Here is a 144,179-nt window from a genome sequence, read left to right as displayed (position 1 = left end):
ACCCCAAGACCCTGTCTTGGGGGTGCTACCCCCAAACCCATGTAGAAATAATATGGGGAGAAAACCATGCCAAATAAACCTCCAAGTCTAATTAGGCTCCACATCACAACAATCTTCCACTTGAAGACTGATCAAACTCCACAACAATAATAAGAAACATGCAAAATCAAGCTCATCTCTCATGATTACCAAAGGCAAGGATAATGATGTAGAAGAGGAAGAGGAGGAGGAAAGTGAAGAACAAAAATAAGAAGAAGAGGTAGATGAAACCCCCATGAAAAAGTTGAAGACTCAATCCAAGCCTCCACCAAGGAGATCTACAAGGTCTACTACTATGATTACTACCTCAAAGCCAAGAAAACCAAAGAAGAAACTAAAGCTATAGGATGAGGATGAAGATGATGAAGATGAAGATAGTACCCTAATTATATCTTTGAAGAAGGCACCCCCTACCTTTGAGAAACAATAGGAAAATATAAAGAAGGAAGGGGTATGATGGGATTTAAATAGTTCAAGTGTGATTCCAGAAGCAAAGAGGAGCAGAAATAGATTGAGGAAGCATTAGTTGTAAAAATGACAAGATGGATATATGACCCTTTTAAGCATAAAGGGCATATTCCTGAAAATCTACTCCTAAAAATCTATAGAAGGTTGTTTCACATCATTGGGATAATGTAACAAAAATATAGAAGGATATTAGAGAGTAGACCCTAAGGAGTCTATGCCTAATCTCTTGGATAAAGAAATTGAGGAGGAAATGTCCAAAATTGAAACCAAACAAACTCCAAGATTTAAAACTTTTCAAGTTTTGTCAAATAATATAGAAGATGTTGTATAGTCCATAAAAAGACATTAAAGAACATTTTTGACATCAAGGAAGAAGGATCCATGCCATAAATTCAGATAATTGAGAATTCTGATGCAGAGAAGATTGTTGTAGAGATCATATATGGCATCACTTCTCTCCACTCCACCTAAGGCAACATTTGAGAAAAAATTCGTTGAGGTGAACATAGTTCAAACAAGCAGTGAAGTGAATATTGTTACACCTTCACTAACCTCTATCCTAGATGTAACCAAGCAATAGGCTCCTAGAGTCTCAACCAAGCTACAATAGTAGACGGACTCGATTGAAAAGGGTTAATAAATAATTCCTTCTTCAACTTTCAAGAACAAGAGCAAAGGAAAAGGATGATAGTTGATGGCATTGATCTTGATGAGGAGATTGTAATCCTAAATGAAGACCATTCAAATCTATCTACTGAGGAAATGGAAATTTTGGGAGAGCTATGGAAGAAAAGAGAAAAGCAATGAATACTAAGAGTTGAAAGAGATAGGAGCAAAGTCTTGGAAGACATCAAATAAATATTTGTAGATGCTCTATCTATAGAGGTAAATGATAGAGCCCCTATCATTGATCAATTAATTGATATTGTTCACAAGTTCAATGAGGACACTGATGGGGAGGATAAACTCCTTATGAAATTTGAAAGGAAGTTTGAGAATAAAGTGCTAGAAAATGTAGCAAAGAAGATAGAAATTGATCAAGTAGAGCTATCTACTTTAATTTATGCATTAGAAATTATTGTAAATAATGTTGTATCTTTATTTGTAAAGTTGAGTTATTCCACTAACTTTACCAAAGAAATAAAAGAGAACTTGGCCAAGATTGACGTAGACTTGAAGGATGGTGCAAATCAGTTGGCACTTAATCCAAGCTCTAGTTCCAATTATTTTTTAAAAACTACATTTATGATAGATCTTCAAGGAGAACTACTAAGGGAAGAGGCCAGGATAAGAGAAACATTGGTTGAGATATAAGGTTTGATACTTTCCCACATGGACATTATGCAAAAGAGAATGGATCATGCAAGGACACTAGTCAAAAACACAAATTTTTTAGTTACATATCACATGCTTGAGTTATTAGCAAAGCTTTAGATTGATCTACACATCTTGAAGGTTCTACAAGAAAAATGGGACAAGATCTGGTCTGTAATTTTAAAGCTACACAATGATTTTCTTTCTCATTTTGGTATAACCTTGTAAATTTTTGGCATTTGTAACAAAAACAAGGGGGAAAGTATACAAGGAGAAAAGTACACTATACAAGGGAGAAAGAAGGTGTACAAAGGAGGAAAGTATATAGAGAAGGTAAATGTACATACTTATACACAAAAAGAATCTTAAAAATATGTAAAAAAGTAGAAGAAAAAAAAACAAAAACAAATTTTTTTAAACCTAAAACAGAGTTTTCAGTTCAAACTGAGTTGCAAAGTCATCAATGCAAATTGAGCTACAGAATAGAGCATAGTCAAAGGTGGAGTTTGTGATGAAGGGCGCTCCCCTTAATATCATAAACTGTGACAAATAAAAAGAAAAATAAGAACAAATGCAAGAACAAAATATGGACTTCTTATTTCTGTCACAAATGTGGATGTACATATTTCACAAGTACAATATGATAACCCACCTAGGCACCTTCATTAGTGTAATTTGCAAGACAAGCTACGAACTATCACCAAGAGTTGTCCTAGACAATGTTCGAGCCCTTCTAATATAGGCAATTTTATGCTACCTAAGAAGGTTGTAGATAATGAAACTTAATACCTAGGGCCGACAGACACTAACAATACATATAGAGTCAGCCAAATACATCTTTGACAATTATTTTTAGATATTTCGGGTAGCCCGACTTCAGAAGGCCATAACTCTCAAACCATTGCTCCAATTGGCTATTATAACCACTTTTTGAAAATGATAGCTCCTAATCTACAAGCCTGGAAGTGCATTAGCACCCTTCCTTCGAGTTTTCAAACCACATCTGGGCACTCTAAGGCCTCCAATGGTAAGCCTGAAGATTTTTCTACAAATTTTTCCACCAAAAATCTATAATACTTCTCTAATACTTAAGCTAGAGCAATGATATTTTTATGGTAGTCTTATAACTCTAAAATGAACCTTCCCATAGAAAATGAGAACATTTTAAGCTCATATGACAAACTTACTAAAAATAGCAAGTTCCCATAAATAGCAATCACCCTGTCTACTAGTCCTTATTAAAATAGAAAAGACTTTAAAAAGTATTTTTTTTGGATGATGCAAGATTTCTCTTACACCTAGGATGCTACTACATCAAACATCTAGGGTAATTTGAGAAGTGACTTCGTCACATCTCAGGTGTTTAGAGGAAAAGCAAGATGATTAACCTCCTCCCTTGTTAGCCATGATGAATCTTCTACTGGCCTCCCTTTCCATTTGACCAGGTATTCCTCATAAGTTCTTTTCTTGGTACTTTTACCAACATGACTGTCCAGTATCTCCTCAATCTCCTTAATAGCCAAACTAGCTGCTAGAATAATCCACTACACTTCTGCAACTGCATCTCCATCACCTCCTTCATAATACTTTACCAAATCTAAAATTTTAAATACTAGTGAATTATTCAATTCAGCAAGCAACTCCACTTCATACGCATTTCTAGAATCATGCCCTTTTACTATCTTACATGGTCCAAACTTCTTCATCTTCAGCTTATTAGAAAATGAACCATGACATCATCTCCAATCTAAAATTCCTTATACCTCCTTTTCACATATGCCTTAGCCTTATACTATGTATTCATCTTTATGATGTGCTTCCTCACCTCCTCATGGATATTCTTCCAGTGTTCAACAAATTCTTCTACTTTAGCACTACTTATCTCTCCTTTATCCAACTACCTCAATTCAGAAACATTTCTAGGACTACTCCCATATACAATTTGGAATGGTGATTTACTAATACTCCTATTGATAGAATTATTATATGCAAATTATGCCTATGGTAAAATCATATCCCATCCCTTTGGCTTGTCTCCAAGAAAACATCTCAGCAAGTTTTCCAAATTGTGATTCACAATTTCTATCTATCCATCAATCTGTGGATGATGTGATGAACTAAACTTCAAATTTGTCTTCAACTTCGTCCACAATGTACACCAGGAATACCCAACAAATTTGGTATCTTGATCTGAAACTATGCTCTTTGGTAAACCATGTAGTCTCAGCACTTCTCTAAAAACCAATTCTACCACATGAACAACATCACTAGTCTTCTTGCAAGGAATAAAATGTGTCATTTTTGAAAACTTGTCAACCACGACAAAAATAGAACCATGCCCTCGTTGTGTCCTCGGTAATCTAAGAACATAATCCATGTTGACATCCTCTGACGATTTCTCTGGTATAGATAATGGCTAATACAACCCTATATTTTGCTTTACTCCTTCCACCATCTAACATACTATGCAACTCTATACAAAATTCTTCACATCTTTCTACAACTGCGGCTAGTAATAATTCTTAGCAACCAAAGCTATGGTTTTATCTCTGCCAAAATGTTTAGCCAATCCTCCACTATGCTTCTCCTTGATGACATTCTCTCACATTGAACTTCTAGGAATGCAACACTAGCTTCCTTTGAACAACATACTATCTTGGATCATGAAATCCAACCACTTTGTCCTATCAAGTGTAATAGGTTCTGTATAAGCCTTCTATGCTTCACCAAAATTAGGATCATCTGGATATAAAGTACTGAGTTCCTTTAACCCAACTACCTCTATCTATATTTCTATCAACAAAAGTTGTCTTCTACTAAGAGTATCTACATCTTTGTCAGACTTCCCACTCCCGTGTTTCAAAACAAATGTATAACTCTGCAAAAATGCAACCCACTAAAAATGCCTTTGGTTCAATTTTCCTTGACTATTCAAATATTGCAAAGCTTGATAATCTTGGGTATTGCATTTCAAATATGCAATTGCTCATGTAATACACAATTTGCATCAAGAAGAGGAAAATACAATATGCAATGAGGCCAGAAAAGCACTTAAGACTATCATTTCACATATGTGAAGCACTTCAAAATCCAAAGGTGCATTGCATTTGGGCATTTGAGTATGCATACCTTTGGCATTTGCATATACATCATTTTTAGCATATGCAAATGCTTTCAAAAACCATGATTTGCATTTGAGAGGGCATTTCCAATGTGTAAACAAGCATTAAAATCATGATTTACATATAGAAGGCACATTTGCATCATTTAAAATATGTATTAGCACATGAAAATGTTTGATTTAGGGCTGGAAGTTAGAGATTTTCAAAGACATTGATCATCATATGCAAACACATTCAAGAGACATAATTCTGGAAGAGAGTTTCGTTCCAATTTCTTGCTCAAAGGTTTGCTCTTTGCTCTTCAAGAAGTGTGAGATTTAAGTTTTGTTTGCATTTCTTGTTCTTGTTGCTTATATGATGCATTATTTTTCTCTTTGCTTTCCCTTTGTTTAGTTATAGCACTAGATTTTTGTTCCAAGTTGACAAATTAATTCAAAACTCTCACTCTTTGTAATACAAAAGGGTTCTTCCACTCAAAATCAAATTTGCTTGCAAGATTGAAATGTTTGAATACCATCATTTTGTGTCAAGGAAAGAGATTTATTCTTCTTTTCATTTCTATGTTTTGTAAACACTTTGTGTGTTTTTTGTGGTTTGTTTTTGGTTTGTTTTTGAAGAAAAAGTTGAAATCTCTCCCAAATGCAAGTATCTTTCCATATTTCCAACCTTCTTACTCATTCCATTTCCATTTTTTGCCCAACTCCACACTCCCCAAATATGTAATCAGACTTCTAAAACCCGATTATACATTTGCATATGTTAAAATAGTGAGTTTTTTTACCACATGTAAATGCATTCCTAAAACCCAATTTTTGGGGAAGATTACATTTTTAAACATAAAAAATCCTATCTACACACATTCATATGCTGTCAACTTTCATTCTTATCTACACAAGCCAAGAGGTCGTATTTTGCCCATATGCAATCTACCTTGAAAAATCCAATTTTGGCCATTCTTGCCCAAAAAAGAAGCTTTTTGAACTATATCCAGCCTATCTAAGCATTCAAAAAGAATCTAAATTATGCTTAGAACAATTATCCTCCATGGATCTACCATTATTTTCTGAATCTTGAAACCCCCATGGATTCAATCCCATTGGAAGATGTTTTCTCTTTGGAGTTTTCATGTTGCAACGAACTCTTCAAGTCAAGATATGTCAAAATTCTTCAAGGAATAGAGACATCCTGTTGAGAAGACATGCTTCGAATCAAAAGAGGCAATTAATTCATTTGGTCTCCACTTTCCTAATGACTACCCTAGAATTTGAGTTCATGTGGGAATGTGCCAAGCATTTGTTTAAATAAATAAATAATAAAATCAGTAAAAGATGTTGATGGGAAAGTTGTCCCGAGTTTACATAAAGACATCATTAAGAAGATTTTCAAAGTGTTAGAAACTCTAAATGTGCAAAACAATTCACAACTACTATGGAATGAGAAAAAGGTTTTTTTACGTCAAGTTTTCAAATGGCAACTGGCTGATCAACATGAGAATAGGGAGGCTATCAAAAGATGCAATGCCACAGTTATCAAAGTGAATGCAGTAGCTCAAAATACAGGAACTCCTGACAGTTTCAACATTTTCATCATTTTTCTAAGAAGACATGTTACATGTAATTGATTTGCATGCAATAAAAGTACACATGCCTTCAGCAATGTAATTTTATAAGTTTTCTTTCTTGTTTTACTTAGTCAAGGTGGTTGAGTTTCTCTGACCTTTTTCTCCTCTTTTATCTCGCTCCTTTGCCTATATAAGGGAGTGTCATCCATTGTAAATATCATCTTTTTATAAGCAAAAAAGCTTTACAAAATTTGTGCAAGTATAACTATGATTTGTTGTACAAGCTTGAAAGAGAGGTAAATGGAATAAACAATTTGTTTTGAAGCTACGTCAGGAAACAATTGTAGTAGTACAAATTGGAAGTTGTGACTAGAACTTTTATTGCTATCTTTAGATCATGTTAATCTTGTTTGTATTTAGAGCAAAGTGAGTAGGAGAAACAATTTGTTTTGAGGTTGTATCTGGAAGCAATTGAGGTGATACAAACTAGACTTGTGATTGTAGTTTGTATTGTTGCCTTATATTCACACATATTATTAGAATCAAGTTACTTCATGTTTTTGAACTGGAATAGCTTATAGGCTTAGATTTTAGAAATCATCTACTTTTGGAAGTCTGTGTGCCCCAATAGTAGAGATTTACCTTTATAGAATAGAAGAAATAGACGTAGATCTAAGGTAGTACACTTTTAATTAGCCTGTGAGTTGGCATGAATTTATCAGTATCACTGTTTCCAATTTTAAGATAGAAGTGTAGTTAAGAGATCCATCTTGCCCATGACCCAGACCATGAGGAAGTGGATTCTTTCCTAAAACAAGAGGAAAGAATATTGATAACACCCTTTAAAAGTATTTCTAAACCTCTATTTGACCTTAAGTTGATCCAAAGAACAGTGAGAAGGGAGAGCCTTCCTTTTAAGGTAAGAGAGACTCTGTCTCACACACTGTGGTTGGTACTCCTATTGCGAAAAAAAAGTTATACATACTATCAGTTGCAAAATACCCATCTCATATAATTCCATTTCTCACATTCATCATATTTAAACAAATGTGTAAAGATATCTACGATACTAAACCCTCATTTTTTCATTTCATAACCTTATATTGACAAATGATTAATATAGATATATTTAAAACAAATATTACTCTATAAATACATGTTCTTTTTATTGCAAATGTTGTCTTGATAATCAATATAGATAACCTAAGTCACAAGGTTCATTGAACTTCATGTACAAAGTTCAAAGTTCAGAAAACTCTTATAAATATTTAAAAATTCATTCACATTCACCCTATAATTTGTATGAAACAAAGACTGGGTGGTCTTTCATCTTCCAAATCATGTAAAAAATCCATCATGCATTTTATCATGTATCTGAGCACATCTAGGAGCCAAAATATGGTAGCAGTTTGAGATTTTACAGTTTTTGGGAGCCAAAACATATGACAACAAGAGAGAAGCCTAACAAAAATGAACATCACACCCTAAATCCATTTGTTCGTGCTCTAGATTTATTCATTCATGTCGTGTGCTAAAAATGAATTCTACAAATCCCTTGGCATAAAAAAAGACTTTTTAAAAAATAGTTAGAACAAATCCATAAACTTTTGAATATATATATCTTGTAAGGTTTGTAGATATATTATTATGTGTTCAAGTTTAACAATATTGTTCTATTTTCCATAAATAATAATTTAACATGTAAAATATTTATAATAATTTGATACTAATTTTTATTTTTTTTATTGCTTTGATATTAATTTATTTTAAATTATAATAAATTTGACTATTTAATTCAAAATTATTTTGTAGCATTAAATTATATAGACAATTTAATTAATTTTTTAAAAAAAATACAAATTTATAAAAGGTGGATTTTTATCAAATTTTTGGCCGTTGTCGAACTTCATTTGAATTCGATCATTGACAAACTCAAACTTGAACTTGAACCTTGTGAATTAGTAGATAATAATAGTCCAATTATAATTAATATTGATAAGTAGTCCATTAATTATCAATATAAAATAAATAATAATATACAATTTGTATTATTGATAATAGTAAAACATATTAATTTACAAATCAATCATCAAACATTATCATTACTTAATCAATATATAGAATTAATATTATTACCACCCATCAATACACACTCTAATTAGTCAAGGTGAATAATAACATTAAACAAGGAAATTGGCCATAATTATTAATGAATAAACAAAGTAACATAAGCTACCTAATCAACTTTTGAAGGACACAACCCATGGCCCATTAAAAATATAAATGTAAAGAGAGAACAAAAGGAGTTGACGATTACATAGCACTAGACACATATAACGAAAGAACAAAAATAAGCAAAGAGATATATAAATCATGGCACCTAAAAAGTGGAAAACAAGGGCTTGAAAATAAATGAGAAAATAGTCCATGGGCCTAGTGCAAAATATGGTCAACACGCATAAGAAAGGGTTGTTGGCAAGTGATTGATAGGTGAGTGATCAGATGTTTTCATTGATGGCAACACAACTCTATAGCATGATTGCTTATGATAACAATCAGTTTTGTTATGGTATGAATGATAGAAATATCTAAGTCCAAAGAAAACTTAGTACACAATTGGATAGTTTTATTCAACAATGACAATAGATTTATCAAGTGCAGCCACAATTTTGGGAATATGATATATATAGTGTGTATGAGCTACTGATATGATTGCTTAGTTAATATGAAATAGAATATGTTTGATAATGTGAAGCAAAACAAATAAAATATGACAGAGTTTCAAGATAGCTTATGTGATTTTAATGTTCTTAAGGTGAACTTGGCTTGTAGGTGCTCTCGATTCGTAGGCAATTACTTAGGTAGCCTTGTCGTATGCTCCTAGTAGCAAAATGCTTTAGGTAGTTCTTCCTTCGTGCTTCAGGTAATCTTTCCAGTGCCTCGGGATGTTCTCCTCCGTGCCTCAAGTAGTCTTTTCAGTGCCTTAGGTAGTTCTCCTCTGTGCCTTGAGTAGTCATTCCAGTGCCTCGGGATGTTCTCCTTCATGCCTCGAGTAGTCTTTCCAATGCCTCAAGTAGTTCTCCTCCATGCCTCGGGTAGTCTTTCCAGTACCTTTGGATGTTCTCCTTCGTGCCTTGGGTAGTCTTTCTAATGCCTTAGGTAGTTCTCCTTCGTGCCTCGGGTAGTCTTTCCAGTGCCTCAAGTAGTCCATTGTATGGTGTCAATGTGTAGGATGAAAAAGGTCGTATGGTACCTTATTGGTTGTATGATATGTTGGGGTCTAACCATACAGAAAGTGGGAGGTTGTATGGTAGCCAAAGCCAGGAAGGCCATACAATGTCAAGTTCGTATGATAGCTTCAACCAAGGCTACACAACAAATTTAGCCAAGGCCTTACAGGATCAGTCCGTATAGTAGCCTTATTATGATGGAGTACAGTTTGCAAGTCATGGCTTGTCAGGAAGTTATTGTTGATGGGTTGCGTACGATTCTAAAGATGAACAATATTTGATAAGAAATCTAGATATGAAAACAAGAGGTACCAACAAAGTCAATCCACAAAATATATATCAATATTTGCTAGAATCAAATCAAGAAATGCATAGACGGAATAGGGTGAGGGTTGATTCCCACCGAAACCAAGACAAGCCAAATAGGGAAGGTCTTTCACTTCTGAAATGGTGAATAATAGAGAACTCCAACAGGAATTCACAGTACATAGAAAATTATCCAAAAGCACATCTAGAGACTACCTACAAGCCATGCTTAAATACCCATCAGGAAACTTTCTGAAGGTGTACAAAGATAGCCAACGACAACACAAACTACAAAAACAAAAATAAAAATGAGTTTGAGATATATTAAATCAATCGGCCCATTAATAAGGTTTAATTAAATACATTTATTTTATGACAGGGACATTATAGTCCTCCTGTCCCAAAATTTGCTTGTCCCCAAGCAAATGCACATTTGATTCTAGGAAACCTTTATTAAAATAATCTTTATGTTTCTTTTCAATGCTCACTATTGTATCTTATTATATCTCTGTAAATATTAGAATGTTTCTAATATTTAGGTGTAGTCTAGAATAGAATGTTTCTATTCTATTCGACTCTCCTCTTTGTATATATAGATCATTTTGATCTCTATTTAATAAGTCAAGTATTCTACCATTTATGTTTGTAACATGGTATCAGAGCTAGTGCTTCAAAAAAATTTGAAAATTTTATAATTTCTATTGAAATTATTTGTTAAAATTTTTTGGAATTATTTATGATCTTTCACAAAAATTTGTCTAGGGTTTATATTCTTTGTATCATCTGTTCAAATCAAGGGTCTACAAATCATATATTAAAAAATGTCTCCCATTTTCTAGAAATTGCATTTTATTACTATTGTTGAACTAGTCGTTTGTCTTAGCTCTAGTGGAATCTGCAACTCAGACTGGAAATCGGGACATCAGTTTGCAAAATGTGGCATCTTTTTTCATGCATTTTTCTATGCCTTTGAGTCTCTGCCAGTCGTAATTCAGTGCCCTATTTTTTGCGTCTTCAGCCTTTGCACCCATGCAATTGAGGCTCACATTGTAGTTGTAGGGGTTTGTATTTCCTAAACCTGGAATCCTCAATTTTGATTCAGATCATTATCTAAAAACATTTTTTTAGATCGTCTCTAGTAGCCACACGACTAGTTGACTCACTTTTTTGGGGTAAAAATCTACATGTTTCTGTATTAAATCTTCATGCTCTCAGTCGTCTCAGTCAAAACATCTCTCCAAAACTTGAACATTGGCCACCGACTATTATTCTGCTCAAAATCCTAATTTTTGGGGTCCAAAATTTTTTTGATTTCATATTTGTGGTGAGTTTTTCAAGATCTCAAATGGGTCTTCATCAGATTTTTATGGGTGCCTTATTTTTTGTGCCTCAATTTTTGAGTTGACAGATTTAGATTTTGATAGCATATTATTTCTGCATTTTTTGAGCTATATTCTAGGTACTTCTCCATTTTTTTGGGTCTTTCATTTTCTCACCTTGAAGTTTGTGCCATTTGAGATATTCACATATTATGAGCATTAGCAGCATCAAAAGTCAGACTCAATTAAAAAGCAAGCCAATGCTGCCCAATACTCAGAGTAGAAAGAATCTATCTACCATGCCTTTATGGCCAACATACCTGCAAATCATGTGAAATCTTCTGCCTGGTACATCAATTCCAGTGCCTCCCAACATTCCACTCACAAGTGTGATTGGTTTGTTGAATTCACTCCTAGTTCTAACTCAGTAATCTTTGGAGGCAACGAAGAATACAATATTGTTGGAAAGGGCAATGTTCAGATTTAGTTTGGAGGAAGAAAACTCATGTTCCTCAATGTATGTTATGTTCCTAGCATGAAACATAATCTTCTGTCTATTAGTCAAATTATAAAGCACTCTCCTCAGGTGGATGTCATTTTCAATGGAAATAAGTGTTTGATTATTGATCGTGCTTCTCGTACTACCCTTGTTGTCAGTCTTGAGGATCATGGTATTTATAGGCTTGTAGATTCAGGTGATTCCCTTGAGCATTCCTTCATCACCAAATTATCCACTCTCAATAGCCTCTGGCATTAGTGATATGATCACTTGAACATTCAATATCTAGCACAACTTTCTCAGGATAATTTAGTCCATGGCCTACCTGATATCTAGACCTGGAACCATCACGTTTGCAAAGTTTGCCAAGCAGAGAGCAACATAGGACACCATTTAAGGATGGTGAATCATGGCAGGCATCTAAAGTGCTCCAGCTGGTCCATGCTGATGTATGTGGTCCTATGAATACTCCTTCTATTACTGGGAATAGGTACTTCTTACTCTTTGTGGATGATTTTAGTCACAAAATGTGGGTATATTTTCTTTAAGCAAAAATTAGATGCTTTTCCTGTATTTCAGCAATTTAAAGCTCTAATAGAAAAAGAGTTTGGTTCCTCCATCTGTACTCTTAGGACCAATAATGGCGGGGGGGGGGGGGGGGGGGGAGGGAATTATATTCTTCTGCCTTCTCTACCTTCTATACTACTCATGGCATTAGACGTCAGTTCACCACACCTCACACCCCTCAGCAAAATGGTGTTGTAAAGCGTTAAAATTGTACCATCACAAAATAGCTAGGGCTATGCTAGAACATAGAAATGTTCCCAAAAAAATATTGGGTAGAAGCAATATCCACAGATGTCTACCTTCTTAACCAGTCACCCACCCTTGCAGTTAATCATAAGACTCTTGAGGAAGCCTGGTCTGGTCGCAAACCTAGGATCAACCATTTGAAAGTTTTTGGCTCTCTAGCATATGTATGGATTCTTGATGCCAAACGCACTAAGTTAGATTCCAAAAGCCAAAAACTCATGTTTATAGGATATAGTGATCATTTAATCTTCAGTTGTGATGTTGTGTTTGATGAGGAACTCAGACCATATCCACTCTCTGACTCCCCACCGCATTCTGAGATTCGGTCTTTAGCAATCTCTGACTTGGGTTCTTCCATTTTATATGAGTCATCTGATGCTACTGATACACCACCTCAGCCACTTCCAGATATTACAACTTCTACTCCTGCTCCTGATCCAGCTATTCCGACATCATCTGATATTGGCTCTTGGACTCTTCAGCCAAAATGGTGGGCTCAAACAATTAGTGATCTTTGTCTTGATGAACTCATTGAGGGCAGAACCTCCAGACATAAGAGCATTCAACACAACACAATTAATATAGCTCTTATGGCCAACATCCACAATATTATTGAGCCCCAAACATATGTAGAGGCCAAAGGAATTCCAGAATGGGAATAGGCAACAGATGTTGAGCTCCAAAGTCTTCAAAAGAACCACACCTGAGTTCTTTAAAATTTTCCTCATGGTACCTTGGACAAATACAAAGCCAAACTTGTTGCTCGAGGATTCACCTAGCGCAAAGGCATTGACTATGAGGAGACATTTTCTCTAACAACCAAGATGAGCACTATTTGCATTCTTCATGCCATTGCAGCTTAGTATGGGTGGAAAGTTCATCAGATAGATGTAAAGAGTGCTTTTCTCGATGGTGAATTACAAGAAGAAGTCTACATGATGCAGCCCCCAGGTTTCAAGGTTGTTGGTTCAAAACTGAAAGTATGTAGACTCCAGAAGGCTCTCTATGGTCTTAAATAGGCCCCTAGGGCTTGGTACATAAATATTGATTAGTACTTGGTTGCTTAGGGATTTCAATGTAGTTTGTCAGACAATAATTTGTATATTAAACACTCTGGTAATGATACTCTTTTTCTTGTTGTCTATGTGGATGATTTGATCATTACTGGGAGTTTAGAACATTTGATTTCAAAAATCAAACAAGATCTATGTAGAACTTTTGATATGACAGATCTCAGATTGCTTCATTATTGTTTAGATATTGAGGTTTGGCAGACTAACAGTAGTATTTTTTTGTCTTAGTCCAAGTATGCCAAAAATTTGCTTGGCAGGTTTCAAATGCAAGATTGCAAACTTGCCTCCACTCTTATGGAGACTAGTCTGAAATTGTTTGCACAATCTGGTTCTCCTCCTGTAGATGAAACACTCTTCAGGTAGCTAGTAAGTAGTCTCATCTACCTTACTACTACTAGACCTGATCTAAATTTTGTAGTCAGCTACATATCATGGTTCATGACGAACCCCAAGACTAACCATTGGATTGCAGCAAAATGTGTATTACACTATGTACATGGTACTTTAGACTATGGTCTTCTTTACACAAGGAGTACTACTCCTCAGCTTAGTGGATTCACTGATTTCGATTGGGTTGGCTCAGTTGATGACAAGAAATCTACTTCTAGCTATGTGTTTAGTATAGATCTGCAGCAGTTACCTGGACCAGTAAGAAGCAACAGACACATACACTCTCCTCTATAGAAACAAAATATAGAGGAACTATCAAGGCAGCTTGGAAGCAGTTTGGCTCCGTCAGATGCTTGCAAATATGCATATTCCTCAAGCAAGTCCAACTTCTTTATTTTTCGACAATCAAGGAGTACTCAAACTTGCCAAGAACCCAGTGTTTCATGAACAAACCAAGCACATAGAGCTTCATTTCTATTACATTTGACAATTAGTAGAAGATGGATCTATTTAGTTACTCTATGTCCCTACCTCAGAGCAATTAGTAGATATTTTCACAAAACCCCTTGGTCCTAACAAGTTTGTTAAATTCAGGGGATTTATTGGTGTAGTAAATAGATTGAGCATTAAGGGGGGTATTAGAATAATCTTTATGTTTCTTTTTAATGCTCACTATTATATCTTATTATATCTCTGTAAATATTAGAATGTTTCTAATATTTAGGTGTAGTCTAGAATAGAATGTTTCTATTCTATTAGACTCTCCTCTTTGTATATATAGATCATTTTGATCTTTGTTTAATAAGTCAAGTATTCTACTATTTACATTTGTAACAACCTTCTGTAATCAACTCCTTTCATTCCAAGTCAGGCACTAAGTAGATCTTCCTGTCGAAGTAAATGATGTCATCAATAACTTTGTATCTTTCATCGCATACATAACCATCCATCAACTCAAATGCAAAAGTGTTCTTGGAATACTGAACCAATAGATGGGCCTGCCAATTATCCAAGGAATATGGTGAAGTGTCAACTAACTTGTTTTTACTTGCAATGTCTGGGACCAATTCTTGTTTAAAAATTGCCTCCATCTTCTTGATTGTGACTTCCCTCAATCCTTTATTTGACATTCCTCTTGCAACACCTTGCCATTCATCTCGAATGAAAAGTCCATCCTTTTGAAACTTTGGGTGTACTAGTCAAGAGTTTCCAACCACTAAATGCCCAAAATGATATCAATATCAACCAAATATATGACAAAGAAATCATCTGCCATGGTATAGTTTCCCATGGAAATTTGTAGGCATGGGATCACATGAGTGCAAGGTAACAAGGTTCCTCCTACAACCTTGACCTCAAATCCACCATGCTCAATTGTGCACAAGCATTTACTAGTGACCAAAGATGAATTGATGAAATTAAGTGTGGTGCCACTATCAATCATGATTGGGACTTTTTTTGTGTGAAGTGTGTCACGAACCTTGAAGATACCACTTCTAGTCAATGTAGTGAGGGTGGCAATGGAACCCCCTTTTTGTATTAGGGCATTTATTCTCTCTTGCTGGGTAATTTCTTCAGTAGTTGCTACAGGTATTTGTCCTTTGTCGTCATCAAGCATTACCTCAATGTAATGAATCTTTCCCTTCCCAAGGCAATGACGACCAGGTCTCCATGGTTCTTTGTATGTGAAACAGAGCTTTTTCCTCTGGAGTTCTTGTCAAGAATCTTCATCAATCTAAGGTTTCTTCTGAACTATCTCCTAGTCCTTGTCTTCTTGTGGGGATGGTGTTCGTGTAGCTGTGTGAGTTTTGGAGGAAGATGTCGCCATGTCACACACCTTCTTAATAGCTTCATTGAGTGCACACGGGTTGAACCCTTTGATCCAACCTCTCAAAGGCTCTCTCAGCCCATCCATGAATAACACAACTCGACGTCTTTCAGAGATGTCTATGACTAGTACTGAAAACCTTTGGAACTCAGTGATGTAGTTGTCTTCCATGCCTGTTTGCTTTAGCTAAGCTAGATCTTTGAAGTTTAGCTCAAGATCCTTCCCATCAAAATGGTCAATGAGTCTCTTAGTGAACTCAACATAAGGGGTCACTTGGTTGTGACCGAGAGTGACCAATCCATGATGCCACCACTCATGCGCCACTCCTTCTAAATGAAGTGTTGAAAACTTGATTGCTTCCTCTTCAGGCATTGGATTGAATTGGAAATAGGTATCTACCTTTAGGACCCATGACTATGTAGTAATGACCCCAAATCTATCAAATGGAAATAAGTTTTCCTTTTTGATCTTTCTCTTGAGATCATCATTAAAATAACCACTATTTCCTCCACCAAAATATCTCATTCTTAGATCAACATAGTCTTTGTAAGATATATCACCTTCCATATTTGCATTCTACCAATCTTCCCACATTTTTTCTTGCATTTCCTCAAAAGTGGACTCTCTTCCTTTCTGTGGTGCTTTCGTCCTTGGAAGAAAGATGGGTATTGAGGGTCAAGAGCGAGAGGGTTGAAAGTTTGTCCTTTCTGAAATAGAATTGTCGCTATCCCCATTTTGTTCTCCTGTTGTCTTTCCCTCAGCCAATTTTTGTAGAGTTTCCTACATAAGACTTTGGGTTTCATTGATTTGCATTTGATTTATGTTCAGCTCTCTTAAAAGATTCATGAGTTCTATCATAGGATCCTGATACTCTACCATTCTATTAATAGGGTTATTTTGCCTTCTCCTCCCAGTATAAACTTGCATTCACTTTCGTAGGCAGGCAGGATCAAAAGCTCTGATACCACTGTAATGTTTCTAAGGTGAACTCGACCTATAGGTGATCTCGATCTGTAGGCAATTACTTAGATAGCCTTGTCGTATGCTCCTAGTAGCAAAATGCATCAAGTAGTTCTTCCTCCATGCTTTAGGTAATCTTTCTAGTGCCTTGGCATGTCCTCCTCCATGCCTCAGGTAGTCTTTTCAGTGCCTCAGGTAGTTCTCCTCCGTGCCTCAGATAGTCTTTCCAGTGCCTCAAGATGTTCTCGTCCATACCTCGAGTAGTCTTTCTAGTGCCTCAAGTAGTTCTCCTTCATGCCTTAGGTAGTCCTTCCAATGCCTCAAGATGTTCTCCACCATGCCTAGGGTAGTCTTTCCAATGCCTCAGGTAGTTCTCCTCTATGCCTTGAGTAGTCTTTCCAATGCCTCAAGTAGTTTGTCATACAATGTCAATGTGCAAGATGAAAAAGGCCATATGGTACCTTATTGGTTGTATGGTATGTTGGGGTCTGACTGTATGGATAGTGGGAGATTGTACAGTATCAAGGTCATATGACATCTTCAGCCAAGGCTGCATGAAAGCTTTAGCCGAGGCCATACGAGATCAGTTCTTATAGTAGCCTTGTGTCGAGGTATAGTTTGCAAGTCATGGCTTGTCAGGAAGTTACCATTGATGGGCTACATACGATTTCGAAGATGAACAATATTTGATAAGAAATTCAAATATGCAAACAAGAGGTACCAACGAAATCGCTCCACAAAATATATATCGATATTTGCTAGAATCAAATCAAGAAATACACAGATGAAATAGGGTGAGGGTTGATTCCCATCAAAATTGAGACAAGGAAAATAGGGAAGGTCTTTCACTTCAGAAATGGAAAATAATAGAGAACTCCAATAGGAATTCACAATACATAGAAAATAATCCAAAAGAATACCTAAAGACTACCTACAAGTCATGTTTAAATACTTGTAAGGAAACTTTTTGAGGCTGTACAAAGATAGTCGATGATGACACAAACTACAAAAACAAAAATAAAAATGGGTCCAAGATATATTAAATCAATCGGCCCATTAACAAGGTTTAACTAAACACATTTATTTTATGACAGGGACATTACAATGATCGGGTGTTTTGGCTTAGCAAATTGAAATGGACACATTTTGTGAAGGGATAGTAAAGCAGACTAGATTAATGAATCATAAGGGTAGAAAGGAAAGATCTTTTGTCATGCGAGCATGAGTATATATGTTATGGTAATATAGTGATGTGATGTGTGAGCCTTAATGTTGAATTACAAATCAAAGTTGATGTGGGCTTCAACGAAACTAATCAAGCATTGTGATGCTATGTAATGGTTTATTTTTTATGTAATATTCATATTGTATTTGGGTAGTGAGTCCAAAAGGTAGCTCTAACCTTCATTCTCAAGAAATTAGCTCTCTTTTGTTTTCAACTCCTAATAGGTTGTAGACCTCTAAAAAGGTCTTGTCTCCTAAGAGGGACTCGTACTAAATTCTATGTAATGACTCCTAACAAGTTTAAATCTCCTAACAAAGATACTTTCAGATTAGTAAAAAATCTTGTGGGTTCAATTCCCACCAGGCTTTTCCTTGGGCAAGGTTTTCTCAAGAACAAATCATGGTATTATGAGCTCTTTGTTGATGCATGCTTTACTTTTATGCAATGTGGTTTATGGTTAAATATGGTTTAGTAAATTATTGAATTGGTTTAGAAGTGTTGCAACACTAATTCACCCCCATCTTAGTGTTGCTCAATCCTAACAATTGGTATCAGAACCTGGTGCCTCAGAAGAATTCTTATAGCTTGAGGAGAATTTTGATGGATACAAGCAATTTACAAAGGAACTTTGAAGCAGCACTTAAGGACTTGAATAGAGCCAATGCAGCTAAAGAAAGATTGAAATTAAGGCTTAAAGATGCAAAAATTACATCAGAATACTCAAGGAAAAGATTGATATTTTAATGGTTAAGAGGAAGGAATTAAGTGAGTAGATTAATGAGCCTAAGATAGTTGGGATTGAGCCTTCATCAAATCTGGTTGAGAAACTTAAAAAGGAAAATGAATCACTTCAGCATGAATTTGAGATTACCACTCTTCAAATGACCAAAGAGATTAAAGATGGGAAAGAGCAAAATGAAAAACTTGAAGCAGATCTAAAGATGAAAACATATCAATGCCATGACTTGAACACTCAGCTTGGACAAGTAAACTTGGAACTTGAAGATTCAAGATCTTATTATCAGGAGCTTAAAAATATACTAACATTGTCAAGAGTGAACTTGTCGAGGCAAAGTTAGATCTAAAAAACTCTACTCAAGCACTGACAAGCTCGATGAAAATTTGCAACAAAAAAAACCTAAGTGTGACATGACAAGACTTGGTTATGACAATGTTGAAAGCTCTAATGCAGTCTAGGAAAGACCAATGCAAGATCCTATTCAAGTTGATGAACCTAGAGAGCAGATCAATGAGAATTTGATGTGTGAGACAAAATATTTTGCAGTAAAGTTTGGAAAATATTAAACAGAGTAATTCAAAATTGAAAGCAAGGATAAATAAATTAGGAAAGGAGAAATATGAATTATTACGTGAAAATAATATTCTTGAACAATAATTGAAAAAAGTTGAAATAAAAAATGAACTACAAGAAAGGTGGACATTTTATAATGAGATTAAAAAGATCATAGAAGATTTGGAAGAAAATCTAAATGTGACAAAAGAGGGAAAACATATAGAATAGGGTGTTGTATTAAATTGAAAGACAAAAATAATCGACTAAATCATTTGCTTATAGTGTATCAAAAGGATATTCAATGTCTATAGTATGTAATGCCTTGTATGCTGCAAATTATTTGTGTTATTTATTTGATGAATCAATTGATAAACATGATAAACCAAAAATTTCTCTTCTAAAAAGTATAAGGTTAGATAAGGATAATTTTTTAATCTATAAGCATTGATCTTAGGGATTATAATGAAAAAGATGTTCTCCTAGTTTTAAGAGAACGGGATGAATATGATACATTAGAACAATTTATAAAGAGCTCACTTAACCAAATGGGAGAACAAATAATGAATTATTTAGAAATGGAAAAGAAGATGATGTTAAAAGTTTTAAAAATTCTATTGAAGAAATGCAATGTTCTCATTATAATAGGAAAGGACATAGAAAAGACATATGTTGGGATCTTCATCCTCGCATTCTTTGCGGACTAAAGGATCATTTTAAGAAAATGTGTTGAAATAAATAGTGGAAGAAGGAATGTATGCAAACAAATTGTGGATGGATTGATAGATCTAATCCAAATGGGATAAGATATATATTTAAGAAATGTACGAGCATAAATATCCATATGTCAAAAATATATCAATCAAGAAAAAGTGAAATGTTTGAGTAGAGATGGGGCACACAAAGGTGTCTATTGCTAAGCACACCAAGGGTCTCACAAGAAGGAAGAAAAAAAAAAAACGATAATGTTGATGAGAGTCTTATGACCAATTCAACATGCAGAATTGACTACTTAGTATCCCAAATGAAACACCAAAATCTCCAACTCTATCTTGAACAAGGAAGATCATATGCTAAACAATGTGTATGGAATGTATGATCAAATGAGACTAGCCCAAGGTTCCTTCTAGTTGTGTACTTTGAGTTGTAATGATGTGATTTGTTGGTATCACAAAGGAGCTTAAGCTATTCATTCAGTGGCTATCAACTTTGAAAATGCAAAAGATATGGCAAAGATGGCCCTTCAACTACTTCAAATCAAACAAAGATATGAGGTTGGAAAAGCTAATCTAAATCTACCAATGTAAGAGATCATTGATGATGAGGTGAGACTTTAACTTTTCCTCATTGCACCAAACCAACTACCAAAGTTGGAAAACTCAAACTTGAAAATCCAAAAAATTGGACTGACTCAAACTCAAAAAGGGCTCGACAAAAGGAAAAACTCAGGAAAGGACTCGGCAAGAACTCCACCCTTGTCTTTGATAGGCTTGTCCAAGGCAAGTGTGGAATATAAACTTGCCTTGGACAACAAATTTTGTCCAATGTGTAACTCCAGCCTCCTCCATCATAACAAAATTTCAACTCCCCTTCAATCTAATATCACTTTTCTTGCATTTTACACTTGAAAATTCACCTCTAGATCATCATTTGATGGTTTAGATTTGAGCTTCACTTATATACCTGAGATTAATCATGGGTTTCTTATGTTGAAATTCTAATTTTGGTGACAAAATTTTCTACATAGGCTTGGATTAGACCCACATACCTTGAAATGCCTTTACCTTTTCTTGAAATCAGATTGGGGGCTTCTTTTTTAGGACAAATAAAGGGGAAGTGATGGAAGCTTGTGTCCAAGGAAAGTGTGGAATTTGCACTTACCTTGGACACCCTTGTCCAAGGCAAGTGCAGATAAAGGGGAGGTGATGGATGCTTGTGTCAAGTGTGGAATCTAGACTTACCTTGGATAGCCTATCCAATGCAAGTGCAGATTCTGCACTTGCTTTAGACATCCTCATCTAAGGCAAGGGAGGATTCCACCCTTGTCTTGGACAAATCTCGAGCTTATCCAACCTATTCAAGTGTTAATTTTTTGTTCTAATCTTGCAATTCCTCCATTTGGCCTATATGTCATCCAAATCAAGCCTTAATCAATCCTATTTCACACTTCATGGCTTAGCCCTTCCAATTTCCATGTTTTCGTATTAAAATTTTATCTCCTATACTTGCATCTTGATGTTGAACCCAAGCTCAGTGGTTATCATCAATCTTCACATCCACTAATACCCTTTTGCTTGATAATAATTCTCTGGCAATCAACATCACAATCCCTCTACCTTGATGTAGCTCTCAACCTCCCCAACTAACTTGTTTCCTAAATTGCTCAAACTCGTCTGTAAGACCAAGAGAATTACAAGAAATCTTGCCAAGCTAAGGTGAACTAGAGCATGTAATGTCCTCATTTTTAGAAGGTTCCTATACTTGGCTTTGTCAATTCATCAGTGTGACCCTCGTGAGCTAATATTGGGATTTGAGGGTCTCAGTTGCAAAGTTAGTAGGCTTTCCTGTAGCAACCACTTTTTCCAAGCCTTAGCTAACAACTAGCAAATCAATGAAATATAGATACTACTTCACGTTCATGAGAAAGTAGTTATAATAGTTAAGTTCATGTGAAAGAGATTAATGGTTATAATCAGTGAAACTAAAATATCATAACTAATAATTGAAGGCATCATCAATAAATTTAACTATAGGATTTAACTTTTTCCATACCCTAAATTTCGAAACCAAAATCCGCCTAGTGCAACCTCTGCAAAAACCTAGGTTAGTCCACATATACCACTTAGGGCACATATAGTTATACCACTATCAAAATGTCAATTACCATTTAGCGCATCTAATACCGTTGTTTCATCCTTTTCTTTCCTATTGATAGCCATGGCAATAACAAATAGTTAAAAGATATGTCCATTTTCATTATTCATATAAAAGGACAATTATAACATCCATCAAGTAGACCTATCTCAAGCATAGAGATCTATTTCACATTCAATTGGAAGGTCAACTAATCTAACTGGTTACCAATTACATTTCATTCAAGGGAATAACTAATTCAACAATATAAATCAATCTAATATATCTTCAACTTGTAATTTCAAATATCATAAAAGTAAAACACCTGTTACCAACAAATGTTTGTATTGGAAATATAAGAGGAGCAACTGAGAGGGGAGAGGTGAATCAGTTACCACTAAAATAAATCCCATATCCCTTAGATGTTAGCACAGAAATAGGTTTTGTGTAAGCCTTCTATGCTTCACCAAAATTAGGATCATTTGGATACAAAGTACTAAGTTCCTTCAACCCAACCACCTCTATCTACATTTTTGTCAGCAAAAGTTGTCTTCTACTAAGAGCATCTACATCTTTGTTAGACTTCCCACTCCTGTGTTTCAAAACAAATGTATAACTCTACAAAAATGCAACCCACTAAAAATGCCTTTGGTTCAATTTTCCTTGACTATTCAAATATTGCAAAGCTTGATGATTAGTATACAAAAAAAACTCCTTAGGAAGAAGAAAGTGTCTCCACTTCTCCAATGCTTGAACTATATCATAAAATTCTTGATCATAAACATAGTATTTTCTTTTTGCATCATTCAACTTCTCACTAAAATAAGCAACAGGTCTAGCTTCTTGGTTCATAATAGCTCCTATTGCAATACCACTAGCATCACAGTCTACTTGAAACACCTTGCTAAAATCACAAAATGGTAAAACAAGCTTCTTAGTAACTTTTTATTTCAACAGATTAAAAAACTTATCTACCCCTATAGTCCACTTAAATTCTTTCATGTCCCTCTTATTATTTTAGTAAGGGGTTCACAAATACTACTAAAACCTCTTATGAACTTTCTATATAAACTAGCTAGTCTATGAAAAGATCTTACCTTTGTCACACTCCTTGGAGTAGGCCATTCAAGGATAGCCTTCACTTTCTCTAGGTCCATTTTTAGACCTTCTACTGAGACTAGAAATCCCAGGTACACCAACTCCTTTACAAAATTGCACTTTTTTAGGTTTATTAGCAACTTTCCTTCCCTCAACTTATCAAACACCTTGCAAATATGAATCAAATGCTCCTCCAATGTCTTTCTAAAGATCAATATATCATCTAAGTAAAAAATCACAAACTTACCCAGAAAGTCCTTCAATACATCATTCATGGGCCTCATGAAAGTGCTTGGTGCATTGGTTAGCCCAAAAGGCATGACCAACCACTTGTACAGTCCTTCTTTCGTCTTGAAAGTAGTCCACACATCACTTTCTCTAATAGGAATATGATGGTACCCACTCTTCAGATCTATCTTTGTGAAATACTCAGCTCCACTCAAATAATTCATAATATCATCCATCCTTAGCAATGGAAATCTATACTTGATTGTGATCTTGTTGATCGTGCAAGAATCTATGCACATCCTCCATTCTCCATTCTTATTTGGTACTAATACAATTGGTATAGCACATGGCCTTAGACTCTCTTGAATCAACACCTTCTGCAACAACTCATGAACTTGTATGTTCAACTCTTCACTTTTTGTTGTTGTCATTCTATGTGCTGCCTTGTTTGGAAAACTAGCTCCTGGAACCAAATCCATTTGTTGAATGATCTTCCTTATTGAGGGAAACCCATTAGGTACATTATCTGATACAATATCCAAAAATTCTCCCAACATATATGCAACTTCTGCAAGTACCTCCTCTACTTCTTCTTTACTATCTTTTGGAATTATAGCAAAACACATATGCTCACACTTCATACCTTTGAGAAACTCTTTTCCATTGGCAAAACATATTCTATTATCACTACATAACTTTTCTTCTTTCTCCTTCAATAGCTTCAATTTATGTTTCACTCCATCCTTGGTTAGAGTGTAGGTACTTGCTCGCCCATCGTGTACAACATGTCTGTCAAATTGTCATGGCTTACCTAGAAACATGTGACATATGTCCATAGGTATGATATCACAAAGTACCTCATCCTGTTAGCTTCAAATCTTGAACTTCACTAAATACTGCTCATTGACCATGACCTTGCGGTCATCTTGCACCCAAGCAATACAGTATGGATGCGGGTGTTTCTACCTATTCATCTCAAACTTGGTGACCATCATTTCTAACACCAGATTGTTAGTACTTCCACCATCAATGATGACATTACAACACTTATCTTCACATGTGCACCTTGTGTGAAACAAGCTCCTTCTTTGATTAGGTTCATTCTCACCACTCAGTAGGACTCTTCTGTTAACTAGGACTTCCCCTCTTTCAGCATCTTTGGAAGGTGAAGATCTGGCATCTTCATCAACATGTGCAACTCTAGCTTGGCCTTTTGTTCTTTGATTTGTCCTTCCTTGGCACTGGGAAGATTCAAATGCTCTATGCCCTTCTTCTCCATAGTGAAAACATTTCCCATGGAAGCCTCCTCATCTAGATCCTTGTCCTTTGCCTCTTCATCTCTGATCTCTATTATTCTGATCATGAAAATAATTGTATTTTTCCCCCTATGGGTTTGACTACTACTTCCAGCCTCATCCTTGTTCTTCTAATCATCATTATGGCCTCCATAAGATCATCCACCAGATCTTCCACCACGACCTCTTCCATTGTTCTTGTTATCATACTTTTTGCTTAGTTTCTCCTCAACCCTTAGGGAAAACTGATATCCCTCCTCAATACTAGTCACTCAAACAAGACTCATCTCATCCTAAATTCTTGGATTCAACCCATTAAGATAACAAGCAACTTTCTCCTTATCAGCTTATGCATGGCCAGTTCTAGTTAGAACTCAGTAGAACTCTTCAGTATACTCTTGAATAGATTTTCTTGCTTGCTTTGACCCTTGCATTTTCTTCAATAGATCAAGCTCATAATCCATGAGAATGAACTGTCACTTCATTTTAGCCACCATCCAATCCCATCCAGTGATTTTGTCCTTTCTTTTTTTATTTCGATCCAATTGGATCTCCTGCCACCAGTTCTTTGCATGACCCTTCAATTTGGCCTTTGCAAACTTAAGCCTATCTAGATCTTCAATATATTCACATTCAAAGTACTCTTCAAATTCATTGATCCAGTCAATCAATTCCTCTAGGTTGAGATTTCCCAAAAATGTGGGAACATCAAACTTAGGTCTTTTTCCAATGCTGGAAATGGCCCTAAAAAGCTTTGCCTCCTCTAGGTTAAGAACTTCCTCTACTACATCTGGGTTTGTGTTTCCTTCTTCTATTTCATCCTCACTTTTATCATCTCCTATGGCAAGATTCATTCCTCTATGAATTTGTTCTTGCATCGCTTGCATTTTCCTCTAGAGGGTTCTAAAATTCTCAAGTGTAACAGCTTCGACTCTTCCACCACACTCTCTTCATGGAGGCATTTTTGTGCTTCCACTGAAACTCTAGTGTAAACTACCTCACAATTGGTGATATTTCTACATGCTCAGCCCAAACCATAGTCCTGGTGTGAACTGCCTCATACTCAACGATCTGTCCACACACTTAGGAACTCTAGCTCTGATACCACTTGATGAAGGGTGCTCCCCTTAATACCATAAATCATAACAGAAAATAAAGAAATAGCAACAAATGTGAGAACAAAATATGTACTTCTTATTTGTGCCACAAATGTGGAAGTGTATAATTCACAAGTATAATATGCTAACCCACATGGGCACCTTCATTGCAATAATTTACAAGACAAGTTGCGAACTATCACCCAGAGTTGTCCTAGACAATGTTCGGGCCCTTCTTAAATAGGCAATTTTATGCTACCTAGGAAGGTTCTAGACAATGAAACTTAATACCTATGGCCGATAGACCCTAACAATACATATAGAGTTGGCCAAATACATCTTTGACAATTATTTTAGATATTTCAAGTAGCCCAACTTTGGAAGGCCATAGCTCTCAAATTGTTTCTCTAATTTGCTATTATAACCACATTTTGAAAATGCCAACTCCTAATCTACAAGCTTGGAACTACGTTAGTGCCCTTCCATCTAGTTTTTGGACCTCATCCAGGCACTCTAAGGCCTCCAATGATGAGCCTAAAGATTTTTTTGCAATTTTTTTCACTAAAAATCCACAATAACTTCTCTAATACTTAAGTTGGAGCAATGAGATTTTTATGGTAGGTTTATAACTCTAAAATGAACTTTCTTGTAGAAAATGAGAAAATTCTAAGGTCATATGAAAAATTTACTAAAAATAGCAAGTTCCCATAAATAGTAATCACATTTTCTACTAGTCCTTATTAAAATAGAAAATACTAAAAAGAAAATATTTTTTTGGATGATGCAAGATTACTCTTACACCCAGGATGCTCTTGTATCAATTTGACTAAAGAATTTTTTCAAATCTTGTGTATAATAAGTGTTTTTGTCACTAATGCTAAAGGGGGAGATTGTTAATCTCATTACAAGATATATTGTCAATTAGTGTCAAAATACTTAGTCATAATGGAAAGATAGTAGAAGCCAAGGTACTAGTCTACAACATTAACTGAGCTCACAAAGGAACCACGCAAACAAAGTTAACTATGTAGGAAGTAAGTAGTACCAACCAAGTTGTTGTACCAATCGAGTTGATAATTCACACCAAGTTGTAGTATCAATCGAGTTGACAGTGTCTATCAAGCTCCAGTGTGAACCAAGTTAGTACAGAAGTTTTGTTCCAAGGTGATAATCAAGCTGACAAAACAGTGTAAATTGAGTTATTAGTATCTACCGAGTGATCAACATGAACCGAGCATCTAGTATCAGCCGAGTGCCAAAGTTAGCCAAGGTGATAGTGTTGCCCGAGTATCTTCAGTATCACCCGAGTAAGCCATGGGACACAAGTTACAATACTAAGCCAACTTGGTAATTGTTTTTGGAAATGATTATGTTGTAGCTAACCTATGAAGGAATTATTTGGATGGATATAAGTATGAAGTATTTTGTTTATCCAAATGATATATTCATAGAAGAATTGTAATTGAAGAATATTAGTAAATATGGAAGAGTATATTGTTTGAAGGCCACAAGCATTCCAAGGAAAGGAAGAGACTCGTCTATCACAATCATGTGATCAATTTACTACAAAGAATCTGTTGGTGTTTTGAAACATCACAATTTCAAATTACCCTGATGAGAACAAGATACATCTAGGGGTAGCTACTTTCCATCTACAAAGTACCCTTTTAGAGACCAGGCCAACTATAAGGCTGGACTCTTCTTCTACTTTAGGCTCTATAAAACCTAGGTGGGTGGACCTTAGATTCACTTATATGGAACCAGAGCTAAAACATACACTTGAATCTAACAAAACTAATAAAACCCTTAATCCCTTAACACTTATGCAATGATCTCAGGCATGGAATAACTAATAACATGGCCTAAGAAATTGATAAGCTAAGTGAGGGAATCCCTTTTAGTTCTTCAACATTAAAGGGAAAGATATTTGATTAGTGATGTTGATTTCAGCAAAACCCCAAATATGCAGCAGTAAGAACAAGTTGATCCTATAGCTGATCAGTGCCTTATCTATTGGGCAATACCACAAATTAAACACATATATCTATGATACCAGTGACATATTCCATACACTAAGATATTAGATCTATCTTATCACCTTGTGAATCAGACATCGGTGTTCATAAAGACCTCATTCTCATGAAGTATTCTTCTCAAAATAACCAGTAACCTTGTCAAATACATCAAGCATTTTCTTGGTTGTTTGTTCCAACAACAAAATATATCAAGCATACAACCTTAAGGGGATGTAAATGGGTCTCAGTTCTTTATCCCTAAACCACATAAGATTGTAGATTACAGAGATAGGAGATGAGAATTAGAATGAAAGTAAGAGATTCCTGCTCATTCGTATTCATTTATTTGAAACTATACATTTAGATGCATGTAAACAACTCATGAAATGACTAAATAGATTAGAACTATCTATATTAGCTTAACTATTATTGTTTATACAAGATAAATATGTTGAAGAATGCAGTGGAATCACAACTCTAGATCCAACAATGTGGTCTCACAGACAAATTGGAACCAACCCTTACAATGGATGAGAAAAAGAAAGATATAGGAGAAGAATGAAATCCTAGATCTGATCTAGAAGTGACATGTGTCCACTTGAATCTTCATTCCCTACAATTGTAAAACCTCTCTCATCTTTCTACCCATGAAATCTGATATGATTTTCATCATTATTCTGTAACAAACTTGGAAATATCTATTATGAATGATGAAAACTCTTGTGTCACTCAAAAATCTGAAATGCATCATGAAATGTTGATAAAATCTTCATCTAACTAACTTGGAGGTGAAAAAACTCGACCCTAACTGCATTTTTACTACCTTTTACACACATTCAGTTCATCGCCTCGCTAGAAAAAAAATCTGAACTTCAATACCTGAATGTGGTTGCAAACTGAGAATTTGGAACAAAACCTCATATAACCTGAGCATATGGCTTCCTATGGAAAAACAAACTCCAAAAATGGAAAGTTTGTTCTCTCTCGATTCTAAAAATATGTAATATTGCTATATTTGCTAATTGAAAATGCCTAGAATACCATTTCAAAATCATGCCCCTGGCAAGGCTCTATGACTAAATCTCATTTCAGATATTTGAAAATTTCTAAGTTAAAACTTTAGAAGATAACATTTGTTTATTTAAAATGACCTATACATTAAAACCAAAATATATATATATATATATATATATATATATATATATATATATATATATATATATATATATATATATATATATATATATATATATAATTTTTTCCAAACTCAAAAATTTCCCTCCTTTTATGAATTTTGGGTCAACTAAGTTTGACTCTTTGTGCCATGTGGTAGCACACCATTGATCAGTGTTTGCCATGTCACCTACCACTGGGCACCACATGGCACCCTCTGACTACTATATCATCGCCATGTCACTGCTCTATCTATACCTGCCACATCACTGCCACATGACACTCAATCATTTGTTAGATTACTGTACTACCATGTCACCACGATTGGGGCCCACTACCACATGGAAACTAGGTGCTTTGCCACATTCACAATTAGTGGTTGTTGACTTTGAATGTGAGAATGTGCCTTCATGACATGTGGTGCATTGCACCACATCAACACATTGGAATTCGTGCTAAGCTAAAGGATCCTTGCCACTTTTCATCTCCTCGTTTGTCCTCTGGCGCCATGTGTCATTTTGGATATGTTCAGATTCCACATCATTTGGTGTGTTGTTCAAAATTTAACTCTTTACCTCCTTAGGGCCCACCATATGCTTTAAACGAGTCTCCTCCATATCCAAAAGTGCTTGCGCTTTAGACATATCAAAGGGTGAGTAATTCTTTATAAAAACATCTTTAAATGTTATCACAGGGCCAATGTGGGATAAACAAACCCATTAATATTGCATAAGTAGTTCATGTTCACTTGCCATGCATGGAGAGAAGCGAACTTCATGTTTTTTTTTTGGCATTCTAACTTTGAGAGGATTATGAGTGTTCTATGAACAAAGAGCGTCACTTAGTCTATGAAGTCACATTCCATGAAACTCTACACAAGCACACATCTATGCCTATTTGTTGGTCACTCATTGTAACATCGGATCATCCAATATTCTCACTGACAAACACTACATTGCCCAAATTCCTGATTCCATTATCTCATCAACAAATCCAATGTCAATAGCCTAGGTGTCTTGTTGCTCGAGATCCTTGCAAGCAGAAGGCAGTTGATACAAAATACAAAGAACGTAGCAAAAAAAAAAGTTTGCAGAGGATTGTGGATATAATTCTTGGACTAGTGCTTCAAATTATTATCTCCACAAAAATTTGGATCAATGTGCCAATTAGTGATCTCTCCCTTTTGCAGTAGTAGTTTGTGCAGATGTTTTGCATTCAACACTACTTTGTAATCATTTGAAACTCTTCATTAATTCTTTCTTGCCGCTACCTCTCGCGCCATGCTTTGTTCTTCATCAATTGGATTAGGTAACATCCTTGTCCAGGCTTTCGCCTACTACTGTATAAAAAAGGCTCTTTCTGAATGTACTTCTCATCATGGGGAGAGAATGCAATTTGGTCAATAGATTTTGTGCTTAATTTAGTATAATAATTTGTCCTTGGTGGCTTAGGGATTGATACTCTAGGTAACCTTACCTTCAAACACCATATTTATATGACATGTTCCCTTTTTAGTAGTGCCTCCTCATTTCAAGTGTGGCTGTCATGCATAACACTATCCCTAATTCTGACATCTCCCATCTTTACATATGCTCTATCATTGGTTGTTGTGGATTGTGGGCAGCTCAGAATCTAATGATTTCCTTCCTCTTGCAGAAACTTGAGACTATGTTTCCACCACAAAATCAAGAAGAACAACTAGAAGGATTGACTTTCCTACAATTGTTATGGGATGAAATGAAAAAGATGTAGTAGAAGAGTATCTGATTCTCTCACTCAATCATTCAATTCATAGATATTGAGAACCAAAATCTTTCCCTTGACATAACCCTTCAATATTTTCTCCATTATCTTATACAAAGTAGAAAACCTCCCCCTCTTGCAGTCTCAGACTCTAGAAAAATAAGCTTTTTGAATTATAAATGAATTTCATCATGCTCCAACATACATAAGTAGCTAGCTATTTTGAAAACATTTTCTCATCAAGATGGTTGTCTTGTTAACACTTAAGTACTCTCGTCAGTATAAAAATAGTCATTTAGACCAAAATAATGGTCCAAGAATGTAAAGAAAGAGTAAATGAGATGAAAAACCTAGAAACATTTATCTCCAATAACAAAGAAGGGATCCTTCAGAAGAAATAAAGTAATAGTTTTGAAAGCTTAAATATGATAGGAAGACAAAGCTTCTAAATTTTTAAGAAATTGGATTCAATCTACTCCACATGAAAAGTAATTCTAAATTCTTTAAAGCACAAGAAAGGTTTTGCTCAAGTGTTGCTATGTTTCTGCTATAAATTCGAGGAAGAAAAGGAAAATAGAGTAGGAACACCTTTGAACTTTTCCAAGAAATGGGATTCAATCTATCCAACATAGAAGGTTCCTATGAATGGAAGCTGAAATTCAAGAAGGTTGACTATGGCTTTTCACATTCTCTTCCAAACATCCAAATAAGACTTCGCCTGTCATGTAGTTCTATCTAACACCCCTCCTCTCATTTAAAATTTAAAACATTATCAATAAATGAGTGTTGAAAATATAACTTAGCGGAAAGAGTCATGGGACCTCCCTGTTCCATCTTGTTTCATCATTGTAAATTTGAGAATGTCTTGTTGATGGCAGGCATAGTAGATGTGACAAGTCTGCATTCTTCTCTTTAAATTGTGGAGCTAAGCATCTCCTCAAGCATGTTGAGCTCTGACCTTCTATCGGTTATAAAACCTACATTAACATATGAAAGTAACCAACTCATAAAAGGTGAATCATCCTTCCACTATAGTAATTTTCTATTTTGAATACATGAGATATATGTAAGCAATTAATATATTTGCTCCATACTAAACATTGACCCTTTTCTCCACCCAAATGGATTCATCCCTTCTTCACTGGGGTGCTATTCCAACACTAGTATAGAGCTTACCAATGGTTCAATAGGTCTTTGAATCTTTGGTGCACTCGGTTCTCTCCTTTTATAATATGTACAATCAATATATCTATTAGATTTTTAAAAGATTTTACAAACATAATAGATTTATCAAATCATGATCAGTCTTGGACCTCGTATCATTTCCCGTTTTAACATCTTGTCAATTTGATGAAATTAGTTGGGCCCCAAAGTAGGTCTAACTAAAAAAAAATTCATTTTCAAACACTTGATCCTTCAAACTGATCCATTGATTGCCTAATTCTGGTTCGAAACAAATTCAACCACTTGGAAACAATTTTAAAACTCATTTTGCAACTTATCAATTTTGTGCCGGGAGGTCTATTGACTAACTTTGAAAATAGATCCATTGATTTTTTTGTTCCACATTCCTATACCCTGCCAAATCTTGTCTCATGACAAATTCTTAGTCAAAAGATATTGACTGTCAAAGTTGCCTTCTAAGAACTGCGTGCAAGAAAATATGTCAGAAAACTATAAAATGCATTGGGATTTGGCTTTAAAATAGGGCAAATTGACACTTGGGAATACCAAAACTGGGGCATTGGTTCACTTTCATGAGGACAATATATATCTATGATTAGGGCTCATGACGGATAATTGGATGCATTTGGTAAGTGGCCAAAGTGGGCTACTCAGATTTGCGGGATTGGGAACACTAGGAGAAAAGTGATTTTTGCAAATGGAATGGACCTAGGAAAGTGTGCAAATGGATTCCTAAAAACTTGCAAACTAGCACACTTAAAGAATTTTTAGAGTAGAACAAAATGATGCAATCCATTCGATCTCACATATAATGGATTTAGAGATATGACATCACAAACAGGGGTACTAACCAATTTGCACTTTATGACACCAATAAAACTTTACAAATTATTTTTGGAATCGTGTTCCAAAACTGATCAAACGGATTAGTCAAGCTCAAAATTGAAACATAACAAGTCTCTGATCTCTAGAATGCAATGCAAAAGTAATTTTCTCATTTTGGTCAACTAGGTCAAAGTTATAACAAGTCAAACAGGGCCTCCCAGAACTCTGAACAATTAACATTAGCATGACAATAGTAAATGACCGACTTTGAGGGATTCAAAACCTAGTCAAAAAACATCACAATGACTCAAAATCTGGAACATAGGTTCTCTAATATGGATAATAAACATTTCCAAAGTATAAATTCATGAAATATTACTAGGTGTGAGATATTCAAATGCAAACTAGGCCTCCTATCGCTATTTGACAGTTGGGCAAAAATGCAGATTGGACATTGCTCAAAACAAAACTTCACAAAATGACTCAGAATGGCAATTTATCTTCATGTGATGAGTGGATATACTAAATGCAAGGTGTTAGAAACATTAAACACCTCTTATGCCTAAAATGGGTAGCCGGGTACACATGCATTAAAAAGTGCTTATAAGGCTTGATTTTTTTAATGGTACTCAAAATTTGGGCTTCAATTTTGAGTCCCAACAGGATCTTCATTAGCAATCAAACTTACACATTAGAGATCAATCCACTAGTTCATCCTAATAGGTGCATCAATCCCAAATCCTTTAACTAGGTGGACTTAACAATCCTTTACAGAAACTCCTAATAGAGTACATACATAATTGCATTGTATAAATCCTTTCACAAGGTGGACCTAACAATCCTTATTGCTCTTAACCAAGTAATATCATCAGAACTGATCATTTGTAAGCCTTAACATGCCAACTTTATTACTACAATAGTGAAGCATTGTGGGTGTCATCCCCACCCCATTTTTACCTTCTACTTGGAGGGTTTCTGGGTTACCAAATATTGTGTTATGGTATTGTTACTTTATTGCTTTATATTTCATGCATGCAAGTAGATTAGACAACTTAACAAAGTGGTTAAAGAAAGAAGTTTAAGTGGTTCTTGATTCACACCCCCGCCCCCTCAATCACCTAGCTTGTATTACATTTCCAATATCTACTTCCTCAAAGTTTGAATCTCCTCTTCACCTTGATCCAAATATTGAAACACCTATTTGAGGCCCATGGTGGTCAAAACCTTAGTGGCCTTCCCTAGTATGATCTCTTGTATCTAATAGTATTGAGGGGTTATGGTTTTTGTATCTGCATGAGGAGGAGGAATGGATATATGTGCAATCAAATCCTTTTTCTTGTTCTTCATTATAAAATCCAACTATTGTGGATCCTCTCGCACAAATATTGTGGGCTAGGTTTTGTCTCTATCAAAATTGTCCTTCCCTCCTCAGGAGCCTTTATGTACCTCCTTTGTTGGGTTTCTACTTCTCATTTCAACCAAGATGTTAGTGCCCATCTAAGACATGTACTAGCCTCATAAAAAAGTCATCTCATATACTAATCCCTTTCATTTATCTATCCTCTCTGGGGTCTTATGTACTCTTAGTTATTATACCACTAGGGTGCCCATTATGGTTCTAAGAGGGATGGAAAGTGGCAATGCTATGAGTGGAGCTTGCTCTTCAGTGGCAACAACTTGTCCTTCCTCAAGAGCTTCCTCTATGTGATGTACAACATACACTCCATCATCTAATGTTTGGATGTGGTGCTCTATAATTAGAGGAGGCAATGGTGTAGTGTCTTATTCCAAAGGAGGTGGATGTGGTGTCTCTAGTTTTCATGGAGGTGGGGAAGGAATCTTGATTAGACTATGTGGGATATGAGGTAGTGTATTGCAATCATTGCCTAATGACTCTTGGTGCAACATATCTCTTATTACTTCTCACTCCATCTGCATCCCCATGGGAATGAGGTCAAGTTGGTGATGTAAACACATTAGACCCATCCCCTTATGTGGACTTTGTCTATCCTTCCTATTCCTTATTTGTATATTCTTCAATCTGGATTGGCTATTTGTGTGCTACTAGGGGAGTCTGTATAGAACTTCTCCTTCTTTCTTCTTCAATGTTCTTGGCTGAATGGTCCTCTTATTCAAAGGCACATAATCAAGCTCTTCTTAATGATTTCCTTCCTCCTCAACCTTAGGGATAGTCTCTAGAATCTGGGGGGAAGGATTTCTCTTCTTCCTTGTACCTTTTATTTTTTCCCCATTCACCATTTTTATTGTTCTGCTCCATTTAGGAATTGATGGAGAGGGTTCTCTTTGAACCTGGGGCTCTTTAGATTGTTCTTTCTCTACCTCTACTTCATTTCTCTTCTTCTGAGGCTTAGAATTTACCTCCCTATGGATATACACCATATTCCTTGTGTGGCTATGCACAGTCTCAAGTCTAACTAAGGACTTCTCCTTATAAGTAGGGATAGTGAATTTGGTCCCTTTTCCCTTTTGTCACCTTTCTAGTTCATATAATGTAGGAATATTTGGTACAACATCCAAGTGGCAGGGCTTTCATATCTAATCCCTTATCAATTTGAAACATGTCTAGCCTAGTGTTAGATATCATCATTATCAACTATGTCTACCTCTGAATTCATTATGGGATACTTAAAGATCTTGTATTTTTTGTAAGTGGGATCTAGGACATTGGGGCTATCACTATTCCACACCTTGAGAGGTATACGTAGGTTCAGAACTTTCTTTTCCAATGTTAGGTTCATCCTGCAATAGTCCTTGATTTGGACCTTGCAATCATCCACACAATTTAGCTAATGATCCTCTATAGGAGCATCTAGAATGAACTCTTTACCTACAACATGTTGGATCATCCCTATGTTATCAAAATATAGGTGGGCCATTAGGTAATCCTCTAGAGGACACTTCTCCCATTCCACCTCGTAAGTACAAATGTCTTGTTTATGTTTCAACTCACAAGGCCCAATGGTGATAGGTCATACTGATGTATTCCTATGCTTCTTCTAAACTCTTTCATACATAGAAGCCACCTACTTGGAAATATCCAAGAGTACAAGCCTATCTGATGGATAGTGTGGTAGTTTCTTTGGATGAAGGAGGGTTCTAGCCACTCAGATATATGTAAATGTACAATATTGGATGAAGTATCCTTGCATCGATGTTACACTAATTATAGCCTCCATTGATTCTATTTTCATATAATCCCTTTCCATGAACCAAATTATTGTGAAGATGAAGGTTTCATTTACAATTATGTACTCTAGATTTTCATCTAGGAGCCTCTCATGCACCAATTATGAGTACACAATGTAGTGGCCACACATTGGGATCTTGTATGTTTCCTCTCCTTACCATACCTAGATTATTTGTTTCTCTAGCTGCCAACAAGTAGACCACATAGGATCTCATGTAAAACCATGGGTCATTTTAGACCACCTATGAGTTTCTCATCTAAAGAGATTCTCATGATAGTGTAGACCTAGTCGATCTTGCATACTCTTGTTTTGAGTGTCTTATTAAATGGAGCATCCATGTCTCTAGATGGACTATTATTGGAAGTCCCATTACCCTGCTCATAAGAATAATGTAGTAGCCAATATTGTCAATCATATATCCTCTTGTCATGTTCACTTTGCCTAGATTCTTATTGTGCGAGGTCTTGGTGTTCAGGTACTTGTCTTGTACTATCGCTTTGGTTGCTTGCTAATTTTCTTTATACTAGAGGTTTGCACTCTCATAGGTGATCTTTTAGTATTTATCAGCCTAAGGAAGGTGGAATACCTTCTCTATATTATCTTGTCACATGTCCAATACAACTTGTCTAGTCATACTCCTTATCACCTTGTCATTAGGTACATAGTGTTTTGCTAGTGTCATGGGCAGTTCTAAGGACTGCATTGAGATAGGATGCAATGTTGCATTGACCAAACCATTATGAATGAGTGCAAAGATCATCTCTAATATCTTGTGAGGCTTGTTTCATAGAATAAGGAATTAGTTCCAATCTATATGTCTAATTTGTGGCAATGTAGTATGGAGCATTCTTCTTGGGAGGAAGATTGGTTTCATGGCTAAGCAAGAAACAAGATTGTATATCACAATCTACAATAGAAGCAAAGTATGTAGTAGCAATAAATAACTATAATCATATCATTTGGATAAAATAGATGTTGAAGGACATATATATTGGATTTCTAGAACCTATTATCATTCATTGTTATAATATAAGCATAATTAATATGTAAAATAATCCAGTACTACACTCAAAGACTAAACACATTGCTATAAAGTATCACTTTTTTTAGAGAGAAGATAGAACAAAAGGAAATCAGATTGGAGTACGTTAGCACAAAAAATAGATAGTAGACATCTTTAAAAAATGATTGGAAAAGAATACTTTTGAGTACCTTAGAGGCATGCTTGGGGTAATTTCACAACCTTCTTCAAAGTAATTGATGCAAGTTTGCATTAGTCCAATATATTTAGAGCATTTTCTTACACCTAGACTGGATGCTTGGTGATGCTCCTTTGGGGGATTAGTCACTTTGGGCAAAGTTTTTTAGATCTCTTATATAACAATTTATATAATAGTGTCTATTGGCATTGACATTTTTGCATATTATTTTGTAGATGATTAAATAATGAGAGCACTCCAAATTCTTAGATTGCATAATGGCACCTTTGTCATAAATGTCAACGGGGAGAGTAATAGATGAAAAACCTTATATGTGAATGGGGGAGAGTAATAGCTGAAAAACCTTATATGTGAATGGGGGAGAGTAAATGCATATGAGGGAGAGTAACATCTATAGGGGAGAGTATTCAGAAGATGGAATAATGTCAATAAGGGGATATTTCAGTTTGATATTTTTGGGTTGATGTTTTTTCATCATATGTTGGGCCATCAATGCCAAAGGGGGAGATTGTTAGCATGAATGTTGAAGGTATTCCAAAAGGGGATATTGTTAGCATGTTTAGGAGAGATGATTGAGTGGTTGGCACTTGGATTAATTTCTTATGTGTTGCATTTAGGAATTGATTTGTCATTGATGTTAACATATACGTATTCTGGTTATGATAGTCAATATTGCAGAGGTAGATTTGTTTAATGAGGTTAGTAAGTGAAGAGTTATGTTATGCAAGCTTATAATCATGTTCATGGATATGTCTAGATGCTATATCTATGTTTACATTAAGTTATTTCAAGGATTGCATGAGTTACAATTGGATATGTAGAAATTGGTCACATACAATACACAAGAAACTATTTATTGGTAAATTAGTTGTATATGTTAAGCGAGATGGAACTTAGTTGAGTGTGCTTAGATTATGGTTGAAGAAATGTTCATGATGATGAGTTTGAGTTAGCAGAATCTAGAGTTCACTTTGTGAAGGCTGTTGAAGGATAACATGTGATTTATTCACTATCAACCAACTTTTTTGATGTAGGGTGCTCCCCTTAATACCATAAACTCATAACAAGAACAAAGAAACAACAACAAATGCAAGAAAAATAAAATGGACTTCTTATTATCACTAAAAATGTGGAATTGCATAATTGACAATTACAATATGCTAACCCAAATGGATGCCTTCATTATAGTAATTAGCAAGACAAAGCTACAAACTACTACCTAGGGTTGTCCTAGACAATGTTCAAGCCTTTCTTAAATAGACAATTTTATGCCACCTGGGAAGGTTCTAGACAATGAAACTTAATACGTAGGGCCGACAGACCCTAACAATACATATAGAGTCAACCAAATACATCTTTGACAATTATTTTAGATATTTTGGGTAGCCCAACTTTGGAAGGCCATAACACTCAAATCGTTGCTCTGATTAGCTATTATAACCACTTTTCAAAAATGCTAGCTTCTGATCTACATGCCTAAAACTATGTTAGCACCCTTCTGTCGAGTTTTCAGACCTCATTTGGGCACTCTAAGGCATCCAATGGTGAGCCTGAAGACTTTTTTGTAAATTTTTCCACTGAAAATATGTAATAACTTCTTCGATACTTAAGTTGGAGCAATGGAATTTTTATGGTAGGCTTATAACTCTAAAATGAACCTTCATATAGAAAATGAGAACATTTTAAGCTCGTATGAAAAACTTACTAAAAATAGCAAGTTCCCATAAATTGTAACCACCCTATCTACTAGTCCTTATTAAAATGGAAAAGACTAAAATTTTTTTTTTTTTGGGTGATGCAAGATTGCTCTTACACCTAGGATGCTCCTACATCAGACACCCAAGGTAATTTGAGAAGCGACTCCATCACGTCTCAGGTGTTCAAAGGAAAACCAAGACAATTAACCTCCTCTCTTGATAACCATGATGAATCCTCTACTGGCCTCCCTTTCCATTTGACCAGGTATTGCTCATAAGCTTTGTTCTGTGTACTTTTACCAACATGACTGTCCAATATCTCCTCAATCTCTGTTGTAGCCGAACTAACTACTGGAATACTCCATTGCACTTCTACCACTTCATCTCCATCACCTCCTTCATAATACACCATCAAATCTAAAATATTAAATACTGGTGAAATATTCAATTTAGCAGGAAACTCCATTTCATAAGCATTTCTAAAATCATGTCTTTTCATGATCTTGCACAATCCAAACTTCTTCATCTTTAGCTTATTATATGTACCCACTGGAAAACCCTCCTTTCTCAAATGAACCATGACTTCATCTCCAACCTAAAATTCCTTATACCTCCTTTCACATCTGCCTTAGCCTTGTATTGTGTATTCATCTTTATACTGTGCTTCCTCACCTCCTCGTGGATGCTCTTCAAATGTTAAAAAAATTCTTATGCTTCAACACTACTTATCTCTCCTTTATCCAACTACCTCAATTCAAAAGCATTTTTGGGACTACTTCCATATACAATCTAGAATGGTGATTTACCAGTACTCCTATTGACAAAATTATTATATACAAATTCTGCCTATGGCAAAATCATATCCCATCCTTTTGACTTGTCTCCAACCAAACATCTTAGTAAATTTCCCAAACTATGATTCACAACTTCTATTTGTCCATCAGTCTGTCGATGATGTGATGAACTAAACTTCAACTCTATCTTCAATTTCTTCCACAATGTATGCCAAAAATACCTAACAAATTTGGTATCTTGATTTGAAACTATACTCTTTGGCAGACCATGTAGTCTCACCACTTGTCTAAAAAACAACTTTGCAACATGAACAACATCACTAGTCTTCTTGCAAGGAATAAAATGTGTCATCTTTGAAAACCTGTCAACCACCACAAAAATAAAATCATGCCCTCGTTGTGTATTTGGTAATCCAAGAACAAAATCCATGCCGACATCCTCCCATGGCTTCTCTGGTATAGGTAATGGCTAATATAACCTTGTATTCTGCTTCAATCCTTTAGCCATTTGATATACTCTAGAACTCTATACAAACTTCTTCACATCTTTCTACAACTATGGTTAGTAATAATTCTCAACAACCAAAGCTATGGTTTTATCTCTACCAAAATGTCCAGCAAATCCTCCACTATGCTTCTACTTGATGATATTCTCTCTCATTGAACTTCTAGGAATGCACAACTGACTTCCTTTAAACAACATATTATCCTAGATCATGAAATCCAACCACTTTGTCCTGTCAAGTGTAATAGGTTCTGTACAAGCCTTCCACACTTCACCAAAATTAGGATCATCTGGATACAAAGTACCAAGTTCCTTGAACCCAACCACCTCTATTTGCATTTTTGTTGGCAAAAGTTGTCTTCTACTAAGAGCATCTGCAACTCTGTTAAACTTCCCACTCCTGTGTTTCAAAACAAATGTATAAATATGCAAAAACGCAACCCACATCAAATGCCTTTGGTTCAATTTTTCTTGACTATTCAAATATTGCAAAGCTTGATGATCAGTATACAAAACAAACTCCTTAGGAAGAAGACAGTGTCTCCACTTCTTCAGTGCTTGAACTATAGCATAAAATTCCTTATCATAAACAAAATATTTTTTTTTTGCATCATTCAATTTCTCATTGAAATAAGCAACAAGTCTACCTTCTTGGCTCAAAACAACTCCTGTTGTAGTACCACTAGCATCATAGTCTACTTGAAACACCTTCTTAACATCAGGAAGTGCTAAAATAGGCTTCTTAGTAACCTTTTATTTCAATAGATTAAAACTCTTATTTTCTCCTACAATCCACTTAAATTCTTTCCTATCCCCTCTCATTGTTTTACTCAAGGGTCCACAAATACTGCTAAAACCTCTTATGAACTTTTTGTAAAAACTAGCTAGTCCATGAAAATATCTTACCTCTTTTGCACTCCTTGGAGTAGGCCATTCAAGGATAGCCTTCACTTTCTTTGGGTTAATTTTTAGACTTTATGTTGATACTACAAATCCTAGGTACACCAACTACTTCTTTACAAAACTACACTTCTTTCTAGGTTTATCAGTAGCTTTTCTTCCCTCAACTTATCAAACACCTTGCAAATATGGATCAAATGCTCCTCTAATGTCTTACTAAAGATCAAAATATCATCTAGGTAAACAATGACAAACTTACCCATAAACTCATTTAGTACCTCATTCATGAGCCTCATGAAAGTGCTTGGTGCGTTAGTTAGCCCAAAAGGCATGACTAACCACTCGTACAATCCTTCTTTTGTCTTGAAAGTAGTCTTCCACTCATCACCTTCTCTGATACGAATCTGATGGTGCCCACTCTTTAGATCTATTTTGTGAAATACTTAGCTCCACTCAAATAGTCCATAATATCATCCATCCTTGGCATTGGAAATCTATACTTGATTGCGATCTTGTTGATAGTGTGAGAATTTGTGCACATCCTCCATTCTCCATTCTTCTTTGGTGCTAATACTGATGGTACAACACATGGACTCAGACTCTCTAGAATCAACCCCTTCTGCAACAACTCATGAACTTGTCTATTCAACTCTTCACTTTTCATTGGTGTCATTCTATGCACTGCCTTGTTTGGAAAACTGGGTCCTGGAGCCAAATCCATATGGTGACTGATCTTCCTCATTAGGGGCAATCCATCAGGTACATTATATGATACAATATCAGAAAACTCTCCCAACATATCTACAACTTTTGTCAACACCTCCTCTACTTCTTCTTTACTATCTTTTGGAATTATAGCAAAACACATATGCTCGTGCTTCATAGCTTTGAGAAACTCTTTTCCATCAATAAAACATATTTTGGCAATACTACATACCTTTCTGTTTGTATCCTTCAACGACTTCAACTTATGTTTCACTCCATCCTTGGTTAGAGTGCAGGTATTTGCTTGCCCATCATGTACAACATGCCTATCAAATTGCCATAGCCTATCCAACAACATATGACATATGTCCATAGGTATGATATCACATAGTTCCTCATCATAGTAGCTTCCAATCTTGAACTTTATTGGGCATTGATCATTGACCATGACCTTGTGATCATCTTACACCTAAGCAATACGGTATGGACACGGGTGTTTCTATCTCTTTAGCTTCAACTTTGTGACCATTGTTTCTAATACTAGATTGTCAGTACTTCCACCATCAATGATCACATCACAATACTTATCTTCAAATTTGCACCTTGTGCAAAACAAGATCCTTCTTTGATTAGGTTCATTCTCACCACTTGGCAGGACTCTTATGTTAAATAGGAATTCTCCCCTTTTAGCATCTTTAGAATGTGATGATCTGGCATCTTCATCAACATGTGCAACTCTAGCTTGGCCTTCTGATCTTCGATCTGTCCTTCCTTGGCACTAGGAACTTTCAAATGCTCTATGCCTTTCTTCTCTGTAGTGAAAACATTTCCAACAAAAACATCCTCTTCTAGATCCTTGTCCTCTACCTCTTCCCCTTTGGTTTTGACTGCTACTTCCAACCACATTCTTGTTCTTCTGATCATCATTACGACCTCCATAAGATCATCCTCCAGATTTTCCACCATGACCTCTTCTACTATTCTTGTTATTAAACTTTTTTCTTAGTTTCTCCTTAACCCTTAAGGAAAATTGATATGCCTCCTCAATACTAGTCACTCGAACAAGACTCATCTCATCCTGAATGATTCGCCATAAGCCATTAAGATAACAAGCAACTTTCTCCTTATCAGCTTTTGCATGGCCTGTTCTAATGAGAACTCGGTAGAACTCTTTAGTATACTCTTGAATAGGTTTTCTTGCTTGCTTCAACCCTTGCATTTTCTTCAATAGATCAAGCTCATAATCCACGGGAATGAACTGTCACTTCATTTTAGCTTCCATCCAATCCCATCTAGTGATTTGGTCCTTTTCTCTTTTATTTTGATCCAATTGGATCTCCTACCACCAGATCTTTGCATGAACCTTCAGTTTGGCCTTCGCAAACTTGACCCTATTTGGATCTTCAATATCTTCATATTCAAAGTACTCTTCTAATTCATTGATCCAATCGATCAATTCCTTTGGGTTGAGATTTCTCGAAAAATGTGGGAACATCAAACTTAGGTCTTTTTCCAATACTAGAAATGACCCTAAAAAGCTTCACCTCCTCTGGGTTAAGAATTTCCTCTACTGTGTTTGGGTCTGTGTTTTCTTCTTCTTCTATTTCGTCCTCACTTTCATCATCTCCTAAAATAATATTCATTCCTCTATGAATCTATTCTTGCATCATTTGCATTTGCCTCTAGAGGATTCTAAAATCCTCAGGTGTAACACCATAGACTCTTCCACCATGCTCTCTTCATGGAGGCATTTTCGTGCTTCTGTTGAAACCCTAGTACAAACTACCTCACAATCGGTGATCTATCTACATGCTCAGCCCAAACCACAATCCTGGTGCAAATTGCCTCATAGTCCATGATGTGTCCACACAATTAGGATCTCTAGCTTTTATACCACTTGATGTAGGGTGCTCCCCTTAATACCATAAACTCATAACAAGAACAAATAAACAATAGCAAATGCAAGAACAAAATATGGACTTCTAATTATTGCCGCAAATGCAGAATTACAAAATTCACAATTACAATATGCTAACCCAAATGGGCACCTTCATTATAGTAATCTGCAAGACAAAGCTGCGAACTACTACCCAAAGTTGTCCTAGACAATGTTCGGGCCTTTCTTAAATAGGCAATTTTATGCCACCTGGGAAGGTTCTAGACAATGAAACTCAATACTTAGGGCTGACAGACCCTAACAATACATAAAGAGTCGGCCAAATACTTCTTTGACAATTATTTTAGATATTTTGGGTAGCCCAACTTCGAAAGGCCATAACTCTCGAACTGTTGCTCCGATTGGCTATTATAACCACTTTTCAAAAATGCCAACTTCTGATCTACAAGCTTAAAAATGCATTAACACCTTTCGTCAGGTTTTTAGACATCACTTGAGCACTCTAAGGCCTGCAATGGTAAGCCTACATATTTTTTTGCAAATTTTTCTACCAAAAATCTACAATAACTTCTCCAATACTTAAGCTGGAGCAATGAGATTTTATGGTAGGCTTATAACTCTAGAATGAACCTTCATATGGAAAATGAGAACATTCTAAGCTCGTATGACAAACTTACTAGAAATAGAAAGTTCCCATAAATAGTAACCACCTATCTACAGTCCTTATTAAAATAGAAAAGACAAAATAAAATATTTTTGGGTGATGCAAGATTTCTCTTACACCCAAGATGCTCCTGCATCATTTTTTGGTTATGCTATTTTGGAATGTGCAAATGTATTGTAATATCTTAATGAGGTTGTATATCATCCATTATACATTGGGGAAGGCTCATGGCCAACTCAATCAATTATTAGGACAAGGTATAAAGGAAAGGTCATTTCCTTGGTTGTAAGTGTCATGTACGTAATTGCGATTGTCTTGATGTTGAGGATGTAAATTTGATGAAATCATAGTAGAAGATGATGATGAGATTGTGTTGAAGAAATTCAAAAGAAATATATTGGTAAAGAAGTTGTTGTATTGGTCAGTTCACCTCATGATATGTTATCCTTGAGATATATTTTGTGTAACAATTTTGAAGCAATTTAGACAGTGGGTTCAATTGACTTCCTATTAGCTCCTAATAGGGTTGAAAAAACTCCCAACAAGGTTGGAATCTTCTCACAAGGATTCAAAGTCTCCTAACAGGGACTTACATGTACTGATTGTAGGTAATTGGCTCCTACTAGGGTCAAATCTTTTCACAAGGTTTTTTTTGCTAGTACATCATCTTGTGGGGATTATTCCCACTGGGGTTTTCCCTCTTATCAAGGGTTTCCCTAGTTAACAAAACTTGTGTTAATGTGCATGTTTCTTATCTTGTGGTTGTTGCATATATTGGTTATTGGAATTGGATTTGTTCAGACAAAACTGATTCACCCCCCTCTCCTCGCCCTTAATTGTGTTGGTGGACTTAAATTTCTAATAGATTCATCCAATCAAATCATAGAAAAATATATTCTAAAAATTATAAAGTTAAAAATCTTCCACCTATAATATGCAATGCATTAATTTTATAATAAAATACAAAATTATTAATTTAAATTGGTAGAAACAAAGAGTTTTAATCACTAGTTAAAGTGAATACCATAAAATGATGCAATACTAGTTAGCTATAGACATGTACTAATAAACCACGATTATCGACTCATAAATACTATAATAATTTCCTATTTATGCAGTTTAATAGCTATTAACCTTCATTTCAACTACAATTTGGACTATTAATCAACCACTATGAACCAAGTTCAATGTAAATGAATAATTATTAAACTAAATATCAAATAATACTCATAATTTAAATTCAAAGCTGTTTTAAATATATTATTAGATAAATTCTAAAAACTCACAAAACAATTCCTATTTGACGCTCATTATCTCCCCTATATATACATACCAATGAAATAATGAGACATAATAAACCCTAGTCTAAATTGAAAACATCTGATTTCAAGATTGTCCACCCTCTTAAGTCTAAATTCAAAAAAATAATTTCAGCATTAACCTGTCTCTAGTCTAAATTAAAATTAATCTGAGCATTACCTGTCTCGTCTAAATTGAGAACATAGAATTTCAACATTGATTATTCTCAAATTTTGGGTTTGGGTTCAACGATATTTAATTGATTTAACGTAAGAGATATCTGGAGAGAAAAACGTTGCTGCTTAAAATAACCATCCGCATATGTTGAAACAGAAATACCCACATGGCAGAGGCGTGCACTGACAAAACAAATGTTAAATTACAATGAAAAAAGCCAGAGAGCTCTCCATCGACGAATCAAAACCAGTTATACCCAGTCAAACCCGCTGAGTTTTATCAGTTTTCTTAGGTCAGCATGTGAATGGTGAAAAATTTCCCGTTCGTTGACGTACACGATTACCCATAAATTCGCTCAGCAGAAGCTTCTGTCGCTCCTTTTAATTTGAAGGAAAAAAACAATTCCTTTTATTTGTGACAAAAATGCTTTGTGGAGAGGAGCTTTTTGTTTGAATGTCAGCTACACATTTAGAAATTCACCTTGCAGACGGAAACTGGGTAGCGATCTGGTTTCAGACAGGCAAGTCACTTACAGATACCTCTGGATGTTTCATTGTCCAGGCGAAATACTTCATAGATTGGGTGGATTCTGTGTTATTTCATGTTTCAGAATTGCTTGTTTAGATTTTATCGGAGCTTGATATTAATGACATTATTAAAGCTTGATTACTTTTGAAGGGTAGCTATGGAGAAGTACGATCTTTGCCAAATCTCAGACTAAATAATTTCTATTCAATTCATACTATTGACAGTCTTACAATTCAGTTTTCCATGTTCTATATCTTTATATTCAAATTTTCAGTTTAGATTTATTTTTATTTAAAGGGCTGTAAAACTAATGAATCCGATGACTTGTACTTTGAGTTCTTGTGTGAGGGTTTTTTTAACTTGTCTCTCAGTTGATAGAAATTGAGCTGATTTTTTGCTTTGTATTGTGCGTGTTGAAGGCAGCACGAGTTTCTGCGGCATTTTGTCTGGGTTATTGGATATTTGATTTAAAGCTTTGAGTCAATTCTATGTTAAATTCTCCGGTTGCTTGTCTCTGGCCTTCTTTTTTTGGATAAGGGTCATAGGTATGCATTTTGCAGTTATGATAATTTGGGTTTGTTTTTAGGTTAATTAGGCAATGAAGTCATAGTTATGGGCTTGGCCCTGATTTGTATTTGATTATTTTCAATTATAAAACCTGGTTTGTATTGCTTGCTAAATTAAATTGCATTTATTACAATAATTAGGAAGAAAAACACTGTCTGCCCAGATTCGTTTATATAGTTTTTTAATGCGGCAACTGTTAGGGTGCCTTTAACCAGTACACTTAATACAGCAATCGCTCTCCTATAAGGTAACCATACAAGGTTTGATATTGGTCACACTGAGCTGCATTCATCTCGATAGGGACCGATCTTTTAAGCATTTGGGGCTTTTCTGCTATCTGTCACTATTGGATATTACCTTTTGGATATCAACCATGCAGAGTATTAGGACTTATAACATTTCTTCCGTGGCCCATCTCATATGTGTAGTCATTCTTTCTTTAACCCACCCTCTTGAACTTTAATTGCCTACCCTGTCTCATTCAATCATGACATAGCATCATTGAGGTCAGTATTAGACAGGGGCTCTTATATAAGCGCAAGATGGTGTTGGAGATCCAAGCCTCACCAGCTCAAAATTGAAAAAGACAAAATCAGATGGATCAGTTCAAAACTTACCAAATTTAGATTGATTTGTTCAAAACTTACCAAATTTAGATCACAGATTTACAAATTACAGATTTGATTCTCTTCTATATCTTCTGTCATGAAAAACAGCAGATTGCATTTCTGGCCATCTATTTTCCGGTAATGTTGTTTGACTCTAGCTCCACTATGCATTTTTTAACATAGAAGTCTAGATTGCCAGCCTAGGTTTAGTTGCAGTCAGGGTCCCAATGACTCCTTTAGTACATATTCCTAAAATTCCAGTTATATTATGAATGTTATTATTGCAATTTCAATGAACTAATGCTTGTAAACCACTGATATATAGACCAACCAACAGTAAGTCAGGATTAATTGTAATACAATTTTAAAGAAAGGTTAGAATTTTGCTAGTGAAAAGTCATCCTTATATTCCACACCCTGCTCATTCTGCCCCTTTCTCCTTGATGATCAGCATGATTTTTTTTGATTGGTAAATGTCCGAAGCTGAAAAATAAGCTCGCAGTGAGAGAGAGCATGCCAGTAGTTTGCTTCTGTAAATTATTTTTTTCTCTTTCTCGGTGTCCATTTATCATCTGTATTAGTCCCTTGCGGCTTAAGCATTGTTATTAGCCTAGATCCATGATAATAACGATAACCCTTCATTGGATTCATGAATCATTACCAATGTTAGATATCAAAGCCTTAAGACTTATACTATATATTTTCATATCAAACCCTTTCTTATTTGGTAATCCAGATGATCTAGATATTTTATTAGTCCAAATGATCATTCCCATTAAGACAAGTGGAAGGCTCTTATATTTCTTTTTTCTGCTTATTTTTCTTATTCATCAATGCATATGCGGATCTGGTATGAGAAATCCATTCATGAAGAGGGTGATCCCAGTAATAAACAATATTCAAACTCATGCATTCATATTAATTTATCTCATGTTTTTCTAATGTATAAGATATCTGTTAGTTTCCACATACATTCTTCTAACTACCATTTAACTTTAAATAGTATCATTATATTATTATCAACATGGCTTTCTTCACATTAGTAACCATATATCTATGACTGTCCTGAAATTTACCCTTTTACTGCCATGGAATTCAAAATTGGTAGACTTCTTACCTCCTGAATGTTAGCCGAGTCATTCATTTCTTTTGTTCTTCTTTTGATTAGTCCGAGTCAAATCAAAACTTCTGATAGTAGTTGTTATACAGGGACTTCTTAGGCTCAACTGATCGGTAGTCAAACTAATATTGTAGTTTCTAACCACTACGTTAGATTACCATTTATACCCCAACTTTTAGTTGTCTCAAGCCAAAACGTCCTTATCTTTATGTGTAATACATCTCAACTTTCCCCTGTTATTAGGTCCTTTTATAGTCAGAACCACACCCTCCCACCAGAGATTCCATATAGTTACAGCTATATGGAATCAAATACATACTAATCAAATAATGAAACATAATAAACCTCAATCTAAATGCAAAACATATAATTTCAAGATTATCCACCCTCTTAAGTCTAAATTCAAAATTATAATTTCAGCTAGTCTAAATTAAAATTAGTCTGAGCATTAATCTGTCTCGTCTAAATTGAGAACAGAGAATTTCAACATTGATAATTCTCAACTTTTTGTTTTGGGTCCAAGGATATTTAATTGATTTAGTGTAGGAGATATCTGGGGAGAGTAAAACGTTACTGCTTAAAATAACCATCTGCATATGTTGAAACAGAAATATCCACATGGCAGAGGCATGCACTGACAAAAATAATGTTTAGTTGCAATGCAAAAAGCCAGAGAGCTCTAAATCGACAAATCAAAACCAGTTAGAACCAGTCAAACCCGCCTGAGTTTTCTCATTTTTCTTTGGCCGGCATGTGAATGGTGAAAAATTTCCCGTTTGTTGACGTACATGATTACCCATAAATTCGCTCATCGGAAGCTTCTGTTGCTCCTTTTAATTTGAAGGAAAAACAATTCCCTTTATTTCTGACAAAAATGCTTTGTGGAGAGGAGCTTTTTGTTTTAATGTCAGCTGCACATTTAGAAATTCATCTTGCAGACAGAAACTGGGGAGCGATCTGGTTTCAGACTGGCAAGTCACTTGACAGATACCTCTGGATGTTTCATTTCCCAGGCGAAATACTTCATAGATTGAGTGCATTCTGTGTTATTTCATGTTTCAGAATTGCCTGTTTAGATTTTATCGGAGCTTGATATTAATGACATTATCAAAGCTTGATTACTTTTAAAGGGTAGCTATGGAGAAGTACGATCTTTTGCCAAATATCAGACTAAATAATTTCTATTCAATCCATACTGTTGACAGTCTTACATTTCAGTTTTCCATGTTCTATATCTTAATATTCAAATTTTCTTTTTAGATTTATTATTATTTAAAGGGCTGTAAAACAAATGAATCTGATGACTTGTACTTTGAGTCCTTGTGTGAGGGTTTTCTAACTTGTCTCTCAGTTCATAGAAATTGGGCTGATTTTTTGCTTTGTATTGTGGGTGTTGAAGGCAGCATGAGTTTCTGTGGCATTTTGTCTGGGTTATTGGATATTTGATTTAAAGCTTTGAGTTAATTCTATGCTAAATTCTCCGCTTGCTTGGTCTCTGCCCTTCTTTTTCTGGATGAGGGTCATAGTTATGCATTTTGTAGTTATGATAATCTGGGTTTGTTTTTAGGTCAATTAGGCAATGAAGTCCTAGTTATGGGCTTGGCTCTGATTTGTATTTGATTATTTTCAATTATAAAACCTGGTTTGTATTGCTTGCTAAATTAATTTGCATTGATCACAATAATTAGGAAGAAAAACACTTTCTGCCCAGATTCGTTTATATAGTTTTTTAATGCGGCAACTGTTAGTGTGCCATTAACCAGTACACTTAATACAGCAATCACTCTCCTATAAGTAACCATACAAAGTTTAATATTGGTCACACTGAGCTGTATTCATTGTGATAGGCACCAATCTTTTAAGCATTTGGGTTTTTCTGCTATCTGTCACTATTGGATATCAACCATGCAGGGTATTAGTACTTATATCATTTCTTCTGTGGTCCATCTCATATGTGTAGTCATTCTTTCTTCAACCCACCGCTTATGAACTTTAATTGCCTACTCTGTACTCATTCAATCATTACATAGCATCATTGAGGTCAGTATTAGACAGGGGTTCTTATATGAGTGCAAGATGGCACTCTCTACGCAGCAACTTATTTGCACCTTGGTAAAAGAATATTTCTCACAAACAATACTATGTTAGCAATTACCAAGGTGCAAATAAGTTGCTGTGTAGACATAGCCGTGCAAGATGGCATTGGAGATCCAAGCCTCACTAGCTCAAAATTGAAAAAGACAAATCAGATGGATCAGCTCAAAATTTACCAAATTTAGATTACCGATTTCATTCTGTTTTCTATCTTCTGTCGTAAAAAACAACAGATTGCATTTCTGCCCATCTATTTTCTGGTAATGTTGTTTGACTCTAGTTCCCGTGTGCATTTTTTTACCTAGAAGTCTAGATTGCCAACCTAGGTTTAGTTGGAGTGAGGGTCCCAATGATTACTTGAGTAGATATTCCTAAAATTTCAGTTATATTATGAATGTTATATTGCAATTTTGATGAACTAATGCTTGTAAACCACTGATATTTAGATCAACTATACAGTAAGTCAGGATTAATTGTAATACAATTTTAAAGAAAGGTTAGAATTTTGTTAGTGAAAAGTCGTCCTTATATTCCACACCCTGTTCACTCCGCCTCTTTCTCCTTGATGATCAGCATGATTTTTTTTGATTGGTAAAGGTCCGAAGCTGAAAAATAAGCTCGCAGTGAGAGAGAGCATGCCTGTAGTTTGTTTTTGTAAATAAATTTTTGCTCTTTGTCGGTGTCCATTTATCATCTGTATTAGTCCCATGTGGCTTAAGCATTGTTATGAGCCTAGATCCATGATAATAATGATAATCCTTCATTCTATTCATGACTCATTACCAATGTTAGATATCAAAGCCTTAAGGCTTATACTATATATTTTCATATCAAACCGTTTCTTATTTGGTAATCCAGATGATCTAGACATTTTATTAGTCTAAATGATCATGCCCATTAAAACAAGCAGAAGGCTTTTATATTCCTTTTTTCTGCTTATTTTTCTTATTCATCAATGCATATGCAGATCTGATGTGAGAAATCCATTCACGAAGTGGGTGATCTCATTAATAAACAATATTCAAAGCCATGCTTTCATAAAAATTTTTCTCATGTTTTTCTAATGTATAAGATATCTGTTAGGTTCCACACACATTCTGCTAACTACTAGGGTCAGATAATGAGCATTGATCTTCCTGTAATACATTACATATATTGCTAAGGGTGAATCCTTCTTCCTGTCACACTTCCTTCTATATCTCTGAAAATGCTGCCCATGACCGTAGGTCTCAATTGTCCGCTTAAGTCCCTGCCCACTCTAATTCTGTTTCATCCTATCTTGGGCAGATCCATTTTGCTTGATTCCATGGCATATTTTTTCCTTGCTTCATCCAATGTAGGCCGATAATGATAACCCAAGCCATCTATGCTTCTTATTTCCAAACTTATTCTAATTTTTCTTTTTCTTCCTCTGTTTTGTTGGGCTTTTTGATTGCTGATAAATGTCTACTCTCTCATAATCCATCACATATGTTACCAATTGTCACTCCATCTGTCCCTTTATCTGTCAGTCTGTCTGTCTCCCTGTTCCCGTCTCTATAAGTATGGTATATGATTTTATCTTCAAAGTACTCTAATAACTCTAGAGTTCTAAGTCAAATTTAATTTTTAATTTGGTGTTCTTCTTAAACTAAGAGCGTTTATCTTAATTTGGGAATCACCTTGAATTTTTTATTTTTTGTATGCCTTGGTTTTTGCATCGAAGTGACCCTTCGACCAGTGCTTCCAACTCTGCCTCATTGTTTGTCACTCTTCCAATTGGTTTAGCTGGTCTGCCACATCTAGTACCATCCCAATGGTGCACTATACATCCTACTCTTGCAACTCCTAGATTACTTCTTGATGCTCCGTTGAAGTTGAGTTTATGCCAGCTAAAATTTCACTTCATTCACATTGATCTATTTCTAGAGAGCTATCTTTTCAACCTTTGTCATTATGTGGGGGTATATGCAGTTAAAAATGTATCTTTCTGATCTTATTGTCCCAGATTGTAAAGAAGTTATCACTGTTAGCATGAGAAGTTAATCTGCTATTAATAGTTTCTAAGACTGTTCCAATCTAGTTTCCTTTCCTGGAAAATGCTCATATTCCTTTCCTTCCACAATATCAAAATAGAGGGCTTGATGATCCACAAAGCCCCATATAAACCTGATTTACACATGTTTGGTCAAACTTTTATCGAACTCACGAGTTCATTCGGAAGTATTGTTCTCCATTCCGGTTTCTTGGATAACCATTTCCAACAATCTTGAACAAATGGACATTCGACTAATAGATGGTCTATTGTTTCTTCTTCTGAATTGCATAAAATGCATTTGGAAGGACCAGCACAGCCTAGGTTTAAGCCATTCAGCTCTAAGTATCCTCTTTTGTGATGCTGACCACAAAAATATACCAGGTTTTGGGAGACAAAGTTTGCTCTAGCACATGTGTATGGGGATTTCAGTCCTTACCTCTTGATGGGACTTAACTAACTTCATATCCTTCCTTAACTCTGTATTTGTCTGTCTTGGCCTTTGCGCAAATAAGCTTGTCGTCCTCTTTTTTGAAAGTAACTTTCCTAGATGGGAGAATTTTTTCAAAATTCTTTATTTTTTTTAATGTTGACAGAAGCATGTTATCCAAAGACTTTCATTTCCACCCAATCAATTTGTCTCCACTCAGAATTTCAATCTAATCTTTTACATATTTTCCACGTTGTTCTTCTAATACCTCTTTTGTTCTTTTTGGTCTCTATAACCTAAGTTACCATGGTTTGTCCCTCGCCCCCCCAGACCAGCAGAAGTTTGAACTGGTTTGAAGTTCTGGTCCAGTTTGAACTCTGGTTCAGGCAGGGTGCTGTTTTTTTGACTGCGGGTTTGATTGGGTTCGAAACAAGTTCAAATGTGGGCGGACCAAGCTGGGAAAATTGAACCAAGTTTGAACCCGCCTGTTTGCTGGGCTCCACGGACAGCGAAAATCAGTTTTTTTTTGCAAACTTTAATGATATTTTGGCATCCACAACTAATGTTGCTGCTGCTGCTGATCCCATTGGCCTTAGCTCAACTAATGCCAGAAAAGAGGAAGATGAAGAAGATGAATATTGAAGAACGTAGAATATTAATAGATTTTTATTCTATCAGTTGAACAGTGAACATTGAACAGTGATACTTGAACTTGATGCTCTGATTTATTTTTAATGTTTTGAATCTTTGATGTTGAACTATATGATGTTATGATTACTATGATTACAAGTTTATGGTGTTTAAATGTGTTTATGGTGCAGTGCTACATTCTAATTTTAACTCGTGTTTCATAAATATGTGTATATATCTATATATATTAATTTGTCTTTTTTTAACATGTTTTTGTACTAACGAACCCAAACAAACCCAAACCCCTTTTCCAAAGTTTTGACTAACTTGCGAATCGTTTTTCTCAAACTTTGAGCTTGGAACTTAACCCAAACCAGTAACTTAGTCTATAACACTTTCTCCATTGCTGTGTATGCTAGTGCCCACCATGAATTGCCCCAGAAGAGTGCTCTGTGAGCTACCGCAATATCCCATGATTTATGATCTGCAATCAGTTTTCTGCTATCCAATAGGAAGTTCCAGACTCGGGATCCTCTTGGAGGGTTAGCTGTTCCAAATATGTTACTCAGATTTGATCCACTCACATATTTTTTCGTTAGTATTTGAACCCATTTTCTTTGTGGTTCTTTGTATATTTTCCAAACTAGTTTTTGTCCCTAATACTTTGCTCTGCCACTGTTGTTTTTTAATACCTACTCTTCCAAGATCTATAGGCTTAATTTTTCCCACCATGACAATGGTAGTTTCCTCTCCTCTGAGACTCCATGCCAAAATAATTTCTCATCAATTTCTCCATTTTAGTTCTTTCTCCCGCAGGAAGAGGATAGTATGCAATTTGATATTGCTGATAGGACTGCCTTCAACGTTGTGATTCTGCCATAGACAACCACCTGCGCTTCCAAGAGTCCATTTTTCTGTTCCATTCTTTTGCAGATAGGGTGCCACATTTTGTTTGCCCTGCTACATTTTCTAGATATTTACATGGTAAGCTGCCTTTGTTGAATCCCAATATGTTGCAGATTTCTAGCTCTTCTCGAGGATTAGTATTGAAGAAATAAATTTCTGACTTGTCCTCATCCACTTCCTGTCCAGATGCTTTTGCATATGAGCTCAATATTTGTTTGAATTTTATTTCATCTTGCTTAGTTCCATCTCTAAAAAACAGTGTCATCTGCAAATTGCTGATGCGTGATTTTAGCGATACCTTCAATTATTCTGATTCCTGTTATTTGTTCATTCTCTTGAACTTTACTTATAGATATGCCTAAAGCTTCAGCCATTATTTCGAATAGGAATGGGGATAACGAGCCTACTTGCCTTACACCCCTTGAGGCGTTGAAATATTCCTCCGGGGATCCATTTATTAGAATAGATACTCTAGGGCAGGATATTCAATTGAGTATGAAAACTTACCCATTGTTACGTGAAGCCAAAAACTTTCAAAATTTTACACAAGTACCTTCAGTCTATCTCGTCATAAGCTTTCTTAACGTCCAATTTTATGAGCGTGCTTAGTTTCTTATCATGTTGGATCAAATGTATAGTTTCTTTTGCTATGATTACTCCATCAAAGATGGATTTTCCAGGGACAATACCTGTTTACTTCTCATAAATGACTGGTGGAAGTACTCACTTTAATCTATTAACTAGAGGTTTAGATAAGGCTGTGCATAGTGTATTGTGTAACGAAATGGGTCTGAAATTGTCTACGTTGTCTTGTTTTGGAATTAATGCAATGAAGGTGTTATTTATCTCTTTGAGCAATCTTCTTGAATTCTTCATATATTCCAATGCCTCCATCATTTCATCTCCAAGAAAATACCAACATTTTTGAAAAAAGTATGTTGGAAATCCATTAGGGTATGAGCTTTATCTAGATGAAGTTTATTTAAGGCCTTTTTAATTTCTTCTTTTGAGAGTTTTTCTCTTAGAACTTGGTTTTGTTCATCTATAACAAGCCTTGCGATATTTTCTAGCACCTTCCTTCGAGATGTTAGATTAGAGCTGTCCCAATTGTTTAATATGTTTTGATAGTAGGAAGCAATTTCTTCTATATCTTTTGGGTTTTCAATCATCTTCCCAGCTGATCCTCTAATTTTGGAAATCTTACTGATATTTCCTCTTTGTTTAGTAATATTACGGAAGAATTTAGAGTTTCTATCCCCCTCTTTTAGTTGGGTCTATCTTGATTTCTATTTCCAATATATCTTTTGTTTTGATAATAAGTCTTTATATTTACTTAGTTCTTTTTCTTTATCATATTTCTTCTGATCCATGCCTTTCTAAGGTACTTCTTTGTTGACATCTTCTATTTCTTTGAATATGTTTTTAAAGTGTTCTTTATTCAATATTTGGAGTTTGTGTTTGACTGATTTTAATCTTAAGATGAAATAAAACATTTTTCAGCTATCATTTGCTCCTTGCATTATTTTTCTATAAATTAAAAGAAATTGTCGTCTTTCATCCACATTTTCTTGAATTCAAAAGAACAATTGAAAGGTGTTTTTTCCTTAGATTGACAGAGAGGATCGCACCTTCTGCCTCTGCCCGTTGGGAGATGCGGAACTGAGACACACTTCATTTTCTGTTGTCCCATCTACTACGAGATTAGAGGGAGGTTTTATTGCTTGTTTTGGGAGTGCAAGTCCCTTTCCTCCCTTTTCAGGTACATTGACTAGCGGTGTCTTGCGCTTTACCTCTAGGAGGTCACCTGACTCCGAGAGCACACCTTGGAGCTCTACTTCATGTTGACATAGACACCAGATTGACTTATCACTTCCTTCTTCATGCCTATTTCTCTGGCTCGGGGCACAGAGCGGTCGCTTGACTCTCCTTCTTTAGGACATAGACGATATGTGAGACCTCATACCAGTTACATCCGGCAGTGTGACAACACCTCTAGTGCCTCGCAAAGATGGTTTGGGATCCACTCTCGCCCCGAACCTTATCCTTTAGTTCTGGACTACTTTTCGTTAGCTTCGAGAACTTTGTTGTTTCTGCTCTTTACTTGGTTCTTTCTCGTTCTTTCTTGTCCTCTTTCCATGGGCGTTGTTTGGTGTTCCCGCTATTGGTTTTTGCTTTGTTGTAGTTTTTCCAATCCCATAGACCCTTTGTGGTCTCTTGTTGGACATTAATAAATTATCTTATCTTATTCTTAGTTATAAAGAGTCATACTAGGAAGTAATATGACCTTGCATTAGCCAAGATTTTGGTGTTTTGTATGTTTGGAAGAGTTGTTAAGTCGTCTTTAAAGGAAAAAACCTATCTGACTTTTTTGTGATATAGTTGAAGCCTTTCCTTCTATTGTTCCTTGTAAATGTCCTATTTTTTAGTGATTATTTCAAAAAGATGGTTTTCTGGTATCCAATCTTAAAAGTCCCTTTGAATCTATGTTTTCGACTATATATAATTTACTCCTGATCCTGACTCACAAAGGAGGCAATTTCATCCCATACTTCCTCCTTTGAGGTCTGTGAGGAACCATAGACATTGATTGGATAAAAATCTAGTTCTCTATTTGTGCTTTTGACTTGCCCCCCAAGCCAATTGTTATTGGAGATTTGGTTTACATAGCTTAACTTTTTGGGATCCCATATGGTTAGGAGACCACTAGAAGCCCAATCATTGGAATGCCTTTTGAGTTCCATAGCCCAATTGATTTATTAGAATGGTTACTTTTATGTGTATTAAACTTAACCTCTTGTAGCATTAGAATGTCAATGGTATTTGTTGTGATGAAGCTTTTATTAAACACTATCTTTTAGGTTCATTCACGCCCCTAACATTCCATATTGTTAGCTTCTTTTCTCCACAGGAAGGACCTTCCCCTTCCCTGCATATAGAAGTTCTATGATGTTCACTGTCATTTGCTGCTCTTGCCAAGTTTCTTAGTTTTGTTAATGATTTGCTACCTCTCTTTTTCCCTGATTTGTGACATTGTGGTGCTTCTTTTCTAGGGCAGTCTTGAAAAGTTCCTAATGATTCAGTTTTCCTGCTTGCCTCATCCTCACCAACTTCAGCTAGTGCTTCAAACTCATTTTCCGAGGATCTGTTTTTCAAGCTCAACCTATTTGCAGATTACTAGTTCATTGTCGAAGCCATGTTCCTCTGTATATTTGATCTAGCCCCATGATGTCATAAAATGCTTCTACTTCCATTGGGATATTTCTATTTCTTTTGCCTGCTTATGTTAGATCTCTACTTCTCTGATCTCATTTTCCTTCTCATCACCTCTTCCTTTTTCTCATATGCTTCTTCTGTTAATTCTATTTTTTAAAGAAGGGGGAATTTTTTTTCTTGAATCAAATAAGAACATACAAGGAAGCTACAAAAATCCATACATATTGCCCAAAGGCCTGCCAACAGTTAATGATCACCTAATTCTCTCAGATAAGTTCTCATATCCTCCATAACAAAATCTTCGAGCAAACCGGAATGATCATAGGACAACTGACTCCAATTCTTGACATCTCACCTTTCCATGTGCTCAAAAGCCCATTTAGCCAAACAATATTCTACCTTGTTCCCTTCTCGAGGTATATGGTAGAAGGTAACACAGTCTAGATATTTTCTCAATTTGGTAATATATTTGACATCATCAACTAATTTCAAGTTTTTATCCTCTAATTCCCCTATATTCATCATCTCAAGAGCAACTTGTGAATCAGATTCACAGATGATCTTTTGCCAACCCAAAGCACACCACATCTTCAGAGCATAAAGGATAGTTAAGGCTTCCGTATAATTGTTAGTGTGATAGCCATTATAAATAGAAAAAAAGAACTGAACCACTCCAGAATATAGAAGTTCTATTGTTCACTGTCATTTGCTGCTCTTGCCAAGTTTCTTAGTTTTGTTAATGATTTGCTACCTCTCTTTTTCCTTGATTTGTCACATTGTGATGCTTCTTTGCTAGGGCAGTCTTGACAAGTTCCTAATGATTCAATTTTCCTGCTTGCCTCATCCTCACCAACTTCAGCTAGTGCTTCAAACACATTTTCCGATTCCTCTAAAATCTTGTTGACAAGGATCTGTTTTTCAAGCTCAACCTCTTTGCAGATTACTAGTTCATTGTCGAAGCCATGTTCCTCTGTATATTTGATGTAGTCCCACGATGTCATAAAATGCTTCTAGTTCCATTGGGGTATTTTCTATTTCTTTTGCCTGCTTATGTTAGATCTCTACTTCCCCAATCTCATTTTCCTTGTCATCTACCTTATAAAATGGTGAGATCACCTCTTCCTTTTTCTCATATGCTTGTTCTGTTAATTCTATTTTAAAGAACAGGGAATTTTTTTTTGAATCAAGTAAGAACATACAAGGAAGCTGCAAAAATCCATACATATTGCCCAAAGGCTTGCCAACAGTTAATGATCACCTAATCCTCTTAGATAAGTTCTCATGTCCTCCATAACAAAATCTTCGAGCAAACCGGAATAATCATAGGACAATTGACTCCAATTCTTGACATCCCACATTTCCATGTGCTCAAAAGCCCATTTAGCCAAACAATATTATACCTTGTTCCCTTCTCGAGGGATATGGTAGAAGGTAACCCAATCTAGATATTTTCTCAATTTGGTAATATATTTTACTACATCAACTAATTTCAAGTTTTTATTCTCCAATTCCCCTCTATTATCATCTCAAGAACTACTTGTGAATCAGATTCACAGATGATCTTTCGCCAACCCAAAGCACACCACATCTTCAGAGCATAAAGGATAGTTAAGATTTCCATATAATTGTTAGTGTGATAGCCATTATAAATAGAAAAAAAAAAGAATTGAACCACTCCAGAATATAGAAGTTCTATGATTTCACTGTCATTTGCTGCTCTTACCAAGTTTCTTAGTTTTGTTAATGATTTGCTACCTCTCTTTTTCCCTGATTTGTCACATTGTGGTGCTTCTTTGCTAGGGCAGTCTTGACAAGATCCTAATGATTCAATTTTCCTGCTTGCCTCATCCTCACCAACTTCAGCTAGTTCTTCAAACTCATTTTCCGATTCATCTAAAATCTTGTTGATGAGGATCTGTTTTTCAAGCTCAACCTCTTTGCAGATTACTAGTTCATTGTCAAAGCCATGTTCCTCTGTATATTTGGTCTAGTCCCATGATGTCATAAAATGCTTCTAGTTCCATTGGGATATTTTCTATTTCTTTTGCCTGCTTATCTTAGATCTCTACTTCCTTGATCTCATTTTCCTTCTCATCTATCTTATTATATGGTGAGATCACCTATTCCTTTTTCTCATATGCTTGTTCTGTTAATTCTTTTTTTTAAAGAAGGGGGAATTTTTTTTTGAATCAAATAAGAACATACAAGGAAGCTACAAAAATCCATACATATTGCTCAAAGGCCTGCCAACAGTTAATGATCACCTAATCCTCTCAAATAAGTTTTCATATCCTCCATAACAAAATCTTCGAGCAAATTGGAATAATCATAGGATAACCAACTCCAATTCTTGACATCCCACATTTCCATGTGCTCAAAAGCCCATTTAGCCAAACAATATTCTACCTTGTTCCCTTCTCGAGGGATATGGTAGAAGGTAACACAATCAAGATATTTTCTCAATTTGGCAATATATTTGACTACATCAACTAATTTCAAGTTTTAATCCTCTAATTCCCGTCTATTCATCATCTCAAGAACTACTTGTGAATCAGATTCACAGATGATCATTTGCCAACCCAAAGCACACCACATCTTTAGAGCATAAAGGATAGTTAAGTTTTCAATATAATTGTTAGTGTGATAGCCATTATAAATAGAAAAAAATAATTGAACCACTCGAGAGGAGTTTCTACCAACTCCTCCAATCCCAACATGCCCAAAATTACCTCTAGAGGAACCATCAATATTAATCTTCAAAGCCTTAGCAAGAGGAGGTTTGCACGAACCCTCTTGAAGAATCTTATTCCTACAATGCCAAACCACATGAGATGAGGAGCAATGAGACTTACATCCCTCTAAACCTACCCTTTGAATAATAGGCATGTTGTGATGTGGAGCCTAATCCAACTTGAAGGTTTATTCGGCGAGGTTTTCTCCCCATATTATTTCTACGAGGGTTAATATTAATCTTCAAAGCCTTAGAAGAGGAGGTTCACACGAATCCTCTTGAAGAATCTTATTCCTACAATGCCAGACCACATGAGATGAGGAGCAATGAGACTTACATCCCTCTAAACCTACCCTTTGAATAATAGGCATGTTGTGATGTGGAGCCTCATCCAACTTGAAGGTTTATTTGGCGCAGTTTTCTCCCCATATTATTTCTACGAGGGTTTGGGGGCAGTGCCCCCAAGATGGGGTCAAGTGGTAGTGCCCTTGCGGGAACCTGGGGTAGCGCCCCAGGTGCGCTCCTTGTCGCAATACAGGGTGGGGTTGAGGGGCAACACCCCGCGAGGGTTTTCAAGTGTAGCGCCCCCGAAGCCAGAAATGACCTTATATTGTAAAAGGCGTCGACTACTATTTTTATATTATTCTAGCCCTACTTTGTAAGCAGCAAAAGCTTGTATAAAAAGCTTAGGGTTAGGGATTTCATAATGTAGTGGTGATATTATAGCTTCTTGTAGTGGTATTGAGCTGTAAGGGATTACAGATTGTAATCAGGTTGTAATCACTAGATAATAATAATATCGGACTTGCTGTTGGTGGACGTAGACCAGGGATTGGGTGAATCACGATAAATCTTGGCGTCTTGTGTTCTCTTATGTGCAATCTCTTATTTTCTGATATTGGTTATATTTGCATGTAATTGTTATTTCTGTTTGAGGTTAATCCTAACAAGGCAAGTCCCTAAATTCCACTCCGCTAGAAATATCACACCTGTCTAATAAGGTTTCTATAACCTGTTGATGTTTCACATCCATAAGTGACAAATCATCATTCCCTTACCTTGGGAAATCCTTCTATTCCTTTCTAACCGTATTCTCCATACAATAAATGTGGGATCAATGTTTCACTTAGTATGTAGGAAGGAGGCATGGGCAAGGGGTATCCCAATGGTCCCAAAACTCTAACAAGGTAGAAACATGAAAGCAAGGCTCATTCCAAAGCCCTGACCAACAATGGTAGAGTTCACTCGAATGTCAACCTACAAAGATATGAGAGGAGGTTTCCTCAGTACTCGTGCAAAGAACACACATAGAAGAATCCTGGAATTTACGCTTACATAAGTTGTCCCAAGTGAGATATCTGTTGTGGACCGCCAACCACATAAAAAATAACACTTCAACCATGAAAAGTTACTCCAAACTATTTCCACCAAGGAACCTCAACATTCCGAAAGAGCTGCCTTACCAGCTCAGATATCTAGAGGCAAATTTTTTTTAACCTTTCGGGTTGGGGCTGCTTATTGCTTTCCTCTGAAGAATTGTAAACCCTATCCGCAAGGATTCTCACAAGTTCCTAACGTTCCTCCTCATATTCAGTAGGAGACCATTTATGTGGTTCCTTTTAGTTGAAAACATTCACTTGCCCCAAATGTCCCAAAACTTTTTAGTCTTTCGCCTTAGTCCAGCTTACCTAAAGGAAAACATTACAAAAAAGGTCAGAGATGTGGATGCTTGGAAAGAAGAGGTGGGAACCCCTCTCGTGATTTTGTCCAAAATAAGGTCTCACAGCCTTTATTACAAATCCAAAACACTCCCCATTTGATTAATTTGGCCCCTTGTTTGAGAGTACTCCAAAGTCCAAATAATAGATCCTTTACCTTCCAAATTGTAATGAGGGACATCCCTATGCTCAATTTCACCTAGATATTTTGCAATGATAATCATGGCCCAGTCTTGATCCTAATGACAACACCACCTCTAATACAACTAAGTAGTTAGGAATCTGCCTAAGACAAAGGTCACCTTCATGCTTTAGTTTGCAAATTGAATCACACTTAACAAGATTCCATTGTTTGAAAGCAAATTGCCAACCCATAAGAATTGTCTAGACATGGAGTCAAAATCCTGAATGAAGCTAGGGTGACCTAAACAAAGCATTGGTACAAAGCGAGAGCCTAAATTACATATTTCAAAAGATTGACTCTTTTAGCCAAAGCGAACCATATGTATGAGCAATGAGATTGTTTTTGCAAAACGTATCTTAAAAATCCTGCTAGAACCTGCTACATAACAAGCGAACACTAATGGGAATATCAAGATACACAAAAGGCAAGGCCCCAGTCTGCAAGTGCTAAATTCTAGCAATTCTAATCTGAATAAGCTTAGGAGTATTAAAAAAGATGGACTAATCTTCATTAATTCTCTGCTCAAAAGTTGCCGTATAAATTTCCAAGCACCATGTGAAGTTCTTTGCCTCTCTAACTCTAGCAAGGCTCATCAAACCAGTGTCATAAAGAAATTGTGAGTGGGAGTGGGAGTGGGAGGGAACTCTATCTCCTCAATTCCAGCCCTTGTCATGCTCTTGCCTTGATTAATCTCCCGAAGCCTCCAATTATTAAAATGAAGAGATAAGGTGAAAGAAGATCTCCCTACAAATATCGCGAGAAGCCCCTGAAAGCTTAGAAGGCTCTTTGTTAATGATAACATAAATGGAAGAAGTGGTAACATAACTCATAACCCATTCAATCCATTCACTGCCAAACCCAAATACTTTCAAAATCTTCTCCAAGGAAGACCATTTGACCTGATCATATGCCTTAGCCATACCATCTTGATATACATTACTTTTTCTTTGGAGAGGGCCACATAACGAATGACTTTAGTAGCAACATAACACCATCCAATTTTTTTTTCTAGTCACAAAGCCCCCTTGTTCTTTTGAAATTGAAGATCTGAGCCAAGGTTTGAGTCATGCAGTAATTAGCTTAGTAAGGATTTTATAAAGAACGTTATAGAGAGCTATCGGTCATAGAGGTTTAAAGAGTCAACTTCTTCACATTTTTGGGATCAGTGCCAGGAAGGTGGCATTCATGGCTTTCAACATTTGCTTATTTCTACGAGACTCTTGAGTCACCTCCAAGAGGTCCCAAAATTCTTTATAAAACTCTAGAGGAAAGTCGCCGGGTCTAAGAGCTTTCCCTCTCTTCATATGGAAAACCATTTCGTCTAGCTCCTCTTAAGTGATGGGCTTAATGAGCAAGTCATTCATCTCATTGGTAACCAAGGAAGGAATGCATTCCAAGATTAAATCCTCCTCTCTAGCCATAGGATTGTCCTCCTTAAAGAGATTTGATTAATTAATGTGCAACCTCCCTCGAAATCAAATTGAAGGAAGACAAAATATGGCCTTCAGAGGATTTAAGAGAAGTAATGGATTTACCTTGCCTCCTATCTTGAATTGAGTTGTGGAAAAAATAAGTGCTCTTATCTCCTTCCTGTAGCCACTTGATACGGAATTTTTGTTTCCAATAGATTTCTTGCCATAGCTCCTATTCCTTAAGATCCTTAACAACTTGAGCCTCCAAATAAAAATACTCCTCAATAAGCCCCTAATCTCCGATCTTACAAGTGATAACATCTAAGTGAAATTGAGAAACAACCTTAGCCATGAAGACATTGCCAAACTTTGCTTGTTCCACTTCTTTAGTTTTTATTTCACAAACCGAAGCCTCCTGGTGAAAGAGAACATTTCCGTCCCAAAAGCAGGTTTGCCTCTAATCCACACACAACCATATGGTCGTGAAGAGAAGAATCCCGAAGCCACATAAGTTGGACTTTGAAAGAGGGGTTTTTTATGATTTTGAAAGAAATAGTAGAGAATTCAATTGGCCAATGATAAGACCCTTTCCTATCAAGGATTTCCGAGCTGGTGTTCCAATTATCTCCCAACCGAAAGCAAGACATAAGAAATCTGTCAAACCTATGTAAGATGGCATCTTCATGCCACCTTCTATTATTCCAAGTAAAGATACCATTGGAAGTTTTAATGTAGATCAGTTTCAAAAGATCTTACATTATCTCACAGGAGACTAGAAGAGTGCTTCAACCTACCAACATCACCTTGTTTCTCACTTAAACTAACAATGGCATTGAAATTGAAATCTCCCCCCATTTTCTAATTTGCTGCTAGAGATTGGCCTTTCCTGTGAAATCAGCTGGGGCATAAACATAAGAGTAAAGGATGACTTCTCTAGATTACAAACTAGTAGCAACCATAGACATAGAATGACTTCCAGACACAAACCATTGAGTAACAACTTTGCACAGATCCCAAAACCATGCCACTCAACCAGCAGTACGTTGAGCCTCGATGTACTAACACTGTCCTTTGCCCTAAAGCTTAGAATCCAAATTCAACATTCCCTGTAGATATAACTTAGTCCCCTGGATGAAAACAACATCTAGAGAGAAGTAGAATCAAGTCTCAAATAGCCTTTTGTCTAGGGATGCTATTCAACCCCCTTACATTCTATGAGAGCACAATCATTTCCGAGACGGTGAGAAGTGAGAATCAATAGTCTTGACTGCCCCAGACTCAGCTAGGTTCTCACCCATTCTTTTCACTCTTTTGATCTTTCTTTCTTCCCACTTTAGGAGGCCTGCTAGGAATACTCTTATTAGGTATTTTCTGTTGCACACCTAGTGCCAATGACGAACCCTTACTTTCCCAACATCTTCAAGTTCCTTTTCAGTCCCAACAAAAGAGCTACCCAAATATGAGCCATCCTTAACCATGTTACTTTCCTTTGGTTCTGAAGCACCTAGAAATATCATAGTGACATTTGTATCCATATGTGAATTTCTGCCTTTAACCTGAGAATCAAAAGGTAGAATAGATTCTTGCTCCTCAACAATTTGTTCTAAATCATGGGATCTTGACCTTTAGGTATTCTTGCAAGGGCATCATCAAACTGATCTAGTTCTTTTAGAGCCTTAGATATTAAAAATCTCATCCACCTGCCTGTCCTTCAACATTCCTCTCCTGCCACAAGCCTTAACTTGTACAAACCCCTCCTAATCTTCCATTATAGAAGCTTTCCCTTTATCTTTCTTAGGAGGATGGTAGACTGGTCCACTATTAGATGGAGCAAAAGAACTCATCTTGGGACACATTCTTTGTCAATAACCATATTCATGGCAGATTCAACAACGAAAAGGCAAAGTTTCATAGTCTATTTGTTGTATCCCAAAAGAGGAACCCATACAAATCTCCACAGAACTTGGTAAAGGTTTATTTAAATCCATCTCAATACAAAGATGGGCATAATTGATTACCTTTTTAGCCATCATGTTCGTTGAATTGCCAACTGGTTTCCCAAGTAGAAGAGCCACTGAGTGGCGATGTCATGCCACCAAAATTTGAGAGGAACCTACAGGAGCCTTACCTAGACAAGAACCTTAGAAGGAAGCTCCTCAATAGGGTTGAAACTAAAACCCACTTGATTGTACAAGTAGAGGCCGCCTTTAAAAGCTTTGTTTCTGTCTGTGATGCAATCACCTCTGTGAGCATCATCTAGATCCAATGAGTGCTAAGTGTTCCATTTATTCTCATGAGAGATGGATTCATGTGTGAATCACTACTCATGATATATGGGTCAATGAGTTTGACTCAAAAACTACACAATTAAATCCTGATAGCAATATCACAATTTGACTTGCTGTGGAAAATATCTCCTACAAGTATCAACAAGAAAGTAGTTTCTGTAATTAGCATCACTTCCATTTCACCTTCTAGATAACATGTTTATTGAGCCCATGATTCTAGAAAGGGTAGTGAAACTTGAAGTGTAATGCCGCCCCCGAAGATCCTTGGAACAAGGATTCAATATAAGCCAAGATATATATATTTTTAAACAAGTACGGATGCACACAACATACAACATATGAGGATCAATAAGATTGCAATGAAAGACTTAACCAACCATCCAAACACCAACTGATCTCCATACACCACTACTGAACAAAACGACAACTACAGATGACAACAAACCAAAGACGACAAAAGGACACAAAACCTCGAATCTATTGAAGCATGGTAATTCAAGCAAACCTAAAGGGTACTCAAATCACCTAATTATGTTCTCTGAAAAATAGCAGAGATGCCCCCTATTTTCCATGCGAGAAAACATAAATGACAGTTTTTGCACGAGGAAATGCACCATACCACACGAGAAACTATCCTCTCGCGCGAAGGAATACCTGGTCCAACCACCAAACTCACAAAACTAGTGTTAAGGCTCGTGCGAGGAAGTACAAAGACCCACGCGAAGAAGTGCAAAGAGCCACGCACAGAAACACAGGAAGCCACGTGAAGAAATGCAAAGGACCCCGTAAAGAAACACAGAGAACCATGTGAAGAAACACAGAAAGCCATGCGAAACTTCACTCTCGCACGAGAAACCAAAACAAGCAAGAGAAACTAAGAATAAAAGAAGGTAAAACTATTCCTCCACACCGGGGAGTACTAGATCCACAAATCGAGGCTTAGGCACTCGAACACAATAACTGGAAGACGAAAACTGCAGCTAACCATCTAAACATATCAGTAAAGGAAACAAATAGAAAGCAACATCATAATGAGCTGAAACAACAAAACTAAGGGCGCGGTTCCTCCCAACCATAACAGCATCATGAAACCTCAAAAGTCTTAGCCATCCCCTGCGCAAAACATCCCAAATTGCCAACTAGATAGTCAGAGCTATCTTATGAGGACGTCACTTCTAAAGCGTAATAACATCATAAGAATAGAAAGTCTAACATGCTAACTAGTAATCAGTAGATACTCCAACTAAGAAAATAACATCATCTAATCATATGCTAAGCATCATAATAGGGGAATGCGTCAAATATACTAACATCATCTAAACATGATATTCAAGCATTCCAACAAAAGCATACTTCGGAACCCAAAGTATCAAGTGAAAACATCAAGCAATGTTCGCACTAGAACAATAGACCGTCTTTGTACACCTGTCCCCAGCATTGGTGAAGGTAGCTATGCCTCCCAACCACGTGAAACTTGTAAGTCCACTCCCGCCGTGCTGATGGAGATAATGATCCAACCAAAAACACACATAAAGCAAAACGTCCATGGCTAACACTCAGGCCAGAGATTAATGATGATTGAAACCAAGAACATGAGACAATGCAAGTACTACAGGTCCTTGTCAAACACTCAATGGGTTAATATGTAGTGGCTGACAACATGGAGAGTCGCTTGGCATCCGAAAGCACGCTAGTATTGGTAGCATCAACTTCCCAACAGAAGGTGCACAATCTTGGCAGCATCGACTTCCCAATGGAAGGTGCACAATCCAACTTTTAATTATCTAAAATTTTATTACCACCTAGTATTTAATTTAGTTACCACTTGATTAAAACTTCTGCATGCAAATGCACTGGGCATGGACATATGGCTGCGGAGATAGAAGCCCCTCCATGGTGCTACCCTACCCTACCCATGCTCATCCAATGATGAGTGCCCGTAGGCATGCGCATTCCCAACCCAACCCAACCCCAAATGATCATAACTCCTAGAATTACCATGGAAGATCGGGCCTCACAAGTCACTTGACAAATGTACACGTATGTACTCGTGTGTGACACACCACCATCACGAAGATCATTACACAAGGACTGGATGAGAACACAAGCAAAATATCACTCAATTGAAAACAAGGATGGGTGCGATACACATCCCAATGCAACATAAAAGTGCAACAATGATCTAGTTGGCATCCCAACAGATGATCCAAGTCCACAACCAATATCATGCCAAGAAAATTCGAGAAAACAGGGTGGCACACAAAATGAGGTAAAAACCCCAAAACTGAAAACTTCGAAAATAAAACCCATTTGGTCTTAGGGCACAAAAGCCACGAAAATCCAATAAAAATTGGGTTTGGACATTGCATGCAAAAACAATCAGCATAACGGTGCGAAACCCCAAACCCTCATCCTGAAAATTGAGAAAACGTTCATACCCAACCAATCGGGTAGAATCAACAATCAGAAATGGAGGAGAACACTAGTTCTTAGCCTTCTAACAAACAACTACTAGAAACAAAAGTAGAAACTAAGCTGAAACATGAAAACGGGAGAGCCCTACCTGACAGCAAGAGGGGCTGAAACAGGAAACAACACAATAAAATAAATAACCCGCATAAGTTGCCGGAAATCACGACACAACAAGGTCCCCCTAAGCTAGATCCAACGAGACTGACCTCGCAAAGATCCCACGCCCGCAACTCTCACAATGAACAGAAACGTATTCTTCTAGAAGAGGATTTTGGAAAAAGCTCTCAAATTCTCAATTTCCAAAAGTGAGAAGTGCGGAATTAATTTCCTCTTTCAATACTTATCCGCTTTTCGAGCGAATAATCGATTAGGGTAAATAACCAGTTAAACTAACTAGACCCTGAGTCAACCCAAACGAAAACAGGTTATCCTAAGTAATTGGAATTCATCTATGGTAAAGCTGCCAGAAATTAAAAATAATTAAAATAAACCCCGTAAACCCAAAAATCACAGAAATTACTAAACAACCTTCGCGACAATGCAAACCTCTAGATGCACAGACATGTTCACAGGTTTTGTCATATAATGTAAATGAGTCCAGATTTATCAAATCACCGGAAGGTTTAATTCAAAGTAACAAGAATCGAAATCGGATCAAAATCGGCAAGGCCGAATCAAATCGTGAATCGGCCATGAATCGGAAAATTTAAAAAACCCTTGAAATTTAGTGAGTAACTTATTTCATAAACCCTTTATCGCTGATTCGATTCACCGATTCACAAAAAATTGTTTGGCTTGAATCGAATCGCTGAATCGTGTGAATCGCATGAATCGCCGTGATTCTTGGAACTATGGTTTAATTTAAACATTTAAATAAGATACATCGAGTATACAGGGACGACATTGGTAAATATGAACAGCTGAATCATTAATTGCATGTGCCACTACCAGGGATATAAATTTTGCACACTAAAACACATGATCAAGTGCAATTGCATATAATAACATAGTTGAAGCAATAAATGCATTAAATACCTAATTTAACCATTTATTCAATTATATTGAAATAATCCATTTACATCACTCACGTTCGCATAAAGTATAATGAAGCAAGAATGAAGTAAATAACCATAGCATTAAATCCACCACATAACATAATCAAAGATATGTCCAAATACTGGATAACTAGATATCATCATAAAACATACTGTCATCTCAAAATGGCATCAACATGCAAATATGATCAATTGTACAATATAGTAGTATAGTATCTATGATACTGAAATCAAAGTATAACATCTGACCCGCAGGTCATCTCAAATGCAAAATAATAAGTATCTTTCGAAACAACATATAACAAGGTACAAATTGCAAACATGAGAGGAGACACTACACGAAGCCCCATGAATTTGCATATCAAGGCATGGCTAGATAGGTAACTAACATCTTGAATAGTGCCTGGCTGAATCACCAACACCAATGTTTGTTCACATTGAGCTAAATAATCGTTAATCTTTGATGGCCGAAAACCCTCATTATGAAAAGAGCTTTCATCAACACCTCTGTTATTCTTTCCAGCCTCATATTTCACGTGCAAAGTGAAAGAACAGGATCCCCTTGTTAAGGAGTCATTGTGTGGTAAATCCATTCCCAAATCTCCAACATGTAGGGCCATGCTAAAGAAAGACTCAACCAAATCAAGCCCACTGCCAAAGTGCACAACTTTCAAAAGAAGATCCACAAAGCATGACCAACAATCTGCTCAAAACTCAGCGAACAAAGCTTCCACAAAACAACCAAACTCACACCCTCCAGTGATCAGAGAGACAACACCCTCACAAAACAGAGAGAAAAGAGGCAAAACCAAGGACGAAGATAGGCTGCCTCACGACACCAAGTATCACCCCAACCTTTGTACACCAGGAACCTCCCTCTCCCCCAACCCCAAAAGAATAATGCCAAAAAATGCCCCAATATGGTTCAGATCACGGACCAGACTAGAGAGACTCTATGGTTACGGTTTCTTAGCCTGCACTCAGGAACAAAGCTGTGACCATTTTTTTATCTCTATTAATTCTAATTGCTCCTTTGCATTTCTTCGAAATTTTTTAGATTCTGTAAATAGTTGTTCTAGAGTTTCACTATCATCTGTAATGGCCTTAGCCATATACACCTCATGTGACTTTCTTGGGGACAAATTGTTGTCCCTGTGTTTTAACTTTTGGGGTTTCAACCATGAAACCACACACTTCATTATTTAAAGATATAATAATATTCTTATCTTTTGTATTTAGCTGTGCCTCCTCTTGAGTATGAATTTGCATTCTGTAAATTTTTGGTCAAGATATTTCTATGATTCAGGCATGATTATTATACTTCTATCCATAAGATTCAATTCTGATGGCTCTAATTGTTTAATGTTAATATTAATGCCTATTAGAATTTTGGCACAATCTCCCTCATCTGTCTAGAGTTTTTCTTCTATCCCTATAAAGGAACCTGAGATGTTCCCTGTGGCCATTAATGCCTCATAGTGTAAAATATACCACTGGGAGATTTTTGATTTTGATCCATTTAGGGAAACATTTAGGCAAACATTCCTTAGGATTACAATTGTTTTTCCAATCCAAGCAATGAAAGCAATGACCTAAAAAATAAATAGTTTCCTTACAAAATTTCATTTTTCACCAATTCATTAATGCAATGAATATGCAAGAAATCTTATGCAAGAATAGAGATTCTTACCTGGCTTGGATAATTCATATTCCACCAATTGATTAGCTTGTAGATTGAAGATCTAGGACCTCCCCATTTGGCAAACAGCCTGTATGTTTGGCATTGCTCCCTCCTTGGTTCCATGGTTTCCGCAAGAGCAATAAAGGTTCATATGACATTTTTCTTATTGTATGGGTGCTTACCATTGTTAGGGTTTCCTGGGACCCTCCTTTGCCTTTCTTTATGAACAATTGCACTGAGGGCTTTCCTTTGGGACACCAATTCGTTGAGATTATAAATGTGTGATTTTGAGGCTTCATAGCCCAATTTTCTCGTCATAGATTGTCTACTTCTTATGCTCGAGATTCTCAAAACCACTATAATCCAAAGGCTTCTTAGGGTAAGAATGAATAATATGTCCTTTGATATTAGACCTTCAACAAATCCCAAGAGGAATTCGATTTGTTCCTATGATGAAATCCAGTAACCCCTTATAAGTGAGCCAAGAATTTATGTTATCTTATGTATCAAAATGCAAATGTTTTTGGCGAGACCCATCAGCGTGACTAATTTCAGGGTCACAATGATAAGATTGCAGATTTATATTAATGTTCCTCCTTTGCCCTACTGAAATCCTGTTTGCTCCCGTGGCCACTTCTGGCTGAAGCTGGCCACTTCCGGCCGAAGCTGTTTAGACCATAGCTGTTTGTTACAACACCTGGCCATCCTGTTCAGCACAACCTACCATCTGCCTTCAGGGGGAGAAGAGGCAGGGAAGGTCTGCCCTGATTTCAATAATTTTCTCTTATTCACAATCTTTGAAAACAAAGCTTATTTTTTGAATATTTTTTGCATGATTGCTTCTCCCATAATATTTTCTTTTCTTTTTACCTTTCAGCTAAGCTAACTGCTAATATGTTTTGATTCTTGAATGACATTATGAATTAAGTAGGATTTTGATTAGTGGATTGTTATGATTTAAATTTATTATCAATTCTGAAAAGTATGATTTCAAGGAGAATGTAGTTTTCCTATTCTAATTGACCCTTTTACAACTTTCGTGCAAACATCTTTGGTTGATGTTCATTGCTAAATTTGATTCTCTAGCTAATGCAAACATGGAAATGAAAACACTTATTGCGCCAATCAGTAAGCTTACTTTGGCATTAGGAACAATTTTATTCTCCCATTAGCAGCTAAAAATTATGCATTCATCTTGAATTTAGTGCACAAGTGCCATGATTGCCTTCTCAATCCTAGATTGATGGTGGGTCTGTCAATACTCCTTTGTGTGGGTTGGACTGAATATATTGATCCATAGATTGGCAGTTCAATTCCTGACTTCTTTGTTGGACTTGTTGTCCAGAAAAAGGATAGTTAGACAGTTACCGGTGCGGCGACGGTTGTGTCATTTCATTGCACTGTTTCATACATTATAAATGTTGCGAACACTTTTGTATTTGGCATCTTTATCAGCGTCATTGTCATTGTATGGAATATCATTGTTGTGTACGGAAACATTTTGATAATGAATAGTAATTTGCATTGAGTGCCTATTTTCTTTCCTGTTCGCCACGGGCTGAACATTTGGCGCCGTTGCTAGTTCGAATTCGGAGTAGTATGGAAGGATGGAGATAAATGGGAAGAACAGTACAAGATAACCGAAAGAGAAATGATGACGGCCAAACTGAATTTTTTGAAGGAGAGCATGAGGCAGCGGAGAACTTTCAAATTCTGTATCGCGTAGGGCTGGAAGCATTTGTACGAAGGGAAGTTGCAGAGAACGGGGTTACCATAGATAATGTGTGGGATGATATGCACGTGAGCCCTACCACCACCAAATTTCTAGACCAACTTGCCTGACTGATTGCACAAGCTTACGTGGCACATAAGTGATGCCGAGGGGAAGTAGAACACAAGGAGCGTCGTCAGGAAATCCTCAAGGAGTTCTACAAGGAGAGAGCTGCATGACAATAAGAAACTGAACCATGAGCCGTTGCGTTGTGGTATCTAGGGCACTCAGAAGTCTATAATTGTCGTCGCATTAGTCAACATATTATGTATACAGAATAAATAAATAAAACAGTGTCCTATTTTATTTTATTTTATAATGGTTTATGTGAGATGCTCGATCTTTTGAATAAGAATAGAAATTTGAGGTAAGAAATCAACGAGTTACATATTGTGCGTGGCGAAGCCGAACGTTGATAGAGAATAAGACAAGTCGTCGGGGAATGAACAAAGGGGTAGCCGGAGGAATCGCCTAGTGTGGTGGTTGTAGTGGGGTTCATAGGAACCAACGAAGGGTGCCATAGTTTGCCGGAGCGGTAGGGACAGAGTAATGAGGAGTTGCTGGAGGAAACTCGACATAGACTAGCAGTGCTTGAGGAGACAAAGGAGTAATTTTTACATTCATCACGTACACCACTACGAAAGGAAGCCTGTGAAGAAGTAGGAGAGGAGGCGAGGCCAACAAAAGACACCGAGGCAAGAGGAAGTGCCAGAGCGGCACTGCACGGTGGTTAGAGTAACCCATCGGGGCCAACTTCGAACAGTTCGGCGACACGACGAGTGTTAGTGGTGATCAACAAGCAAGAAGCACAATGTCTAAAAAACAAAAACTCCCGAAGTTCATGCGACGGGAAGGAGGATCCCATGCGGCATTGCCGTACATGCGAAACGATATGGAAGGCCAATTCGGTCACGGATGCGGATGAATGGTTGAATCAATTTTCCACCAGCCTATTGGGAGTGGTGGTGGATTGGTTCTCTGACATGGACAAAGCAAAGATCTCCACATGGGATGATCTGAAGAAAGAGTTCTAAGCTGAATTCTGACTGCTCTGTGATGATAACGAGGTTGTAGCAGAAATCTACAATTGCAAACAAGGGAAGAAGGATACGGTTTGAGCTTACAATCGAAGGCTTAAAGATCTTTTGAGCCGAATGGGAACTCAGCCGACATATGAGTTAAAGAAACACTGGTTTGTAGAAGCCCTCTGCGGGGCGTTAAGAAGAAAAATGAAGATAGTTCCACCCACGTCATACACTGATGTATATGATCGTGCCTTGAATCTGGAAAGTGAAAGCAAAACGGCAAAGAAAAAGAAGAAGAGAAGTAAATTGTCATCATCCTTTGAAAGTGATGAATCCTTTGACGAGGGAAGCAGTACCGATAGCGAGGAGCCCAACAAGAAAATGCAAGCACTCCAGAAAGACTTAGAGTGGATGTGCAAGGAATTCAAATCAATGATGGGAACGGGTGGCCGCATGGAGGAAGGAGAAATTTGGTGCACAGTTTGCAAAGAAAAGGGCCATTTATAAGGAGCGTGTCCAAAGAAGGCAATGTATGATATCTGTTAGGTCCTAGGGCATTCTACAAAGGAATGTCCGTTCAACATGAGGACTGGGAGCTAACAGATATTGTTCATGCAAGAACAATCATCCATGTCCGGCACAAACAATGAGACTCAGGGCGACACTAATGCCACATCCAGATGCTACCGGAACAACCGCTGAGTACGGGGCGGAAATGACAATAGAAATCGAATTCAATATGATTCGAAAGGAAGGCCCATAATTCAATGCCGGGCATGTAACCAATGGGGCCACTTCGCCAGAGAGTGTCCGAAGAGCAACACTCCACAAAAATTATGTCGATGGTGTGGGCCAGATCACGAAGATGCTAATTGCCCGAAACAGGTAAATCTCATTAACATCGACGAAGAAAAAGTTCTGGTCGTCACTTGCAACTAGGCTAAACAGGGCACCTATCCTGACCCCGCACTGAGAAGCAAAGGTTGAGGGAAGCATGGGAGGAAGTAGAAAAAGCAATGAAGGATACGAAAGATAGTAAAGATGCTATCCCTTGATGATCGGATGGAGAAAATAGCTTGGTCAACCAGATCTTGCAAATGGAGGTGCCCGTCAGAGTTCAGGATCTATTACAAGCAGTACCGCAACTAAGAACGACATTGTTGAATACCCATGCAACCATGGCAGATACAAAAAGACAACCAATAGTACTAGGAGGGTTGGCGATAGACCCCATGTTGCTCACAGTAAGTAGCGGTCAACATCCAGCGGTGGTCGAGATGGGAATCCTTGGAACCATCGTGACGAACACCATCGTGGATGGTGGGTCCGTAGTGAATGTTCTCCCCGAGGAGACGTCGATGAAATTGGGGAAGCCGACCTTGTGGCTGTCCACATTCAACCTACTCGGCGCTGACCAGTAGGGGATAAAACCCCTTGGGTCTTTAGTGGCCCAACAATTAACTATCAGGATGCAGCCAGTAATCCCATTGAAGAAAAATGGATATGACGCCATTCTGGGAAGAGGATGGTTAGTGGCCACCAAAATAAATCATAATTGGAAGAAGAATACCCTGACAATGGAAAGTGCAGGGCAGAAGTTTGCAATTGATCTTCAAACACAAATGTTAAGTGAAGAAATGGCCTCGTCGTTGGAGTCCGAGTCTGACGGAGAGCATTGGAGAGATTAAGGCAGAATAAATCTAAGCGACGAGGGTGTCTTGGAGGAGTACTTTGGAAGATGAGACAAGTTCACTGAATGGACTTTTTCATTGGGAGATGGAAGACTATGAACTCTTCCATACATACATGCTTAGCGTTGAAGAACCTGAAGATGAGGTATTCCCACCACAGTTCGTGGAGTACAGAGAGGGAAACACGAAGATCAATGAGAGTCCTGCTAATTGCTTTGAGGGAAAGGTGATAAGTTATGAAGAGCCGTCCGTAGAAGTTATCAATCTTGGAGATGTTGAGAACCCACAGAACATACTAGTGGGAGACGACTGGAATCCGGTACTGAAGGTTGTGGCATTTAAAATTTTTCTGGAATACAGGGATGTATTCGTATGGACTTACAAAGCTCTGAAGGGAATCCCACGGACATGCGTGTCCACTGCATCCAGTTAGTACCCAGAGCCATTCCTGTGCAGAAATGCCCATACATGATGAACAAAAACTACTACGCCCGTGTAGAGGAGGAAATACAGTGCATGCTGGAGGCCGGTATAATATTTAAAGTTCAAACAAGCGACTGGGTGTCACCAATTGTGATATCGATGAAGAAGGATGACATCCAAATCCGGATATGTGTGGACTTCCGGTGCCTCAACGTGGTAACAATAAAAGATCCCTTCCCAATTCCATTCTCTGACACTATTCTGGAAGAAGTGGCCGGACACGAGATGTATTCTTTTATGGATGGATTTTCTGGCTATAACTAGATTTCCATTGCGGAGGACAAACTGAAGACTACTTTTGTGGTGGAGGATGGTGTGTATGCGTACAACCGAATGCCCTTTAGATTGTGTAACGCACCCGCCACGGTCCAGAGCATCATATTGCATATATTTGACAAAATGTTGGTAGGCAACTTCCGCGCATTTCTAGATGATTGGTCCATTTTCAGTGGACAAGACAACCACTTAAAGGCACTTCAAGAATGTATGGAGAGGTGTCGACAGGCGAGGCTGGCATTAAATCCAAAGAAATGTAGTTTCATGGTTCCCCAGGGGAAACTACTTGGGCATATTGTCTGCAAGACGGGATTAAAGACTGACTCGGATAAACTAAGGGTCATAATAGAAATGGAAGCCCCGATGGACGTATTTGGAGTAAAGTCCTTTCTCGGGCACATTGGGTGTTATAGACGGTTTATAAAGAACTATGCCAAAATTGCTCTGCCCCTCGACAAGCTAACACGAAAAGGAGAACCATACATCTAGATGTCCAAGCAGGAGATCGCTTTTTCAATACTAAAGAATAGATTGTTGGGAGTGCCCATATTGGTGTATCCAAACTGGGAGAGGGAGTTCCACGTCCATGTGGATGCATCAAATTTCGCTATTGGTGCGACGTTGGCGCAGACTGGTGATCATGGTCTTGATCACCCAGTATACTTTGGAAGTTGGCTACTGTCAAAAGCCGAGAGAAATTATAGTACCACTGAAAAGGAGGCTCTTGGGATGGTGTACTCGGTGCAAAAGTTCAAACATTACCTATTGGCTACACCATTTACCTTTTATGTGGATCACCAGGCGTTGATGTACCTGGTAAACAAACCAATAATCCAAGGCAAAATCAGTAGATAATTGTTGCTACTACAGGAATTTACCTTCACCATCATCGTCTGACCTGGGAAGAGTCATGTCATTGCTGATCAACTCTCCCAAATCAAGTCTAGGGAGCCGCTAGAAGGGGTCAATGACGACTTCCTGGATGCAAATCTATTGGAGAGTACTTGTCAACGTCCCAATTTCTGAGAGAGATGTTGCTAGGCGAACGGTGGAAGCTAGTTCTTAGAAGCTAGACTTTTTAGTTAATAAATGGTCTCCTCTATAAGATGGGTCCCGATCAAATACTACGGCGATGTGTAATGGAGGAAGAAGTGCAAAATGTCCCAAGGGAAGCACACGAAGGACCAACAGGTGGACACATGGGACTTGACACAACACGAAAGGTTTTGCTTGTCGGGTTATGGTGGCCCACACTTTACAATGATGCACGGGAATGGGTGTTGAGTTGCGATATATGCCAGAGAGTTGACAAACCGCAAAGAGGGACTTCATGCCATTGAACCCATCCCATGCCCAGGAGTTGTTTGAACGTTGGGGACTAGACTTCGTCGATCCCCTGAAGGCGAGTAGGGCCAGGCGCTGTCGATACATAGTGGTAGCGACGGAGTATCTAACAAAGTGGGTAGAAGCATGCGCACTACCTAATAATTCTGCAATCAATACAACTAAATTCTTGGACGAACAAATCATCACACGATATGGTATACCTATCTAGTTGACGAGTGACAGAGGAGGTCACTTTGTTAACCATGTGATTAGATTATTAATGACAGAATTCAAAATTTTTCATTCACTGTCAAGTCCCTATTATCCACGGGCCAATAGTCAAGTGGAGGCCACAAATAAAATTGTGGTGGACATCATATACAAATCATGTGGCGTCAAACAGGCCGATTGGGAGGAGAAGCTACCTTCGGCGCTGTGGGCCTATCGTACCACATTCAAAGTCACAACGGGACAAACACCATTCCAGTTGATGTTTGGACAAGAAGCTGTGGAATATGGAGAGTTTATGTGAATGCCTATACCAACTGAACAAACTGGATGAATGCAGATTAACAACACAATGGGCGACAGAAGTGGTGCAGACCCATCAGAAGGGATGGCACGACAAACATTTGAAAAGGACGAGGTTCTAGCAGGCCAACTCATGCTTCGGTACAATGGCCGCAACGAAATAAAACCAAGGAAATTTAGGGGTAAGTGGTTGGGACCATATAAAGTGAGAGAAGTCGGCGACAATGGATCCATCAAATTGTGTACCTTCGACGGGCGTGAGATTCCTCAGGCCATCAATGGATCGAAGCTAAAAATTTATCAGGAGCAACAAGGGGGCGAAGTAAGTAATAATTGCCCAATCAAACCGAGTTAAAAAAAATTATTACAAAAAAAAGAAGAAATTAAAAAAGAAAAAGAAAAAAGAAAAAGAAAAAAGAAATGTCCCGTGGACACGGGTTTTGCGGATGCGGAGGTGTCCCGCAGACACTTGTTTCGTGGACACAAAGTGCCCTGCGGACACGTGGCCACGGACACCTGTGTTCTGCGGCAAGGGTCCCGCAGATAAGTTTTAAATTCCCGTGGATGCTTTTTTAAAACTTCTACAAATGGCATGGAAACAGTAAAACATTTAGTCGCAACAAAATACTCAGCCCCCTCAACCGCAACAAAATACTAAGCCGCTGGAAATAAAAATGTTTTGCTGCATGTTAAAAGGAAGTTCTGTTGGGTGCCAAGGATTTTAAGGGAAATTGCAGCCGTAGGAGTATGTTTCCGTGGAAGGAGGTGGGAAAAAAAATAGAAGCTGTGGAGGAGGGTTAGAAAGAAATTGCAGTCGTAGGAGTCTTTTAAATACATGCCATGGAGAATGTTTTCTTTGCCAGGGATAATCCACGCAAGTAAGTCAAAGGAAGTTTACGGAGGAGAGAAGGGCAGTCCGTGGTAGATATTGGTGTCGATAAGAGAAGCTACGGGAACCATTTTTCAATACATATCATCTATAGGAAGAAAGAATTTTTGTAGACAAGTAGAGGACAACAAAGGCAATTTACAAGGGAAACATTACCGTGGGAGACAAAAGAGTAAAAGAGTAAGAGAAACCCTAAACGTTTCTTTTGAGTACATTAAAAGACAAAACAAGAGAGTTATTATGGAATTTGCAAGGAAAAGAAAGCAGTGGAAAAACCAGTTGAAGACAAATATGGAAAAGAATGCGAGAGTATTGGCTTCCGGAGTTCGGGTTGTAGGGCCAACAACGTCTAGCAATAAGAAGCAAAAAGTGAAGGCTGACCTCTCACACCTTACAGTTTAGTTTGAAGGACTGAATGGCAGTGTCGGAAATGGTGGCAAGAAACTCCAGACATAGAGGTAATCAAACAAATTCTGGTACGAGCGCAAGTACACTGGGCAATACAACTTCCAGTATTTTCCATTCGGCTGTTTGAATTGGTTTTACGAACTATGATAGAATCATACAATAGGAACAATAGAACCAGTACATTTGTGTACAAGAAGCACCATATGATAGTCTCTTTCAAATCGAAGGATTTCAATAGGGTTTTTGGCATTCCTGGCCAAGGAGGTCGGAAAGTGGAGATCAAGAACCGCAAGTTGTCACAGGAACGAAAAGAATATTGGGTGAAATTAGTAGGCCGCGATCTCACGCCAGAGGAAATGGAGTCGGTGGTGAAGGGTGCCAAGAGCAGAGGGCTACAAAGAGATTTTATTCAGGAGGGCCACTGGAGATGTATCATGGATGTAATCAAAAGCAAGTTGACGGGGCAAGTCGGGCCTCGGATATAGCTTTGCCTTAGATTACATTCATGAATGGCACTGTGTACGATTGGGCCACAGTCCTCGCCGACAAGATGGTGGAGTTTACGACACTCCAGCTCCAGACATTCTTTATGCTGCACCATGCTATTGGTTTGTTTTTGGAGACAACCCTTAATCAAGTACCAGTCGATGATTTCGAGGTTCCACTGAGGGGGAAGTTGGCGCCAGGAGAACCCCCAATATTCTATTGGAGACATTTAGACATGGATGGAACTGTGACCGGGCAAAAGAAGGTATTCCAGGGATTGGAGGCATACGGAGATATGGACAATGGACAAGAGGACACCACAGAGAGCAGTGGGGCCATTTCGGAGGAAGAGAGTACTTCGGCGGAAGTTGGCAGTGACGCGGTGGCCAACGGGTCCACATTCTTCACCCCTCCCTAGTTGCCAACTTCGGTGCACTTGACCACCACCACTTCGTTCATTCGTTCGTTTGGCCAGAGACATGCGCCGGTCGTCATGACTCCACTGACGGCCACGACAGACGATGTTCCACTAACGGCCACGAAAGATGCTATTCCACTGACGGCCACAACCGATGGTATGCCTGCACAGAGCTTTTCGCCAGACTTTGTTGCATCAGCAAAGCCAGCCTCAGAGATAATAGAGTTGCCAGCACTAGAGCCCGAACCTCAGGTTCGATTAAATGTGATTGGCTTTGATGTCGTGTTCACCATCTCGTCCTCTTTGTTGGCAAACGCTGAGCCAGCCCAGCCAGCCCAACCAGTACAACTAGTTCTGCTGTTACAGCCAACATAGCCAGATGAGAGCATTGAGCCGACACAGACAGCAGAGCCCGAGAAGATGGAGGTGATGGACAGAGTGAGTGCATTCTATCGACAGCAGTTCCGACTCATTCCTGCAGAGGTCGGTCCTTCCATTCAGTCCTTGAGGCATGGAGGGGTATCCCCAGGACCAGCTGCCGTATCGGAGCCACAGGAGGTGGGAGTCACACAGTTCGAGGATGCACCTAGAGAGGAGGCGGCATCGGATGTGGACGTGGCTATCGTAGGAGAGGCAGAGATGGATACTGATGGGGAATGGACGATGGACAATGTGGCGAAGGAGGATTATGGGTCGGTTGAGGATAGATGCAGGGAATACCTCAGAGCTATGCGGGTTGTGTTGGAGAAAGGATGCATCGTTGCATGCTAGGCTTTGACTCGTTGGAGAGAGTTGCATTTGATCCGGGCTTACATTCGGGGGGTTTGTCTTGAGCGGTTTCGCTCCTGCTTTGAGGACAGGGGATGACCAGTAGTTGAGACACCAGAGATGTTGGCTGATTGGACCACCGAGCTTGAGCTAGGACCGTGCAACACTTTGATGGAGAAGTTGGTGCACGAGATAGTGGGGTTATATAAAGGCGTCTATTATGCTCATAGGCATGTTGAGGTGGATAGGGTATTAGAAAAGATCACAGCTGAGAAATCTCTGACAATAGAGAGGGAGACTAGAGAGAAGTTAGCTGCTGACTTGGTTAGCCAGTAGGTAGTGTGGGCAGCCAAGTGTACAACACTATTGCGGGACAAGGAAGCGGTTGAGTAGGAATTACAAATAGCTAAGGCCCAGGCTATGGATGCAGCGCTTCTTACGAAGGAAGTTGTGGAAGCTAATATGCGGCCTCAGAAGGATTTATGTATCCGGATGGATCAAGTGTACGAGTTGTGCCAACAACAACAATCTTCAGGGACGCAACCTCCTCGCTAGTCTATATTATTTCTATGTTGTATGTTGTTGTCTCCTATTTTTTTAGTTTCTAAAGTCGCCAGGAGACAGCTTTTCTTTTTTGGGGGGATGATGTTGTCCGGAAAAAGGGTAGTTGGACAGCTACTAGTGCGATGACTTTTGTGTCGTTTCATTGCACCGTTTTGTACATTATAAATGTTGCGAACACTTTTGTATTTGGCATCATTATCAATGTCATTGTCATTGTATGGAATATCATTGCTATGTATAGAAACATTTTGTTAATGAATAGTAATTTGCATTGAGTACCTATTTTCTTTCCTGTTCGCCATGGGTTGAATAGGATTGAGTTAACTCACTCCTTAATTGAATGTGAGTGCTATCTTACTTAGGATCTCTTTGAGCCATGGATAGTAGAGGTCTATGTAGTTGTAAGCAATCTTTTGCATTGCAGCTATTTTACATCCTTGAAAGTGGAGTAAAGCCGATATTTGCATTCTAGATAATATATGTGTTCAAGTAGCTTGTGTGACCTGCTTTCATTCACCTCATTGTAGTTGTGTATTTGGATTTTGAATGAATTACACATGGTAAGCTTGGGTCCTTGGGGCAATAAATTAGCATTCGTATTCTCATATACAGATCTTTTTGTTGTTGATGCTTGTTGTCACAAAAGCTTGCACCCTTGTTCAAAGTTTTTACCTAAGTACAACCTTGTGAAACATGGAAACAACCTCCAAGTTGTGGGACTTAAACTATGAGGTCGAGTCTCCGGAGAAGGCCAACTTCCTCTACTATTAGGATGTACTTAAACTATTCTTGAAGAGAAAAGGGAGAAGGAATATATGAAAGTAACTATCTAATTTATTCTAAAGAGGTGATGCACCAAAATAGGGTGTTCAGACCAATCTCTATCCATACATGCACAGTCTCATTATCATGATAGTCCAAAGATATACGGATTCAAACTTGCTTTAATCTGTTAACCACATACAGATCAGACAACCACATGAGTGGCACAAGGAAAAAATGCTTCACTTCTTATCATTCACGGGCCAACAGAGATACAAAAATTCAGATTATAGATATTTATAGTACATCGAAGAGAGGCAGACAAAGCTTGCATAGTACATCGACGGCTGAAAGAGATAAGATAGGATGTCATATAACTCAGAGGCAAAGAGGGAATTTACAGTAGTATGCCAAGGCAATACTAGAGAAACAGAGAAAATCTGACCCTAAGAAAGAGTACAACATTTGCTTTTATAGTGCAAGCATAACTTAGATAACTTTCATCGTAAGTCAAAATTCAACCACTACAATCAAATCTACAAAGAATAATCACTGCAAAACTGGAAAGATTTGAGCAAAGCACAAATCCATACACTCGAAGATCACTTCCTCACCAAACAAAGCTCTGAGAGGTCTGGAACGACCGTCATAAACTTTTGATTGAATGGATGGATCAACAGGTGGCGGTAGAGCGTCTCTTTGCATTTATCAGACCTAGGGAACGATGAAAGTGGTTGTAGGAGATCGGAAGATCGGATTCATCATCAAGAAGCTAGTTTTGCTATCATCAACTTGCCAAATCAGCCGTGTCATTTGGTCAACTGGAATTAACCATCACGCCTTGCCACATGGTCGAAACATCTCTTACCATTCTACCACTTTATTAGCAATTCAACTTTATACCTTGTGTTTGACCGCCCGTGATCGTAGCTTCGTGACCACCTTTCTTCAATAACAATTACTGATTGCAAAATTGCAACCCATTAGTTATTGCTGCCTCGCAACTCGCTCTAAACATTCTTCATTAATCGCTGGGACCTTACGAAGATTGGGATTCTGACCACGTCCGCATTGTTGCCACCTTAACTTGAGGTTCATCTTCTAATCCTCGCGACCAAGCGAAACAAGGCAATCGCTTGATCTCGACTCAAACCTTAGCCTCCTCTTAACCTGTTGCGATCATGCGTTGGCCGTAGATCTGAAAGATCTAACGGTGTGAAATGTATTTTTAAAACACTGAAGACTTGCCCTTTTCGCGTTGTTGCAACTTAATCCATAGCATGTTAATATAATCTTGTGATCAAGCGAAGACAAAGCAAAGTGCGCATTCGCCATCCTAACCTTGGTTAAGCCCACTAACTCTGCGAGGATGCAAACACAAAGCAATGTCGCCTCCACCATTTTGACCTTAGTTAGCTCTTAACCGCTTGTGACTGTGTGGGTCGCATGGTCGTGACTTAAAACATTCTAAGGCATAATATGAAATAAGGAATAAAGCCAATGTTGAATTATTTCATAAAAAAATCCGAAGTGACCGTTAAACAGATTATTATTTGAATTTGATTTTTTGGCAGGGGGGCATTTTGGCTAACATTTCTAGCAACTTAGAGGGGATGCAATCCTGGTTGGCATATGACCAATGACCATTAAAAGATCCATTGGGATATAGAGTCTTTGAAACCACGGGAACTCATTAGATTCACCAATTCTACTGCATTCTGAGCTATAAAACATGCCTTTCTACCTCTGCAACTTTGCAAAATTGGAACCAAAACTATCTGCTACAAAAAAAAGAACATGTGCTTGTGCACTTCTTGGAAAATAGGAAAGAACAAAAAGCAAATTAACTATATAGATGAACATTTATTTCCATCAGTAACAGGGCTTGAGATATATTCCATTGACTGGAATAGGCAAGATATCACCATTAGGCCTACTTAATTGAAAAGCATTGGCTTTCTTGCAACTGATGACTACATAGGGACCACTCCATAAGGCATCAAACTTTGAGTGTCTCATTGCTTTTTCTCTGTCTGCATCCCACTTCAACACAAGATCACCTTCTCTGAAATTTATGACCTTAGCCTTCTTATCAAAGCTCTTCTTCACCTGTTGCTGATGTATTTCAAAGGTTTGTATTGCTTGACTTCTTTTCTCCTCTAGCTCCATCAAGTCTATCATTCTTACAGACATAGCATCATTTTCAATTAGTTCCAACTGATGAGCCAGCTCAAAAGCAGGAAATTCTAATGAGATAGGAAGCCTAGCTTCCCTGCCATATACTAACATGAAAGGGGAATTTCCAATAGCCCTTTAGGCATTATTTTATCAGCCCAAAGGGCAGCCTTCAATTTCTAGTGCCGACACCTTTGATTATCTTCAATAGTCCTCTTGATGATTCTGATCAAATTTTTATTGGACGATTCAGCCAAGCCATTACCTTAAGGGTAGTAATTAGAAGATGTGCTCAAGCAAATACCATGATCAATTGCCTATGCACAAATCTGAGCTCCTATAAATGATTTTGCGTTGTCTGATGTTATGGTGGAAGGAGCACCAAATCTTGTGACAATTCCATTAAGGAACTCCACAACTGAAGCTTTCTGTAGAATCCTTCCAGGTACTGCCTCAGTCCATCTTGTAAAGTAATCTGTTGCAGCCTAAATCCACCTATGACCAGAGCTAGAAGGCGGATTAATAGGACCAATAAAATCTAATCCCCATTGGGCAAAGGGCTGATCAACTTGGATGGGGTGAAGTGGAAGGGCTGCAAGTCTCTATTTACCTGAGAAGAAAGCACACTTTTCACACTTCCTCACATGTCTGTGGCAGTCATGGAACAAGGATGACCAATAATAATCGACTCATGATCTTCATTGCAGTGGTTCTTGCTGAAAAATGGCCACCATCAAGACCATCATGAAGCTCTCTAATCGCCCTCTCTACTTGATCTGCATCAATCTATCTTAGCAAGGCTCCATTGAAGTCTCTCCTAAAAAGAACACCATCAACTATAGCATAGGGGATGGACTACAATCTGAACTGTCTTCTTTTAGTTTTATCCAACCCTTGAGGATATCCATTCCCAGCTAAGAAGGTCTCCATGTCATCTATCCAGGTCCTTGGGTTATCATCCTTGACCCCCTGTTGCTCGGCCAACACCAAAACAACTTCCTTATCAGGCTTGTGAGATGAGATCATCTGTTTGCACAACCCCTTCCCCCTTACTAGTTTGGTAATCTGGATGTCCACATCATATTCCATCACCTTAGTGATCCAACCGACCCTTTTCTCACTAATATCTTTGCGCAAAAAAAAGTCCTTAACACTAGCATGAGGGACCAGGAAATGGATTTTGTTATGAGACATTAGGTGTTTTATTTCTTTAAGGCTCTTATGACCGCAAGGGCCTGCTTTTCCACATAGCTGTACTTCTTTTCATACTCTTTTAGCCCTTCACTAAATAAAGCAATATGCTGCTTTTCATTTTTTCCATTTAATTGAGTCAAAACAACAGAAATACTTGACTCTCCTCCTAAGGTGTAAAGAATGAAATCCCTTACCAAAATTTGGATTGATGAGAGTAGGTGCTAAAATTATGGCTTCTTTGATCTCTTCAAAACTTGCTTTCCCTTCTTTGGTCCATGAGAAGGCCATATTCTTTTTAAGCATTGCTGTAAGAGGTTTCACCATGGTAGCTAGATTAGGAATAAATCTTCTCACAAAATTTTTTCTACCAAGGAAACTTTGTAGACCTTTCTTGTGACTAGGAAGAGAAAGGGCAAGTATTGCCTTTGTTCTCTCCGGATCAATAGTTAGACCATCCTTAGATACAATATGTCCTAATAATTTCCCTTGATTAGTGGCAAAGACACACTTGCTTGGATTTAAAGATACTCCATACTCTCTACATCTTATAAACACTTGTTTGAGATGACCAAAATGCTTTGCTATATCTTTTGAATATACCGTGATATCATCAAGGTAGACCAACACAAACCTTTCAATCATATTTTTGAAGGCCATCTCCATTGCCTTTTGAAATGTGGCACCTATATTTGTTAGTCCAAAAGGCATTTTACTATAGGCATAGTTGCCCTATTTCGTAGTGAAGGTAGTTTTATAGCTGTTAGCCTCTTTGACTAACACCTGATTATAACCCGAGAATCTATCCAAGAAGGAGAATCTCGCTGAACCACTAACTTTGGACAATATCTGTTCCATGGAAGGGAGAGGATGATGATCTTTTGGGGAGGCTTGGTAAAGATCCTTAAAATCTACACACAGTCTAACTTCTCCATTCTTTTTCTTAATAGGGACAAGTTTTGCCACCCAAGAGGAGTGCTTAATTAGGGAAAATGATATTGGCCTCAATTAGTTTGGACAACTCATTTCTCATTAGTGGCTCAATCTTGGGATTTATTGGTCTCTTTTTTTGCCTAACACGCTTGACATTATCCACTAGATCAATAGTATGTTGAAACAGACAAGGGTCAAAACCTTTTAAATCATCATATGTCCAAGAAAAAATATCATTAAATTCTTGACATGGATGGACAAAACTTTTTTGCTCAGTTTCAGAACATACCTTCCCCATGTTTAACATCCTTTCATCAGCAACTGTAATTGGTATATGATCTCCTTTGTTTGTAGCAAGATTCATGCCTCTATCCCTTCCTTGCTCATCAGGATTGAAGACATTCTCTAAGGTAATGAGACCCTTAGGTAGCTTATTGGAGCTGAGGTTGATGATTTGATCACCAGATTGGTCATGCAACCTTGACTGATTTCTATCCAAGAACTCTGCTTTGTTCTGCAAGAAACTCACAATTTGTGCGTCAAATTCAACGACCTGCCAATTGATATTATTATCAGGTACAGCAGGTCTGACCACCACTTTAATCTTCTGCCTCTTCTCATCTTCGAGGCTCCTTGGGACATCATAAGATGCACTTGTTGGTTCTCAAAATCGCAGATTGGAAATCCAAGAGCCTGCTACTTCTCCGATAGGATTCGGCAATCAGTTTTGTCAATGAACAAGAATACTTCTCGATTCCCTTGCACTTCAGGCTCCGCTACACCTAGGCGGGTAGACCTTCTCCTCGAACCTAATCACTTGGTTCAGAGCTTTTCTAAAGCGAATTTAAGCTTTTGAGTTCTCCGGCTGGCAAAGTCCTTGAACTCGATCAAAATGAAACTGGATGTTGAGTGTTTGAATTGAATGAATTGTAAATATTTGTAAATAATGGATTTGATGCTTGTAGGAAGGAAGATATAGATTTTTTGACTTCAATAATAGAAAGACTAGTGCCTTTGCTCATTCGGACAACAGAGTCAACTTCAGTGAATTTTCATGTACAACTTTATAAAGTTCTACTCACTTATACTGCCAACAATTAAATAATCAAGATGCGATAGACCAAATATTACACGCTCTTAAATTAGTCCAGATTGAATTTTAACTCCTATGGTAGGGAGACAAACTAGACACAGATGCGGACACAATTTAATATTTCATTATATCCATGATAATCAAATTTAAAATGCCAAATGACCATGTCCACTTATCCCACATTTAAATTGTATACAAAATTCAATAATTACAAAGGAAGATTCATTTGCAGTGTAATTCTCTATGCCATTTAGAAATAAACAAAGGACTTTTTATTTTATTAATAAAATAAAATAATTGAATTTATATTACAAAGTCATATTAAACTCCTTATCCCTCCGTACAAGTAATATAAAATGCTTCTTGCTGAATGTGATTGTTCGGATATCTCTTATGTCTTTTCTTCAAATATGTCTTCTTTATATGTGCTTGGATAATGAAAAAAGACATCACTGTTCAGATTTAGGAGTCATGCCTTTCTATCAAATAGACTTTGATTTTTGGTATCAATAATCTTTGCCATCAATAAATGTACAGAGGGTGATGTACAGAGGCAATATGCTTATTTTATTAGGTTTTTTATATATAAAATCTGCAACACAGATGAATCGGGAAACTCTCCAATGTCTGTGCTTACTGTTTGATGATTGAGAACACTGAAGAAGCCATCTCAATGTTGATTCAGTGATGTAGCTTGTAGTTATAGGCTAATTGTGTAATTGCAACATGGATAGCCCTGTGCACCAAAAACTGTCAAGTCAGATGTATCATAAAAATCACACTAACATCTCCTTCTCGTGTCAGATAGTCTGTATAATATATCTCTATTATGGATATTGATTACATTTTTCATCCGTGACATTAATGACGACTATGTTTCACCAAGTCTCCAACATTATTTTCAAATGGAGACTCTAATCCTTTGCAAAAACTACAGCTCCATCAACACCCATTGCCGCAAATCTGTTAGCATGTCTATTTCCTCTTCTAGGGATGCTTTGAATATTAAATGCGCTGAAACCTTCAAGCAAATCCCATACCCTATGCTTTTAAGACTTAAGCAGACCATTCTTAGTAATATTTTGATTCCTCACCTGATTGATCACCAACTCGCTATCTCCATATACACTTAATGCTTGAATTCCTTTTTTTTGTGTTAGCAAGAGACCCTGAACCAACGCCTCATACTCGGCCACATCATTACTACAGCTGAATTGAAGCCTAAATGAGAAGTAGTACCTTTCTAGTGCAGGAGAAATCAACATCACACCAGCCCCTGATCCATTCTTTTTTTCTTGATCCATCAAAATACATATTCCATATCCCACTTGTGTCTTCTTTGATTTTCATCAAGTTGGGGACAAGAGCATCCTTTTCTGATATAAGTGCCTAGGCCTATCTCCAAGGTTTCTGAAATAGGATCAAACTTATATGCATTAGCCCACTCATTTAAGAGGAAATCAGGTGTATCAGCTAAAGAAGTGGCAGGCACATTTGCTGTATCATTTTCATCTATTTCTAGGATGGTACAATTCATATTGATGAGATTTGAAATGTAGGGCTCAATATGATGGAGGGCAAAGGGTTCTACTCTGATGGAAACTTTGGTTCCACATCTAGTTCTAAAAAACATATATGACCAATTAGAAGATATGTAACTGCCTATTTGGGTCGTGAAGTCTCTTGAAAATGACAAAGTGTGGTTTAACCTCAGCAATTGATATATCTTGAACTACAGTACAACCAGGGCATGCAAGGCCATTTCAACATTTCTAAGGATTCCCAGAGTCTTGACAGTACTACCATCTAATTGCAATACGTCCTTGACAATGGGTTCATATTTTACATCCAAAATATCAGCAACACATTTGGGCATTATTGAACTACTAGCCCTTGAATCAATCATGTAGTTGTGGACTAACATATCTCCTATAATCAGAGAAACATAAAATGGAGGAGGCCTAACTTTTCTACTTCTACCTCCTTTGATGGTTGTACCAAACTCACGGCATTCTCCATGCTAGGCGGCTGATCTCTAAGTTCAATGCTTTCCAACTCTTGCTGCAGCAACTTCCTTTGTGATGGTACAATAGTTACAACATCTCAAAATGTTCACATTCGTCCTCTTCATCTGCTCTACCACATTAAAAGAGGCATTAGATGTTCTGGTAGAAGCCCTAGAAGTAGAAGCTTGAGGTGGGACAGTCTGCGGGTTATTTACATCTCCTCTGCTTTCATTCTGCCTTTGCTACCGAGGGACATTAGCGGGTTGATTAGCACTGTGTTGCTGGGCAACTGCTTGTTCATGAGGCATTGCACTTGATGTTGAAGTCTGATTAGGAGGTTGAGGAGCAACCTCTTCTACAACTCTTCTTTTGCTTTTAGTATTGTAAGCACAGGAATCCTGGTTTACATGACCATGCTCTTCCACCAGGCGGTTCATGAAAGAACAATCATCCTGCTGAAAGGTATCAGTAGGTTGGTAAGATTCTGCCTTCTAACACATGCAATATCCATAGGAGTAGTTACAAGAAGGGTAGAAATTTTTATCTTGGGCAAGATTGTTCTGAGGGACTAAAGCCCTATTTAGGTTGATGTTTGAAGACTGGGGGTGGTCGATAGGTCTATTCTGATTGTGAGGTTGGTTGATAGGTCTATTCTAATTGTAGGGGACATGACTTTGGTTTGGAGGTCTACCATGAATGGGACCTTGACTCTGGAGTTGGAGAGGCTTATTATTTTGAGCTTGCTGCCTCTTCATAGTCACCAGCTCGTTTCCCATCTTTTGTACTACTGCACTATTGTCGTCCATCTTCTTTTCTTGATCTTGCATCCTCCTATCTACATTCTGCTTTAGTGTCTGCATAATGGCCTCAATCCTATCAACTCCATTAGAGGATGTAGAGGCTATTGGGACCATAGCAAGAGGCTGATTTATAGAGGAAACATGAATAGGGGCTACAATAGGTTGATGATTAGGCATGTTAGGGAAGAAAGGCATTGGGGGCCTTGGAACTAACTTCCCTCCTTGTATCAAAATAGTTTCCGCTCTTATGGCAACCTCATAAGCATTTGGTAGTGTCCCCTCTCATAGATTGCAGAGTGGTAGCAATATCACTGTTGAAGGCTCCGAGATATACAAGAATGCATTACTAGGAGAGGGCTTCATTGCAGTAGATATTCTCCCGTGTTTTCTGAAATCTATAATTGTAATTAGTCATACATTCATGGGGGGCCCTCTTGATAGTTGTCAGCTGTTCTAAAGTGATAGGTGATCACTTTTGTCCTCAAAATGCTTGCATAGGGCTGCCCCTAATCCATCCCAATCAGTAATAGAGTTACGAGGCAATCCTCTATACCATTGCAGTGCCTTTCCTTTCAAGGATGAGGCTAGAAGCCTGACTGCTACAAAATCCTCGGTGATACTATAAATATTGCAGACGTTAGACACCTCCTGAATATGCTCAACAGGGGAGATGGAGGTTTCACTAGTAAACTCAGGTATACTTTTAAGAGCTAATACTGGTATGCCAATTCTTTGGGCTAATAGGAGGGGCTCCCACCATTAAAGGTGGCAAAAGAATGAGCTCTAGCCATGTAAGCAAGTGATCTATTGATATGGACAGATGGTATTCTAGGTTGAGACCTAACAACAGGAGTGGAGATAGATCTTGTAGGAATATGTGTTACTGTGGCACTCCTAACTGGTGATTGAGATACTCTAGCCTTTCTTCTTGGATTAAAAGAAGAAAGCTCTTGGTATTGGAAATTACCTTGGGAAGATGCCCTTGTGTGTTTCTTGGGCATGAATCATAGCAACTTTGGTCTGGAAACCAGATTGTGTTTGAAGTTTAGAGTCGCCAAGTACCTTTGAACAAATGAGCCTCTCGAAGGCTTTATACTGAGGGCAGTACTATCTCCTTAGCATAAACATGGAATCTTTCTTCAATGCCAGTGAACTTTAAATGTTTTAATATATTGTCCCATCGGGCGTGCCAAAAACTGTTGTCACAAAAGCTTGCACCCTTGTCGAAAGTTTTTACCTAAGGACAACCTTGTGAAACATGGAAACAACCTCCAAGCTGTGGGAATTGAACTATGAGGTTGAGTCTCTGGAGAAGGCTGACTTCCTCTATTATTAGGATGCACTTAAACTATTCTTGAAGAGAAAAGGGAGAAGGAATACATGAAAGTAACTACCTAATCTATACTAAAGAGGTGATGCACCAAAATAGGGTGTTCAGACCAATCTCTGTGCACTTAAACTATTCTTGAAGAGAAAAGGGAGAAGGAATACATGAAAGTAACTACTTAATCTATTCTAAAGAGATGATGCACCAAAATAGGGCGTTTAGACCAATCTCTGCCCATACATGCACAACACCATTATCATGAGAGTCCAAAGATATACAGATTCAGACTTGCTTTAATCTATTAACCACATATAGATCAAACAACCACATGAGTGACACAAGGAAAAAATGCTTTACTTATAATCATTCACGGGCCAATAGAGATACATAAATGCAGATTATAGATATTCATAGTACATCGAAGAGAGGCAGACAAAGCTTGCACAGTACATTGACAATTGAAAGAGATAAGACAGGATGTCATATAACTCAGAGGCAAAGAGGGAATTTACAGTAGCATGCCAAGGCAATATCAGAGAAATAGAGAGGATTTGACCCTAAGAAAGAGTACAACATTTTCTTTTATAGTGCAAGCATAACTTAGATAACTTCCATCGTAATACAAAATTCAACCACTACAATCAAATCTACAGAGAATGATCACTGCAAAACTGGAAAGATCTGATCACAACGCAAATCCATACATGAGAAGATCACGTCCTCACCAAACAAAGCTCTGAGAGGTCAGGAACGATGATCATTAACTTTTGATTGAATGGATGGATCAATGGGTGGTGGTGGAGCGTCTCTTTGCATTTATCAGACCTAGGGAATGATGAAAGTGGTTGTAGGAGATTGGAAGATTGGTTTCATCGTCAAGAAGCTGCTTTTGCTATCATCAACTTGCCAAATCAGCCATGTCATTTGGTCAACTAGAGTTAACCATCAAGCCTTGCCACATAGTCCAAACATCTCTTACCATTCTACCACTCTATCAACAATTCAACTTTATACTTTGTGTTTGACCGCTCGTGATCGCAGCTTCGTCACCACCTTTCTTCAATAACAATTACTGCTTGCGAAACCACGACCCATTGGTTATCGCTGCTTCGCATACCGCTCTCAACATTCTTCATTAACCGCTACGACCCTACGAAGATTGGGATTCTAACCGCATTCGCACTGTTGCCACCTTAACTCGAGGTTCATCTTCTAATCCTTGCTACCAAGCAAAACAAGGCAATCGCTTGATCGCGACTCAAACCTTAGCCTCCTCTTAACCTGCTGCGATCATGCGCTGGCCGTAGATTTGAAAGATCTAACAGTGTGAAATGCATTTTTAAAACACTAAAGGCTTGCCCTTTTTGTGTTGTCGTAACTTAAGCCATAGCATGTTAATATAATCTTGCGATGAAGCGAAGACAAAGCAAAGCACGCATTCGCCATCCTGACCTTGGTTAAAGCCCACTAACTTTGCGACGATGCGAACACAAAGCAATCACGCCTTTGCCATTCTGACCTTAGTTAGCTCTTAACTTCTCGTGATTGTGTGAATCGCTTGGTCGTGACTTAAAACATTCTAAGGCATAATATGAAATAAGGAATATAGCCAATGTCGAATTATTTAATAAATAAACCCTAGGCGACTGTTAAACGGATTACTATTTGAATTTGATTTTTTGGTGGGGGGGCATTTTGGCTAATAATGCTATAGCTTTTATCACATATGTTCCATCTAAATTTATTCAAAAGGTATTGAGCAACCTCAAGAAATTGTTGTTGTTGTGAAGTAAGTGACATATCTTAAAGTTTTTAAAATACATTTTAGTTAAATCTTTTTATGAGAACCTTTTTGAAGTGGGGCACTTCATTTTATGTATACAGAGATCAACGAATGTTATGGTGGGGGTAATGTACTGATAGGCTTTAAACCCTTTGTAATTTGCCAGTGTGAAATGTAGGGGAATTTTTTTTAACATCTCATATAAGCCCTATAACTCATTGGAGATTCATTTAAAGGCAGAATTTTTTGTTTCTGTATTGCTTCTTGCATGTCTACATAAACATCAAAACACCACTACTTAGGCGCCACATCACCTTGTTCCACTTGAATGCCACATTAGCCATGTTATTGGAATATTCTTTGATTATGCCTTTGTTGTCTCTTGAAGGTGTTTTTATGGAATCATGAATATCTTTTTCTCATATTGTTGACTTTTTGATTTCTTATAGGCATTAAAAAGTGCTCTCTATGCTCATTTGTTTTCTATAATATTGACTAGAGTAATTGCAATTTTAGTTTCAAACTCCCTTTGCTTCTGCATTATAATCACATTGATATAAAAAGTGCCAAAATATTGTATTTCTTATGTGGCTTTTAAATGTTTGGAATTTGTCCTCTGTGAACTCCAATAAAGTTCCATTTTTGGAGTGTGCTCTATTGTCTCTTTGCTTGGTTTAAATGGAAGAGTTAAATGATTATCAAAAGGCATCCCATTGTAATCAAATTGAGTAGACAAAACTATAAGCCTTGGCAGGATGAACTCTTGACTTCTTTGTTGGACTGAGTTAATGAAGAAGTTAGTTGCAACCAAAATCAGCCTTCAAGTTAGATCTTCTGTAACACCTGAGTGTGTTTGTGTGTTAATTCTTTAACAATGAAATCATTCTGATCTTATTCTTCAGATCGTACAGATCTGAGAGTGCATGAAATCCCTTAGAAATAAAGCCTATAAATAATTGTCTTCTCCTTTGGAGTTATCGACGTCTCCTTTGGGCAACATAGTTTAAAGGCTAACTAATCAATTTTGGTTAGTTTAGATATTAACATATGAAGAGTCATGTCCTTTGTAAGGACACCCCTCTTGGGTGTAGTATAAACATAAGGTAAGTTTGAGGATAGAGAACACACAAGATACATTAAAGTCTGCTTCTCTTCATTACTGCCTTGTACGATTTTCTTCTGTAGGAAACTTTACATGGTATCAGAGCCTAGTTCCTTTGTGGAAAGCTTAACCACTTGAAGGTAGATCCATTCAGATTGATGGGCAGGAACAAACAGGGCGGTCGTAGTGGAGTGATTTGAGAGACAGTGTTATTGGGGCCTCACAAATAGCATTAAGGAAGACAAAAGTTCGAGTATTGCCACACCATCTACAAACTATTAAAAGAATTCCCTAGTATTGTTAGTTACAACGAAATTGTTGCAGGAAATTATTTGCAACAGTAATCGCAAGATTTTATTCGTATACAATATTTGTGCTCGGGATTTAGCCTTCACGAGGGTGATGAATGTTATTCAGATGTTAATTGCGAGGGTTTGAAGCATAGTAACGAGAATCGCCCAAAAATCGCCTGAATTGGCGATTCTGCGACCAGATTCATGTTGGGCGATTTTTTTTGCATCGCGAATTGGTATCGCCGATTTCTGGGCCATGAATCGCCTGAATTGCCGATTCGGGTGATTCATGTAAAAATCGCCAAAAATTGCTTGTAAAATCGGCCATGAATCACCTGCGGCATGTAAAAAGGGAAGTTGAAATTTTTTAAAAAATCACTTGTTTTTTTCACTTTGTTTTTGACCTATTCTCTTTGTTATAACCCTAAAGGGCCTTCTATTTGTTAAGCATGAGTAGAAGAGAGGAAAAGTGAGAGAGAAGAAGAGAAAAGAAAAGCCATAGGTTTCCAACCGGCAAAACTCCAAACCTTCAAAAAATTGCCATCCACATTCTGAGTCAGCCAAGCAGCGCTTTTGGATGTGAGCGCAATTGGTCCATGTTCGAGCACATCCACTCGAAGAGGAGAAACAGGTTGACAGTGCAGAGGTCGAATGATCTTGTCTTTGTTCATTACAACCTTCGTCTTAGGATCAGACAGATTTTGGGTGCTGACTCCTCTCCGATCATTTTGGAAGAGATTGATCTAGAATTAGAGTGGATCACAGAGACCGTGGACCCAGTCTTCACTGAGGAAGACCGTGCGTGGGTTGACCAGGTGGATGTAGAGGCTGAGGCTGTGGCCAGGGCAGAGGAGGCAACTAGAGCACGTTCAGGCATTAGTAGACGCACACGCGCACGCACAGACGCAGGCCCTAGCGACATTATTCATGAGCCCATTGCCCATGCAGGGGACATGGCTCGGCGGTCCTCTAGGACCTACCTTACACGCCTTTCTCATAGGAAAACTGGATACTCAAAGGCTGAGGTTGAGGCTGCAGCAGAGCTAGAGGATGATGATGAGGATGATGAGGCTTGAGCTAGAGCCTTGTTTTTATATTTTGTTTACACTGTATAGATATTGATAGTGATACTGAATCACTGATAGACATATGTTTCAAACTTTCATGGATCTTCATCTTAGATTTATACATACATTTATGATTTGATGTCTTATAGATCTTCATGATTTCATCTTACTAATTCTATGATTTGAATCATTATGATCATTTGATTTTTATTTACTTCAGCTAGCATACAATTTACATTTTAGTACATAATGATAACATAGTTACGTATGCGATGGATTTTATGTTTCATGTTTATGTATGTTAGATTCTATTTGATGATGTTATAGTATTTTTAAGTTATATTCAATAAAGGGTGCATGAAATAAGTCTTAAATTGTTAAAATCTTTACATTTAAAAGGTTTTTTCAAATTTGCCGATTCATCGCCGATTCACCCCCGATTCACGATTCGATTCGGCCGTGCTGATTCCGATACGATTCTGATTCACGTTACTTTGGTTTGAAGTATAACGAGTAGTAATTGGACAATTCGAGTGTCCGTTACCTAGCAGAAGTCATCTAAAAAAAAAAAAGAGACATTGGTGTAACGCATATGGTAGGCTTGGTTGATTTCTTGGCATAGTATTTTAGAGTGATCGTTTCACAAAAACTCGTTATATTCTGAGTATTTGAAGAATCATGGTTTCTAGAATTTTTCTAGCAGATTTTTGCTGTGCTTACCAAACATTGTAGGCATTGTCTGTCAGAGCATTGTCGGGTGTTTTGCATAAATACCTATTGCTAGGTGCTTTGAGAATTGATTGCATAAAGTGGTGGATTATATTTGGCAATCAATAGATTCATGTGAGAGTTGTGGTTAGCGGTAAATGGAAGATTATTCTTGTGTGCCGATTGTTGTGGGAAAAAGTTTGTGTAGGATTAGAGAATGGTGATATCATAACAACACTATTCAATACTAGTCGATGCGATTTAGAGTTTTTACAAGCACTTCTATGGTGTTGGATATTTGTCTGTTGAGTGAGGACAAAATTATGTTTGTTGAGTGAGGACAAAACAAGAAGTATAAAGAGATAATTATTTTCTATGGTTAAATAATTCTCTTCTATCCTTCATGCTATTAATTTTATTATTTAGTGAATCATGTATGATTCAAGCATTGATATCTCTATTGGACTTTTATTAATCTCTGTGAAAAGCTTTTAGGATGGTACCAAGAATAGAGTACCAAGATTTACCTGAGGGAATCTCTATTGGACAATTATTAGTCCGCTAGATGTCAAAAGGAATCATTTCCAAGAGCATTCAAACATTTCTAGGTGCATTCTAAACATAGCAGAAAGTTTTTTTGTTTAAGGTTGAATGTCCATAGGGACATTGCATTATATTCATTTCTGAGTATGAGTTAAAGAATTAAATCTTGTTATATAAACTTTTAATTCTAAGATAAATCTGGACTAAGTGAGATAAACAAAAAATTCTCATGGTTTGATGATGACTCGTAACCCCTTGAGAAATTATCCATAAACTTCGGCTAGATAATGGGAGGGGACCTTACAGTGTTCACATTGAGGGGGAGTCCTACCAAAAGTAGTTAAACCTAAACTTCAGAGGGAGCAGATAGGAAACTTGTAAACTTTCACCAAGGGAGTAGATCACATTAAGTATCATGGACACCAGTTACTTTAATTTGTTTTGACTTATTACAATCTTGGATAAATTGAGAACTTGCATATGTGGATTGAATTCACCTTAGAGATGCTTGAACTTAAAGTGGGAGTTTATATATGGGCCTACTTTCACCTAGTTTTGCATTATAAACTCCTCCTTTGGGGATTCATATGTATAAGCATTTATTTTATATGGGCTATGTATTTAGTCAAGACTATATTTAGCCTAGGCTACATTATTGGTTGCGTTTGTTATGATCATTGGCTATGTTATAACAAAGACTAACCTCTTTATACAGTTGAGTCTATAATTGGATATTTTGCATGATAATTTCTTTGATATGTGAATATAACATAGACTATATTGGTTGCATATGTGGCTAAATTTATCTAAGTGATTATATTTTTATGATTTGTGGATAGTGGCAATCCATAGTTTGAGTCTTCTTGACTCAAGGATTGAGTACTTGGTGGACTTAATGTCTGGATACTAGTACTCAGAGCACCTTGTGAATATCATGTTTTTGATATTCGGATATCAGTGCAGGTGACATCATGAATTTGATGTCCGATTTAGTACTTGGTGGACTTTATGTCTGGATGCCAGTAAGGGTGACATCATGGATTTGATGTCGGATTTAGTACTTTAAAACCATAACCAAAATGAGTGATGCTATTAAACATACAACTTGGAAGGATGCTATGATGAAAGAATACCAACCCATTATTGAGAATGATGTTTGGGAAATTGTTCCAATGCCTGAAGGAAAATCAGTTGTTTCTTCTAAGTGGATATTTAAAATTAAGCACATTGTTGACGGTAGCATTGAAAAATATAAAGCTAGATTCGTAGCCAGAGGTTTCTCTCAGAAGGAGGGAATTGATTATGAAGAAACCTTTGCTCCTGTTGCTAGATACACCTCTGTAAGTGCAGTCCTAGCTATTGTAGCATCGAAGGGATGGAAAGTACATCAGATGGATGTAAAAACAACATTTTTGAATGGAAAGATTACAGAAGAGGTATTTTGGAACAACTTGAAGGATTTGAAACTCATAACCCTAAAGTCTTTGTTTGTAGGCTCGAGAAAGCTCTCTATGGACTTAAACAGGCTCCAAGAGCATGGTATGAAAGAATTGATAAGTATCTCTCCTGTGTAGGATTCTCCAAGAATGAAGTTGATTCAAATCTCTATTTTAGAAAGGATAAAGATGATATGATAATTGTGATACTATATGTTGATGATTTACTAATAATAGGTGATGATCATCTTATAGATCAATGCAAGAAAGATCTAATCAAAGAATTTGAAATGAAAGATTTATGACTCCTTCATTACTTCCTAGGATTGGAAGTATGGCATAATTTTGACAGCATCATACTTAATCAAGGACAATATACATTAGACATTTTGAAGAGATTTGGAATGTGGAACTATAGACCTATGTCTTCTGCAATGGAGACTAATCTACACAAACATAAGGAAGCAGCGACAGAATCACCCTCCATAGATTCTACTCTTTACAGACAGATAATTGGGTCTCTTATGTACTTGGTAAATACAAGACCTGATATTTGCTATGATGTTAATGCCTTAAGTCAGTTTATGTGTGAGCCAAAAGAGATTCACCTAGTTGTAGTCAAACACATCATGAGATACTTACAAAGCACTCTTAATCTTGATCTCAAGTATGAGAAAGTTGACTTGGACTTACATGGGTTCACAGACTCGGATTGGGTTGGAAGTGTTACTGATAGGAAAAAAACTTCAGGATGACATTTTAGTTTAGGCTCAACGATGATACCATGGATATGCAGAAAACAGGCATCAGTAGCACAGAGTTCCATAGAAGCTGAATACATTGCCACAACAATGGCCTCTTGGGAAACAGTTTGGCGCAGAAAGTTACTTGTGGGATTATTTGGTCAACCCATGAATCCTACTATAATTTATAGTGATAATTAGAGTTCCATCAATCTTTCTATGAATCCGTTTTTCCATGATAGGTCCAAGCATATTGAAATTCCTTACCATTATGTAAAAGATATGTTAGATAGGAATACCATAAAATTAGAATACATTTGCACTGCAGATTAGACAACAAATATTCTTACTAAACATCTCTCTCGAGTGAAGATAGATCACTTCAGGAAAAGACTTGGTATGGTTGAATTGTAATACATTTGTATTCTTTAATTATTAATAATTTTGAATTAAAAATTATTATTGTCTGGGTATTGACTATTATGGGCTTCACCATTTGTATACATTATTTAAGAGTTGATGATCTCTGAGATAATGAACACTTGTATAAAAGAGATTATGAGAGATGATGATCTCTTAGATAATGTGTTGAACAGTAGAGAACTACTATCAGATCTAGATGAGTTTAAGATGGTATTGTGATGTAGACATTTCTATATCTATGAGTCACAACTTGGATAAATGAAGAATTTAATCATTCTCCGGAATTTATCCTATGTTCTTGCAGATCTTAACTCAGGATCATGTTGTGATATAGGCCTGCTAGTACCTATGAGTCACAACTTGGATAAAGGAAGAATTTAATCATTCTCCAGATTTTATCTTGTATATTGCATTCTATGCAATACTATTATCACAAGTATAAGTGATAAGTCATATCATAGGTAATATGACAGAATCATGTGTTCAATGATATCACATGCATAGATTTAGATAGATAGAGTATCAATCTATGCTTATTCATCTTAGTTGATGATGCTAGATATGTTATCTCTTAGTATGATTATCAAGTTAAGAGGGAGTGTTAATTCTGTAACTATGAAATCATTCTGATCTGATTCTACAGATCCTACAGATCTGAGATTGCATGAAATCCCTTAGAAATAAAGCCTATAAATAATTGTCTTTTTTTTTGGAGTTATTGGTGTCTCCTTTGGGCAACATAGTTTAAAGGCTAACCAATCATTTTTGGTTAGTTTAGATATTAACATATGTCTCCTTGATTAGACACCAATTATAAGAGAGCAATTAAGGACCGACCTAGAAGAGTCATGTCCTTTGTAAGGACATGCATCTTGGGTGCAGTATAAACATAAGGTGTGAGGATAGAGAACACACAAGATACATTAAAGTCTGCTTCTCTTCATTACTGCCTTGTACGATTTTCTGCAGTGGGAAACTTTACACAGTGGAAAGCCAGAAGGATTGGGCACTGAATTAAGTGGTTAAAGAGTGAAGTAGAAATTCTTGCCACTGGATAACTTCTTTATTGAGTAAGTTTTTTTGAAGACAAGATTAAAGCTTTAATTACTTTTTTATTAGGTGTACAGCAAGAAAATTGACACGGATATACGGTTTTTAAGATATTTCTATGAATGCTAATCTCAGATGCTTTTCTATCATAAAATCTCTTGGTGGAACTAAGAAGTGTACAAAAAAATGATTTTTGTTTCTCTTGAATATTTAGTTTGTGATTAGGCTGTAAACCCCCAAAAGAAGATTTTTAAGGTCTTTGCTGTACTTTATCTGTTTCAAATTGATTCAACTCAAAAATTAGCAATCTATCATGGTTGAGGTAAGTTTGCTGTGAATATTGCCACTGCATAGTAAGTTTAGACACCTTATGAGTTCTATTGCTGTTCCAGAATGCTCCCATTTATAGGTATTGCTGATTTCGATTACATAAATATGATGTTTATCTTCATTCAATTTAATTTCTATTCATTTGACATACTGACATTAATTGGCATTAGGACAGATTCAAATGATGATGTTAAAAAAAAATGGAGCTAAAGCTCAAGAAACAACTATATCCCCTGCAGAGAAGGAAGCAAAGGTACTTAAGATGTCCTAAAATATTTATTGTGTTGGACATTGCATTCAGTTGATTGTAGCCACCTTGCAGTCACTATTGTTGAACCTAACTATTCACATGATATTTGGGTTCTCTTTTTTGTGGATCAAGTGGCCTTAGGGACCATTAGCCAAGTTGGATATCTGAAATCTGTGTTGATGATATATATTTTTGTGCAGTAGACAATGTTAGAAACTATTAGAGTCCCTAATCTAAATTTGAAATATTATGACACTGCAGATAAGAGAGGTACGGGCATTAATAGGACCCATGTCAGGTAAATTGTTTCTTTTTTGTTCGGATGATTTACTTTCACGATACTTGAGGGCACGCAATTGGAGTGTTAAAAAGGCAGTTAAAATGTTGAAAGACACTATTAAATGGAGACTGGAGTACAAACCAGATGAAATTCGATGGGTAATATTCCTGTATTCTTTTGGAATGCATTTTTTAGTCTTATTCCCCTTGTTAGTATGTAGCCATGGTGCCCTTTTAATAAGGTATCTGGTTTATGTTCTGGAAATATTTCTGATAAAACAATTTTTTTTACTTGAAAATGACTAAAATATATAACAGACACAATCTTTCCACAGTTCATGTGAATGATTGAGAGTGCTTCTGGAAATAACTATGTTTTTAAACTTCCTTTTCCTATTTATGCTAAGCTCCTTTTTTTATGCATTGTTTCCTTTACAGTATAGGAGTCTTCCCTAGTGACCCTTAGTTAATTATGTTGCGTAAAAATACCTATAATGTTATTACCCCAGTTAGACTTTTTTGCTTTTATTTTATATTAAGTTCCTTGTTTAATGGACAGTTTCATTTGTGAGCATTAAACTGTTTTCTAGTGACCCTTGGGTGATTATATAGTGTCTTTGGGAATTTAGATTTTGATTGAAACTCAATCATAGATAAAGATCATCTATTTGCTAATTTTGCTTTTGGAGAAAATTTATTCAAAATGTTCAGGGACTCATTCCAGTTTGTCTATTTACAAAAAATATGTTGCAAAGCTATTGAAAACATCAGCGTTGCTAGTTTTTTCCTTATAAATCTTATCAACTATATAAAATAGAGTTGAAAGAGAGCAATATATATGAATTCATGTCCTTCATTCTAGGCTAGGCACTTTCCACATGGCCCATGCTAGAACTGGGGATGAGAGGATGCACTGAGAATGCTTTTCTGGGATTTCCTTTGAGATCCTTCTTGACATTCTATAGTTTTCCTCTTGGAATTGTTTTCTTCACATTCTATATTTTTCCTTGTAGGAGATTTCTTCCAACAAATTTTTAATGAGCCATTGTTTTCCAAGGTGTAGATTTCAACATGGATATAATTTTGGATACTTTACAAATAAGTGACACTCAACTATATAAAATAGAGGTGAAACATGACAGTATATGTGAATCCATTCAACCTTTCATTTTAGGCTAGACTCTTTCCACATGGCCCATGCTAGAACTGGCAATGAGAGGATGCATGTAAGAATGTTTTTCTAGAATTCTCTTTGAGATCCTTCTTCACATTCTTTGGTTTTCTAGAAGCATTTAAAAAAAAAATTTCTTGGCTGACATCATGATTTAGTGTGCTGTGATGGATTGAGGCGTGTTTATTGATGTTGTTGCATGTTCGAGGATGAAGAAATGAATCGTTGCCATGTCTTAGCCGACATTCAATGGATTGTATTGGGTGTTTAGGTTGAGGCCCACCTTGCTTATCTTCACAAGGTTGATGAATTGTATAAATAAATGTAATCATTTGTGATTGTGAAGGTGTGCATGTGAGAGAGGATGATGTATTTGTTGTTGTTTTGTATCTTTACTCGGATAAATTATATATATATATATATATATATATATATATATATATATATATATATATATATATATATATATATATATATATATATATATATATATATATATTTATAATATATAATATATAACTAAGAAATTTCAATTGCGTTAATGAATAGACATGTCCCATCAAGGGACATGTCTATTCTCTCACTCTCTTATAAATTTAAGAGGTGGCTGCAATTGGAAAACACATACCTATACAGGCAGTGGTATTACATTTGGAATGATCCTTTTCTCTTTAACATGAAATAAGAGCAGGTTGCAAATGTCATCTATATCAAACAGAGGCATAATTACTCGAAGGTGGAACACTGAAACACTTTTGGAGAGAGATATTAGATAAATGTTTGCCAGACAACCATGTTGGAGGAATTACATTTCACCAACGTTATTAATAGGCATTATTCCCTTAGTAGCCGACTTGTTGTCTGGAGCAGTGGTCAAAGGATTATAAGTTGTAATAGTTATTAATGCTATTTTATAGATGGCTTGGGAAATCAACACAAACTTAGGCTTCCTCCAGCAGCTTCAGATTCAGCAATAAACACCATTCCCAATATCTTCTGGTGACAGCTTCTCTTATTAACTTTCTGAAGTTCCATACTCCAATGTGCTTGGTTTGTGATATGTATAAGTTGCTCCATTGATCGTCCCATATAGTTTGTTTTAGGCCATTTGATGATTTCTTCATTCATCCTGTGACTCATAGGTGCAAAAAACATCATTGCAACATGTTTGTTGCTATATAATTCCCGTCCATCAAATGGAATAAGTCACTGTTATTCATCATAACAAGAAGCAGCGATGAATAGTTAAAAGTTCTCATAAAAGAAATTTGTATTATAAGAAGCAGAAGAGTCAAAGTATTAATCAGCTCAGTTAAAGTAAAGAAATATGTTAGAGACAAAAAAAAAAGGAAACCAATAGGAAGACATGTTATCAGCAGCGTCAGGCCACACGATTTTAAATAAGATCGGGATAATGGCATGTGGATGAGGAATTTCATTTTTGTACTCTCCATATTTCAAGGAAGGCATAAAAATCAGCTACTGGTAGCATGATTAATACAGAACCGCCAGCAAAGAGGGAGTTTAGTAAAAAATCAACACACAGGTTGATAAGAAGCGCAAGAAGATTGCCAACATGGAAGGTAACATAGTTACCAAACGAGAAGATATCCCCACGGTTAAGATAAAGGATATTACGACAACTTGAGGATAGTGAGTCCATGTCATCGAGCAAAGATGATTGAGCAAGACGTGGAAAGAAGACTCCCTTCTTATTTTAAGAGGAGATGGACAAAATACGTAATTGAGGAGTGATTAAGGGTTGGGGCACTGATCAGATTAAAAGGTAGGTATATGAGAGGTATATTATTTAAGGTTCTCCTTTTACATTTCAAATATTTTACTTAAATTTCTTTTATATACATGGTAAGTATATATGCAAACTCATAAGGAATGTATTTCTTCTATATGTAAAAGAAATAAGAATTTTGAGGAGAATATGTATGCAGAATATTGGAATGATTCTATTTTAGTCCCCCTTCTAATTTTTAATATATACTATAAGAGCTATTTGCTTGATCTTTTCCTTTGAGAATGTTCTTGTAGGAAGAGGGAGACATTTCATTAGAGGCAACCTTGAAATAGAGGGAGCAGATAGAGGATATGATTCAGTCAACCTCTGATGATCTCGATCATATTGATTCAGAGGGAGTAAACCATGGTCTGATGGATTCTCCAGCGATCGATAAATTATAGTAGTTAAAAGGATTGTGATTCATGAATATACCTCGTGATTATGTGATTTTAATGGGCTTACCCCCTGTGTACATTGTCATGCCCAAAATACGAGGGCAAAAACACACAATTTTTTTTTTTAAATGTTAATAATAAATAGGTACACTAAGGTTGAAGAGTTGAATACGAAATTTCCAGAATTAGATTCACTACATTACTCTTAAGTTTGTAATCATGAGGATTGAATTTGATCATTAAATTTGAACTTTAATTATTAAAATGATATCGACATTAGTTACGTTACTACATAATTATACTTAATTTAAATTGCTTTAATTAGAATCTAATTTTAACAATTACTAACCAATTCTCGATTAAAACCAACTTTTTTAAAAGAAAACATACAAGATCATAGTTAACACTAAGCACACTGAAACTTTTGCATAATTAAAATACTAACTAAAATTTAAACTAAACTAACTTTAATTTAAAAGAAAACGTTTACAAAACTAAACAAAATTACATTTAAATATATATTTAGAACACTAACTAAATTAACTTAACTAACCTAAACTAATCTAAATATTTCAGAGAACATAAGAAATAGAAAAGAACTTATAATTTAATATAACATTGCGCTAACCATAATTTAAAACAAAACTATTATAATTGACAAAATATTTTAAAATATATTAAACTAACTAACTTACACTAAATTTTAAACTACCTTAAAAACTAAACTAAACACTATATACTAACAACTTAAAACTTTATCTAACTAACTTTACCCTATACTAAACTACTAAACATAACTCAACCATAACTCACCTACCACTAACCCCTACACTCTACCCTACACCCTACAACATTCAAAAGAGCAAGGACTGGCGCGCTGCCCAAGTGCTGACTGGGCGCACCATGGGCCAGCGCGCCTACCTATAAGGTATAGGCAATCCCCAAGGTGGTGACTAGGGTGAAAGGCTTGCTTTGCAAAATAACAATTTTTTTATTATGCCATCCCATCCATGCAATGAGATCAGCGCGCCAAGTTGAAGGAAAAAGGGGATGGGTGATGTCACCCCATCATAATAATATTGACTTGCTTTAAAATTCTTTCAAGCCCATACAAAGAGCTGCACCAAGAAGGGGGAATGGGAGTAGAATTTAAGACAAAGTTTTATAGGTAGATTTAGGATATTTAGGATATTAAGTTAGATAGTTATTAATTTATACATTTTCATGTTATTATATGTATATATTACTTTTTAATATCTAATTTTAAATTTAAGAATATCTTCAGGAATATTCTCTATTGCAATATAACATTAAATCTCAAGCCCATACAAAATCCAGAGGGCTTTTGCTCTAGGAATGTAAATTTTTTTTTGTGTCATATTTTTCTAAGTGTTGAAAATTAAAAAATAAAACAAAAGCATAAAGATACATTTTTTTAAGTATGACTACCAATTTTACCCATTAATCAAAGAAGGATAAATGCATTTTTTTTTTTGTTATTGAATTTTGCTAACACCTAGTTAAGTCAAGAATTGAATAACTTCTTAAAAAAAAACAACATTTCAAGATTGATTTTTTTGGTTTACAATAATCACAAAACTGAACCTTCATTCATAACATAATTTTCGTTTTCAACATATAAGAAAACTTGAAATTTTGCCTAATTGAATCATCATCATTTCACCTTATTTTTGATGTGCATACATATAACCGAAAGATACCAAAAATCTCATGAGAAGCAATAATACTCAATCACCATTTTATTGGGAAACCTGATTCAAAGGCTCATCCGGGAAAGAACCAGGAAGAAAACTCGGCGTCGTTGCCATTACAACAAAGTTTTGAAATACAATTTACATAGGATTCCAATCCTAAAATTACAACAATCCAAATAAGTTTCCTTCATGGCCCTTATCAAGGGATCCATATCATTTTCTGCAATACATTGCTAAGATCGTGGAGAGAACATAATCTGATCAGGTGTCAAACAAGCATGACCAAGAGACAAAATCAAACATGCATATTCATACTAGGTTTTCACAACAGGATTCACAATGAATCAAAACTAGGGAAAGGTGGATTTTTCCAACAGGAGATGTTAGACACAACACCAAAATAGATGCCCAATCGGGGCTATAAATCAAGAACTTCCGTTCTTCCATTTTAACATGCCAAACTCATATGAGGTTTGTGCTAATAGGTAGGGGCCCATAACACCCTACCCTCTCTCCCTCTTCTCATCCTAAGAATAGACTCTACACTTGTTGGAGTCCAACTAAAAAGACCTTTCTCGAAATTGGCCACTTCTGCCCTATCCAAGGGTGAGTAATGCCAAAACACCCATACAAGAAAATTTTGAAAATTCAAACAAGAACATGAAAGAAAAGCATTCAAAAAACATGGTTTCAATCCTTCCCAACATACCCAACATACATACAAGCATCCAAATAATAACACAATAGCATAAGCATGAAACAAGCATGAAAAATCTGAACAAGGGAGATGAAGAACTCCTATCTTCACAAAGAGGTAATGGTAAATGAACAATTTGAGAAGCGCTTTTCCTTCCTTGCCTTCAATCTTCCAAGACTCCTCTTTAAAAGTAGAGATTGGGTAACAACCAAAACTGCTCCAAGAAGGGCCTCTAAATAAGATCCAAATTCAACCACCAAAAAGGGCAATAACTTCCCCCACTCACCTACAAATCTAGAAGTTTCTAACTCAACCAAACCTAAGGTTAACCACTAAGTGGAGTTGAGGTTATGCAACTCATGGTAACCACTTTCAATTTTCGCACAAAGGCAAAAATAGACTTTTTGAGTGACCTCAAAAGTCAATAAAAGGGGTTTAGGGGTTGGAAAATGCCCCCAACCCATACCCATACCCCTTGGGTATAAAGATTTCATGATTTAAAGCCTTAGGAATTGATTTGGAACCAAACAAAAGCTAGGAAATATTTAGGACCATCTAACAACTCTAAAAATGTAGATTAAGCACTAATCCGGATTAAGAGTAACTAAACTCGTTTAAGAACAAATTAGCAAATAAGACACTAATTGAATACGACTTAAGTCCAAAGGTTACACAGATAACCCTAACTAGCTTGCTGGAATGCATATGCAAATTCACGAGTGTCAATTGACACTATTAGAACACAGTTACAAACATTAACATTTACTGATCACGGAAAGATACATTCATACATCTCACAATATAATTTAGTTACGAACAACAAGGTTTCCGCAATTAGCACATAGGGATTAGTTCCGTTCTTCTGTCGGGTTTCTTGGCTAAAATATCCTGCACACTCATTGCACACATCAGTAGTCCCATAAAATCACATGCACATATGTATATATGTATCAGGGATTCGCATAAATTGAAACATACATCTTAAAATCAATCAGGGTTTCTTTCGTCCTACTCATATCCTTAATCATTAAAATTCCATAATCAATGTGTTAATCTTGCATTTTACTTATTTCATCAACATACATATTCATAAAACATTAAATAACGAACTCAATATATTTGAAAGTAAACATCACACAACATGAAATAATATAATATGTTCAAAGCATCAGATAATGTCTCGACATCTCGAGTCGTGAGTATCAAAATAGTAATAATGTATCACTATGCTACGATAGGTCGGGGCGAGGCCTCACATACATCATGCAGAAGTGATGACTTCCAAATGATTTTACTTGCATTTGCAGAAGTTATTGAAAGGTGACGATCTTACAATAACTTAATTTTCTATCATGATGGATACCTTACAATGTCTATGCAGATCATGATAGATTATGCTTTGTATAGTGGATGTTTATGTGGTAAGCATTATGGGAATGTGTATGCACATACCCATTAAACATTTTTTTGAGTACATGGTTAATTTTATGCATATTGGTATTCTGAAAAGGCCATTACACAGAGTACTTGGTGAATATCACACATCTTGATGTTTTGGAAGGCCATTACTCACAGAGTACTTGGTGAATATCACGTGACTTGATTTTCTAGAAGGCCATCACTCATAGTATTTGGTGAATATTTCGCATCTCAACATTCTGGAAGGCAATTACTCAAAGAGTATTTGGTGAATATCATTGATATTCTGAGAGGCCTATACTCATGATATAAGATGTGATATCAATCATTTTTGAGTAATTAGTGAATATCATGTATTTTGGGAGACCAATACTCATGATATCAGATGTGATATCAAACCTTATTTGCGTATTTGGTGAATAATGTATGTTGATTTTTTGGAAGACCAATACTCTTGATATCAAATGTGATATCAAAATGTTGAATATCTTATGACCAAAGATATTCGCATATTACATTGAGTTAAGATGTGGTCATGTGTTTATCCTCCTTAGCTAAGAGGGAGTGTTGATGTTTTGTAGCTTTACTTAGATAAATTACATCAAGATATGTGTGTGTGTGTGTGTGTATAAACTTATATATATACATATATAATATTTATATTAAAAGATATTATTTTTTTATGATAGATAATATATAACTAAGAGATTTTAATTATATTAATGAACATACATGTCCCATGAAGGGACATGTCCATTCTCTCACTCTTTTTTAAATATAAGAGGTGGCTGCAATTGAAAAACACATACCTATACAGGCAGTACTATTACATTTGCAACAATCCTTTGCTCTTTAACCGTATTGATGTATGTGCGAGATGGATGAGTGGAATTTGTAAATGAGGCAGAGATCTATTGTATTTCACTGGAATTGACCTGGCATGAGGAAGATGCTATTAGAAAGTTCATGAATTGTGGATTGTTGTTAACATAAATCTATAAGGTAGTAGGCCTTACCTCATTTTCTTTAAGTAGTTAGCACTAGGCAGTGTGCTAGATTGTAATATTCCAAACAGGGTATAGTGCTTCTAACAGGGTACATCATCTTGTGGGTGCTATCCCCACTGTATTTTTTACTCTAAAAGGGTTTCCTCGTCAAAATCTTGCTGTTATGTGTTCATGTGATGTTGTGGATCGTTGCTTGCATGGCCAAGTACTAGATCTATGATTTAAGGTTTTTTTTCTGCAAGTTCGTTTAAGTTTAAGAAGTTAGGACACAATTGATTTATCCCCCTTCTCAATTGTTTAGTGCTATCTTGTTTCCATTAATCAATTCCTCTATGGGAAGCCTTACAACTTGAGGTGATCAAGGATGGAAATTTTGTAGGATAGCCTGAGATTTGAAGGCACTAACTATTCAATAGCAAAGGACGAATGAAGACTCACTTGAGATGCATTGGAGAAGACTATTGGAATATCACTGAGAAAGCATACAATCCTCCTACAGATCTTGCTACTGCTACTGTTGACAAGAAGAAGAAGTTTGGATATAACATCAGAGCTAAGGAAGCATTGTTGAGTGCCTTAGCTGATCTAGAGTAGTAGAGTACACAGATTCCATGGAATTGGAACATGAGGTATGGACAAAGTTGCACCCCTTACACAAAGGAGATGCCCATGCTAAGCAAGCAAGTTGCAGACTATTAAAGTGAGGTATGAGTCACTGGAGATGAGAAAAGATGAGAACATTGCTTCTTAAATTCACAAGGTGAATGGGCTTGTTTGTAGAATCAGATGTGCTGGTGGAACATTGGAAGAAAATGAGATTGTTTCTAAACTGCTGAGATCCTTGCCTCCCGCTTACAAACACAGGGTTGCTGCTATTGAAGAGAGCAGGACTGCGATTGATGTAACAAGAGATACATTGGTTGGTAAGCTATTTGCCTTTGAGATGAGTGAATTTGGTGATTCCCTTCCTAAAACTAAGACTGCATTCAAAGCTACTATTTCTAACTTTCTAAGGACAAGCAGAGATATGACCTTGGAGATAGATCATCAAAGTATGTTTCAAGGGATTCTAAGGAGATAGAAGAGCTTGAGGAAGAAAAGAGGAAGCTTCAAGAACTTGAAACCTTGATTGCTAGCATACTACCTAAAGGTGCTGGTAAGTATGAAGGAACCTTACCTTTGAAATGGTTTTATTCGTAACAAGATCATTTTGCATTATGATGTCTAGAAAGAGTTTATAGAGCCAAGCCTAGAAGATATGAACACAGAATTAGAATGAATGTTATTATGCTGCTGATGGTGTGATTGATGAAGAATCTGAGAAAGATGATGAATTTGGATTCATTACTATCAAAGAAGATCCAATTCCTACTGTGAATCTGGAAAGAGTTTTGGTTGCATATGTTGAAGAATGACATCAATGGGTTATTGACAGTGATTGTTCACATTATATGACTGGAGACAAACAAATTTGTAAGCTTGGAAAGGTATGATGGCGGTGTAGTCAGATTTGGAGATGACACTCCTTGTCTGATCTGTGGTAGAGGATCCTTTGCCCTCAATGGTAAGAACGATACTGATGATGTTTTATATGTTCAAGGTTTGAAGCACAATCTTTTGAGTGCTGGGCAATTAGTTGATAAGGGATATCATTTTCAATTCAAGAATGGCAATTGCAAAACGATGGAGAGTTCAGGAAATGAGATTGCATCAGGTGCTAAGACTAAAGGAAATGTTTTTTATTTGAATAGTGCTGAAAGGTGTTTGATTGCTCAAATTGATGGTAGTTGGTTATGTCATGTGAACTCTGATAACATTGTACAGATAAGTGTCACTAAGGCATTGAGAGATCTACCTAAATTGTCCTATCAATGCTACGTGTTACAATGTTAGATGGGTAAGCAAACTAGATCTAGTTTCAAGAGAAAAACATTTTTCATCAAATTGGTTGTTAGATCTCGTGCATACTGATTATGTGGTCCATCTAGAACTAGAAGTTATTATGGAGAGACGTGGTTGATCTAGGACTAAATCTTATCTTCTCTCCCTTTCTCTAACATATGGATCGTCAAAATCCAACCAATCACAAATCTTCGCTTCGTTATTTTCTCCAACATTAATTTTAAGTCTTTTCTCTCATTGTTGTAGGACTCTTCCACACCTGTTCTTATTTCATGAGCTTCTCGTAGACTCTTGCTGCTTCACCTTCTTTTCCACAACTCTCACTATGATCCTCTACCCAACAAGATCTTGGATGATGCACCTCTCCAAGAACTCTTATATCCACTTTCTCTCAGAGGAAGAGGTCTGTACACCTTCTACCTAGTTTCATCTCTATTGGAGGACAACCAACATGATCAATTATTTCTCATAGCATCTTTACCCTTCACTATTTCCCACCCTTTGGTCCTAGCAAAAAATTGCCTCCTCTGAACAACTCTGCCTACACACTAAGGAACACCAGCTTTAATACCAATCGATGGGGACAAATTCCCCAATCCCAAGAAGTCTAAAGAACTTTGTCTACAAGGCAATATGAACTGAAATAACATGATATGTACTTTGTAGAAACGCATCCTCAACGAAAAAAAATCTTCCAAACTCATACCAAATTGATAGAGCAATATAATGGTAATTTCATTAGCATTGCAAGTACAAACTATTGAAACTAAAGTATCTTGAAAGGTTAGTTTGCTATTGTAGTGACAACACATTTACAAGAACAACATTGTCTTCGCTCTATTTGTTCTCAAATGATGGCCTTCTCTCTGCCAACCCAACTCAAATGAGTGACCCTCTACCTCTAACCAACACTCTCCTTGTTTGTATGTCAAGCATTCTCATCAGTCCTTGCTTCCTCAATACTCATCTGCTATTTCTTTGTCGACTATGCCGTTCTCTCTATTTTTGTAGATTTTTCCAAACTCCCTATTCTAAATGGAATTTTCTTCTTTGCATTGGGTGATGCCCGTTCCCACGACTTCCTCTTTGCTCGTTGACGCCCCAAACTCTCTTGCGAAGCAGCTCAATCTTCTCCCCATTTCTCCTCCGCCCTCCTATTGCTTTCATTCACCTTTCACATTCTTGGAGAAAAAGGTTTCGATGATTTCTTTAAGTAGTTTCCAACAGGTTTATTTTGTGCATTATCTTCCGACTTTACATTCCATGAGATGACATTCCTTGTGCGCTGTCTACATTTCCACATATTGTAACTATTTCCTTCTAGAAGAGGGAGGAGATCATGCCAATTGGACACGTAGTTGAGGACATATTAGATAGAAAAGTATGTTAACATTAAGGTCCATGTCATGATCCACAAGGTACCAAAGCTAAAATCAACAAAACGATTGGTTAAGAGAATCCATGTATGAATTGAAGCTTTGCCTAAATTGAAACAAATTAAATGGAAATTGGCCTTTTTTTGGTTGATGTCAATCACCAATTCACTTGGGATGCTCTTGCATACACGAACATAGAAAATAATATATTTTTGGTGATGTAGGATTGCTTGTGAGCCTAGATGCTCTTGCATCGCTTATAGAGGATGGAAGCCACTTTGTCTGATCTTTGTGCATGTTTGTGGGGCCTTGTGAACACCATTTTTTAAGATACATTTGTTGAGGGAAGGTAGAAGATCATCAAGTTACGTTTATAATCCTATAATTCTTTTAATTTTTTACAATTTCTTGATTTGTAAAATTATTTTTTAATTTTTTGATTTTGATTTTAATTTTTAAAAAATATACTATTGAGTTGAATTTTCTATTGCTGCTACTACTTTGTTTTATACTTGTAAGAATTGTTGGTTAAGGTTGTATAGTTGGCGATTAGAGAGAGAAACTCCATGGGGTGTATATTAGGCCATTGATAGGCCCAAAGAGACAATTTAATGTTTCTATGGGTCAACTTAAATCAAATATGAACTTGTATGATACATTGTTGATTGAAGGTGGAATTGACAGGTCTACCAACATGTTCATGCTGCTGCTTAGTATTTCAACCCTCAGTTTTTTATGCTCCCTTCAAAGTAGATGTGTGAGGTTATGCTTGCCCTCAATATTTGTATCACGAGTTTGGTTCTTGATGAGAACCTTTCAGCCTATGCATGACACTTACCAAATTTATAAGTAAGTGGAGGAGAAATTGTTTTCTTACCATTAGATAACCAAGTAAAAGATTATATACGTTCAATTTTATTTTATTGTTTACTTTCAACTTTTAAGCACACTAAAATGCTTATAAATATTGTCATTTCAAATTTCTAGTGGGAAGCTTTTGGTTTAACCATACTTTTAATTTACAAAATTGTGTGTTCTACATTTTGTCTTAGCTTTGTAGCACCTTTGGTTGTGAATGTAATTATAATATTTGAGAGCTTTCAAGAATACGTACTATTGGTCAATTGAAAGGCACTTGAATGACCTTGTATTTGTGTACCACACAATCTTTTATTACATGCAAAGGAGTTAGAGTGACAAGGGGCACATCGTTAGCTTGACTTTGATTGCATAAATCCATAGTTCAACCGGGTTGCCAAGGATTTGGATCCAATGTTTAATGCTGATTAGATAGCTGATTTGGAGAGTGAGGCAGCCAAACAGCGAAGGAATGTGGTAGCATATGAGGACATAGAATAAGTTCCTGGTGAGTCATTAAGGGCAAATTCAGAAATATTCATCTTTGAAGAATACATTTACAAATTGATATATTCTATAATGTTTAAACAGTTTACCAAGTCTCAAATTGTCAAAATGTTTGGGTCTACCAAGCCATTACTGGGTCCAATTTTTTCAAGCATGTTTTATACAACCTTCATTTCCATACATGTGAAAGATAATAAGTTCTTAAAGCAAGACTTTTGATAATTTCATCTGGACTTAAGTTAGACTGCGGAGTGATATATTAAGTGGATTTGCTTTTTTCTTCTTGATTTAGTAAGTCTTGCTCATTTCTTCTTTTTCTTGCTTTGTGCTAGTTGTATTTGTAGTGCTGCAATTTAATATTAAAATTCACATTGTAGTTGTCCTTGCCTCCTTTTTCCTTCTTTCATGTTGCAATGGACATATTGGACTCTTTTGTTGTTCTTAGGATGCAGTATCCTTACATTGAGTTTTTGGGCTCATAGTTTAGATGATAAACCACAATAATCTAATCAATGTCATTTGGCTTCATAGAGTTTACATGTCTTCACATGTGTGATTGGAACCCATAAAAAACCAAGCTTGTGATGCAAACATGTCTATTGAAAGATAGGGCAATATGGATCTCACTTGCAAATCTGAAGAGACAATGGATGGGGGCACTTCTTTAATATATTTGATCAAACACAATATTGTTGATGTAAAATATGGTTTGGTTGAATTATAATGTGTGTGTGTACATTTTGTATAAGATCAAAGGAGGTAAAAAAGTTGCACCCTTAAAAAGGTCCCATTTCTTTTGAAAATCAACTTCCTTAAGTCTGAATACAATCTGAAGTTATGCTTTGATTTTCTTTCTCTTGAAACTTTTTGGTTTATTGACAAACTAAAAAATTATGTTTATAATCAAAGTTCCCTGACTCAGACTTGACAGTGCTGACTTGACTCATGACTTGGCAAAACAACTCGCAAGGATTTGGCAAAGTGAAAAGACCCTTGAAATTTATAGATTTTAAATGATTAAAAACTTGTTTCATGCACCCATTATTGAATAAATCTTAAAGACACAACATCATCAAATTGAAGCTAATTTGATCACATACATAAAGATACATTGATCACATAAGTATAAATGCAAATTAATACATCGATAACGATTAATATATTGACAAATAATCAATATTATCAAACACAACAATAGCCCTTTTTAAAAAATAAACATCAAGTAATATCCAATAAGACTAATGACAAGAGTATAGATAATGACTTGTATAGCGCAAACTCAAAGTGTAGCATCCCCCAATAGGGTTAAGGGGCAGCATCCTTGAAGGGGTCTAGGCGTAGCATCCTGTCACATCCCAAATTTTGACCTAATTTTAAATTGTTTATAACTGTTAGATTAAATGGATTTTCTTTCATAATCATGAGAAGAAGGTAGTTAAATATATCTGTTGTATTCATTATGTTAATTGTTTAATGAAGATGGTCGTTATCCATTATTTGTCATGTGATGTTTAACAATATGGTTAAAAATTAAATTCGTTATCTATATTAAATGTTATTATGAAATTATTATGAAACTTGTTATTATTGTGGAAATATTGCATGGGTGATTGCAGGAGAAGATGAAGGGGGAAAGCATTTAAACAGGAGCAACAGAATGGGATACTAGCTTAGTTCAATTATCAGGTTGACAGGTATGACCTTAAATTGCCTTGGTAAGGACCTAGCGACTTGAACTTCAGGATACAATTGATGGACTCGCATGAGCTATTAAATAAACATTTTAAAACATAAATCAATTTAATTAAAAATAATACGTACCTCAAAAGGTTTTTGATTGATCTTCCCACCACATCATTATAATGTATACCTCTGTACGTACACAGATAGAAGAATAAAGTGACACCATAATATTATTTTTATAAATAATATGATGTCACCTCATAAGTATATCTACGTGCAAGTAGATAGATATAAACTATAATTATTCTCAATTTATAACTTTCAAATCTTTCTCCATATTTATTCTTGCTAAAAACTAAATGAACACTTGACATATTTATTTGGTGTCCAAGAGTCAAGTCTCTTCTTTTTATGTTATGGCTTCTTGAAAGCTGTTGTCACAAAAGTTTGCACCCTTGTCCAAAGTTTTTACCTAAGGACAACCTTATGAAACATGGAAACAACCTCCAAGCTATGGGACTTAAATTGTGAGGTTGAGTCTCTGGAGAAGGCCGACTTCCTTTACTATCAGGGTGCACCTAATTACACTTGGAGAGGAAAAGGGAGAAGGAATGCATGAAAGCAAATCTACCTACTCTAACCTAAAGGGGTGATGCACCAAAGTAGAGTGTTTGACCTTATCTCTGCCCATAAATGCACTGTTAACTAGTGATGACATCAAAGAATACAGGTTCAGACATTGCTTAATTCAACAACCACATGTAGATCGGACAACAAAAGAATGCTATAGGAAGAGACTTCACTTAATATCATTCAAATGCCAAAAGTAGATATAATCATGCTAATTGCAGAATATAAACAAAAAAAACTAATCAGAGGCAAAGAAATCTTACACAGCGTGTTAATTGCTAAAAGAGACTCGATAGAGGATTACAATGGCTCAAAGGCATGAGAAATTATAGTAGTATGCATAGAAGCAATACTAGAGAATCAAAGAAAGATCAACCCTTACAAAGATTACAAAATCTGCCTTTATAGCTCAGGCATAACTGAGATATTTTTAACTGAAATTACTCCACAACAACTGTCATTAAATACTCAGAGAACAATCAAGACGATCCAAACAATAGATTTGATTTGGTACACTTGTAGAGGCATGAAAACCATGGAAACCTTGACTGGAGCAAACCTTGAAGTGATGGAAATGATGCCAATCAATGCTAAGACTCCTCAAAATGGATGATCAGATGGTGGGAAGAGTGTCCTTTCTGCCATTAAAACCTAGCATTAACTTGGTGTAGTTGGGATCGATCAGAAAGATCAGATTGTGCAAGAAAACCCAATTTCCCTTTGTTTTTGGCTTACAAATCAGCAAGGCCAGCAGTCAAACAAAGCTCTGAAACCAAGACGAGCCATGTGGACCAATAACATTATTTCCTTTTGCCACCTCACAAAGTCTTCGTAAGTTTGACTGCCCCATTGGCAACCTAACCGCACCACCTTCTTAACTTAACCGCGACGGCTTTATGAAACTGCCAACTTAACAACCGTTGACTATAGTGTTATTTCCTTAATTGGGCCCATTGGGACACGTGGCCATTTGGCACTTGCCCACAATGCTTAAAGTCCTCGTAATTCCATAATGTGGGCAAGCGACGATCGTTGATCACCAAATGATCGATGATCACGAAAGACCCTAGTTATTATTGTGCTGCTCTTAAACTTTCGGGCCCACTGAACACTTGACATCCACCTCCGCAGGCATGTAAACCCTTTGACCAATCAGGATGAAGCAACTGATGCAACTTTCCACCCGACAACTACCTGGCACTCCCTTTTTAGCTTTGGCGGCCCACATGGAAGGATGGACCTGCTAGTCCACAAGTTACAACGTCGCTTCCTTGCATTGTCAGAAGGTCTGACAGAATACAGAATGCGGGAAAGCGACTACCAACAGAACTCTAGCCGTACTCCAACTCACATCGGCATGCCAGCGTAGTCAAAAAGCGGCCCACAAACAAGGAGCAAGGTCTTACCCTGGACGGATGACAAAAGGTCGCTTCCCTGCATTCGTAAAAAACCTTGCATCTTGACAAAGTGGGAAAGTGCTCGCCGTTGATCCTGGGAGATCCGACGGTGAATGGAAACATGCAGGGGCTGAAAATAACTTAGGAAAACATGGAAATATTATAAGGATTTAATTTATTTCGTATTTCCATGGCATTGTTTAATATTAAAGGTGGGATGTGACCGTTTAATATTTGAATTCAAATATGGCAATTTTGGCGGGAAGGCAAATTTGGCCAACAAAAGCCAAAGAGACTTCGAATACTTCTTATATTATGAAGTTGAGAAAGACCATGAACACACAATATATCACCCTTTTCCTTGTTCACATATCAACCAAATACTTCTGCATTTTTTTACACGATATCCCTACTATATACCGCCCGATTTCTAATGCAATTTCCTTGCAACAAATGCCTTTTTCATTAATTTTCGCTAAAGACGTGGTTGTGATTTACATCGAAAATCGCGATTGAAGATTCATTCTATGGAGAAGCTGATTATTAGAGCCAACAAGACTCCATCTTATTCCAAATTTCTACCAGGTTATGTGGACGTCCAAATCCCAAGTATTGCAATATGTTTTATAACAGTTATTACTGCAATTTGATTATTATAGTGGTTAGATACAAATCCAAATTATGAAGCAAATCATCCTTGTTTATAATATCATCGGTTAAGATGAATAAAAGCCAAGTATCCATGACATGATTTCATATTTTATTTATGCTGTTGAAAGTAATAATTAAATGATATTATTCTGCAATGCTTATAGCTACTTTTCTCAAATCACAGAATGTGATAAGTTGGAAACTATAATATTCTTATGAGGATCAACAGGACAGAGCCGATTGCTCTGAGATTCGAACCTAGGACTCACCGGCTGTATAGCCATAGTAAAGGTGAAGAGGTGAGATGGAATCTGCAATGACATGGAAATAAAAGTCTGACATGACACAGTAAATCTAAATTAATTTCATTTAATAGCTCATGCTTGTTCATATTATTGTTCCTCTGTTGTCAAGTCGAGCGGTGGTGATTGGGTCATTGAACTCATTAGAAAACCTTGACCAAGGTCGTTTTGAGACATGCTTTCCATTTATGATCACTTGATGTCAGTAGAGCCAGTTATTTAGACATGTCCGTCCATAACTGTCCGGACATTCTAAACACTAGAATGCTTAGGTGGCTGGACTAAAAGTATCCTAAGTCTGATCCCGAGGCAGGGAGGGCCTTTCTATTCAATAGATTGTGTGGGGATAAATATGGTTCGAGGTTGGGAGGTTAAGCCTAAGTCAATGCTGCTTCTCTTACCGAAAGCCAAGGCTTGCACAACCAAATAAAGACTCACCGAATATTTCTTGTATGTTCTTCTATCTCTTTCATGTTATGCATTTACTTTACATATATGTATGTAAATCGTTATTTTAGTTATTACAATTGATCATTGTTACAGTTATTTCAGTTGAACATTATCATGATTATTTAAGTTAATCATTATTTCAGTTATTACAGTTGATCAATGTTACAGTTGTTTTAGTTGAACGTTATCATGATTATTCTAGTTAATCGTTATTATAGTTATTACAGTTATTTCAGTTGATCATTGTTATAGTTATTTTAGTTGAGCCTTGTTATTTCAGTTAATCGTTGGTAGTTAAAAGTAGTTAATGTCTCATGAAAAGGAATTCATTATTAATTGTTCAATAATTAGTTGAGGAAAACACTTTCTAGTTTGCCTTTATTTTGTTATGAAAATTCGTTTGTTACACGTCCCTTGCACGGTTGAGAGGTAGCTCCCCTCGCGGGGTCAAGAGGCATCGCCCCAAGCATGCTCCTTGTTGCGGTACAGGGCGGGGTCAAGGGGTAGTGCCCTTGCTCCCAAGACCAAATTAGCATCGTCAGGACCACATAAAACTCCACAACGTGCATCATTCCTGATTTTTTATGATGCCAAAAATATAGTGGTAAAGACCAAAATTGCAATTTCCATGTGTTCTTGCCAAATCTTTTACTTGTCAAACATGCCAAATCTATTACTTGTTAGATAAAGCACAAGAACTCAAGAGATTGCAGTTGCTGTAGGGAAGAGCAACGAACCTATGGACTCTTATTTATCTTCCTATCTCACACTTCTCTCTTCTTCTCAATACAATGAGATAAGATACCTTTGAAGAATGCAAGGAAGAAATAAGACAAAAAAAAGTTAAAAAATTAATTATTTCTAATATTGAACTTGCCATGTCCACTATAGCCAAGTCAAGTGGCTTGGACTTAGTGAGTCAGCATGTGACTCATGACTCGGCGAGTCATGATGAGTCTAGGAACTTTGCTTTTGATATAGATCTACATTTTTAATATTAACTGATAAGAAATAAGAATTAAAATAAGTTGCTTACAGTTGTCTTCAATTGGGTGATTGATTCTAATGTATACTAAAAACTAGGAAAATAAATCAATAGACCATGCCCTCTAAAAATAGCATTTGATTTTCATTTAATACAACATCTAATTAATAAACAAAACCTAAGTTTTCTAAAAATAAACTTAAAACTGTTCAAAAAATCATTGTTAAAGCACAAATGCCTATGATTAGTTGTACCCAAAATTCTGCAAACTAAATGTCTTAAGCAACAATTATCATTATATGCATTATCAACTTATGTATTTGAAACAATATCTACAACCATTATCAGCAAGTGTCATCTTTAATGGCAACTAAAATGTCAACAACATTATCAATTACTAATTTGACATCTTTTTACCTTGAGTATATTCATCTTGCTGAGGTGGATATTATTTTGATATTCTAAGATGAGTTTGATTTCTTTCCTACTTTTCCTTAGGCAGTCTTTTGCAAAAACCATTCTTTCTTTGACATTATTTTACCTTGAGTATATTCGTCTTGCTTAGGTGTATATTATCTTAACATACTAAGATAAGTTAGCTCTTTCCTCTTAATTTTTTTCAGGTAGTCATTTGGAAAAGTCATGCTTTCTTTCTATTTAGGAGAATGAGTTCTCACCCTCATCTTCCCATTTGCTACTCTATAAAATTAGTTTGTTGAAAAGGATAGTGGTTTGTATTAATTAATGTACTAAGTAATTTCCTATGATTTTATATAAGTAAAACATGGTTAAGTCTTACGTTGCATCAAAGTAGGAAATAATAGGCAAACTCTAGTTTTTTGTGCAAAAAAAGCTAACTTCTCATTTGGTTTATAGTCTTGTACACAAGATTGCAACTTGCAATTGTACCTTACCTCAAAAAGCTAACTCTAAACTTTTATCCCTGAAACTTTTGATTGCTTTCATGTCAACTAGTAAAAAATCTTTCCTAACAACTCTTTGAATTCATTTGAACCAGTTGCATTGGCTGTGTCTTTTCTGAAGAGATGAAGTGCTTTGCCACCAAGTCAAAGCAATATCTTCAATTTTTAGATATACCAAAGACGTTTTTTGTGCCTCTCTAACTTCATGCATATTGAAGTAAACTTCCAATTGTTTCAATTTTTCATGTGCTATTTTAAAATCTCGGTGCCATTCAAAAGTCTTAATTGCAACTTCTGTTTCAATTTTAATTTTTAAAAGATTGATGATTGCATGGTTTTACCTTCATTTGCTTTTGTCTTTGTTGGGCTTCTCTTATTAATTCACTATGTAACGACCTCTTTTCCCAGCTCTTAACTAACAACTAACATATCAAAGAAATACAGTACTACTTCATTTTCATAGGAAGACAGTTATATCAATTGCATTCATGTGAATGAGATTAATGGTTACAATCAGTTTAACGAAAATTTCATAATTAACAATTGAAAACAGCATCAATGAATTTACTATGGAAACTAAAATCTACATACCATGGAATTCGAAACCAAAATCAATCTAGGGATGCTTTTGCAAACACCCAAGTTAGTCCACAAATACCACTTAGGATCAAATGACGATTACCATCCAATACCACTATATCAAAATCAAATGACGATTACCATCAAATACCACTATATGAATTAGGGCATCGATTACCATTGGATCTTTTAGGGCATCACATACCACTGTATCAATTAGGGGCATCTATTATCATTGAATCATTTAGGGCATCAGATACCACTGTATCATTTAGGGCGTCAGATATCACTGTATCATTTAGGACATTAGATACCACTGCATCGTTTGGGGCATCAGATACCTCTATTTTATTCCTTTTCTTCCTATTGCTAACTATGGCAATAAAATAATATTAGAAGATATGCTCATAATCATTATTCTTATAAATGAAAGATTGAAATAACAATCCTATAGATATATTCCATATTTAGTTGGAAGGTCAATCGATGTAAATGGTTACCAATTAAATAGACGAGAAAGGTTGCTTTCATCAAAGGAAATAACCAAATTCAACAATATAAATTAATCCATCATATCTTCTACTCGTATAAATATCATAAAAGTAAAAATACCTGTTACCAATAAATGTTTGAATGCTCAACTTATTATTATCTGATGCACGTCCTGACATCTTTTGGAGAGGGGAACATTGTCAAGGGCTTAACCTCCCAACCACGAACCTTAACCTATCCCCACACTTTTTCTAATTAGAAAGACCCTCTCTACCCAAAATAGACATGGAACACCGTGCCAACCACTGAGCATTCTGGTACTTAATCGCACCACTCGACTTGACAATAGAGAATGAATTCGACATGCTTGAGCTATTAAATGATTTCCTTTTTAAAATAATATATATTTGTTATCTCACGTCAGTTTTTGTTTCCATGTTACTGCAGATTTCTTTCTCACATCTTCACCTCTTCCATGACCATACAGTCGGGTGAGTCTCAGGTGTTTAAACCTGAGAGTTTAGCCAACTCATTTTGCTTATTCCTCAGCCGATGTAATAATATTTCATGTTTCATTTCATCACAGCTTATATGACTCAGGGAAAACTTAAGGCTTGCAAAAGAATATCATTCGATTCTGTCATACAAAAGTAAGATAAAGATGCAAAAATATATCATGATCAATGGTTCTTGACTCGACTTGGGAAGTTCTGACTCACTTAGGAACTATCCAGTGACATTAAACATAGATGATGTACAACATTCTATGGAAAGAATCCTTGCTGCTGTAAATACATGCACAATAGCAATTGATAAAAAAAGAATACTATATTTCATTTGGATATGGTATGCCAACCACATAACCTGATTAGCTTGTGAAATAGATGAGCTTTTGCTGGACACTATCAACCAGTCCCTTCTCGTAAGATATTTGGAATGCAAACTCAGAGTGATTATCGATCACGACTTCCAACAGAGGTAAAGAGAAAAAATAACGTGGAAAGACTTTCAAAGATCAAATCGTGAGGGAGGAGAATTCAATTCATGATGTCCAATGATTTCTCACGGCTTCATAAATAAAGGTATCCGAAGAAGCAAGCCGTAACTCATGAACGGTTTTAAAGATTTGTCTTCTTGATTCATTGATATCAAATGACAAATGTACATTTCGGCCTCTCATAATGAAAATAAATAAATATGGAAAAGAACTTGAAGGTTATAAATCAAAAGGATAATTTATAAATATATTTATTTACTTGCACATAAATATATTTTATTAAGATGGTACAATATTAAATGTTTATCCAAGGTTGTACCTTTTATATATCTAAATACATGTTTCATTTGGAAGATTATTTTATCTTCTTGTACACATTTAAATGTATGTATTAAATAGATAAAATCTTGTATAAAAATAATACTAGAGTGTCACCTTTATTTTTATATTTATGTGCACATATATAAATATGTATTAAAATGAGGTGATGGAAATGTCAACCATAATCCAATAAATGTATGTACCTTAATTAAGTTAAGATCATTAATGTTTTTAATGTTTATCTAATAGCTCATGCGTGTCTAATGTGTGTATCCTGTTATGCAATCGCTAGGTCCTCAACCATGGTGATTTAAGATTCATACCCATTTGCCTAGTGATGGTGATGCTCCTGTGCCCAATTCTTTTCTAACAATGCTTCCACTCCTTTGATGTCCTCCCTACAAGAAAATTCTCTATAGTTAAATCATATTACCATAACAAGTTATTAATCACAAATGATCATAATGGCTAACCGCCTTTTCAATTCCATGAATTAATGATAAATATCAACTAGCATGTTATCTTCATATGAAATTATAATAACTAACCATCTTACCATTTCGCAGGATTATAACAAATGTAATTGTCAACCGGCTTCATGTGAACCTCAACGGCTATATGAACATTTTAAATTGGGTCGAAAAATGAGATGTAACACATTATCTATCATCTTCTTCATGGGGCTTCTTTTAATCAACTCCAAGTTGCTTTTCTTCATACACCAAGACCTTTCTCTCTTTATCCTACTAATGGCCCCTAGGTAAAAGCACAAACCCGTGTCACCTTTTATAAAGAAAAAAGATCCCAAAATGCAAGTTGTTCAACTTTAATGACATGAAAATGGTATTTGTGTTTAGAATTTGAAGATGATGTAAACTAATGAAATGTGTGAAATAGGATGAATTTTATGCCTATAACTTTTTAAATTTTTTTTGATAAAGCATTTATTTATTTTTGAAATTTTGAAGTCATTTTTTTAACTACGAATAATATAGGGTGTAGTTCCTATCAAACAAATATATGCAACTCATTTTTTTTGCTTTAATTTGAAAATATGTTATAGATGGCATCTATAGCTAGGGAATATAATTTTTTTGTTTTGTTTTTTATGTATATTTTATTTGTTATAAGTACTCAAGGTCGACCTTATTAGAAACTAACAGTTTTTTCCTCCCATCAAATCTTCCATATCAAATCTACACCTTTTTGAAAAAAATTACATATTCTTGAAGATGACTCTCTCCTCTAGGGCTAAATTTAAATTTTAGATTTTTTATATGATTTATTATTTTTTTCCTTTTTTGAGGGAGCGTCTTCTTAAATGTTAAAATATTTATAATATTTTGAAATTATAACATATTATAACTAATCAAAACACTACGAAATTTACTTAATGATGATATTGACTCGGAGATCTATAAAAGGGTATTTTTAGTTTTCAGAAAAAAATGGAGTTTTGATAGAAAAATGAGATTTGACCAAAATAGGTTTAGAAGTCTTAAAAGGTGACAAAAATCTATGTTTTACCCGGGGTTTATATTTTAACTCTTGTTTTTTGGTGGTCCTTTATTATAAGCTCTTGTTGCTTGTGATACCATTTTGGGATTTTATCACATGCTCCGATTGTGACCCCAATGTGGTAAGTTGTCTTACTTCTCTAACCATCTTCGTTATTGTTTCTACTTGTACAATCTCTGATTGGTCACTTTGAAATGGGTTTATTTCCATGTAACTTGTTAATGTCATGCAAATCAATACCCACAATTTCTAAAGATTAATATTGCCCTTCTACCATTAAGATCTGTGGTTTCTCAAGTTCCCATTTGGTGGAAAAGAGAGGTCTTTAAGACAGTTCATACTTGAACTGGATTTTAGTTGGCAGCTGATCGAATGCAATTTCTTACTAGAATTAGCTTGTACAGCTGTTAGAATCAAAGCGTGAATAAAAACATGGTTTTGACTTGAAAACCCTAGTGTAGGGAAAGACTGTGTGGAACTGTTGATCATTTCGCCCCTGTTCCTTGAACTTGGGTAACTAGAAAGAGTAGTGTGAGGTATGTTTACAACAATTAACAACTGCAGCTCTTACCCTTTTTACCTCACTTTCCTGAATCCGCAAACAATCAATTTCTCTTGCTATTCACATTCTTTTCCTCACTACAGCTGTCTTCTACCTCTAGCAATTGGCGGAGTTGTCTTTTTATTATGTGTGTTTAAGAATCCCAATAATTGGGGATTGTTATGATAGTTTTTTGGTTGATGTTGGACTTGTAGTGTGATCTGGGCAAAATTGACACTTTGTACGATAAAACCTCCCTTATTATAAATACAACCCTTCTGTCACAAACAGAACAGACACTATAAAAAATGGAACAGCCAGTTGTACAGCATCCTTATTGTCACAAGTATAACTTCGTTAATTACAAAATGGAACTGCTGGTTTGTGGGTGGTAAATACAAAACCTAGGTTCTTTTCTGATTTTGATGGGATTTTTAGAGTTTGCAGGGTTGATGCAGATCTACATGATAGATAAATCCTTCCAAATATTCCTAGGATACATTTGACTTTGAGTGGTGGTATCTATGAGACGCTAAGACATTCAATTACGAACATACCTATTTGATTAGTAATTGATCTTTGCAGCTAAATTGACACTGAAAGTCTGCCATCTACTTTCTTTCATTCTTTTTAGTTATTTTTGTCTAACTTTCCAAGTATAGAATATAGGCTTTGATTGGAAGATTACTTGTATTTTTGCTATCCATCCCTGACACTACTTTTGATTCCTTTAGGATAGGATGAGTGGAACATGCTTACCACTTGTTCAGAGTGGCCTGCTAAGAAGTTGACACTTGGATGAAATTTTAACCGTTCTTATGGCGTAATATGCAAGATATATATATTATGTCAAAAGAAGATATAAAGTTTAATGTTCAATAACAATAAAATGAATCTCCTCAAAATATCGAAGAGTGTTTGTAATAGGATTTCCCTGCTCAATCCTGCAAATCATCAAGAATTTGTTCACATGCTATTTACCTTTAATTACTATTTAGAGAATTTTTTTTCTAACTATGCTGTTCAATAAACAAAAAGGTATTCCTTTTTTGGTGTGCCATAATTGATATCTTAATTTTTATTTTTATTAGGGGGATATAGCACACGAAGCTGAAACAGGTAAAATCTACAGGGCAAACTATCTTGACAAATATGGGAGGACTGTTCTTGTTATGAGACCAGGGTTCCAGGTGATCATGTGAAACAGTTTTGCAACTAGGGGTAGATTCTGGTCTTTAATTTTGAGGTTTTTTCTTTTCTATTTTATTTATATTTATTTAATCTGAGGTAGCTAATTTGAAATATTATGCTTTTTTATGTTGTATGCCAGAACACTACATCATGGAAGGGGCAAATAAAATATCTTGTATACTGTATGGAAAATGCCATAATAAACCTGCCAAAGGAACAAGAACAGATGGTTTGGTTGATTGATTTCAAAGGCTGGACAGCAGCTAGTATATCTGTTAAGGTAACTCGTGAAACAGCTAATGTTTTACAGAACCATTATCCAGAAAGGCTAGGTGTGGCCATTCTATACAATCCACCAAAGATCTTTGAGTCATTTTGGACAGTAAGAATTATAACCTTACTACCATCTTTCATTATGGTTTCTTTCTATATCTCAAAAATTGATGCCAATGCCTTTGTTTCTTCTTCTAATGCTACTCATTTTCTTGTTTTTGTGGATATGTTTTTTTGGAGGTGTCTTGATTAAATATTTGGAGTGTGTAGATTAGATTTCCAGCAGAAATCTAACATCAAAATATTGCAGGTGGTAAAACCATTTTTGGAACCAAAGACTTATCGAAAAGTAAAATTTGTTTATTCAAAAGACTTGGAAAGTATGAAGATCATGGAAGAATTATTTGATATGGACAAAGTAGAAACTGCATTTGGTGGCAAATGCCCTGTAGAGTTTAGTAAGGATGAGTATGGGAAACGTATGGAGGAAGATGACAAGAAGATTGACTTGTATTGGAGTTCAGCTGCTTCTCTGCCTGGCTCAAACAACTTGACAGAGATTGAATTACACTTGGCGTCAAATGATACTGAATCTGGTTCTGATGCTTCCGAAAGAGATGATAAATTGGAATCTGGTTCGGATGAATCTCCAAAAGATGAGCTGCAGGATTCAGCAATATCTGAATCTGGCCTTCATGGATCTGGAAAGGTTGATTTAAATTTGGATCCTGTTAAACTTGAGGCTGGTTCCAGCAACTCTGAGAAGTAGGAAGTTTACAATTTTAACTCTACTAACAAGAAGGAAGCAGCATATGTTGTAGTTGTGGTAAGTGTAATGAAATGCATGGACAGATGAGAGATTGATTTTTGTGGAATCTGTAAACATTTCCAGTTTCCTGTTAGTTTTAAGTTTATGATTGGCGCAACACAGCTTTTATCAAAAATAGCATTGGTTGGTTTTCATTTTATGTTCAAAAGCAGATTCCTCTTTTCAAACTAGCTTTTTGATACAGAATTCTGTAAGTGCTGATGGCCGTTACAAAAACAAAGGAGTTTTAAGTAGTCATAATAATATGCTTACCTATACAGATGTTTTTTATGCTAAAAGCATAAGAAACCACCTTGATTCCTTTTACTCTGGTAGTTCTAATTTGCTATTTCTGGCAGATTGTCACTGGTTTAAATCAAATGGCCAGTACCAAGAAATGTCATTTCGAGATTACTTTTCTGCTTTTCTTAGATGGAAACTACAGTTGCTGGAATCATGCTTCTTTTACTCTTGCTTTTATTAGTCACTTGTATTGTAGAATGGCAATAGCATGTTATCTCAGAATGTTTTGCTCACACTGATTATAATGTTGGATAACTGATTCAGATACATCCATAAAAATTTAACTGGAAGATTTAGCTCTTCATTTTCAAAGGTTTCATCTTTGGTCAAACTTCTTAATGATGGTCTTCATGTCTTTACTGAAAATTCCTAGATATGTGAACAACGAGAGCCACTCATAATGCATATGTTCGTACCCAGGACACTATTTTTACATTTTTTTGATCGGTGATATTTCACTTTTGACTAGAGCTATGAATCAGTGAGGCCACAAATTTGGGCGACCTCATCCCCGATTCCAACACCCAAGACCTATTTCATTTTTTTTTGACTGGTAGTATTGCTTTTGACTAGAGCTACAAATTAGTGAGGCCACAAATCTCAGGGTCCTCATCCCCGAATCTAACACTCAAGACCTAATACATTTTTTTTTTGATCTGTAATATTTCGTTTTTGACTAGAGCTATGAATTAGGGAGGCCACAAATTTGGGGGACCTCATCCCCGAATCCAACACCCAAGACCTGTGAGCACAGAAGCCTAGTAGGGACGCTAAGTTGAAGGGGCACAACCAACACACTTGACGTGGGTTTGACATAGGGTCCGTGAGCACTCCTAGCCTGATGACAATTTTGAGAGTTCACCATTGCTATCTCCATCTCCATTGGCGATCGACTTGAACACTAGAATCTCCATTAGTTTTCCATACATGTGCACATATCCACCTCCACGCACAACAACCAAGGTTGGCCCGACCAACATTAACACTGTTTGGGCCAAGCGAGGATTTGAACCTTGGTTGCACCATTCACAATGCAACCACAACACTACACCACAAGGTGATCCCCCACTATTTTTACATTTTTATTGTTTAATGTGTTTTTATATTAATTAACAACAAAACAAGGGTGTTGACCCTTAGCCCAAGGGTGTAAAGGACACAACCTGAGGGTGTCAAAAGAGATCAACAACACATGAATAGCTAAGGTGCTGACAGTTATAAGTATAGGCCATGAACAATGTACTAATAAGTTAATTGCACACCTCAAGAGTGGGTAGACGACTCATCCATAGTGTGGGGAGGAGAATGAGAGGCAACATAATGATTTTTCTGATAGTGTGGGACAATTGTCTAGATGATGCTATCGCTAGGATTCCCACTACAAGGGGGAGCAAGTGATGATATCTCATTAGGAGGACTGTCAATAGTAGGGGTAGAGTGCTGAGAATGTTGCATATTGTCAATTGAAGATTGAAGTAGTGAAAGAGAAGTGAAGGAAGGCATAGAGGTTGTATATGCCATAGTTGCAATAACAACATCTTCCAGATTTGCAATAGGAGCATGATCTTGAGGGGAGTTGTCATCCATATGTAATTCATTGTTAGATATGAACCAAAAGCTTAGATAGTTAAATGCTCATCATTAGCATCCTTCGACCATGTGACAACACCTTTACGCTGCAAGAGAGAACAATATGTTGCCAAATTATTAGTACAGAAGCACCAACATGAAATTGGAGGCCCTCATAATCCACTGATTGCGGACCCACGACTTATCCCCCACCATGAGAATTGTATTATCCAACGAAAGCTGTGGAGATATCAATGTCTACTAAAATGTGTGTAAAGGTGGAAAGACCCTTAAAAACCATGATATCATCCACCTTTAGAAAATGATCAATAGAGTTGTTAGTGATCTTAAAACAAGAGGTCTCCTAGAAATGAAGGGGAAGATTGGGAAGACAAACCCATAGAGGACGTACATTGAGAGGTTTAGTTTGAGGGTTGAAGGAGATTGCCCAAGGTTTGGTTGAGAAAAAGTGATTCCCCTAATCCTACAACTTGCTTAGCACCATATCACATTCCTTATAGGAAGGAACATGTAGCAATAAAGATCCCTTAACACCAATGAAAAGCTTAATGCAACTTTAAACCAAGCGTCTCCAAGAATTTGTTACCCAACGATGCAAGTCAAGTAGATAAGGCTTTGGGAGGGGCACTCATTCATAGCTTTAATTGGCGCTGCTTAAGTAGTGGCGCCCAATGCATCCTCAAAATATGCTGACCCTCCCTAAAGAGCATAGATGCATAAATGCCATGGTAGGAGTTGTTGGCAGTAGCTGCCCCACAAACAAAGCCAAGACCTAGAGCCCCAATCCCAATGGTTGTTGCTGAGTAGGAAACAAAGATAGCAAGAGAAACAACGACAAACAATCCCATAAAAGGGCAGCGTTGAGGCCCCATCCATTGTCATAGGGGCCATCAAATTCAAGATAATCATTTGAGCGGGAGCAACAACCATTGAAGCCATTGTGCCAACGAAATATATAGTTGAATGTTGAATACAACTCTTTCACATGAATTGGCTTTTTCAAATTTCACAAGGAAAATTAAAATAATATGCAATTGAAATAGCTGATAAACTCATCTTTATGGCCAAAGATGCCTAGACACTCATCTCCACTTCCTTTTTGTGCAAAGAAGCTATAAGGGATCTTTATTTGAAGTTTCCAATGAAAACAAACATCATAACTTCAAGACATCTCCTGAGAATTAGTGGATCTTAGTCGCATAGTTGCAAGCACCATGCTATATTCTACTTGTAGCTTTTAGATTGTAACTTTGGTGCCTCAACTAGGCAATTTCCAACCCATTTACAAGTCTTTACAAATTATTAAAGCTCTAGTCTAGGCGTTGATACCAATATTGTAGTTTAAAGCAATTGTGATCTACATTGGAGATGAAAAGTCGAATTAGTATATATTGGCAATAACATATCATGGCCGTTAGAATCATATGCAACTCAACAAGAACATTAGATCATATTCCATGCCCTTCATGTTACGTGAATAAAAAAAAAAATCATTCAATACAAAGACTTATTTAAGATTTTCATTTTAATGAATCAAACACATCTAGGATTAAATGTTTTTAATCTGAATTTTATCATCAAGAAATATCATAATTTAATTAATTAAGATAATTGATTCTACTAGGTACATGTGACTAATCAAGTGCTTTGATACATTATTTTGACCCATATTTTAAGAAGAAATGGACAAGGTTAAGGAATTGTTAGGGATGTTGGGAGCAAACACCCTAAAAGAAAGAATTGTATATGAGATTTTAGGCTAGGATAAAGTAAATAGAAGGAATAGGTATATTTAGGGATGATCCAAACATATGAGGATTCACAAACTTCAAAGAAAATTACAAATGGTAGGTTAGGCAATTAACAAAACCATCTATCGACAAACACATATATCTAGACATGGATATTTGGATATACAAAGTTGTACCGACATGTTCAATTTTGTACTGGACATTATAAGTGTAAAATTGGCTCAATCAATTCATAAATTTAAAGAGTATTCAACAAACCCAAAATTTCCAACTCGACAAAAACTTGACAAATACTTGACAAATACATGACAACTTGACAAAAACAAGACAACTTAAAAAGTACTAAAAAAAAAATCTCTTAATGAAACGAATTGCTTTTGTAATGTTTAGTTATAAAATGTATTGAATTGAAAATTGACATATTGAAAGAGAAAACAAAGGATTTTGTACCAAATGGAACCTATAAAATGCTTTTAAACTAGTGTTTTACATTCGATGACATTTTTACCCATGTTTTTGTGTGCCTAGAAAATCAAGAGTTAAACTTGTGAAAACTTGCCTAGTACACAAAAATAGAGAGCTCTCAACAACTCAGAGAATTTGCAATCTATATGTTTAGTTCAATTCTCTTCAACTACAAATAGGGTAATGTAGATAGAATCCAATTTTTCCCCATGGTAGATAAGACAAGATAAGATAAATTTATTAATGTCCAACAAGAGACCAACGAGGGTCTAAGGGACTGAAAACAGCACAAAGGGCAAACGCTAGTAGAGAGAGCACCAAATGGTGTCCGCTGAAAGAATGTGAAAGCAAAACAACAAAACAACCAAGAAAAGGGGAATAACAACAGCTAAGAACTCCTCATAGGTGAGAAGTAGTCCAAAAAGGAAAGGTGGACATTAGGACAATCAAGTACTCTGGAAGGTCGCCTCTGAGGTCTACAAGAGGGACATTGTTGAGTGTAATCTCTATGGGGTCTCACAGATCTGGTGTGAGTCGAGATAGCAGTATTTTTGAGTGTTTAAAATGAAGTTAAAATTTATTTTTGGAAGTAATAGGACCATGACTTCCTTAGAAAGATAATGTCAAAATTTTCCATCCATTTGATCTCCTAGGCATTGAGATTTTGTTTGAGCCACAAGCTCATTCTTTTATACAAATATCCATCTTGAGGTTGTGTTATTATTTGAGTGAAAGATTAGAATGACTTGTAGAACTAAGTAGAGTACTCAAGAGCTATTAAGCAAGCATACCAGAATAAGGCAAGCTTGCAGGGCATTGTAGAAGTACAGGAGAAGCTTGCTATGTCCATATATATTTGTCCAAAATCTAGAGATGACCAAGAATACATTCAGAGGCCCAAGCTTATAAATAGGATTGTAGATTTATTGCCTTTCTTTAATACAAACTTGTACTTTTATCTCATTTTGTGTATAATCGAGTCTTTTCTTGCTAACTTTGATTAGATGCAATCACTTCACATGTCAATGCAATTGAACAGATGGCCATTTGACCTATGGGGAAATAAAAAAGTGAGAGATTTATAAAATATACATGTGCATAACATGTTATGTCAATTACTAATTTATAATAAATGGAAGCAAATTTTAGCAATAGCTAACTTAAAAAGACAATTAGAATATGACACTTCTTGTTGGACTAAAAGTTTTGTTGATTGGAAGGTCACATGTTGGGAGTAGAATTAAGGCGATGATATGTAAACTAAGATTTTAAGAATGCATGTGAGCATGTACCCATATGTTGATGAAGGAAACATACACATTCCAACTATTGCATGTGTTATAGACTAAGAACAACCAAATAAAAACACAAATTTGAAGCTTCAATAATTTTCCATTCACCAAACTCCTACAATGTTCAATAAATCCTTAATTAACTAAAACCTCTCAAAACTTAAAAAAAAAAGGAAATTATCCTTCTTGGCAAATTTTTACAATTTTTTAATTGTCATTTTTGGTAATTTTTGAAATCAAGTAAAGTTGGATTTTTGCCTAAGGTTACTTGAGACTAAGAAAAACTACTAACTAATCTTCGAAAGTAGAAATATAATTTTGAAGTTATTACAAGAAACAAAAGTCTAAAAAGGTAGGAAAATGTTAAAACCTAAATTATGGGGTCTAAACGGACTTTTTGGCTCTTGAAAAAATGTCAAAATGGACATCAACAAAGCAAAATTTAGAAGACAATCCACACAACTACCAACTAAGCCACTTGTACAATTTCAAGGAAAACCCACACCTGAGTCAAAAGTTATGACCCTTTGAAGTCCTTGCATCATTCTCCCCTTGTTGAAGAAAGTGTTGCTCTTTCAAGTGATTCTCTGTGAACTGTTACAATTTTGTGGCATATGACTTCATCAATTCCCACTCAAATATCCATGTACTGTTTGGTGTTGGTAACCCATTCCACTTTATCAAATACTTGTTGTAGTGACACGTATTTGACCTCTAGGGAAATCATACAGTTGGAGGGATTCTATAAAATATACACATGCATACCGTGCCATGTCAATTGCTAATTTGTAATAAATGGAAGCAAATTTTAGCAATTGCTAACTTAAAAAGACAATTAATATTACACTTCTTGTTGGACTAAGTTTTGTTGATTGGAAGGTTACATGTTGGGAGTAGAATTTATGATATGTAAACTAAGATTCTAGGAATGCATGTTGTAATGCCCCACCCTAAGATATACATATACATATATAAGGATATACATATGTATGTATATATATAAAACAAGTATGGATGTGCATGACATACAACATGCGAGGATTCAAAAGATCGCAAAGGAAGACTTAGCCAACCATCCCAACAACAAACAAATCTCCAAAAGTCACTACCTAACTAACGCGCTCAAACTATATATATATATATATATATATATATATATATATATAAATATAACAAGTATGGATGTGCATGACATACAACATGCGAGGATTTAAAAGATCGCAAAGGAAGACTTAGCCAACCATCCCAACAACAAACAAATCTCCAAAAGTCACTACCTAACTAACGCGCTCAAACTGACGACGGAGACCAAAGACGACAACATAACACAAAATCTTCGATCCGTTGAAGCATGGAAACACTAGCACTCCTAAAAGGTACTCAAAAGTCCAAATTGTGTTCTTCAAAAAATAGCCGAGATGCCCCCTATTTTCCACGCAAAAGAATTTACAACTGATAGTCTTGCACAAGGAAGTGCCTCCATGCGAGAAAGTACACCAAGCCACGCGAGGAAACACCATCCCACACGAGGAAATGCCATGACCAACAACCAAAATGTACTGCACTGGTGCCGAGGTTCACGTGAGGAAGTGCAATAAGCCACACAAGGAAATGCAAAGATCCACGCGAAACTTCCACACTCTCACGCGAGGAAGTAAAATCTCGCGTGAGGAACCAGAATGACAAACCAGGAAAACAAGGAATAAAAAGGTAGAAGGGATGATTCATCCACACTAGGGAGTACTAGATCCACAATCAAGGCATAGCCACTCGAACTATAATAACTGAAAGACGGAAACTAAATCTAACCATCTAAACATAGTAGTAAAGGAAATGAACTGAAAGCAACATCACAATGAGCTGAAACAACCAAACTAAGTGCGTGGTTCCTCCCAACCATAATAGCATCATGAGACCTTGAGGGTCCTAGCCATCCCCTACGTATAACATCCCAAATTGCCAACTAGATAGTCTGAGCTGGCTTATGAGGACATCACTACTAAAGCATAATAACATCATAAGAACAAGAAATCTAACATGGTAACAAGTAAAGCAATAGATATTCCAACTAACCAAATCACATCATCTAAATCATATGCTAAACATCATAATAAGGGAATGCGTTAAATAAACTAACATAATCTAAACATGATATCTAAGAATTGCAATGAAGGCATAAGTCACAAGAAAACATACTCCAGAACTCGAAGTATCAATTGAAAACATCAAGCAATGGTTGCGTTGGAACAATAGACCATCTTTGTCCACTGGTCCCCACTAGTGGTGAAGGTAGCTACACCTCCCAACCACGTGAAACCCATAGGTCCACTACCAATGTGCTGATGGAGACAATGATCCAATCACAAACACACATAAAATAAACGTTCATGGAAAACACTCATGCCAAACAATAATGATGACTGAAACCAAGATCATGCAACCATGCAAGTACAAAAGGTCTTGGTCAGACACTCTATGGGTAACTATGTAGGGACTTTGTTGGAGAGTTAGTGAACATGCTAACAAACCGTTCCCCTCGGTACACCCTTGGGAGGCTAACATGCTGTGTCCCTGACTATACTGTGAGGACAATGAAATACTGACCATTCCCCTTGGCACCACCCTCGGGAGGCCAACATTGAATTTCTTATCTAATTTAATTTTCTATCAATTAATTAAGTTATCACTTATTAGAAACTTCTACACATACACCACGTTGGGGTCACTGCACGAGTTACGAGAGGAGCCCCTCCATTGCCTTACTCTACATACCCATGCTGATCACACAATGAGTGCTCGTAGGCATGCATATTCCCAACCCAACCCCAAATGAAGAGATCGGGCCTCACAAGTCACTCGACAAATGCACGTGCACATGCTCGTGTGCGGCGCACCATTATCATGAAGATCAAACACAAGGGCAAGCAAAACACTCTCAGCCAAAAACAACTCGGGAAGACGGATATGACACACATCCCAATGCAACATAAAATTGCAACAATGATATAATTGACATCCTACAGATGATCTAAGTCCATGATCAACAACATGCCAAGAAAACCTGAGAAAACTGAGCGGCACACAAAATGTGATAAAAACCCTAAAACTCAAAAACTTCAAAAATAAAATCCATTTGGTCTTTCAGCACAAAAGTCACAAAAATTCAATAAAATTTGGGTTTGGACACTATATGCAAAAACAACTAGCATAACAATGCGAAATCCCAAACCCTCAACTAAAAAATAGGGAAAACGTTCATACCCAACCAATTGTGTAGAACCAACAAACAAAAATGGAGGGGAACATTAGTTCTTAGCCTCCTAACAAACAAATACCAGAAACATAACTAGAAACTATGCTGAAACACAACAATAGGAGAGTCCTACCTGAAAACAAAAGGGGCAAAAACATAAAACAATTGGATAAAATAAATTTTCTGTGGAAGCTGCCGAAAACTACCACAAGAAGTTCTCCTTGAGCTAGATCCAACGAGACCGATCTCACATTGATCCTACACTTGTAGCTCTCACAATGAACATAAAATCGATCCTCCAAAAGAGGATTTTGGGAAAAAGCTCTCAAATTGTAATTTGGAAAAGTGAGAAGTGAGGAATTTCCTCTTTCAATACTTATTCACTTTTCGAGTGAATAATTGATTAGGGTAAATAGCAAGTTAAATTAGTTAGACTTTGAATCGACCCAAACGAAGACAGACTATTCCAAGTAATTGGAATTCATCTCTGGAAAAGCTGCCAAAAATTAAAAATCAATTAAATAAAGCCCGAAAACCTTGAAACCAAAATCATAGAAAGCCTTAACAACTTCACGACCATGCAAAACTCTAAATACACAGACATGTTCACCGGTCTAATCACATAATGCAAATGAGTTCAGATTTGGAAAATCACGAGAAAGTTTAATTTAATATTTAAATAAGATATGTCAACCATACAAGGACACCATTGGTAAAATGAATAGCTAAATCACTAACTCCATGTGCCACTGCTAGGGATATAAATTCTGCACACTAAACCACATTATCAAGTGCAATTACATATAATAACATAGCTGAATCAATAAATGCATTAAATACCTAATCTAACTATTTATTCAATTCTACTGAAATGATCCATTTACATTACTCACATTCGCATAAAGCATAATAAAGAAAGAATGAGTAAATAACCATAGCATTAAATCCAACACAAATAACATAATCAGAGATATGTCCAAATACCGGATAATGAGATATCATCATAAAACATACTGTCATCTCAAAATTGCATCAACATGCAAATATGATCAATTGTACAACATAGTAGTATAGCATCTATGATACTAAAATCAAATTATAACATTTGACCCTCAACTCATCTCAAATGCCAAAACAATAACAAAACTAAAAGATCGTACAATCATAACAACACAATAAAACTACTGGCTCCATTATTATACATGAAAATGAATTCACAAAAATAAAACACTCCAACAATAATAAATACACTTAGAATGAGAGCACCAATAGCATATATTATTGCATCAAAATAACGACTTGGAGTACATATTACATCCATGTATATAAAAGAAATCCTCTCCTCTTTTGTGTTAGGAGTGTGAGCTCTTCTAATTCAAACTCACGCTAACAAACTAATAAAATAAAACTAATTATATACAAATTGACTCTCTAAATGGTGCTAAGTAAGTCTCCAACCTTGTTTATATCAATTAATAGGTGCATGAGCCTTTACATGACTTAAAACAATAAAAGAATGAGAAGATAAGAAGACAAAATCCTAAGTAGGTCTCCTAGATCAATTAATAGGTGTATAAGCCTTGACTTAAAAAAATAAAAGAATGAGAAGATAAGAAGATAGAAGCCTTGAGATGATCTGAGAGCTCTAAAAATGAAAGCTTAGCCTTCTCTAGGTGTCTCTATTAGTTGAATTGCCACTAGATGCGTTTCCAATGCATGTAATGCTCTAAAATAGCAACTGACAATTAACTCTTAGCGCATTGCTTCTTCTTCAAAACTATTGGCACAACTCTGAGAACAGAGCACCTATGCACCTTGGTGGTAGGACCCAAAAATCCAAAATTTCTTCAAAGTGTCAAAACAGAATTTCCAACATCTGGGTTTTCTTCCCCTTCATACCAAAATGATGTCTGGATGTTTGCTTTTAAACTTCTCTATTATCTCTACCACTTCATTAGCCTTCGGTAGATCCAATGAATCATACTTATTTTTAACTACTTGCCAGTAGTTGCTTACTTCTATTCTTATATCCGCAAAATCCTCAAGCTTGGTATCTAGTTCCAACAATGCTTCTTTAGTTTTAAATGATTATCTTATATCATCTTTTGACGAAGCATTTTCAAATGTATCTCTGAATTGTTGAACCACTGTTTGGACTGAGGAAAGCTTCGTCTTCAACTCATCTTCAAAAATCTCAAGGCTAGTAGCATTGTAGTACTTGTCTGCTTCCAAAAATTGCTCTTGAGCTTTATTCTTAATCTATTGAATTCATTCATGTAACCCCTCCATAACTTTATTCTTCAAAGATATCTTGTCTATCCAATCATCTAACTTATCTAACTTCTCTACTGAGTATATCTCCATCAACATCGAATACCTTTTCCCTTTTATAGATCTGAGTGCTTGCAGATCATTGGCCCAGATATGCACTTCATCCATTGGCCCAAAATCTTGATTTATAATGGAAACAAAAATTTCAACGTTATTTTGGATGTTGTGCAACATGTTCAAATTGCCCTGTATTATTTGCACTCCCCTCTCCTCAAAAATATGATGCCATTCCTGACAAGTGTCCAAAAATGAATCCATCTCTGGTCTTGCCTATTTCTTTTCCAATGCAGCTCCAAGAGCAATTTTAGAATTAGTAAAATCTATTGGCCCTACCACCTCATTCAACTATCCTCTCAATAGATCATTCTACTTTTGCGACAATACTTTCTTTGAGTCATCCCTGACCATGTGTTTAAACACTTGCTTGAGGCCTGTCATGATCAATACCTTTTTCGTATCCACCACGGGCCTTCCCAATATAACCTCCTTCATCTGATAGTCTTTTGGATTCAATTCTTCGGTGTCTGCATGAAGAGGCAAAATGGTGATATGGGCTAGATGATCCTGATTTTGATTCTTTGTTATGAAGACAAGTGTTCTAGCATCACCCTTAGGTGGTTCAGGCATCTTTATTGCATTTATTGATTCCATAATTCCCTCCTCTTCTGTCAATTCCATTTGCATCTTTTGTCTAAACATGACCTCCTTCTTTAGCCATGATGGTATTGTCCCTATTGGTGACATGTATTGTGCTAAAGAAGTTTATTAAGCATGCTCCTTTCCCTTATCACTTCTCTCTAGAGTCTTTTCGTGTCGAGGAAGATCTTCAAATAGAGCTTGTGTATCATGTTGGGCTAAGGACCTAGCCTCTATATCTAGAGGAACTTGTCACCTTATTCTACTATCTGTCCTTCCTTGGATACTTCATTGGCATGCAACTGTACACATTCACCCTCCTCTATATTTTGACTCTCTGTTTCTTCTTTAATTGGTGGAGGAGGTGGAGCCACTGATCCTTTATCTGTTATCATTGTCATGTCCATTGTCGATTGAGGAGGAGGTAATTGATTCCAATCCTCTCCTAATGGCTCATTTCTAGGAGTATCCCTTATTTTGTCTCCTACCATCTCGATGCCTATGGGCATAAATTCAAAATTTGAGAGGTAAAAAATGTCTTCTCCCTCATCCTCCATTTCCACTATCTATTTCTGAAGTTCATCTTTAGAAGTTTGAACCTGGATAGGCTCCCTAGGGACATATGGAGATGTTTGAGTTAAGATTTTTTCTTCTCTCCTCTTCTATTGTAGTAGCCAAGTGAGTTCTTTTATTCAAAGGGACAAACCCAATTTGTTCCCCTTCTTCCCTATCCTTTACTTCAGGGATAGTTTGTGACACCTGTAGAGAGGGAGTTCTCTTCTTCTTTAGTTTTTCTCCTTTTTACTCCTACCACCATTTTTTTGTTTAGGATCTCTTAGGCATGGATGGGGAGGGTTTTTCCTTTGAGACTCAAGGAGGTGGAACTAATTCTTGTTCTTATAGTTCTACCTATTGTTGCTCTTGTTGAGCTGGTTTTGACTCTCGCTAAGCTTTTGGTCCTTGGGCAATTGGTTCTTCTTGGGCCTCGGTCACTTTCTTTCTTATCCTAGGGGCTTCCTTTCTCTTCTTACCCTTTCCTTTTGTGGTCTCAAAATACTTGACCTCTCTCTCATTTCGGTATACTATTTCTGGCCTCACTAGTGATTTGGCAGGGTAGGTCAGAATAGTTTCCTTCATTCCTTTTCCTCTCTTCGATTGGGGGATAGCCTGAAGAGGTTTGTCTTGGGGAATTGGATCCATCTGAAATGGTTTTCCGATCTATTCTCTCATAAGTTCAACCACATGTTGACCCCAATGATCCATATCATCATTCTCCTCATGCCCAATTTCTGCATTCATGACAGGCCTATCATAGATTTTGTCGCTCTTGTATAAGGGATCCATTTTCTTAGGGAAATATTTGTTCTTGGCCTATAGGCATATCTCCATGTTCAACACATTTTTTGCAAGATGTAGACTCATTATACAATAGTCCCTAATATGAACATCGTAGTCATCTATTACATTCATCTAATGATCTTCCAATGTTTCCTCATGCATAAATTTCATCCCCACTAGATGTTGCACCATTCCAATATTATCAAAATATGGGCATGGAGCCTAATAATCCTCCAAGGGATATTGATCCCATTTTGAGTCAAAAGTAGCAACATCTTGCTTCTTCTATACTTCAAATGCTCCAATGATGATCGACCATACCCATGTTTTCTTGTGTTGTTTTCTTACTCTGTCATATGCAAAAATGAGTTGGTGAGTTATTTCCAGTAGGATGAGCTTGTTTGATGGGTACTATAGAAGCTTCTTGGGACACAAAAGAGTATTCGCTAGCTAGAGATAGGTGAAGGTCTTAAACTGGATGTAGTAGGCACCAACTTCTCTTATTCATGCTGTGGCCTCTACTAACATCCTTTTCACATAATCACCCTCTATGAATTTGATGATGATGAATATGAAACCATCATTTACCACCCCGTATTCCACACTTTGTAGTGGGAGCTTCTTTTTCACTAGCTCTGGGTATACTACACAGGGCCAAGCATTTTCATCTTCCATGCTTCCCTTTCTGTAACAATCCTAAGTAGTCCATGGTCCTTGTTGCCAATAGATACACCATATAAGAAGTCATGTAAAAGCGGGGATCATTCTTCACTGCGATCTGTTGCTCGTACATATTGTCACTTAGGATAGTGTCCCAATCAATAGGCATCTTTAATTTTCTGATGGTTTCAGTGAAGTGCATCATCCATGTCTCTAAGTGACCTATCATGGGAGGCCCATAGCTCTACTCAAGAGGACTATTAAGTAGCCAATATCATCAATCATGTATCCTTGTGTCATATCAACCTTTCATGATCTTCAGCCCAAGGGTGTCCTATAAATTAGGTACTTAGATTGTACCAACTCATTGGCCTCTGCTTCTTTCTCCCTATGCCAAATGCCTGGACCTTCATAAGATATTTGAAGGTATTAGTTTTCCCTAGGGGGGTGGAAAACCTTCTCAATGTTTCATGGCCTATGATCAAGGACTATCACTCTGGTCATGCTCTTCAAGACCACCTCCTCTAGCACATAATGCTGAGCTAATGTCATGATCAACTCAGAGGATGAAATTGATGTAGGGTGTGAAGTAACATTCACTAACCCACTGCGGATCAGGGCTGACACCATTACTAATCGTTATTTTGGTTTGTTGTATAGGGTCAAGAAAATATTTCAATCAATGTGTCCGAATTCTGTGTCTCAGATATCTTCGTGCTTGTCTTGGAATCTGAATTTCTTTGGGGCTCCTTGGAATTTGAACACTACTGGCTTTGGTGCCATCTTTGCCATCATAGATTATGATAATGATGCCATTGTATCTACACAAAAGGGGAGAAACATTAGTATCTTGATGTGAGAAGGCCTTAATGACACTCAACTAGGACCTAGACTAACAAAAAATTGAGAAAAAAACCAACTAAACTGACAAAAACCCCCACTTAAGTGCCTGATATGCACACTAGCACACCTATGCAGAGTGCACTAGAGTTTTTGCACTTGAGCACAATGTGTGCTATTGTGCACATTGCCATGTGTGCAAGGTGCACATGTGTGCAACTATGCATGCACACAATTATGCACATGCAAAGTTTTCTATATATAGAGGTTTTTACCCTCTTGTTTAGTTATGTGTGCACCTAGTGAGGGTGTGTAGATGGGCATGTGTGAAACTTTGTAGGTGTTTTTAAACCTTTGGTTAGATTGATCATAGAGATAGTGAAGTGGCAGAGATGCAGACCCTATAGAGGTACGAAAGTGTACTACAAGTTGGCTCTAGAGAACATAAGTGAGAATAGAGAGAGGAAGGGGCAGGGGTTTATATAGGCATACAATTTTATTGTGCACCTCTAGGGTGTACACCTTCGATTGTGCACATC

At 36.6% G+C, this 144,179-nt stretch overlaps 1 protein-coding gene across 1 annotated transcript; it reads left to right on the top strand.

Moving 5' to 3' along the window:
- Positions 1-45,893: 45,893 nt before the first annotated feature.
- Positions 45,894-129,350, top strand: LOC149535735 (uncharacterized). The gene is made up of 6 exons (XM_089804592.1): positions 45,894-46,537; positions 102,245-102,322; positions 102,581-102,757; positions 128,001-128,099; positions 128,240-128,482; positions 128,684-129,350. The coding sequence occupies exons 2-6, from the start codon at positions 102,251-102,253 to the stop codon at positions 129,140-129,142; spliced, it is 1,050 nt and encodes a 349-aa protein (XP_089660718.1). The 5' UTR covers positions 45,894-46,537; positions 102,245-102,250; the 3' UTR covers positions 129,143-129,350.
- Positions 129,351-144,179: the final 14,829 nt, after the last annotated feature.

Source organism: Cupressus sempervirens, chromosome 10, assembly GCF_028749045.1.
Source record: "Cupressus sempervirens isolate cs-2001-9-10 chromosome 10, ASM2874904v1, whole genome shotgun sequence".
Lineage (NCBI taxonomy): Eukaryota > Viridiplantae > Streptophyta > Pinopsida > Cupressales > Cupressaceae > Cupressus > Cupressus sempervirens.
Note: the sequence above shows the minus strand (reverse complement) of the source record. Positions and strands in the feature narration are given on the sequence as shown.

What these genes read in the sequence shown, in the direction of transcription:
- LOC149535735 (XM_089804592.1), top strand. Translation starts at nt 102,251, where the DNA reads ATGATGATGTTAAAAAAAAATGGAGCTAAAGCTCAAGAAACAACTATA. An exon ending in CTGCAGAGAAGGAAGCAAAG is followed by an intron (nt 102,323 to 102,580) that starts GTACTTAAGATG and finishes ATGACACTGCAG; the next exon opens with ATAAGAGAGGTACGGGCATT. An exon ending in AACCAGATGAAATTCGATGG is followed by an intron (nt 102,758 to 128,000) that starts GTAATATTCCTG and finishes TATTTTTATTAG; the next exon opens with GGGGATATAGCACACGAAGC.